The sequence below is a fragment of the Mugil cephalus genome, chromosome 18 (genome assembly GCF_022458985.1).
Source record: "Mugil cephalus isolate CIBA_MC_2020 chromosome 18, CIBA_Mcephalus_1.1, whole genome shotgun sequence".
In the NCBI taxonomy this organism is placed as follows: Eukaryota; Metazoa; Chordata; class Actinopteri; order Mugiliformes; family Mugilidae; genus Mugil; species Mugil cephalus.
Window position 1 is genome coordinate 10970970 of NC_061787.1, and position 141181 is coordinate 11112150.

At 41.7% G+C, this 141181-nt stretch overlaps 9 protein-coding genes across 20 annotated transcripts; 5 read left to right on the plus strand and 4 right to left on the minus strand.

Moving 5' to 3' along the window:
- Positions 1 to 11985: 11985 nt before the first annotated feature.
- LOC124995648 (inositol monophosphatase 1-like) lies at positions 11986 to 16329 on the minus strand. The gene is made up of 9 exons (XM_047568186.1): positions 16181 to 16329; positions 15260 to 15361; positions 14959 to 15092; positions 14739 to 14843; positions 13809 to 13854; positions 13607 to 13715; positions 13380 to 13488; positions 12347 to 12498; positions 11986 to 12216 (listed from the first exon to the last, which is right to left on the minus strand). The coding sequence occupies exons 2-9, from the start codon at positions 15335 to 15337 to the stop codon at positions 12089 to 12091; spliced, it is 861 nt and encodes a 286-aa protein (XP_047424142.1). The 5' UTR covers positions 15338 to 15361; positions 16181 to 16329; the 3' UTR covers positions 11986 to 12088.
- A 4295-nt stretch (positions 16330 to 20624) lies between these two features.
- LOC124995649 (inositol monophosphatase 1-like) lies at positions 20625 to 27261 on the minus strand. Its single transcript, XM_047568187.1, has 9 exons — positions 27218 to 27261; positions 26861 to 26974; positions 25999 to 26132; positions 25333 to 25437; positions 25049 to 25094; positions 24741 to 24849; positions 24475 to 24583; positions 23807 to 23958; positions 20625 to 21683 (listed from the first exon to the last, which is right to left on the minus strand). Exons 2-9 carry the CDS (start codon positions 26921 to 26923, stop codon positions 21562 to 21564), a joined length of 840 nt encoding a protein of 279 aa, XP_047424143.1. The 5' UTR covers positions 26924 to 26974; positions 27218 to 27261; the 3' UTR covers positions 20625 to 21561.
- Positions 27262 to 27413: 152 nt separating this feature from the next.
- Positions 27414 to 35221, plus strand: LOC125024413 (ADP-ribosyl cyclase/cyclic ADP-ribose hydrolase 1-like). Of its 4 annotated transcripts, none has more exons than XM_047612158.1 (10): positions 27414 to 27456; positions 29918 to 30662; positions 30875 to 30999; positions 31127 to 31250; positions 32049 to 32175; positions 32273 to 32408; positions 33498 to 33607; positions 33752 to 33858; positions 34346 to 34432; positions 34804 to 35221. In XM_047612158.1, exons 3-10 carry the CDS (start codon positions 30891 to 30893, stop codon positions 34895 to 34897), a joined length of 894 nt encoding a protein of 297 aa, XP_047468114.1. In that variant the 5' UTR covers positions 27414 to 27456; positions 29918 to 30662; positions 30875 to 30890; the 3' UTR covers positions 34898 to 35221. The 4 variants fall into 4 exon arrangements, with proteins under 4 accessions (XP_047468114.1, XP_047468112.1, XP_047468113.1 ...); XM_047612156.1 differs by lacking the exon at positions 27414 to 27456 and adding an exon at positions 33919 to 34011 and having other exon boundaries at positions 29938 to 30662; positions 33752 to 33825; XM_047612157.1 differs by lacking the exon at positions 27414 to 27456 and adding an exon at positions 33919 to 34011 and having other exon boundaries at positions 29945 to 30662; positions 33525 to 33607; positions 33752 to 33825.
- Positions 35222 to 39815: 4594 nt separating this feature from the next.
- Positions 39816 to 56293, plus strand: LOC124996073 (ADP-ribosyl cyclase/cyclic ADP-ribose hydrolase 1-like). 3 transcript variants are annotated; one of them, XM_047568903.1, is made up of 8 exons: positions 39816 to 40083; positions 52491 to 52617; positions 52708 to 52843; positions 53736 to 53818; positions 54059 to 54132; positions 55486 to 55572; positions 55653 to 55733; positions 55818 to 56293. In XM_047568903.1, exons 1-8 carry the CDS (start codon positions 39932 to 39934, stop codon positions 55873 to 55875), a joined length of 798 nt encoding a protein of 265 aa, XP_047424859.1. In that variant the 5' UTR covers positions 39816 to 39931; the 3' UTR covers positions 55876 to 56293. The 3 variants fall into 3 exon arrangements, with proteins under 3 accessions (XP_047424859.1, XP_047424857.1, XP_047424858.1); XM_047568901.1 differs by lacking the exons at positions 52491 to 52617; positions 52708 to 52843; positions 53736 to 53818; ... (2 more) ...; positions 55653 to 55733; positions 55818 to 56293 and adding exons at positions 41038 to 41164; positions 41255 to 41390; positions 42293 to 42375; ... (2 more) ...; positions 45172 to 45252; positions 45337 to 45812 and having other exon boundaries at positions 39837 to 40083; XM_047568902.1 differs by lacking the exon at positions 39816 to 40083 and adding an exon at positions 51237 to 51717.
- A 6103-nt stretch (positions 56294 to 62396) lies between these two features.
- Positions 62397 to 66944, plus strand: LOC124995757 (TNFAIP3-interacting protein 1-like). The gene is made up of 10 exons (XM_047568410.1): positions 62397 to 62450; positions 63856 to 63974; positions 64054 to 64132; positions 64349 to 64423; positions 64509 to 64574; positions 64666 to 64779; positions 64862 to 64990; positions 65158 to 65226; positions 66024 to 66149; positions 66245 to 66944. The coding sequence occupies exons 1-10, from the start codon at positions 62448 to 62450 to the stop codon at positions 66344 to 66346; spliced, it is 882 nt and encodes a 293-aa protein (XP_047424366.1). The 5' UTR covers positions 62397 to 62447; the 3' UTR covers positions 66347 to 66944.
- A 4306-nt stretch (positions 66945 to 71250) lies between these two features.
- On the minus strand, positions 71251 to 96708 carry LOC124995817 (F-box/LRR-repeat protein 7-like). Its single transcript, XM_047568512.1, has 4 exons — positions 95582 to 96708; positions 91608 to 91697; positions 74341 to 74958; positions 71251 to 72784 (listed from the first exon to the last, which is right to left on the minus strand). Exons 1-4 carry the CDS (start codon positions 95616 to 95618, stop codon positions 72048 to 72050), a joined length of 1482 nt encoding a protein of 493 aa, XP_047424468.1. The 5' UTR covers positions 95619 to 96708; the 3' UTR covers positions 71251 to 72047.
- A 134-nt stretch (positions 96709 to 96842) lies between these two features.
- Positions 96843 to 105662, minus strand: zgc:111976 (uncharacterized protein LOC553663 homolog). Of its 5 annotated transcripts, none has more exons than XM_047568510.1 (17): positions 105526 to 105662; positions 102125 to 102216; positions 101039 to 101114; positions 100605 to 100659; positions 100385 to 100511; positions 100278 to 100306; positions 100051 to 100122; positions 99894 to 99968; positions 99738 to 99814; positions 99603 to 99665; positions 99408 to 99519; positions 99144 to 99268; positions 98932 to 99053; positions 98660 to 98858; positions 98078 to 98173; positions 97710 to 97812; positions 96843 to 97607 (listed from the first exon to the last, which is right to left on the minus strand). In XM_047568510.1, the coding sequence occupies exons 2-17, from the start codon at positions 102212 to 102214 to the stop codon at positions 97247 to 97249; spliced, it is 1782 nt and encodes a 593-aa protein (XP_047424466.1). In that variant the 5' UTR covers positions 102215 to 102216; positions 105526 to 105662; the 3' UTR covers positions 96843 to 97246. The 5 variants fall into 5 exon arrangements, with proteins under 5 accessions (XP_047424466.1, XP_047424467.1, XP_047424464.1 ...); XM_047568511.1 differs by lacking the exon at positions 105526 to 105662 and adding an exon at positions 103118 to 103900; XM_047568508.1 differs by lacking the exon at positions 105526 to 105662 and adding an exon at positions 102547 to 102719 and having other exon boundaries at positions 99408 to 99507.
- On the plus strand, positions 102169 to 109312 carry ralaa (v-ral simian leukemia viral oncogene homolog Aa (ras related)). 3 transcript variants are annotated; one of them, XM_047568515.1, is made up of 5 exons: positions 102169 to 102187; positions 104791 to 105031; positions 105120 to 105328; positions 105654 to 105828; positions 105919 to 109312. In XM_047568515.1, the coding sequence occupies exons 2-5, from the start codon at positions 104918 to 104920 to the stop codon at positions 106039 to 106041; spliced, it is 621 nt and encodes a 206-aa protein (XP_047424471.1). In that variant the 5' UTR covers positions 102169 to 102187; positions 104791 to 104917; the 3' UTR covers positions 106042 to 109312. The 3 variants fall into 3 exon arrangements, with proteins under 3 accessions (XP_047424471.1, XP_047424469.1, XP_047424470.1); XM_047568513.1 differs by lacking the exon at positions 102169 to 102187 and adding an exon at positions 102826 to 102989; XM_047568514.1 differs by lacking the exon at positions 102169 to 102187 and adding an exon at positions 102833 to 102993.
- Positions 109313 to 110206: 894 nt separating this feature from the next.
- On the plus strand, positions 110207 to 119041 carry cdk13 (cyclin-dependent kinase 13). Its single transcript, XM_047568505.1, has 14 exons — positions 110207 to 112262; positions 112642 to 113208; positions 113314 to 113472; positions 113560 to 113699; positions 113789 to 113959; positions 114042 to 114231; positions 114321 to 114377; positions 114487 to 114588; positions 114678 to 114755; positions 115142 to 115258; positions 115350 to 115481; positions 115597 to 115793; positions 116932 to 117441; positions 117550 to 119041. The coding sequence occupies exons 1-14, from the start codon at positions 111115 to 111117 to the stop codon at positions 118248 to 118250; spliced, it is 4269 nt and encodes a 1422-aa protein (XP_047424461.1). The 5' UTR covers positions 110207 to 111114; the 3' UTR covers positions 118251 to 119041.
- The last annotated feature ends 22140 nt before the right edge of the window (positions 119042 to 141181 follow it).

Genomic DNA, 141181 nt, shown 5'->3' on the forward strand with positions numbered 1-141181 from the left:
GCTGAATTTGTAAGTTTGCCCACTTCCATAGAAATGATCAGACTCTGGTTTTTATGGTTGTTTACTGGTTATGGGTATAGACAGAATATCAATCGAAAATGCATAAAAAACACACAATCTAAAAGTTATAAATTGTTATGTATTTTATTAAGGGAAATAAGTATTTGATCCCCAAGCACAACACAAGTCAGTACTTTGTAGAGAAACCTTTGTTGGCAAGCACAGCGATGAGACGTTTCTTGTAGTTGGTCACCAGGTTTGCACACAGCGCAGGAGGGATTTTGGCCCATTCATCTTTACAGACAGTCTCTAAATCCTTCAAGTTTCTTGGCTGCCTCTTGGAAACTCGGAGCTTCAGCTCCCTCCACAGGTTTTCGATCGGGTTAAGGTCTGGAGACTGACTAGGCCACTCCATGACCTTAATATGCTTCTTCTTGAGCCACTCCTTTGTTGTCCTGACAGTATGTTTTGGGTCATTGTCATGTTGGAAAACCCACCCACGAGGCATCTTCAGTGTTCTTGCTGAGGAAAGAAGGTTTTTGTCCAAGATGTTACAGTACATGGCTGCATTCATTGGCCCCATAATGCGGTGAAGTTGCCCTGTACCCTTTGCTGAAAAACAGCCCCAAAACATGATGTTTCCACCTCCATGCTTAACCGTGGGTATGGTGTTCTTTGGGTCATACTCACGTTTTTTCATCCTCCAAACACGGCGGGTCGACTTAATGCCACATAGCTCAACTTTGGTTTCGTCAGACCACAGCACTTTCTCCCAAGCCTTCTCTGAGTCATTTAGATGTTCACTGGCAAACTTAAGGCGGGCCTGTACATGTGCCTTCTTGAGCAGGGGGACCTTGCGGGCACTGCAAGAGTTCAATCCATAACGGCGCAGTGTGTTGCCAACTGTTTTCTTGGTGACGGAGGTCCCAACTGCTTCCAGATCATTAACAAACTCCTGCCGTGTTGTTTTAGGCTGCTCCCTCACCTTTCTCATCATCATCCTCACTCCATGAGGCGAGATTTTGCGGGGAGCTCCAGACCGAGGACAGTTGATGGTCCTTTTATGGGTCTTCCACTTGCGAATAATGGCACCAATAGTTGTCACCTTCTCACCAAGCCTTTTGCTGATGGTTTTGTAACCTATACCAGCCTTGTGCAGGTCTACAATCTTGTCCCTGACATCTTTTGACAGCTCTTTGGTCTTGCCCATGGTGCTGTAGAAGTTGGAATGTAAGAAACTGATTCTTAGAGCAGGTGTGCTTTATATACATGACGAGTTAAGATCAGGAGTATTGGTAATTAGTTGACTGAGCACAGCTGTGTGCCACATGCGCACCAGCCAATCTGTAGGAGCCTGAATTCTAAGTGAATTGTTGGGGATCAAATACTTATTTCCCTTAATAAAATACATAACAATTTATAACTTTTAGATTGTGTGTTTTTTATGCATTTTCGACTGATATTCTGTCTATACCCATAACCAGTAAACAACCATAAAAACCAGAGTCTGATCATTTCTATGGAAGTGGGCAAACTTACAAATTCAGCAGGGGATCAAATACTTATTTCCCCCACTGTATAATATAGCCATGAAGTGTATTTTGTACTGATTTCCTCCATATCGATGAAGTGTCCTTGAGCAAAACACAGAGAGAATAAAGATTCTTCCTCCTGTTCTACCTTGAAAAGTTATTGAGCCATGTTCTAAAATTATATTGTAGACATGTATATTTATGCTTTCAGACATGTATAAAGTACTAGAGGCCCAGAGTTGAGTAAAAGTACAGGTACTCAAAAAAGTGACTTGAGTGGAGTTGAAGTGTTTTTTAAGCACCATACTTAAGTGGAAGTACTAAGTACAAAGTATTCAACATGTTTTGTGCTTAAGTATTGCAAGTGGTTTATTTTAATATTTACTACTCATGTACTGAAAGTAAAAGTACATGTATTGTGTCATGTAGTTATTAAAGAAAGCAGTCAAAAGTTGGAATATTGTTGTGTATATTATTTCAAATGTTAAGCCTAAATAACACTCACATTTCCTTTGGCTGTAGCAGCAGCACAAGGACAGGAATGTACAAGAGTACATGTACAGTGACCAGCCTCAGGAGTATGCTGTCCATTCACAAAACGCTACATGAAATATGAAATGTTAAATGCTAAAATAAATTTAAATTGTTCAACTTTGATGTAAAGTGACGAAACATGTCACTTGTTAGATGTTAGAAGGAGCTCCCAGCATTGAGACCCAACACAACTGTGAACTGGCTAGCTAGCTAGCTAGCTAGCTAACATTAAGTTAACTACTGTTAGTTAGGTATGAATATAACTAGTATTCACCAACAGTAACCATAACTTTGATATACAGTTTTCTATATATGTGCAACTTGCTCATGCATTCTTGCTAGCTCAACATTAACTAGCTAGGTATAGCTATGGCTTTAGGCCATTCTAGCCACCTTGAAGCAGACGTATCGTATGTATATTTGTTTATTTTCTTTAGCTACAGCTGGGAGTGGGGGCCTTCCACACTGTTTGATCCATATTTGTGGGGAGGTGCACGTCACGCCACTCAACCAAGCCAAACTCTTGGGGTACCTAGTGTCTGACCACACCACTTCATCATTTAGCCTGTCGGAGTCGGTGAAATTGGCGGGCCTTGTTTACATAGTAACGGTTGCTACGATGCATGATTGAACAATGTGCGTTTGGCCGTTTTGTCAATTGTAACGAGTAACGATACAGAAAAAATATTAAACTCATGGAAAATATTAAGTGAAGCAAAAGTGGAAGTAGGAACAAAAACTTAAGACTCCAGTAGAGAACAGATACAGCATTTTTGTACTTATGCACAGTACTGAAGTAGTTCTACTTCAGTTCTATACATCTCTGTATGTTTTTTCTTCTGTTCATGCTGGAATATCCAGCATGGAGTTTGCTTCCAAACAGAAGGTCTAAGGATAGAGAGGTTTCTCTGCTATACGGATTGACAAGCCCTGTGTGACTGCTTGATTCTGGCCTGTGTGACTGAACTTGACTTGGCTGGAATCGATTTGACTACCCACAGCGTCAAGTGAAAGCGCCGATGCCCGGCTCCTGTCCTCACCTCCAGCGCTGTCCTGATGCTTTGCTCAATGTCATTACACGAAAAGTTTTTTTTGGTGGTGGTGGGGGGGGGGGGGGGGGGGGGTGGACTGCTCTTCAAACGCACTCAAACGCCTGCTGAAAGGATCCGTCCACTGTAACGTATGTTTTGTTATCCCCCGTGTCATAATGGTTGATTGTGGACTTTCGCCTCGACTCGAGCCGTAAATCTTCACGGGTGCGAGCAGCCTAACAAGAATGTCGGCTCCGAGACGCCGAAGCAAAGCAGTGGCGTCTCTCTCTATGCTTCAGAAAATGAAAAGGGCTTCTCAAAAAAAAAAAAAAAAAGAAAAATAGAAAAAAGAAAAAGCGACTCCATAACAGTAGCCTGTGTGTCCCCAAGGATACAGAGCTAGTACGGCCTGCCAGTCTATCACACAGGAGCACACTGCTTTTGTGACAAACTGGCAGACTAACATCTTTCATTCCTGTAGCTCCTCTGTGCTCTTCTTCTTCTTCCTAGACAATCCGCACAATAACCTCAGCGGTGAGTGCATGACTACACAGTGTACCCCGTTGTTTTTCTGTTGATTCAGTGCGGCGCGCTGGTAGATATCAGCGCTCCAACACTCCACACTCATTAAGAGAGCGCTTTAAATACACAGCAGAGGGCTGTCAAAACACCACAAAAGGTCAGAATGCAGATTTAATTACTTTCCATTGTGCGCCACGCGTGTGTACAACACTGAATAACAACACGCGTGAACCCCCGGACTGGCTGCTCGCAGCGAAAATTGGCGAGCTTTGTTAAAGTTTGCCAGAGGATGGGCTTAGAGCGCGCCGTACAAGGTCCATTTTAACAGGTGAGCTGCCCGGCCATCCCTAAATCCTTCAGAGGCTGTATCCATTACAGGATCCATGAGAGGTGGGTAAGAGGCAGGGAGCGTGGAGGGGCTGCTTCACTGCACACCACACAACCTCTTTTTACACTCAAACTGGCAATTGTTAAATTCACACCCATGTCAGTCTTCTCCACAATTTAGAGACCTGTCAGGTCAGGTATCTGCTGGCGGACAAGACTTGACTTGAAACAGTAAAGAAAAAAAAAAATGATGCTGTCTCATGATTTTATTTTATCTATTTGACCCCTTTTTTCTTTTCTTTTTTATTACACAGCCTTAAAGATTCATGCATTCAAAGAAGCTTAATACCCATCCTGTTTCATACTGGTAACAACAGAGCCTGGCAGAGGGAAGTGAATCATGGTGCCCCAGTGGCTTGGAAGTGCCCAGATATGCAAATGTGTGAGTTGGTGCAATAGATTATTCAAATGCATGACCGCTTTGCCTCTGGGGTCGCCCCGCTGCCGAGCCGTGGTCAGTCCCCGTGCGTAATAAACCCCTCACGCCGACTTTCCTCTCCAGGGTCGGGGTGGAGGAGTTGGGGAGGGTGTGGGGGTTTGGGGCAACTAGAAGCAGGGGAGATGACTGTTTTCAGACATGCGGATGACACACGGTGACAAAGTCTAGCTGGTGGTCTGGTGGGCCACCCACGCAAATGTTTTTTGGAATAAGATGGGCTTCTTTACGTTCGTCAGGCAAATGCAGCGCCGTGTGTCAGACCGGCAACAGGCGAGGCAAAGTCCAGGATGCGGTCTAACGAGAAAACCACCCACAAATGCACATCATGCTTATTAGTCCTTATTACTCCCAAGACGGATAATCAGAAGCATCTCAAGGGAACGGCCTCGCATTATATTACATAAAGTCTCGAAGCATGTTGTTATTTAGATGCAGGTTGGGCCTGGACCTCTGGAAATCCACCACCAATCCAAAGACGGCGGTTAGCTTAACTTGGCACCGTGCACCTGTCCACCATCATCTGAGAATTTTGATTAAGCACTTTTATTCGATATTTCTAGTGTATTGCTTTTTCCCTCCTAAAAATAAAAGACTCTTCTTCCAAATCAACTGGGAAAATGCAGTTCAGGAGTTAATAGTGAATTTTCTGGGGACTCTTTCCTCCCGTCTACAGCATCTGGTTTTATTTGTCCCCGGTGCAGTCTGGCCTCGGATATGAAGCAAACACAGAAAGAAAGTTGTGGAAAATATTAAATAACAATGCTAAGGTTGAAACAATGCATTGCGGATGCACTGTAAAGCTCGGTTATTACTCGCAAGATAAATAGAAACATCTCCGAGTGAGAATCTCTTCTTTTTTAAATTGGAAGAGGAAAGATTTATTGGAGAGGCAAGGGGAGTAAGAAACTCCTGAATGACTTCCTCAAGCGTCCTACGGCTCTCAGCGCCGAGCCACTTTGTTTTTTTTTTTGTTTTTTTTTTTTGTTTTCTGGACACTAGTTGTCAGCAAATGTTACTCAACCAGGAGTGAAAGTGGATTTTTTGTGGTGGGTTACTGTTTTCAAGCTTTTCAAACAAGCATTGTCAACACCAGTAATCTGTTTCTTCTGTGCCGTAGACAGACTCTCTCCGGGACCCTAAACGGAAGCTGTGCATCACTTTCCGTTGCAGGCTTTTGATACGTCACTTCAAATGAATGTTTTAAGCGCTTCTTATCAAATTAGTTGTTAAATATCAAGGATTCGTTCGCGGTGAGGAAAAATATGCCAGATTACTAGCTCAGGAATTAGGTCCACCACTCCTATCAATTAAAAGTGCCAGAGCGTGCACTGAGGCTGGCGCGTTTTGTCAAATTAGCAGCTAATAAGAATCATTTCCCCCCACTGCATCCTGATCCATCTGCCACCAATGGAAAGGCTGTAGCCGCTAATTGCTAACACCTACGCAAGCACCAGGCTGGGATATCGATCCCTCCCTCTCACATCTCAAACACCTCGAATGACACCAGGAATCCGGTTGCGTTAGACCACCACATTACATGGCATCATGGAGCTGGAGGGGAGTAATTTGCCAAGACTGTGTACTCACTGCTGGGCTTGCGCTGGAAAAAAAAACTCCTTGGACCGGAACACTTGAGGACAGGTGACAAGCAGCCGGCAGGGAAGAAGAATTTAAAATAAATAAATAAATTTTAAAAAAATCGGCAGATGTAATTAAATCTCCGGTTTTAAAAAGCAAAGATTAAGTGTGTGTTTAATGGATCAATAATGATGGACAGACAAGACAAAGGAGATTAATCAAAGCTCTCAGAAAATAGAGCACTTAGGCAAGCAATTAATATGTCAAGAAAACCTCCACGGGACCAAAAAAAAAAAAAAATCCTTTAAAATAAATGTAGGAACGGCTTGGAGGGCTATTACTTAGGATTATCACCATTGATTTTGTCTATATCTGCGCGCGGGTTTGATGTTAATATCCCTATTGATTCTGCACTTTTTAGCAGCTTTTGATAGACACCACTCACACGGCGCATCTCATAAAACTTCCAGCTTCAGATTTCATTACAATGTCCGGAGCGTTCCCTCATTTCCTCAAGGAGGGTTATGAACATCGATCCGCTCCAGATAGAAAGCGTAGGTTCAGCGCGCGCTTTGATGAAATGTGTCTCAACTTTTATATTAGCGTAATAGTGCATCAAAAACAACTGGGACTGGGAGCCCCCGAGTCAATATGGCTGCCGGCCAGGACAAGCTAATTTCTTTGGCTTTGCTTCAGATGTTTTGCATAACTTGACGGACGAAAAAAAAAAAAGAAAAAAGAAGAAGAAGCAAAGATAGAGGCACTGAGCTGAACTGTATTGGGAGAACAGTGCCGTGTCGCGCATGTAAAGCAGCCACAGGCCTCTATTACCTAATGATGACAGCTAATGGTAACGAGCACAAATTAAAGGGCTCCATTTTGATCATGGTTTTCCTTGTTGTTTACTGTGGTCTTATGTGCCGGACCCACGGGATCTGGCAGGCTCAAGCCCGTGCAGTCTGCTTTGTTTGTGGCTCCACTGAAGCAGAAAAGGTGGACTCTTAGTGGATATCTGGGGGCTTTTCTGCTCGTGATGGTCTCCTTTCCCCGCGCGTTCAGTCTCATTGCACCTATTGACACGCTGCTGCCATTAGCCATAATAAAAAAGGGCAAATCAAACCAGTGCTATCTTGGATCAGTGCTTTGTACCTCTCGTTAACTGATTGCGGATTAGAATATATATTACACCGCATGATTACATTATAATCTGTTACATTTACAATTTCGGCAGACTGTATCATCTCACCCTCATCTGTGATGTACGAAATGGAAAAGCTACTTGGATAATTTTACCTCAAGTGTTCAATTATTCTTCTATACAAATACGCCTCCCTGCACTCAGCTCGAAACCTCTTTGATTTTGACACATTCTTTGCGTTGTGCGCGACATGCAACAGCTTTATTCTTTCTTTTCTGCCACGTCCTCTACATCCACTGTGTTTGTTGCCGCGACTTAACGGGAACTGCATCAACCGCTCTCTTTTTCGAGAACTCTCCCTCTCTAATCCAGTTTGCACAAAGCCCCTTTCTTAACGGCGCGCTCGCCGCTGAAAATGATGAAAAAAATACAGAATGTTAAAAAAAAAAGAAAAAAAAAGATTCTTGATCTGTAATCTGGGTACCTCTCGACTTGTCAGGATGATCCCTGCTGTATTGATTCGCAGGCAATCGAGTTGTCAAACCATCGCACAGTCAATTAGTCAGTTAGTGTAGATAGGAGCAGATATAACAATGACATACGTTTAAGCATTCTAGTGTTTGTCTTTAAATACCGTAAACTGAATATATTTGTATTTTTATGCTTCCCCGCTGGCAGCAGTCATGACTAGAGGCATTAATTCAAGTCCAATTTCAAATTTCTTCCAATATGGCACAAATCTGCATTCAGATTCCAGGTTCCAGGTCACTCTAACCTCACAATTTAAAAAAAAATTTTTTTAGCCATAACTCTCTGGAGTGGACTCTACCGTTCGAAGGCAGCACTATATCTAAAAGCACTCCTCTACCAAAATGATACGAGTCTGGACAGACGTGAAGATGAACTCCGGCTCGACTAGGCGACAGAGGCAAACAACAGCAACACCATAATTCTGGTTGTCGGTGCAGTGTAGGGGTCTACTTTGTCACGAAAAGAATAGTCGCAGCCATAATGATTCCACCTGTATCCACACAAGACCTTCCAGTACCTTGGGAGATCTACTGAGGCGTCTCTCGTGACTGCATTCAGGCAGATTCAACACTCAAATCCTCAGGAACTTACGCAACCAAAGCCATAATGGACACAAGCTCCAGGAGACGGTCGACTTCGCCCGAAAGGAGGGAGTTTTCCGGTCCCCTTTCTTTAGAGTCTTGTTTTTATTCTGTCTCCAGATTTGTGTGTCAGATTTATTCCAAGGCACCGTGAATCTGCTTTTTGATTGGTCCTTTGGGTCCAACACTCATTTTCACTACTCCGTAGTAACCTTTTACCTGGTGTTTTATTTCTTTGAAAATGCTCACTCTCAGTTGGCCACTGAAAACCTGATGATGCCACACCAGCTGTAAATACAGTGAAGACAATCTGGATGGTGATTTTTATGCATCTATTATTAATCTTTAAATGGTACTGTCGTAACGCTGGCTCCTCGTCTGACAGTGCAATCTGTTGTGCTCTAGCGTCTTTAACACTTTATTAAAACCAGTTTTTACCAGACACACATATGTTTTACACCTTACTCTTTGTTATTAAAGGGTGTGTTATTGTTCATAATACACATTTTAAGCTTCTGTGTTTGGTCTTAAATTAGTCTGTAAACAGCTAATGGAGGATAACATTGTAGATAATAGTTTCTTGAGTGAGTTGACCTCGAAGAGCATAGACTTTCCAGTGGTTTTAGGGACAAAAATTAAATCTTAACTTCAATATCTAGATACTAAAAAAAACTTAAATTTTACACGTCGTGGTGTGTTTTGCTGACATGTTCAACTAACATGTCTGTTAATACGTTGTAATTTAGTTTAATTTTTTTATTTTTTTGCAATTTTATAATATGACCGTAGAAAGTGCTGATATTCACAGCGGCCTCATCCTTTCCTCCTCAGCATTTCCTACATTAAGTTGCCCAGTTCTTAGCTCAATAAACTGTTGGCCTTGGTGGGCTGTAGACAGTTGCACCTGTCATGACTTACGGCTGATGTCTTCCAACAAAACATCCAACATCGCAACCACGAGCACATGGGTATCACTCAAATATACAGAAATATCCTTGGCACAAGTCAGTCCAGTCATTAGATGAATGTTGTTACAGTTACAGTAACTGTGTTAATGCTCATTCATATACATATAATACACTCTTGTGTATTAGATGCAAAACAATAATCTGCTTTATGTCCAAAAACATAGTCAAGCATCTAACCTTGAATTAATTTGCTTTGTTTATGCATTTTTACCACTTAAATCAATCAAATCTTATTTTACCTACAGCACAGTATTCATTGACTAATATTTATAATGTGTTTTTTGTAAAATCAATATCATTCATGAATTGCAAATAACACTTGTTGTATGTAAGGTAGCAAGCTCAGAAAGCTTAGATAGTGGTTACTGCTATTCTGTTAGCTTATTAGTTAGCTCTAGCTCTCGAAAAAGTTGTTATAACAATAAGCTAGCCTGGGTGGCTTTTATGTTGAGTTTATCTGGCAAAAAATTTTGCTAATCTGCTAGCTTAATGATTGAGCTAGCTAGCATCGTGTTTGGCTTTTACCTATTAGGAACAATGTACTGAAATTTTACACTGACAGATGACAGGTCAGGGAAAGGCAGATTAAAAGTATCTTAGCAAATACTAGCCTTCATTCTTATACCAGCTATCTTGAAGTAGCTCTCTGCGACTCCTCGCCTCCTTTGCAACAAAGTATAAATGATGATAAGTGGTTCAGTAATCATTCACTGCATAACAACAGTTGCACATACTTATTGTGGTTTATATTCTGGGTATGAATGCTAACCAGGGGAGTTAAAAAATAAATCTGTATAATAATCTGTATCCAACTGAAACAAGATTTAAATATTTTCAATTTTTTTTCTCCTGTTTATGCGTCATCATATTGGAATTCTGACTGAGCGTTTAATTTATTTAGTATACAGAAAATTGAGCTGCAAATGGTCAACTCAATACTAGAGTTTAATACATTAGATGTGGCTGAACTTAAACCAATAAAGTATCAATTGCTGTAACACTCTTGCATTATGAAATGGGTGGGCTTTATAAGAAAAAAGGGGGAAAAAATTATTGTTTAAAATATGGTAAATTGACTTTTATGAATTTGAGTGTGGCTCTCTGACCTTGTGTGGCATTTACTGTATTGTCCTAAAAGCAAATTTCAGCCATCTGGTACCTTGGGCAAGTTCAAGCAAATGTTAAGATGTTCTGTATTTGCAACTATTATCTTCCCCGCTCAAGTGCAAACACACAATTCCTTCTCCCTTCTCCACCACATGACAGAAAAAAATATATATATATTATACAACTGATGCTGAAAAGCAAACTGGAACTGGATCCTGCCATTGTGAAAGGCGGACAGCCGCCGACTCTATTAAATGATCTCACACCTCCTCGTTCACAACAAAGGTGGCATATGTGTAGGGGCTTAATTATACACAAAATGCACAGTTATTTATGTTTCAAAGGCTCAGCAGAGTAAACATGTTCACAGAGCCCTCACCCAATCTCCTGCTGTTATTGCCGCTGCTGTTGCTGATGCTGTTTGTCTTGTTCCGTGCGCCACTGCTGCTACTTTTCACTCTAAGCTCGCTCCTCCATCCTTTATTTTCGTGGCCGATTGCAAAGCCAGTTTTTCAACATTTGAAGCTCAAGAAAACATAAGGAAGCACAGAGCAGACATTAAAAATAACCTCGTCTTTTTATCCGGGTATTTGTCTCATCACTTGGTTTGGAAAACGTAGCTGTGTAAAGCATAAAGACACTTCAGAGCATGCTGTCAACCTCTGCTAAAGGATGCAACTTAAAATAGTCAGGAGAACCACTGCAACATAAAATAAGAGCTTCTTGGAGATTGCATCTAATTGATGATGCATTATTGACCTCTAGTGGTGAATGTTAATATGAGTGTAATAAACTGTGTAAACAGCAATAATGCTGCAAGGTAATTAAATGACACTTGAAAGGCCCTGTGTTGATAAAGTGACTTCGACATTAATTTAACTGCAGCGCTGAGGACTGTTGCCTCTAATGATGGTAAGCATCATAAGCTGAGGTTGTGCGAGGGGGTGTGGCAGAGTTGTGTCAATGTTCCACCATCTAAATGTGGATATAGAAGTGTAGAGCTGTTAGTTCAGATGTAAATATGATAAGTGACAGACTACAGAGATGTGCAAATAACAGTGAACTGCCAAATCATTAGCTGGTGAAAACAAACGCATCGAATGTAACATTCCTGTCTGCACTAAATCCTGTCTTCGTGAAGGTTACGGTATTCAGTATTTGTTTGAATAACCAAGAGCGCTGTTGATTCAACTGTATTTTCATTTTGGAGGCTTGCAGTACTATTGTATTGTATTGTACCGAGCCATGTCTCTTTCTATTTTGACAACCCCATTTTAGCCTAGCGCAGCACCATGAACTACATCCTCCACAATGAGTCACCACCTTTCTTACACCGTTTCATCAAATAACTCAACATTATAACAGTTTTAAAAGGGCATCTCGGGCAGGGGTGTAATATTAGAATGCATTCATTTTCACTAGTGTACTTAATGAACTGGCAAGCGAGTGTGTGTTGGTACACAAAATGCCAAGTGCTAAATTACAGCTGTTTCCGGCTGCAATCAATATTTTTGACGGGCGGATCTCAGTGGGGCAATCAAACGGAACCTTTCATTGGTGATTGAATTGATATTAATGTGCAAAATGTGGAGCCAATCAAACATATTCGGCATTCACATTAGGAGCGTCAGCGGTGATTAGAGTAGCACAGTCAACTTTATTCAGGCAACATATACAGTAGCAGAGGACTTAACTTTTTTCATATTGCAAAGCACTTGGAAATCCAGCGTAAACAAGCTTTCACTGCTTCTGCACTGGCTCGTCGTCCCTCACCGCTGGGAATATTTCGATTTCCTTAATTATCCGTTTGGCAATAATGTCATTGTTTGCTGAAACCATCCTTCGAGACATCAAATCGAACGGTCCGCCTGAATCGTCGATAAAAAAGAAAGTCATTGTCATGAGAAGCTCCACCTGCAGTCAGACTGCTTCAGTATGCAGCCTGGCGTCCTACATAATCAGCCATTATTCTGTGGTCACATTTGAAAGCATACGCACCATCAACATCCAGGAGTATTCCTCCAGCTTCTTGGACTATAACCGCTCCGGCGGCAATGTCCCAGCAGTGGATCCCGATCTCAAAGAAGGCCTCCACCGCCCCCGATGCCACCAGGCACATGTTGGTGGCAGCTGTCCCCGAACCACGCAGCCTGTCAGGACAGACCAGTCAAACGTCAAAGAGGCTGGTCGACATCAGCAGCAGCTCTGTTTTACTGCCTATATTATATGGCTTATGTATGACATAAGAACCAAAAAATAATCTGCAAAATGTCTAAAAACATAGTTGTGCATATAGCTTCAAAAGAAGCTGCAAGAGTTATTATTATTTTAATTTTTTACTAGTTCAGTGGATCATAATCTAATTTTAACTAGCTAGAGTACAGCATCCAGCTCATTTGCAAAGAGTATCTGACTACTATAATATATACTGATATACTGATTATATAATCAATATAATGAGTTAATTTATGCTTTTCTGTAAACTTTCAGGTACCTCAGAAAGATAGCAACCAATGCCACTCTGCTAGCTTAATCTCGATAGCTTTTGCAGGTGATTTTGTTAATTTAGCAACATCAAAACATTTTAAGTTTTAGTCCTGGTAAATTAGTATTTTCAGTGTAGAGTAACTGTTCAAATTGAAAGATTGTTACTTATGCGTCAAAAGATAAGATGGCTCAGCTAGCTTAATGCTAAACCAAACTAGCCAATGGTATGTTTCATTGTTACCTGCAACAATATCCTGAATTATCAATGCGTCAGTTTATCAAAATAGGTTTTTCACACCCACAGATGACACATAGGGGAGAGGCAGACAATACATTTGGATAAGCTAATTCGAGCAATAACTATTTCACCAGAACGTGCAGTAAACAGCCTAAGTCTCTTTACCTTGAACATGCTATTTCATGTAAGTTTCCAAGGCGCAGAAAATAGTTCATATGATAAGTCCAAGAGGTCACATTTTGTTGCTGCATTTTGACTTTGAAGTGCAGTACACACCATCATAACATTGTAGGCTAAACCACTTACCCGTGCACTGGGATGCAAAGGATCTTTTTCATGGTGGAGAAGATCTTGGTCACTTTTTCGGGGGACCTATCCGTTCCATGCTCAGAAATGATAATGGACTTGTTGATGTCTATAATGACAGCAAGCCAAATAAGATTACTATGGCAGGTTTTTGACATGGCTACAGGTAAACTATTTCCTGTGCATGGATAAGTGCCGAATATATATAGCGTATAAATAAGTCATACCTTTCACATCAGACACCTGAAGTAGTTCGTCATTGCAGTAAGCTCCTTTCCCCTTCCTGGCTTTATACATCTTGTCTTCCAAGCAGCTGTACACCACACCAAACTCCAGCTGGAAACACACATTTATGAAGCGTTCACATACAACGCTCAGTCTGAACAAAATGGAAAATTCTTACTTAAAATGCTTATTGATTTCACGTACCTCTTTATTGACGGCAAAGGCGATAGACACGGCCACAAATGGGAATCTGTGAGTCAGTGGGTATATGTATATGTATATCAGGTTAGTTTGGCATTACACATTGCATTCATGGCAGCTTTCTGAAATGACGAAGCAGGATAGTAATGTAACACATTGTAATTTAATGATATATAGCAAAGGTCTTTAACAGGAGTCGCAAAATCTTTGGTTGATTGTACATTTTTTATACGTTTTTTTTTTTTTTTTTTAATTTTCCCCCACAAACTTAAATTTCTTTAAATACACATTACAATGAATCCAACATATTTTAGCAAAGGTATAAGGAATAGTTTAATATAGATCACATATAGTTGGTGGGGGGTCCCTACTAAATCAGTTTGGGGGTTCTTGACCTGAAAAACATTGAAGACCCCTGATATATAGTTTTCTTTGTAATTTAATACCATGTGTTGACTCTGCATTTCCTACACAAATGGTTATTAGCTAAACTGTGAGCCTTGATGAATTTTAGACGATGTTCGGCCAGTGTCACAGCTTAAACGTCAAGCATTTTGTGTATCCATGTCATAAACGAGCTCCATTTTAAGGCAACAAGTATCTTTCCTCTTTAACATTTGGTATGATGGTATGGTATGGTATGGTATGGTATGGTATGGTATGGTATGGTATGGTATGGTATGGTATGGTATGATAAGAGCATTCCTCCAAGTGTCAAACTATTCTTTTCATGCTAAGCTAACAGGAAGTGCTAAAATTAGCCAAATTTAAATGTTTTGGACTAAATGCCTAGCATGTCCTCTAACCACATTATTGAGATCACTTAGGGGTACTGATAAATTAAAAGACAAATTCCAGTTCTTAGGGTTTGTGTCGGCATCCTTTAAGACAACATATCAACATATCAGTGCTTCGGCTACACAAACATCTTACCCGTGTACAAAGTTTGTGGTGCCGTCCACTGGGTCTATGATCCATGTAGGTTTGTCAGTCAACACGCACGCCTCCCCCTTGGCGACCGACTCCTCCCCAATGAAGCTGCAGCACAGAAGAATCAATGAAGCAGAGAGGAATCTCAAAACACGACTGAGCAGTTATGTTCTGCGCTCGCACACGATTGCTCAAATACCTAGGTGTGTCTTGCACAACTCACCAGTGCGAAGGGAATTCTTTTTTCAGAGACCCGATGATGATTTTCTCCACTCTCTCGTCAGTCTTGGTGACAAGGTCGACGGTGGAGCTCTTTGTCATGACTCGTATTTCACTCTCGCCAGCTTTCCTAATTTCCTGATCGAATGGAATGTCATTGACACGCGGTTATTCCATCTAATTAACTTATTCTTAATATCCTGAGGTTAAAGGAAAGCATGTTTCATCTGTCAAAATTTAAAAAAAAAAGAAAAAAAAAGAAAAAGAAAATTGTCTGTTCACACCAAAGCATCTTTAGGGCCTACCTCGCCAGCTGTTTTTGCCACTTGAACAGCAATGTCATATGCTTTTTGCCATGGGTCCTCTTCCATTTGTTGTGCCATGATTGGGTGCTTGCTTAGATGAGCCTGCGAAACAAATGACAATGACTTATAAAAGTGCAAAAGATGGAAAACAAATCAAGACACTGATGCATTGTCCCTGAGGCCAACGTTAACTTTGTTCTCTTACAACAGAACATGTTATGTAAGACTTCCCCTGCAGCTGTGTTCTGCCAGTCGGCGCATTGTTCTAAGTCACCACTGCAAGCCAAAAGGTGCAACAAGTGCGCAACGTGTTGTGATGTAATTTAGCACATAACTGTGTCGAAATTGATGGAACGGGAAAAAAGAAAACTTGCGTAAAGTGTCTTATTGCTGAGTTGCTGCTTAAAAGCAAATTATATCTTTACTGAGAAAGCTGGTAATTGATAAATATTCAATATGCATATTCCTTTTTTTTTTTTTTGTTATTGGACTGTGGTTCTTTAGTGCCCTGGAAGACTTAACTGTCAAGGTGCAGGTTCAATCTCTAAGCTCGTGTCTAGCGTGAGAAACTAAACCCAGGGCAAAGAAAGTGCCGATATCATTCACAGATGCTCCTAACCCGGATTAGTGCACCGGCGTTTATTTCAGCTCTTCTCTAATTAGAGTTTTGTGAAAAGTGGTGGGCACGAAAAAAACTTTGCCTGAACTGTAAAAATGAGCAAAAACCAGGACAAAGATGCAACTGTGTTTCATTTAAACCAGTCTCAATAGGCACAGACAGCATGTGGGTTAATCTGCACATTGTGTCTCACTTCCCTCGCAAACTTCTGGAATGTTAAAAACAGCACAGCACTTGGATAATCACTTAATGTGTACCAGATTGCTTGAAGAGTCTATAGCGTAGCAGAAAGAAAGCCTTACCTTGTGGAGTGAGATGCAGCCGTCAAGTAGACTCTAGATGCTACTGCAGCTTCTTCCACCAAGCTTAACTCTTAAATTGCCCCATTGGTGAGATGAGGTAACAAAGTGAGTTGGCATGACAGAGTGGGAAAAGTACTGGCACCGCCCTAACATGCTTCTTCACAGTGAACATGGAGAGAGAGAGGAAAAAAATCTTCCCCAACGAAGACTTGCATCAACATGATGCCACATCCACTTTACTGTAAGAGCATCTGCATTTGGATAAGCAAGTGGAAAATTTCTGAATGTGTCTTCCTTATTCTTGCGGAGGTGTCACAGGAAGAAGACACACCCATCTGTGTGTCATGCATGTGCAAGCTGACGCTGAGCAGAAATTACATAAAGCGCACACCAAAAAATTCCATTGTGTTGATGTCAGCTCACGTTTATCACAAAATGCCTGAGAGTAAAAAAATCATGTGTTTCTTTTTAAAAAAAGAAAATAAAACGCTCGGTTTTTAACTCCGGGTTTGACGCGACCGGCAAAGCTCCCCTCGGGTTAATATTTCCTGATTTCCCTTTTACATTCTTTTGTTAGGATCCCACCACTGGAAAATGGAATGGTTTTATAGGTCCCCCGTTGAGCCGGGGTCGATTATGTGTTCGTGTGCGCCTCAGCGTGCCCGCTGGAAGCTGAATAAAGTCTTAACAACATCCTCGTGAACTGGAGTGGAGGTAAATACTGTGCACGCACAGATCTAAACGTGTCAATATTTATGCGGCTAAATGTCTCAAAAAGGTTTATTCCTGTTGTGTGCAGCGGCTAAATGCAAAATATTTTTTTTTATTCGTGATTCAGGTAATCACCGCAATCGGGCCTATTAGCGATCCGGCACTTAAAAATACACAAAAATGCAGTTCAAGTCTGGAATACCACTCATAGAGGTGGAAGAAATGACATATTGATAGCACTCTCTTTCATTTAAATGCATGCTGCGACACTCAAGTCCCCGGGGAGTGAAAAAGACCATTTTCTGAATCATCAAGCTACTTCTTCCGAAGCCCTGACAGTTGTCTTGGAGGAAGCCGTACCTTGCTGCAAGACGGATTGTTCAATTAGTGGTAAATGCTGCATGTCTCAAGCAAATTATGTCACATGTCTCTTGACCTCCAATGCGAAGATAATGGAGACTCGGCTAAATGTTCAAAATGGAATACGCGCAGGTAAAAGCAACACGACTTGACCCTGTTGAACCATATACTCTGTATTCTGGGTGTAAGCGCACACACGCGCACACACACATACAAATATATGCATTGGTTTCCACATTGTCTAGGATGTGTTAAAAAAAAAAAAAAAAAAAAAAAAGCTGTAGTCTGCGGGCTCGTTCAGACACGATGTTCACCACCGCCACACCTTGCACAACCTGCTTCATGTGTGTCGAAATTGCCACAGGCCGCTCCTGCTGTTTGCTGTTGCAGTAATAAAGGGAAGCCAGGCATTTAAGCAAATAAATAGTAAAATCTACATCTGAAGTTCCCAGCGTCGGTAAAACCACGACGAAGCCGGAAGACGACACCCTCGCCCCCTTATCCGAGTCATGGAGTCGCCAGAAACCCTAATGCACGAGCCGCATCTAAAATAAACAGATCAGAAAGGGATATCGTGGAGGAGGGGACTGGGGAGGCGTTGAAAGTTTTGTTTGACTGGGAGCAGCAGGAGAGCAGTTGTCAGCCCCGTTGTCCCTGTTGTGCACTAAATATAAGATGTTCTCAGAAATTCTGGGAGACATGCGGAGGGGAAGTGATGGGACAAGCAAAACAAATACATCAGTCCTGCCGTCTCCCCGCCAGGTCCGTTATGAATAATTTATCCACGATGACGGATGTTTTTGGATGTTCGCTTCCCTTGAATTGCAGCTGTAACCGGGGATGGCGCTAAAGTTGCTGAAGGTCAATGGTGCACCCTGAAAGATGAGGATTTATCCAGTCACCGAGGCCACTTTGAGCTAAGAATAAGACCCACGACGTGTCTGGGAACTCTGTGCTCAGGCACAGTGGTGCATTGGGCTTAATGCTAACTCCAGAATGGTAACATGATGATATTTATCAGGTTTTCGTGGCACATTTCTCTTAATATAACAGTACGTTCTTAGTTTTGGAGGAATTTGTGGGCCGGGAATCCTGATCATAACTGAACAAGACTTGAAATTCATAAGATTTAGTTGACTTTCCAGTTGTTTTAGCTTCCCAGATCATACTCTAATCTCGGGTATCATGTTGTGAGTTTACTGTGTTTCCAGAATCTAATCTAATATGGTATTGGTTTTAAGATCGGAGCGGTTCTCCAAAAAAAAGGATAAAAGATGCAATTGCAAGCAAGAACGGGATGTACAACTGAATTACATACATTAGCCAGGCTGGTAGTGAGGTCTTGGGTGAACGGTCACTGTGCTGCTGATTGAAAATTACTAGGACTGATTTTATACACCATATTTTTCTTAATGGCTTGATGCAAACTGCAAAAGAATCTACGCGCAGTCATGGACGTCAAGGGGCGGTCTCCGGTGTCCGAGAAGTGGGAAGCCAGAGGCCAGCGGTTTATAATGCCACCGGTGGAAATTCTTGGGAGGACCGCGGGGTGCCGTTAACAGCCTGCCATTATTCCCACTGGGATCGGCTGAGAGGACTCGCGCCGCGGGTTCCATCATCGACACAAATGCAACTCAAAGCGCTGCACATACACAAAACACGTAGCCGTCAGGACGAGGACGGCCTCGCCGAACGCGGCGGTCTGCCGCTACCGTGGCAGCTTTGAGGCTCTCCTTCAGCGCAGCAGTGCCTCGGGCTAAATGCTAACAAAACGGTGATGACGGCGTGCTGAGGCGAACCTTTTAGAGCAGGAGCGGAATGAAACAGAGCTAGGGCTGGCGGCGCGTCATGAAGTTAATGGGAACACGGATGTGCATGCGAATTGGAAACGGGCTGGTAATCAAACCATTAACCAATCAGAAGGTTTTATTTGCGTGGAATTAGTAGGCGCACTTTAACCTGCTGGTTATGGAAGATGAAGAGGAAGGGATAACCGTTAGTGTTTCGCTAAAACCTAAAAGAAAAAAAGAGAAGGGGAAGCTGACTGTCCAACTGCCCTTGTTAACAAACCTCCAGAAGGCTAGTAAAAAGAAATTGAATCTATTTAAAACACAAAGAAATACACTGAGACAAAACTAATTCTGAAATTCTCAACAAGCGTGTTGTCCACAGACCCCAACTTTGTAATCTCAGGGGCCACATTTCTGGTACGTAGCAGGAAAACACAGCCTTTGCAGTTTTTGCAGAACAATGGTTGGCACTTCCTTCCTGGCATCGAGGACACATCGTTAAAGCGCGAGGCCTTGGTTCCCATTAATGACTCCGTTAACAATAAAAGGACATTAAATATTAAAAAGGCGCAGGGAGCCGACGAGATTTGTTCGCCAGCCGCTGCCGGTGAATAGGTGGAGCTGATGACAGAGGAGGACTCTCAGCCGGCCGCCTCCGGAAACCATTCCACGTCCGCAACACCCCGCCGCCGACAAACATGCGCCATTGATTTCTGAGGAGGGGAGGCAGGGAGAAACGAGCGCGAGCGAAGTGCTTTAAAACCATTTGTTAGTCATCTGCAAACACAAGATGAAAAGGCAGTCCGCGGAGAGCAAAACTCTGGGCTATTTCATAGAGCACATCAGCCCGGGGGGCAGTTCGCCGCTCAGCGTGTGCATGTGCATCTGCGGCGCCGAAGCGAAAGGGCAGAGGAAATGCAGCAGAGATTTTTACATGGTGTAATGGCTGCGAAACGTTTTTATTTCCCCACTAAATCACGACGGTAGCAGCGAGCGGCCCGTTCCCCGTTTATTTGGTTTCCCTGTTCGCCGCCAGAGATGTTTGTCTTGTTTCGTGCTTTTACTTTATAGATTTGTCGTTTTTCTAGGTCAACGCGAACATTTACGTCCTGAGCACATCGCTGATTCAGGCCACAGTTAAGATGTCACACACACACACACACACACACACACACACACACACACACACACACAAGATGTTTAGGAGCACTCGCTGGAGCTTTGATACTAAGGGGGTTTTCATTTGTTGCACAACAACATATGGGCTGGCATGGTGGGAGTTTTGTGTTCTGGCAGTGGAGCAGCGGAATTTTACACCAATGACCTAACGAGGCACCGTAAGACGGGTGGAGCCCAGAGAGAGTTTGTGCATTTTTTTTTTCTCTCCAATGTTCGCTTTCATATGTGAGAATGGGGACATGTCATGACACCGAACTTCCATATTTAGTCATGGAATTTGAAATCCGCTGTGTCAGCTTTGTTCAGTCGCTAGGGATCGTCTTCAGTTTACGACTGTAACGTGTGCACGCATGCTTTGAGCCGTCTCTGCAGACCTTCACATAATGAGAAATACAAAAACAGGCTAATAATAGGATCATGAGTATGACATACTCAGAGCTTTTTATTTGTTTTGCATTTTTAACGCCATCAGTGCATTTGAGTTTGGACTTGGTAAAGAAGCGGTGATACAGTACAGTTCATGCACGTACACAGTTACATGTGTACATGTATTATGTGTATGTATTATGTATAGTGCAAACATGTGAGGACACACACATATATAGATAATTAAACAGTTAAAAATCCCACATGAAATAACAATATTATTGGTAAGGAGGTCCCCTTTACTTTACAGCACAGCTATGATACCAATATATGATAATTTAGTACACTCATAGAACCTGGGCTAACAATATGTAACCAACATTACCTGAACAGGCAGTAGGTCTGTCTCAAGACGTCTGAAAAGATGACCGCAGCCAGAAACTGATGTGGACATGATTCCAGCTTGGTCATCTTCTATTGCACCATACTGAGCGTGGTGCAATATGTACGCACTTTGACGTGGCCGTTCCAAAACATTCACTTTGTTCTACTTGAACCATTCTTTTGTAGAACAGGCCGTGTTCTTGGGCATATGTTTGGTGCAGTATGATGAAACAGAGGACATTCCAAATTATTGATCAAAACACGGACACTGTTGATTCGGCGGCACTGTGTTGAGGTATTTATCTGTCTATCTATTCTGGCACAATTACTCACGTAAATAAATATAAACACTAAGGATTGTCTGAATGATTAAAAACGCACCATGAAAATAACAGTACAACAGCATCTGTGAATGACTAATTGCTGAATTTCAGCAAAAACCATCAAGAACGAAAGAAAAAAAGAAAGAAAGACGACAATCCCAGCTCTGGATATTTAACAAACCCGCTCAGATGTTCCTCAGAGGTAAGTGTATAGTTTTTTGGCTCTTAAGGCTAAGACGGACTCGAGGCTTGTTCCATAACTCTGACTTTACGCGCTCTCTGTGTCGTCCCTGCCGACGGGAAACTCCGTTATCTCCTTTGCGATGCGTTCTGCTATCACCCTGCTGCTAGCGACGATCAGCCTGCGCGACATCAGATCAAACGGTCCTCCTGGTCAGAGAGAAGAAGGAAAGTTAACGTTAATGGTTGTTTTGTGGTTCAAATATAACAATATATATACACAACAGTTTAACATAGCTTAAAAACTGTGCCGTAGTAACCCAAATAAACCAACTGATGGCGCCAAATACTGCTCCTAGATACAATTTGCTGCAAATTTCTTAAAGCTGAAAGAATAAACCGATTTTTAAAAATGGATCAATCTATTTTTTTGTTTGTTTTTAAAGCTAAACATCATCATGTTCAAACTTCTAAAACGGAAATACTTGGTTGCAGACTGCTTTGCAGATGAAATGAGAAAACAATAATAATAACAGTAATAACTGTTAACTGGAGTCTTAGCTGTCTGTGATTTCTAAGTAATTTTTAGACATAAAAGTGCTACTTAAAAGTATTTGCACCGCTCGGAATTTTCTACATTTCTGCATAAAAATCACTCAAATCATCAGTGGATTTTCAGAGTAGTCTTATTTCATTGAAACATTTGAATCATTTGAACATATCTGTGACGTGCAAAAGTCTGTGAACTCTTGTTTTCTGTGTGCAGTGTGACCCTCTTGTGCAGCTAAAACAGCAACTAACCTTTCTGATAACTTCTGCCCAGTCGTTTAGAGATGCTAGGAGGAACTTTAGCCCAGCACAGAATCAGTTTTGAGGTTTTGGTGGGTTTCCTCACATTGGTTTAGGGTCAGGACTTTGACGTGGCCATTCCAAAACATTCATTGTGTTGAACTTGAACCATTCTTTTGAGGAACAAGTCGTGTTTCTGGGCTCGTCTTGTTGCTTGACCCAGTTTCTCTTAAGATTCAGCTCACAGACACATGTCCTGTCACTTTCTTTTATAATGCTCTGGTATAATTCAGAATTCATTGGTCCATCAGTGATGGCGTCCTGGTCGTCCTGGCCCAGATGCAGCAAAACACGCCCAAGCAAGGACGTTGCCACCTCCGTGTTTCACTGACAGGATGAGGTGCGGATACTGGAAAGCAGTTTTTCGTTTAGTCTGGCTTGTCCACATTATGTTTGGCAAACTGGAGAAGGGCAGAAATACTCTTTTTGGAGACGCCGTGGCTGTTCAGTGTTCTCCTGATGAACATCAACATTAATCAATGTGAGAGAGGCCTTTAGTTGCTTAGAAGTTACCCCGAGTTAATTTGTTTGATTGCTTTCTCTTTGCCCACCGTTACAACTCGTGTGAGAATCCGCTGATGTTTTGATTCATTTTTTAGCAGAAATGTCAAACACTCCGAGGGCTGCAAATACTTTTAAGCAGCACTGTCAGTTCTCATGAAAATACGGTTGAAATGCCAAATATCTGCTGTATTCAGGGTCTGAAAACAGAAAATGTGCTTCTTTTCTTTGACACGTATCACTGTGAGCAAAATATTTGTGTCTTTTTGTCGAGCAAAGTGAGACATCTAAAGGCATCAGAAGACGCGTCGTTCAGCTCTGCAGTTTTTCGGAGCTATTGTAGCCTTTTTCAAAACATTTAAGAACGGTTAGGAAAATAATCATTATCACATTACTTCCTGATATAATACAGACTTTCACATTTCATAGTAATGAACTGCTTTATTAGCTCATGTGTTTTCAAGATCATGGTCCCGTCCTCGTTTTCACATTTGATGAAATGAAATGTGATCGGACTTTTGAGAAGAGCAGCTCATTAGTGAGTTATGACCTTCACTTATTGTCCAAGGAAGGGGGACTCTGGAGACACAGATGAAGGCACCTCAAATGCTTGCACTTGTCAAAAGTCCATGTTTGACCAGATAAACACCACAGCTTCTTTAGCATATTAAATGTCAGGACAGCTGTTAGGTCAGCGGCACGGTTGCCCAAACGTAAGATCAAAAACTCTATAAAGCCAGTGGCTGCCCTTTCCTCGTCTCTGACTGTCTTCCACGAGGATTTGTGAGAACAAGTAAGGATGAAAAACAATAACAAGAACACTTGGTAAAAATAAATTATTCATAAACAATATGGTCTGGCAGTGTTCCTTCTTTGTTCTGGAAAGCAATCCTTTCTATTTTCTCATTTCGTCCAGTGACTTGGCAGCAGGAGCCGCTCCGGAAAAAGTTAAACAGCCGCGTCACGCTTTCTCGGTGACTCACCTGAAACGTCCATGACGACTCCTCCAGCCTCCCTGACGACCGCGGCCCCTCCGGCCATGTCCCAGCAGTGGATGCCCATGTGGTAGTACGCGTCGGCCGAACCGCACGCTACCAGACACATGTTGACGGCTGCGCTGCCCGGGGAGCGGATACTGCGGACGGAAATGGGACGCTTGCTTCCGACTTCCAGATGTTTTGGCAGGAGTTTAGCGAGTTTGAGGAATATCCAATCAATTTATTTACAATGTGTGATTAACTCTCTGAGTGAGGTTTGAGTGTTAACGGGGGGAGAAGAGCAACATTTCCGAAGAGGAATCAAACGGCCTCGCTGCAGCGTCAGTTTCTGTATATACTCCGTCAGTAATGGAGGGCTACAGGGAGGCTTTTACTGTTAAGCAACCACAAGAAACACAGGGCTTTGTAGCAACTACAATTGTGCACAAAAAGTGTCTAAAAACAATATTTATCACTATTTTAAAAGGTATTTATTGAAAACAAAGCTGCAGCAACAGTAAGCTGCTACTTTGCACCTATTTTTTATGACTTGTTCTGCCTTTAGACAAATATGGCCGTTATTCTTGTGTTATGCCTGACAAATGAGTGTTTGCTGGAGTATTAAAACACCAGTATGTGCACAAACTGCAGCTCGTACATAGGCCCACACTTACCCGTGCACAGGGATGGTAAGGATGGTCTTGATGTTGCCCAACATTGTCTTAAATTGTTCAGGATTCTTCTTGAAGCCCATTTCTGTCAGCACCAGAGACTGGCTAATATCTGTGGACGAAAACAAAGAGTATTGTCATCCAATAATCATCAGCCAGTACTTTCCCCATCTCTAAAAAACACTGCGAGTTCAAGCAAAGAAACTTAGCGCTACCCAGTGGTTTTCTTTACAACTGCAACAAAAAAAAATGGGATAATTTGCGTTCACCTTCTTGTCCAGAGACTTTGATAGGGACTCCGTTGCAGAATGCTCCCTTTCCTTTCCGTGCCGTATACATTTTGTCCTCAATGCAGCTGTAGACGATCCCGAACTCTATCTGAGACCAAGAAGCAGCACATACAATGGCAGTGATTAAAGTGGAGAGGGAGGACCACTAAAAATAGAACTGCAGCTGCACAAAAGGAAAAATGCACATTCAGTGGGTTAACAGGCTAGTATTTATGTTTCAAGAAGGCAATGCGTCAGTGTAAAAAAAAAAAAAAACCCACATGTGATTAGCATACAGTGAAGCCTACCTCTTTATTCACTGTGAAGCCAATTGATACAGACACAAACGGGAACCTGCAGGAGAGAAATTTACAATGTAAAACGCGCATTTAATGAACTCCCTTTAGATTTAAGCTCAGAGGAATCAATTTCTATTATCAGTTCAGTTTCATCTGGGTCGTCTAATTATCCCTGACAGAGAGGACAATCCGAGGGAGAAGCTAATTAAAAGATAAAAATAGTTAAGGAGCGACGGAGATAAAAGAAATCCGGCGCAGGGGTTGTTACAGCATTTAATCGCAGGCGGCAGTACCTGTGAACAAAGTTGGTGGTGCCATCAATAGGGTCGATGATCCAAGTGGGGTTGTCGGTTAAAACGCTGGGGGCGCCTGCTGCTACCGACTCCTCGCCTATAAAACTTCAAAATAAAAGAAACAGAGTGTCATTTGGCTGTGAGCTCAACTGTGAAATCAATAATGGCTTTGTACTCGATGCCTGCTGTGTTCGCTGTTAGTATACAACACGGTATAGTCCCTGTTTGCTGCACACAATGCTGCAACATTATATTTCTTTTGTTTAGGGCATCGTAGCATCCATGGAGGACATTAGCATTCTGAAATTACACTGTGCACATTTACCATGCATAACTTAATAATTTATACGGCAATCTTACAAGATTTTCACTTAAATAAATGATTTGTTACTTCTCTATTTATCATTAAATAACGTAACACAACGATAACTGAGCCCACAATGCAACATGGTGCAGTATGGAGTAGTGATTTAAAAAAGAAAACATTGATTCTCAATCCATCCATAACTAATACACACCTGCAATGAGCAACATTAAATCAAGGCCTTAAATTGTATGGGGGGGGGAACACATTTTGTTTGACTGGATGAGAAGCTCTAGTAAACCTTCCTTGACATAGTAATCATTCTCCCCTTTAGCGAGTCATTGGCTACCGAAGCAGAGCACCTGTGCGTTGGGTACTTCTCCTTGATGGAAGATATGATGAGCTGCTCCACTTTCTGGTCCGTCTCGGTCACCAGGTCAACCGGCGAGCTCTTCTGCATGACGGCTATGTCCTTCTGCAGCGCCTCGCGGATCATCTGGCAGGAAGACAGGAGTGAGGGCGAGGGGATTTGTTGGATGGCCGACCACATCTGCCGCCTTAATTGCATCATCCTGTTGGGGCTACATGTCGTCGGCACTGACGGGTCACGAATGACGGGGCGTCGAGTTTCCAAATGGTTTTAAATTGTGCAGTAAGGTTATCGGGGTTTCTGCAGGTTCGAACCAGTGGAATTTAAGACTTTTGAAGACATTTTTAGACCACTATGTCTTAAATTTGAGATCTACACAAAATACGAAAAATAAGGGAAATCAGAATTACTTTCAAAATTACAAGATTTGTTGTCTTTCATCTATCAACTCAAGACTTCCCTGGGGTAGGCTCCATTAATGGGGAATAGAAACAAAATAGGCCGGGGCCAGTTGGTCATATCTCATATAGAGCAGTAATAAATGGATGCCTTAAACTGGACAAACTTGAGACTTTTTAAGACGATGATCCTAACTACCATTCACTTCTGGTTGCTGTTTTTTTTAATCGTGTGTAAAGATAGTTTTAAACTCAACAAAGTTATTATGCTAAATATATATTGTAACTCTTTCTTATTACGTGATGTGCAAGCTGAACTTTTGTGCCCTTTAGCCAACCTCATTTGTAACAACAGATATAAATATTTCATAACTTGTAACTTAAAAAAACAAATTATTATATTATTATTATTGGTATGAAGTTTTTCACTGTTTCCTTTCAAAACTATTCCCTTACCTTCCCAGCTTGTTTGGTGACCTCTATGCAATGGTCCATGCACTCTTGCCAAGGATCACTCATGTTGGTGTTTATAGCAGTAGAAATATATTCACAAATACGAACTGGCGACACCTGTTAAAAAGAAGCTTGAGCGTTAAGGATGTTAGCTTCGAGCTAGCGCTAAAAGCAGACGTTAGCATATGAATTTGCTCCTTGCGCTAACTATTAGCGTGAATAAAACGGCGGCGAAATTAATGACAGGCACAGGCTACAAACGTAGCATCAACGGTTTGACCAGACGACCGTGCAACAGCTCTATTTTGCTTTCTCAAAATAAATAAACAGTTTCTATGAGCTGCATCTACTTCAACCAACCTCCGGGATAGGAGCTTCTTGTAGTCGTTTAACCACAGTGGGCGGGGCTTAGGAGAACAACCACTCCCATTGGTCAATCCGTGCTGCAAACTGAATAATCTCCGCTGTTATTGGATAAAATGATATCACGTGACTTTACCGGAAGAAATAAATCCCACTCGAAGAAAGGCAGCGGTACAGATTAGAAATAACTTTTTCCAGCAGAAGAAAGTACCTTAAAAAATATATATTCTCAACGGGTGAGTTTTTAATGGTTCGTTCGTAGAGTTTTCATATATAAATTGAGCTTTCATATATAAATGAAGAGGTATAAAATATGTTTAAATGTGTATCAATAAAACAAAAGACCGGATATGAAAATAAAATAAAATAAAATGAAATAAAATAAAGATGAGTAAAATTCTACTCTGCCTTTAGTGAACCAAAAGGCAAAATTGAAAGCAGCACGGAGTATTAATATTAAATTAGAAAATTACCACAAGCCAACACATCAAATTTAGGAAATTTTGAATAACATAAACAGACTATGTGAAACAATAAAAATGGCAAATAACTCTGCCAAAACACAATGGTTTCATGGCAAAATTATCATGTGTTTGCATTTTGTTAGAATGTTTCACAAACTAGTAGTAAACGTGCAAATCCTCTTTAGGCCGGGAGGTGGCAGCAGCAACTCTCTCTCTGACACTCACGGATGAAGGCCTGAGTCAGCAGGATGCTGCGTGGTGACCTCTAAACTCCTACAGACACCTACAGTGTTGTTATAATCTTCAGATGACATTTAATAACCCGCGTGAAAACCTGTTTCCACTGAGCCACATGTGAGTCTAAATGTCATGCGAGTATTTTTATCTCTGTGCCACTTAAAGCACTTCATAAACCATGTGATAATGCCGGAATTGACTAACTTTGATTAGATTTTCATCACAATTTTGTGTCTCAAACAAAGGGAAACACAACTGCATATGCTTACAAGGTGACTTTGAGCGCCGTGCTCTGTGGTACTTCAGCTTGACACTGGCTAACGCCTCAGGTGCCACAGCCTCGTCATGGACTCCTACTGTCTCATGGCTAATTTGCAAATAACGATTTCTATTCGCAGGAGAAGAAAAGTCAAATAAAAGCCCCTGAAGCCCCATGCTTTTCACAATGACAAGAAAAGAAGAAATGTATATAACTCTCGATGCAAATGACTTTTGTCAGTTCCTTTCTGCGAGATTAGTCAACACAACACATTGACAGTTTTTAACACTGCTGCGGTGACAAGCCCTTCACATTGTTCAGTGGTCATTCAGTGCACATCCCCCACGTGTGATAGAAATCGGGCCTTTTCAAATGTCATATCATATTCGCGCTTCCACAGTGACGGCGAGATAATAACATATCATTATTGTTAGGATAATGGAATCAAATGCAAGCTGCCCTACCCTCATGGCCAGCACTTGGCAATATGTGTCGCCATATTTAGACCGTTAATTGCAGCATGTTTCTTTTCTTCTTCTTCTTTTGGTGAGGTGAAATCTATAATTTCCTCTTTTTTTGTCACAGCCCAGTCAGTAGCTGTGAAATGTTAGCGAGACTGATTTAGAAGCTCTCATAATGTTATCTTATTTAGTAGATGTGAAGTTGAATGACGTTATTTTAGGAGAATCAGAATCAAAATCCCATTTGTTTGCAAGGAGTTTTGCTCCAATATAGATAGATATTCCTACACAAAGTACTGCTTAGGTGATGGAAATATGAGGGTTAGGATGTCACTAAAAGTACCAGACAAACAGAGAAGTGTCTGCTGCTGTGGATACAGCGTCAGTTCAAAGGTATTTCACTCTAAAGCCTCTAAAGCTTTACAATTTCAATGTAAAACCTGATGGACGTGATTCACAGGCAGACATTTTCATCTCTACAAATGGACAAATAAGCAAAGCACATACTGATATTTTCAACTTGCAGCAAGTCTGCAATTGGCTCTTCACCCAAATAAATACATCCTCTCAAAGAAGAGGGCGCAGAAATAACTTTTATTGTCCTTGGCACAAGTAGCATAAGTAAAGTTCTGCAAGTGTGAGGTTTCATAAATAAACGTGAATGTAAATGTGCTTTCCACTATTATTATTTTCTATTGTTTTGATTGTTTTAATGATTTTTTTGTTTAATGACTTTTTACTGTTTAACTGTTATGTCTTATGCTCTTATTTTATCCGTGTACAGCACTTTGTCTTGGCCGTTGCCATTGTTTAAAGTGCTATGTAAATAAAGTTGAGTTTAAAAGGGGAATAAAATATGTTTAAAAGTCAACATTTACAAAAAGAGGCAAGAGGCAAACTTTGAACGGCTCGGTGCACACACGCGAAATAAGCTCAAATTAAACAGAGATCATAAAAAATCTGTACCCCCGTACTGATATTACCAATTTTCAGCAAGTCACATCCAAGGCCTTCTGGGGATGAAGACTGCAGTTCCTCAAATGGCCACTTGAGTGAGCCATCCCCGTTGACTTCCATGTTAAAATTCAATTTACCAGTAGAAATAAACACTTTACAGCCTGGTACGAAAACGATTAAGGTAGATTTATCCCCCTCCTCCCAATTTTCATTTATCTCACCTGTTTAAATTGTATTAATGCTAAATGTTACGCATAATGAAGGACCTGGCTGCTTTGACTGACAGGTGGTCTAACCACACCTCTTTTGATTTATCAAGGTGGAGTCAGACACCATCAAGATGGAGACAACCAGAGAAAACACACTGGACTTCAAAATGTAAATGTACTTTCCACACGCAGGCCGTGCAAGTGACGTCCACATAATCTTATTATTTATAAAATATCCTTGCTGCAAGTTAAAATACTAAATTATGTGCAGTGATTGCAATTTCTCAGTGGGACGTTCCAAATTTTGTTTCATGAACGTGTAAGATAAATTAGGATAATCCTTCAATGCATCCCACAGTCCTGCTGGCGTTCTGAAGGTTATTTGATAGAGCACGAATATGTCAGTTCTCTTCACTTAAAATAAAAATTTAGCAACCCAAGATAGACGTCTGAGGCATCAGCACACAGCAGCAAACTATTTCCCAAGATAGCTCCTCCTGTCCTCCTGTCCACACATCTTGCATTTTGTGCAAGATGAGTGTGCCAGCGGGAGCATAAATCTCATCCTCCGCCACACATCCCAGAGAACAGCACGCACTCTGTTGGGAAGATTGCTAACATCGCCATAATGGGAGTCATGTGGATCTACTCTTCGCTAAAGGAGGCAGGAGGGGAAAGAAAAGGACGTCATCCGTCCAGTAAGAATGTCCCCGGGCTGGTGAGGAGAGGCCCAAGTCGACCTGCGAAGTCGAACCCCAAACTATAACTTTGGTCGCTGGAGAGGAGGAGCGCGCATGACACCACGCCACACCACAAGCTTTCGCCCTGGCAGCCATGGAGCCGTTCGTCGCAGGGGTGAGCATTGATGTCCGTATTTTCATTGGTGTCTTTAGTGTTGCGTGTCTGATCTGCAGAAAGGAATGCATGCGTTTTGTTTACATCATTGGGCTGGTTGGGGATTTTGTAGGTGCTACTGCATAACAGTCAAAAAAAAAAAAAAAAGTCGTGGGAGACAAACTGGCTCGCGGCCAGTCCAAAGCTGATACCTTGCTTTTGTTCATCAACAGTAAAGAGATCTGAAACATGTACAAACGCGCAACTCTTCCGAGGAGCAACGAATCGGTTCGAGGCCTCATGATAATGACATCTCCCAAAACATCTGCCTCTTTTGTAACGATCAGTGTCTCATTATGTAAGTAATGAGTAAGTATTTGCCCCAGACGTTTTCTGGATGTCATTTTTTTTTTTTTTTTTTTTTTGGATAAGTCTTTCCCTGAATGTGATGGATAATGTCCCTTTTCTTCTCTTAACTCTCAAAGGGCTTGTTTTGCTCCAGCTTTGCTCTGGGCAGCTGAGACAGCAGCTCGGGACCACCCCCAACATTAAACACATTGTGGTCGGAAGGTGTTACACTTACATTACACTTGTTAACCCCGGCTTATGGTAATGCACTGCACACTGATTCCTTTATTTCATTTCTGATCTTCAGATGGTGACATGAGTTCACAGCTTAGCGCTGATTTAATTTGAAACTGTTTTCTCCTAAAGGCCAAAGCTGGAGAGATTTGCCTGACAACTTTCAATATGTTTCTTCTTGTGAGAAAGAGGCGTGCGCTTAGCATAAAAGCACATATTACTTCCCAGGAAATGTTGACTTATGTCGCATAGCCTGATTTGATTAAACCCTGTGGTATTAGGTTATACGTCATTTTATCACAACACTTTTACTGTAAAAACAACGAGTACAAAGAAGAGTCTCTGCTGAGGCTGTAATCCTTTTACTGGGTTAAACTTTGCACATTGAATTATGATACTGTTGTTGTTTACATTTTTAATGGCATTCAATTCCGTAAAGAACATCTCATGTGATTAAGGAAATGCCGGTATTTTAGGCGGGAACTACCACGTAGGCAGCTCATTTCCGTAACAGCATTTGTTAATGCGTACATGTTTAGAGTTCATTTGACAGATTTATTTAGTTGACATCTTCAAAAATAAAATACAGTGACCATCATTCGGTGGTGCTGACTTGGTACACGGTTCGTTTTGTGAGAGCTTTAGGTGACGGTTACTTTTGAAATGAGATGTGGCTAGGATGCATTGTGTATTTTTGCCAAACCAGCTGTTCAAAACGCAAAAGACCAGAAAATATATGATCAATCGTTTTAAGAGTTATGTTTTCAATCAATAAATCCATTTGTTAATTGTTGCAGCTCTAAAGGGGAACTTTTACATGTGCAGGTGTGACTGCGAGGAGGTTTGGAGACAGTTTGAGGAGGCTGTCGTCCATCAGTCCTCTTGTAATGTCACAGTGGAGGATTATCATCACATGTTTAATGCAATGCCACAAATCTGGCCTTGTGACAGGGTGAGCAACGTAGGAATTTTGAAGGGAACGTCCTCTATTTTGGGCTTTTATTGGCATTTAATGATGCTTGCATGTTATTTCCTTTCCTTCTGTTCAGTTCCTGTTTTGGAGTAAAACCAGGGCGCTGATGCACAGCTATGCAGCTGTGTTCCGTCATTTCTGGACGCTGGAGGACACGCTGGTTGGCTACTTGTTCAATGACCTCATCTGGTGTGGCCAAGACGACGACTCCGGTAGATATATTTCTTGGTTTGACACAGAAAGCAGTTGCAAGATCCAAAAACTCTGAGATATAGTTCTTGTTCTTCCTGACAAGGAATGTCCAGGGATACACTACTCCTTGCACATTCAGTATGTTTCAATAAAGTGGGACAGTTGCCTCAAATAAATATACAAAGCTCTGAGAAATGGTAGAAAAAAAAGGTGTTTTATGTAGGAGAATAGTAAATCTCTTTAATTTTGTGCTATTAATTATCTCAGATTTGTAATGATCTTGGCGAGAGGTTTGGAGCAAAACATAAATTTCACCACGTATTTATTTTTTTCGTGACCATGTTTAGTGACAAAAAGAAAGATGATGAAACTATTACTGTTAACTTTTAAGCAATGAGTTAAAAAGTCTCGTTGCATCTTCTCTAGTTTCAGATATTACTTCTGTGTATTTCTATATTTCTGTGTAGCAGCTTTAAAATCCATTAGCACAGTCAGTGGTGCCAGTAGAGTTGGCTTTAGTCAGCATTAATACCAATTAGCAAACAAAATATGTATGTTTTAAGTGTGAATTAAGTGTGAACTCTATAGATGCCTGTTTACAACTACACTTCTCCACTTAGATTAGCATGCAGCACATTTTCAGCAAAATGAAGCAGCTTTCTTGTTTGTGGTCATTAAATAAACAAGTATAATATCTAAATGTAAGTTGTTGGTTACTGAGCTTTAAGGTGGATTTCTTATCTTAGCATAACTTAGCATAACAGAGATACGCTACCGGTTTCCTTCTGTCTGGTAATATTTGCTAAGCTGCGGTAAGCTAACCAGCTGCAGGCTGTGGCTTTGTGTTTACTGATACAGATAAGTGGTAAGGAATTATTCATTTCATCAGTTTGGTTAAATGTCATTCATAATAAAGTGTATTGAATGGTGAAAACCTTTTTTTACATCTGTGTTTTTACAATGAATGATGAGCAGAGTCAGCTCTGGGCTTTAGCGTAGCTAAAACATCACCGCTCAGGCAGCTGTGCTCCCAAATGGCTCACAGACTTTGGAGAGTTCCTTACAAAACTAAAATAACTAGTTTTTCTTATTATTTATTCATGTCTCAGGTAATGACACATGTGAATTTAAAACAGGCTTCGATTTCAGCTCTTGCCCTGACTGGTCAGCGTGTAGAAATCATCCAGTCTATTCCTTGTGGAGGCAAGCGTCACAAAATGTGAGTTTGGTATCCTGTCTGGAGATCATTGTCTTCATCACACTCCACACGCTGTTGTGTTGTTCGTCACTTCTCTGCAAATTAACACTCCAGAACCGCCACTGGATGATTGCTCTCATGTGCTTTCCCTCATCTGTTTGTCAGTTTGCAGAGATGGCGTGCGGCAACATCACTGTTCTCCTGAATGGATCCATTGTTAACGCCTTCCACAAGAGAAGGTTAGAAGCAATGAACAATGCTAACGTGTTGCGGTCAGTTTATTTAGTTTATATTAACATAATGTATTTTATGTGCTTTATTTTATCCCACAGCATGTTTGGAAGCGTTGAACTGGACAGCTTGAATCCTCACCGGGTGAATTATGTCAACATTAAGGTGGTGACCAACCTAGATGGACCCCATATGTGAGGATGCAAACAGGAAAATACAATTCATGTGTTGTGTCACTGCCAGGAAGCTAAATTGAACATAAAAGTCAAAGAGTCAGGATCAAAATGGATTTGTTAACGTATTAACAAATGTTATGGCTTGTTATTAAGCTGACACACCTACACTATCTCGGTAATGCGAAACTTTTATTAGAACCTGGCAGCTAAAATGTTGTTCTTGTCCTTGGCACGTATTTGATCTGTTTACACTTGGGAAAACTGCCTTTACTTTCAGTTTGTCAATGATGACTTATCAGAAATAATAACAATCACGTTAATAACTCATGTGGATTCTTTTTCTCTCCTGCAGAGAATCATGTAGTCAAGGATCCATCCTAGACCTGATTCAGATCCTCCAGTCCAGAGGTTTTCAGTGGACCTGCACAGACAGTGACCAGTAGGTGGCATCTTAAAGGCACATTACACTGTGGGCAGCTGGGTATGACGTCTCACATGGGCCGCCTTTACATGGACGTAAGCGTTGTCAATAAAGTTGGGGGACAAAAGACTTCCGTTATGCTTCCAGTTGATTCAATGGGAGAACCACTTTACTCAAAAAAGCTCTGTTCTGAGTCCACATAAACGTAACCAACATGACTGCACCTAAACATCGTGGATTGTTGTGCAAAAAATAACCACACAAGCGTTACTAGATTGGCCTCACATGCTATGACTTGTACAAACTTGTGCATTTTATTGTTGTTGCTCAGCCCAAAAATGGTGCATAGAAAAGCCTCCTGGATTAACAGTCATCGTATTTGTCCACAGGACCCTGATGATCCTTCAGTGCATCCAGGATCCTAAACGCTCCTCCTGTCAGACATATGCGGACGGCAACAGAGAGGGCCTCACATCCAGCTGAAAACCACCCCCGTTAGTCATACGTACTATGATGCTAGTTTTTTTATGTTTTGCGAAGGTGAAATTGAATAAATCGGGATTTTGATGTAAATTCAGGATGTAAATAAAATACATTAATGAGCACTTGACTGTAAAAATTGTGTCCTTTACCAGAGACTTCCCGAATAAAAGAATTGTGTGTAAATCTTGTACATTTTATTGATCTCATAATATATTTAGAGTATCATCACCACTTGTCAACAGTCAGACACCCTTTTCTAAAGGCTTTTTTTCAGTTATAAGCGTCCATTGAAACGATAATATTACCTGCAACTGTTGACGCTTCCTCAACCGGTTTATCTAGTTTTTGTCATTGCGTGCATTTATTGAGTTGACATATTAGGTTGCATCCCCATGTAGTGTTAAATCACGACAGTCTTACAGCAGTACACCAGCAACTCCTGTATTTTGCAAAATAAAATTTATGTTTTTGTCAATGGATTCTGGGGGCTTTGAAGAGATTATACAGCTTCGGTTTCTGAAAAGTAAAACGACGATAGTATTCCAAATATAGAGTACACTTAAACGGATTGTTTTTGTTGTTCAAGATATGTTTTGCTTGCTTTGTCAAAGCAGTTGGGTTGCCTCTGTACGCCTGTTCAATTCTGTTCAATTGCTTGCTAACACAAATAGCCAATCAGCCAATCACATGGCTGCAGTTCAATGCATTTAGGCATGCAGAGGAGATCAAGACAACTTGCTGAAGTTCAAACAGCATCAGAATGGGGAAGAAAGGGGATTTAAGTGACTTTGAACGTGGTATGGTGTTGATGCCAGATGGGCTGATGGTCTGAGTATTTCAGAAACTGCTGATCTTCTGGGATTTTGATGTAAACATGAAAGCATGGACCCAGAGAGTTCACTGTACTCCAGTGGCCTCCACCATCGCCAGATCTCAATCCAATAAAGAACCTTTGGGATGTGGTGGAACGGGAGATTCTCATCATAGATGTGCAGCCGACCAATCTGCAGCAACTGTGTGATGCTATCATGGCAATAAGGACCTAAATCTCTGAGGAATGTTTCCAACACCGTGTTGAAAGTATGCGAATTACAGGGATTTACGTTTTACTAGCAAGGTGTACCTCATAAAGTGGCCCCACTTCAAAGAAACAAAACATCCCCTTTCATAGTTTAAATATTTTGGAGTGGGTTTTGACACAAACCTATCATTTGAAGCACATGTTTAAAAAAACAAAAAAAACATAAAGTCCTTTAAATTCAATCTGTAAAACTTCTATCACATGAGACCATTTTTTACCTCCAAAACAGCTAAAGTCTATATGCACGCCATGATATTTTCACATGTAAATCACTGTTCTGCAACCCAAACACACCCAAAAGAAAGTCCAGTATCAAGCCTGTCTTTAAGAAGGCAGTTAAAGTTTTTGTCTCTCTTCACTTTCATTATTGTAATATCCTGAAAACGTATAATGTTCTTGATCTAGACAGCTGTCAAATCTTGTCTGGGTGCCTGTCTCACTTTCACCACCGAATGAATTCATCCAGAGAAAAAACAGGACGAACAACGAGAGCTCTAACGAGAGATGACTGTAATGTACCGAGGAGGCGTAGAACTGAACTCTCCCGAAGGTCTTATCTGTAAGAGGAACACATTCCTGGAACAAGTCACCACCACACATCTGAAACTGCAACAACTACTACTTAGAAAAAGAAAAAAAATCTCAAACACTGGTTAAAAACATGCACTCACGTAACCTATAACTGTGGGTCAAATGTGTGTCATGATATTACCTGTTTCAATACTGTCTGTCTGTGTAATAATATCTGAAACTCTGATCTGTGCCTGTGTGTGTTTTTGGGACCAGAACACAGTCACACAGAAAATGCTGCAGAGGAGTTAACAGGTGCAGTAAACTGAATCATCGTCTAATACTTTCAGCGGTATATTTTGACTGGCCTGATTTTCACTTCATTTTGGGATATTTTACTCACATCTAGTGTAGTAGTATTCTCCAGTGTCGTGACTCCAACAAGCACGTGCAGGATGTAACTTGCTCCGTGTGCTTTGTTTTCCTTTGAGATTCTGGTCATATCACTTCCCCTCCTTGGAGCTTGTTTTATGGACTTGGAACCATAATATTCTTATCACCACATTCACCTATTAAAACACAAGACACAAAGAGCAGGAGAGATCTACCAGTTTGCCCGTATCATGGCGCCATTAAGTAATTGAGACGTCATACAAAACAGAGACGACAAACATGTTTGCTCAGAGGTTTGACCTTTAGTTTAGATCCCCAAGCCTGTATTCAAAGCTTTTTGGCAATTCTCAGCATGTTCACTTTTAAATAACAGCCCTAAGCCATCTTTCAGCACACTGTGACTCTGGTATCTATAATCAATGCACTGAACTTCCTCTCCAAGAAGGCAGAGCTAACATGGCTCAGAATGAGTTTATGGTTGTTCTACATGCGCATTTTTGTGTTGCCATCTGAACAGCTGTCGTACTCAGTACTGTATAAAAACATTTGTTACATTTTAAAAGTTTAGCATTTAACATATATTTCATGTACGTAGTGGTTCTCAACATAAACTTTAATCTTCTTTTTCTGATTAGACTAGGTTAATGTCTTGCTTTTATATAGCGCCTTATCATGATATTCAAAGTGTTTTACAGTTGAATGTATTGTTCATCCGCTCACGCAGCCACACCCTCATAAAAAAAAAAAACATCTCGGAAGTCACAGCTGCCCTGGGGCAAACTGAGGGAAACACGGCTGCCAACTCGCGGATTCTGTGACCACCACCTACATCACTCACTCGCAATCCGACACGAGTGGAGCTCACTGGTAGCAGGGTGGGTTAAGTGTCTTGCCCAAGGACACAAGGGACAGGCCAACCTTTCAGTTACTGCCGCCCATGATTAGATTAGATTCAACTTTACTGTCATTACAGGTGTACAGGTACAGAGCAATGAAATGTGGTTTGGCATTTAACCAGAAGTGCAATAAGCAGTAAGTGCATCTAGCATAAATAGTGTGGTGTGTAAGTGGTATGGCACAGGTTGTTTTTATAGCATATGGATGATATATACAGATGGAAATCTATGTATAGGTGAGTGAGCAAGATACACACAAGGACTGATTGAGGTACTGTATGGACATATTATACAGATGAATTTGTGTGTTAACCGTGTAAGTAGACTATAAACAGGAACTACAACATAATTAACAATAAAGGATTTGGCAGATGTTAAATAAGGCGCTTCAAATACAGATAAAGTGAAACAGTGCATTAATAATGAGCAGTAGCCACGTAATGTTACTAAACTAGTGGAATATTCGGTTAATGGTACTGTGCAAACAGATTGTTTAAAGTGCGCGTGTGCAGAATGGTCCAGTAGTGAAGTGGTGATAATATAACAGTCACTATCACCACTGCACAGGGAATGAGTCAGTGAGGGGTGTGAGTGAAGTGGTGTAGCTAAGGTCAAAGCAGCTCTGGGGAAAGAGCTGTTCCTCAGTCTGCCGGTCCTTTGTCGGGAGACTTTTGAAGCACCTGCCTGAGGGAGAGGAGGGAAAACAGTTGGTAAGGATGCTCTCTATCGTGCAGTGGTAAAGGTTCACCAGCATGGAGAGACGCTGGTGAGCTTTCTTGACCAGGCTGGAAGTGTTGGTGGTCCAGGACTGGACATCCTGTTGATGTGGATGGTGTCATACGTGCTGCTTCTCTCCTTCATGAAGTCCACAGTGAGCTCCTTGATTTTGCTCGTGAGCAGGTTACTGTCAGTGCACCATGCGACCAGGTGCTGTACGTCTTCCCCACAGGCTGCCTCATAGTTGTTGCAGATGAGACCAAGCGCTGTGGTTTCGCCTACGAACTTGATGATGGAGTTGGATCCATGCACAGGTCAGCAGTCGTGGGTGAAGAAGGAAATGCAACACAAAGAAAATACAACTGATCTGTATTCTTATTCACATCATTATTATTCATCATTTTTCATTGCTGGAATATCTGCGATTTGTTCTCTAGGGCGACCCCTAAGGTAATAAGTGGTAACTACAGGTGGTATGTTTTCACTTAAAGAACCATCGGATCGGTTTGCCTACCAGCTGGCTGATTTCTACAAGTGCTCCTACCCTGAGACCTGGTTTATGGGGTTCATGAAAAGACAGTCAAGTCTGTCTATACTGGTAGCCTGAGGCTACCAGTCTCAGCCCGAACACCAGCTTCAACTGCCCACAATGTCTCGTTGTTTTATGATCTTGCCAGTTTGCTTTACAAACACAAATGTGAGGGTAAGGACATCTGGAATATGGGGGACTGGGGTCACAACTGTCCCGTGATCCTTGAGCTGAACCTGAACCTGAACCTGAAATAATCACTCACAGAAATTTGGGGGCTTTTGACGAATGGTGTTTTGACAGTGGTTTCTTTATGTATGGTTGTATAGTTGTTTTTTTTAAAAAAAAAACTTTTAAATGTTGTTAAGTCAACTTACTAAGTTCTGGTCTCAAATAAACTAAAAAAATATTTGAAAAATGTGCTGAAGTATGAGTTTTATTACATCTTAATGACTGTTGCAACTGCCCCTCGGTTATGTTGCAACTGTCCCTGGCATATGTGGGGACAGTTGCAAAATTTATGGAGGTCCATTCAGGTTACTGGCATATTATTAGATGTGCACGTGTCAGCAAAATGTGCAGGTAGGTAACATATATGAGTTAAATATATTAAACTTCGGTCTTTCTAATACAAAAACACTGAGAAATTGAAGGATATGTAAGAAGTTGCTGCAACTGTCCCCACAGTCTTATGCATGTTTCTATGGTAACGCTCCTCCTGGGTACATCCATCTGGACCAAAACGGGCTCGTGTCCTGATTGGAGGAGAGCCTCGCGAGTCTCCGCGAGCGTGCCGAGGTTGCGCGTCTCCATAAATAAACGTTTGGAGCTCCAGTGTCAGTGTCAACAAACAAGTCCGCCAGCCTCACTTCGCCTCGACACTTCTTTCACTTTCGTGTCACATTTAAATGGATCGCAAGCGGAGGCGACTCTGCCTCCTCGCAAGTCTCCTGGTCGTCCTTCTCATTATCATCCTCGGCGTAGTGCTGGGATTAACACTGAATCGGGACAGGGATCCACTTAAAAGAACATTTCTCGACAGGTGTGGGAAATTCAAAGAGTAAGTGTTAATAGTTTGTTAACAGTTCGTGTGACGTTTATGGTTAAAGCAGTGGTGAACCTGCTGATAAACTGGCTCTCCAAGTGCACTTTTCCATGTTTATATTTAGAGCGGTTAGTAAAATGAGAGCTGCTCTATAGAGTTTCTCTGACATAGTCTACTGATACGGTAAAAGTCACTCACCAAGTCAATGATTGATAGACAACTCGGTCTTTAATGCGGCCTTTGTTGGTAATATCTGCACGCACTTCGTTTGTGAAGGCAATTTTCCGTGAATATACAGTTATGTTTTTATTTTATTTTTTTTATTTTTTTGGCATCTTTATATAGTTTATTTAAAATTACATGTCGTCCCTAAAGTTGATGTGTCAGAGGTAGGAAAACTGGAGTGGATGACCCAAGCTGATGATAATGATGATAATGATGATGATGATGATTATGATGATGATGATGATGATGATGATGATGATGATGATGGTGAGCCAAAAACTGCACGTCTTGGTCTGGTCTGCAGTGGTTAGAACTGGTCTAGGGAGGAAAACAGGTGAAACGGCGACAGGGTGAATCACAGTTTGTTCAGTCAGGGCGTCCACGCAGACCCTTTCCCGTCTCCATCATCTCACCGAGGTGGACCACGGTGAAATGGAAAAGGAAGGAAGATCTGGTGAATTATGATTGCTTTCACATTATGTGGATGTACTTGGTCTGCACCAATGACAGAACCCAGGTTTTGCGGTACAGAATTACATCGTAATGAGCTCATCTGTGTTATGCATTGATGCATGCATTTGATGGTTTTGAAGTTGTGGCAGAGTGGTGTAATTTATTTTATTTTCACAGTAAAAAAAAGAAGAAAAACTTGAAGAAGAAGAAAGAAGAAGAAATGCATCAAAGACTGTTGAATGAATGTTTTCCCTCAGGCTAAGCCTTAACACCTGCCTTTTTACGTTCCAGATACGACTGCCAGAACGTATGGAGAATATTCGAGCAAGCCTACGTCAACAAGGACCCTTGCAATGTTCCTCCAGAAGCCTACCACCCTCTCATTGCAGCAGCCCCCTTCATACCAGCGTGCAACAGAGTAAACTCCAGTCACTTTATCCAGTTTAAATCGGCTGTAACTAATGTAATGTGCTTCACAATGTGGTATTGACTGTGTTTTGTGGGTTAGATGATGTTCTGGAGCAAAACGAAGGACGTGGTGCATGATTTTACTAATAAGAGGGATTGTTTCATCACCGTGGAGGACACTCTGCTGGGATCTGTCTTGGACGGCCTCACCTGGTGTGGGGAGGAGGGCAGCACCGGTAAGACTGTCTTAGGCGTGACTTTTTACATCAGATGTATATGTCACTGGTGTTTCTTCAGAATTAAGCAGGTTGAGGCATGTCAGAGATGTCATGACATCTTTGCACAGACATTACAGATTAAGTTCTAATGTTTAAAGGGGAACACAAACCTGAATAACGTCTCAGATTTTTGGATTGCTTGTTGGATTGCTCTGGCCACACCTTAGCTCAAGAAGTGAAGAAACTAAATCACAGAAATAATGACCAACCCGCTAATCATCTTTCCCATCTATTGTTTTAAAACAATAAACAAGTACTGGCAGTTTCTGCGAAGGCGTCTACGCATTAACTGACAACGGCCGATTGTGATGTTGCGTGATGTTGCCAATGATGATCACACCGCTAACAGTACAGCTAATGGCTAACTGGCAAATATGATCCGCGCCCACTTGAAAGGAGATAACTTTCTTTAACAGCAGGTGCCAGTGGTCTATATTTGTTATTCAGTCGGGGAAATCAGAAGAGCTACTATCAGCTGAGAGACAAGAGAAAAGAAAAACTGCAAACATCCTCATACTCAGAGGAGATGAAGGTGTAAAACCAGCAGAGCCTGTTTTAGTCACTTCCGTTTCTTGAGAATAACTAAAATCTAGCAAATGGCTTCTGATATCGGCCCACCACATGGAACATGTCTTCAGCACTTCACTGCTGAGATTTTGGTATATTTCCTCATACCTTCACACCCAATGTGCCACCTCTGCAAAGCAGTCAGGAAACAAAGGAAAACCGCAAGACTCATCAAGTCTTATTGGGTTCTCTAGCATCACTCCAGGAAGTTCCTGCTCCTTGGTGTGGTTATGTTGTACCTTCTTAGTGTCTAAGTGTAAGCAGCTTAACAAATGTGTGACTTGTTGTTATAGAAACATTCACCACCGACTGCCCGGGATGGTCAGACTGCGTAAACAACCCTGTCCGGTCCTTTTGGAACTCAGTCTCAGCCGCTGTAAGTTATCAACGAGGATTCACAGGCCTCGGAGACAAATACAACAGTTTTGTAGTGGAACAGCAGTTAAAGTTGCACATATGTGAGCCATAAGGTACACCAAATCCCTCCGGAGTATAAGTGATTATGATGGAGAGGAGAAAAGAAAAAGGGTCACAGTGTGCTGGTTCTTCATCAATGAGGCTCTGTGCTGGTCTCCATGGAGCCACATAGCCCTTTCCTGAGTGTGCAGTAGGCCCACACATTCACCCTGGTTTGGGTTAGTTTTGTTTGGCTGTCGTCTATTCTGTTACGCAACTACACGACCCCAGTCATACACAAGAAGCAGCTCAAAGTGCAAAGTGTAAAAAAGAAAACCCAAAAAGATAACAGCAAAATGAGTTTTGACTGAGTCAACAAATCTTATATTTAAATCAGTCCCTACCCACAATGAATGTACACAGAGTCGATGCTGTTGCGAGCATATATATTAGAGCACTGTTGTGTTAGCATTGTTCTGCAATTACGCCGTTAGTCCACGCTAGTCCAAAAACTACTTAGGGAAGTCAGTCTGTTGTAAAAAAAAGTTTAAGTACAACCCTTTTACACAGGATTTTTAAATTTGAAACGCATTTTTCTTCCCGTGTGCAGTTTGCCAAGGCGGCCTGTGGCCAAGTCACAACAATGCTTAACGGATCCATCGACACGCCTTACAGTCCTTCGAGGTATGTCTATGAAGATGCTCAGTCGCCCAGGACATAGTACATTCAATCACAGAGCTAAAACAAAGGCAACTGGATTAGTTAGAATTTTCTTGACGACGTCCCATCACTCATCCAAGCGACTTCTTCAGCCCATGTTTAATGAATACAATTTTTAGGTGAAACCATCTTTTAAAGACACAATACACACCTGCCTTTGGAGATTAACCTCTTAGTATCCATTGCTTCCACAAGTGATAGGTCTTAGTCTTAGTTCGCTTCCCCAGTTCCCAGTTCAGAGAGAAGTTTTTCTTCTCAATCTAAAATGCGGACATTGTTGTCTTCAATAAAGTGTCCCTTGTCCGCTGACCTGACTGGCTCTCCTGTGTTGAGGCATGCATCTGTGAAGGGAATGTTTTGTTTCCCAAATGTACAAGTCTGAGCATTCCTCATTGTACTGGTCTGCATAAACTGCATTGTTCTTTTCTTTTGCCGGAGTGTTTTAACCTTTGAGTGTACAAGTTTCTGCCCCAGTTTGTTCCTGGGCTTCAAATAATTTTTGAAAATTCTCAGACACCCCCAGCCATGTAAGGGTGTTTTTTTTTCATTCAGAGCTGAAGAAGTCACCTGAATAAGTTGAGAAATGTCTTCAGGAAGACACAAACAAGTCCAGTTGTTTAGCTTTGCTTCTTAGATGTGCTACAAGGTAGGTTCTGCATGTGCTCTGCTCCCGAGACAGATTTATAGAGAAGAGGTAGCAAAGAAATCTCTTCTAATTTCATTCCCTGTTTAATGTAACAGTGACAAACAAAATATGTTAATACGTTTGGTTTAATTGATATAACGCAGAGTGGGAAACAAACAACGTGAGTGCTGTAGACTAAACCACTACCAACAATTCAATTTCTCGTAGCTAATTTCCCAGTACATTTATACACAATCATTCAGACAGAGTCAGCTGCATATAGAGAGCTGCATAATAATTTTGAACTGAATAATTTTGTTACTTATCCAAGTTGAGGTTGAACTATGAAAGACACATGACCTGTTTTTTGGTGATTTATCTGTAGGAAAGTACAGCGTGTGTCCTTCTCTCTTTCTATATCTGCCTTGTGAAGCACTGCCAATGCTGACTTTGATAAGTGAAGTAAAAATACACCCACCCTGTTGTTATTATACAAGGCTAACTGACATTGTTTCATGATGATAAAAACATGTTGCTATTAGGAAGAAGCTGTTCTTTCTCTGTACAAAGTTTTTTTGCGGCTCATACTGGGGTTTTAAAGTACCACTGTGCAGGATTTAGTGCCATCTAGTGGTGAGACGGAACATTGCAGCCAGATGAATACCCGTGCCTAATCCAAACATGTACAGCGTCCAATCCACTCTAACACTGAGCCACAGGCACCGGCTGCAAATACAAACGGGATCAACAATGAAATTGGTTTCTTGTTGTTGACTTTTGTACATAGTTTTGTCCGATATAAGTAATTGTTTTTATGAACAATGCAGTATTTTGTTTAAAACTGTCTAAACATAAAAATCTCCTCTGTATGTATTCATGTACCTGCTCTGAAGCTGTCTCCATAATTTCTCTGGGAGCTGGCGTGGGGGAACATAGGACCCAGGGAACATAGGGATGATCCCCTCTTTTATCCAATTTCTCTTCAATTTTATTTTTTTTTTTTTTGTCTGAGGAGAAATTGCAATTACTTCATTTTGCAGTGACTAAATGCAAGACTGGATCTCAGAGATCACCGCATATCATTTCATTTTAGGAACAATTTAAACATGTAACAAGGGTGAACGTCAACGTGTGTGTGTGTGTGTGTGTGTGTGTGTGTGTGTGTGTGTGTGTGTGTGTGTGTGTGTGTGTGTGTGTGTGTGTGACTGTTTTCTAAACTGTTCTCTTATTTTGACCATCAGTATTTTTGCATCCATCGAGGTGAAGAACTTTAACCGCACCACGGTGCAAAGATTGAACGTTGTCCTGGTTATACAGAAGAACGCTGTGTAAGATTATTTTCTGTTTGTGCACAACATTAGTATGAATGTTCATCAACCAGTATCAAAAATCAATACAGGAAAAGTGATCTTAAAAGTTTTGCTTCTTCAGGACGAACTGCACCAATGCATCTTTAGAGAATTTGAAGAAAGACCTGGGCGAAATACGATACGAATGCGAAGAAGTACCTGAGTAAGTATAAGGTGTTTAAGAGAAGCTGAGAAGCTGTTTCTGTCCTCACACATTAGAACTGAGTTTATGTTATTCTTCCTGTAGGTCTCAGATCCAAGAATGTGCTTCTGATCCAGAGAAACCCTGTGGATCGTGCTGGTGAAAATGTCACATTGTTATGTCAAGACACAACGCAGTTGGCCTAGTGTGACTAGACTGTATTCTGATCAGAATATGAGTCTGGCAACACACCATTTGGATTTGATTACAGATCTTTGTAGGAGTGTGATTAGTTCCAAACGGAGCTACTCTGTAAGCCATTTCGGCCTACAACACTGTAAATAAAGTGTAAATATTTTTATTCATGTGGGCCAGTTTGACATAACTGATAATTGATGATCGTGTCTTCTGTCTTTTTACATTTTGACAGTTTTATTTTTGTTTAATGGGGAATCTTTAAATTTTTACTTGTGCTAAATGTCATGTAGTGTTGCTATCTATGTTAAGATGATGATCTCATTTCTATTTGCTGACAGATATTGCCATATTTTTAAATAAAAATTAAAAATGTCAATGTCAAATGTGTCATAATTATCATGTAATCTTTTCTCAAACACATAAATCAGCCATACATCCAGAGAACTGATGGCACCTTGAAGCCACGGCTAACAATGTCTAATTTATGCAAAGACATAGGATGAGGCAGTTGGGAAGAGCAACAATTCTCATATTGTGAAATCAAAAAGAAATTTCTATACACCCGAATTACATTATATTAACGCACCATCCATCTCCACTATCTCTGAAAATGTCAGCAAAGATGTCATGACCAATGGTCATGACTCAGAAACTCGGACCTTACCAGTAAATTTAAGTAAATTCCACTTCCAGTGGAAGATTCATTGCTAGACATCAATGGATGCAGCAAGTTATCATATTGACCTCATCTTATCAGGTACTATTGGCTCAATTTAGCGTTAGACTAGCTACTTAGTGAAATTTGCGAATTATATCATTGTTTTACATGTTGGGCTGATTGGGTTAGATGCCTCCCAGCGAGAAGGTCCGGGTTTGAGTTCCAGCTCGGGCCTTTCTGGGTGGAGTTTGCATGTTCTCCCTGTGTTCGCGTGGGTTCTCTCCGGGTACTCCGGCTTCCTCCCACCTCCAAAGACATGCTCATTAGGCTAATTGGTGACTCTAAACTGATCCTAGTTGTGGTTGTGAGTGCGAATGGTTGTATGTCTCAGTGTTAGCCCTGCGATAGGCTGGCGACTTGTCCAGGGTGTACCCCGCCTCTCGGCCGATGCCAGCTGGGATATACTCCAGCAACCCCCGCAACCCTAGTGCAGGATTAAGCGGTAGTAGAAGATGAGATGAGATGAGATGTTGGGCTGATTGGTAAATGGGCTATTTTATTTAATTTAACACAGATACATTACACAGCTCTGTGCATTAGCCTTCCTCCAAGTCCTGTTGATATTCACATAATTGTTCCATAAGCCTAACTATTACTGCCATGAAGTCATTGTAGTAAATTGCAGCGACTTCCCAACTTCTCTCAACGCTGGCAGCTATTTGATATGAAATGACATTGGGCTACAATCCAAGGGCTACAATAGAGGGTATGCACGTGACGTCACAGCTAGTGAAGTCTCCATGGTTACGGCCACTGAGTTGATCATGGAGATTAGCAGCATAAGTGTGAATCATAAGCTTTAATAGCCACTCAGGGGGGCGTGGCCCCAGGAGGCAGTGACATCAATGCACACTCTCTTACTTGAAAGACTGTCCGGGCAGAAATTAAAATGTCTCTGTAGTAGTTTACAGAAATTTAAAGCCAAACCTGAAAAAAATTAAAATAAATCCCAGGTTACAAGAAAAAGCCGAACACCTTAAGTAAAACTTTCTACGAAGTCAGCCCATTGGCTTTGTGGAAAGGTTTGACCACAAGTTTTACTTTCTTTTTTGGTTTACGTGAAAATACAACGTGCTCCCAAAGGTTACACTAAGGCGTTTGCAAATATATGAAACTGCTAAACCACTAAACAGAACGCTACAAACATCAAACCCTTGGTGGGGTTCAGAGTTGTAGGAGTGGGGTTCAGATTTGTAGGCGAGGACTACAGAATGTCTTAAAATGTATAATACGTGGTAAACGACTCAAATAGCACCTTTTACCACAATCAGTTTACCTGTGAACAAATATTATTGCTTGGTATATGTTACACTCTTGAACCATATACGTAGGCTACAGGTATACAGACTGAATCATTCAGCTTTTTATAAAATGTGGTGGAGAAATATGATAGACTGGCCTTTATTAAACTTCTGCTTTGGTATTCACATAAGTCAGTGCTGTTCCTGTTCATATCTGTAACATATCTTGTCAGTTTGCAGAGATGGCGTGCGGCAACATCACTGTTCTCCTGAATGGATCCATTGTTAACGCCTTCCACAAGAGAAGGTTAGAAGCAATGAACAATGCTAACGTGTTGCGGTCAGTTTATTTAGTTTATATTAACATAATGTATTTTATGTGCTTTATTTTAATCCACAGCATGTTTGGAAGTGTTGAACTGGACAGCTTGAATCCTCACCGGGTGAATTATGTCAACATTAAGGTGGTGACCAACCTAGATGGACCCCATATGTGAGGATGCAAACAGGAAAATACAATACATGTGTTGTGTCACTACCAGGAAGCTAAATTTAACATAAAAGTCAGGATCAAAATGGATTCGTTAACGTATTAACAAATGTTATGGCTTGTTATTAAGCTGACACACCCATTATTTATGGCTACACTATCTTGGTAATGCAAACCTAAGTCATTAAGCAAGTATAAAGATCATTAGAGAAACCTTTAGTAGAGCCTGGCAGCTAAAATGTTGTTCTTGTCCTTGGCACGTAATTTATCTGTTTACACGTGGGAAAACTGCTTTTAATTTCAGTTGGTCAATGATGACTTGTCAGAAATAATATTCATAAAAACAATGATGTTAATAACTCATGTGGATTCTTTTTCTCTCCTGCAGAGAATCATGTAGTCAAGGATCCATCCTAGACCTGATTCATATCCTCCAGTCCAGAGGTTTTCAGTGGACCTGCACAGACAGTGACCAGTAGGTGGCATCTTAAAGGCACATTACACTGTGGGCAGCTGGGTATGAAGCCTCACATGGACCGCCTTTACATGGACGTAAGCGTTGTCAATTAAGTTGGGGTTACAAAAGACTTCCGTGATGCTTCCAGTTGATTCAATGGGAGAACCACTTTACTCATGTCAAAAAAGCTCTATTCTCCACGTGAACGTAACCAACGTGACTGCACCTAAACATCGTGGATTGTTGTGCAAAAAATAACACCACAAGCATTACTAGATTGGCCTCACATGCTTGACTTGCACAAACTTGTGCGTTTTATTGTTGTTGTTCAGCCCAAAAATGGTGCATAGAAAAGCCTCCTGGATTAACAGTCATCGTATTTGTCCACAGGACCCTGATGATCCTTCAGTGCATCCAGGATCCTAAACGCTCCTCCTGTCAGACATATATTTTGACCGACCTGATTTTCACTTCATTTTGGGATATTTTACTTACATCTAGTGCAGTAGTATTCTCCAGTTCCGTGACTCCAACAAGCACGTGCAGGGTGTACCTTGAACCGTGTGCTTTGTTTTCCTTTGAGATTCTGGTCATATCACTTCCCCGCCTTGGAGTTTGTTTTTTGACTTGGAACCACAATGCTCTTATCACTACATTCACCTATTAAAACACAAGACACAAAGAGCAGGAGAGATCTAGCAGTGCGCCCATATCATGGCGCCATTAAGTAATTGAGACGTCATACAAAACAAAGATGACAAACATGTTTGTTCTGAGGTTTGACCTTTAGTTTAGATCACCAAGCCTGTATTCAAAGCTTTGTGACGATTCTCAGCATGTTCACTTTTAAATAACAGCCCTAAGCCATCTTTCAGCACACTGTGACTCTGGTATCTATACTCAATGCCCTGAACTTCCTGTCCAAGAAGGCACAGTGAACATGGCTCAAAATGAATTTTTTGTGTTGCCATCTGAACAACTGTCATACTCAATTCTGTATAAAAATATTTGTTACATTTTAAAAGTTTATCATTTAACACGTATTTCATGTACATAGTGGTTCTCAACCTAAACTTTAATCTTCTATTTCTGATTAGACTAGGTTAATGCCTTGCTTTTATATAGCGCAGTATCATAATATTCAAAGCAGGTGCTGGTGAGCTTTCTTGACCAGGCTGGAGGTGTTGGTGGTCCAGGACTGGACATCCTGTTGATGTGGATGGTGTCATGCGTGCTGCTTCTCTCCTTCCTGAAGTCCACAGTGAGCTCCTTGATTTTGCTCGTGAGCAGGTTACTGTCAGCGCACCATGCGACCAGGTGCTGTACATCTTCCCCACAGGCTGCCTCATAGTTGTTGCAGATGAGACCAATCACTGTGGTTTCGCCTACGAACTTGATGATGGATTTGGATCCATGCACAGGTCTGCAGTCGTGGGTGAAGAAGGAAATGCAACATAAAGAAAATGCAACTCATCTGTATTCTTATTCACATCATTATTATTCATCATTTTTTTATTTCTGGAATATCTCTATTCTCTAGGGCGACCCCTAAGGTAATAAGTGGTAACTACAGGTGGTATGTTTTCACTTAAAAAACCAAACTGTCTCCACAGACACCAAGTTACCAATAACACAAATGCAAGGACTCTCAATCACGTTTTTCCTCGTTTCACTCTATAAAGATAAAGCACTACTGGCAACAAAGGCCAGCTGGAACATCCATTATTTTTGTCATTTCTGTTTATTTATTTCTCAAGCTGCATCACCAATGCACTCTCTTACACATTCTTCATGCTTAACCAGCTGAAAAGCTGCAAACGTTCTTGGTTGGGCTTGGCGTGTGACACCCCTTTAACTATTGCGTAAAATTAAATAGTAAACATGGGACTGCAGTTTTTAGTTAATTCCTCTGTCCTTAGCTGCAGCAGTAGTGAGGGATGAAGGCAGGACAATGAGGTCTGTGGCAAAACAATTTCCAATTTGCCTTTGACCCTCTATTGCTTTATTAAAGAGAGAGAGAGGCTAGGTCCAGGAGAGGAGATGAAGACAGGACTACCAGGAGGGTCTTCTCTGACCAACAGGAAGATAGCCTGGCAGATTATTTAAAAAGAGCAGCCGATCTTTTCTATGGTCTCAGCACTAAAGTGGTACACATAAGGCAGGTATTAAAACAGAGTGGAGGCCTTGAGGGAGGGCAGATAGGGAGAATGACGCAACAATATGAGACAATGAAATAATAAGATATGAGAAATTACCAGAATAAATTGAACCCTACCTTTCTACTTCTATTTTCATTCACTATCCTCATGGTTGTCGATTTGCCTACCAGCTGGCTGATTTCTACAAGTGCTCCTACCCTGAGACCTGGTTTATGGGGTTCATGAAAAGACAGTCAAGTCTGTCTGTACGGCGGCCTCAGGCTACCAGCCTCAGCCCGAACACCAGCTTCAACTGCCCACAATGTCTCGTTGTTTTATGATCTTGCCAGTTTGCTTAACAAACACAAATGTGAGGGTAAGGACATCTGGAATATGGATGAGACTGGGGTCACAACTGTCCTGTGATCCTTGAGCTAAACCTGAACCTGAAATAATCACTCACAGAAATCTGGGGGCTTTTGACGAATGGTGTTTTGACAGTGGTTTCTTTATGTATGGTTGTATACTTGTTTTTTGTTTTTTTTTTAAAAACTTTTAAATGTTGTTAAGTCAACTTACTAAGTTCTGGTCTCAAATAAACTAAAAAAAGATTTGAAAAATGTGCTGAAGTATGAGTTTTATTACATCTTAATGACTGTTGCAACTGCCCCTCGTTATGTTGCAACTGTCCCTGGCATATGTGGGGACAGTTGCAACATTTATCAGGGTTCATTCAGGTTACTGGCATTTTATTAGATGTGCACGTGTCAGCAAAATGTGCAGGTAGGTAACATATATGAGTTAAATATATTAAACTTTGGACTTTTTTAATACTGAAACACTGAGAAATTGAAGGATATGTAAGAAGTTGCTGCAACTGTCCCCACTGTCCTATACATGTTTCTATGGTAACGCTCCTCCTGGGTCCGTCCACCTGGACCAAAACGGGCTCGTGTCCTGATTGGAGGAGAGCCTCGCGAGGTTGCGCGTTTCCATAAGTAAACGTTTGGAGCTCCAGTGTTAGTGTCAACAAACAAGTCCGCCAGCCTCACTTCGCCTCGACGCTTCTTTCACTTTCGTGTCAACTTTTCAATGGATCGCAAGCGGAGGCGACTCTGCCTCCTCGCAAGTCTCCTGGTCGTCCTTCTCATTATTATCCTCGGCGTAGTGCTGGGATTAACGCTGAATCGGGACACGGATCCATTTAAGAGAACATTTCTCGACAGGTGTGGGAAATTCAAAGAGTAAGTGTCAATAGTTTTAACAGTTTATGGTTAAAGCAGTGGTGAACCTGCTGATAAACTGGCTCTCCAAGTGCACTTGTCTGTGTTTACATTTAGAGCGGTTAGTAAAATGAGAGCTGCTCTATAGAGTTTCTCTGACATAGTCTACTGATACGGTAAAAGTCACTCACCAAGACGACTCGGTCTTTAATGCGGTCTTTGTTGGTAATTTCTGCACGCACTTCGTTTGTGAATTACATGAAAGCGCGTTTCCTGTGTTAAGGGAATTTTCCGTGAATATACAGCTATGTTTTTTTTAATTTTTTAATTTTTTGGTATCTTAATATAGTTTCTTTAAAATTACATGTCATCCCCAAGTTGATGTGTCAGAGGCAGGAAAACTGGAGTGGATGACCCAAGCTGATGATAATGATGATGATGATGGTGAGCCAAAAACTGCACGTCTTGTGGGGTGTACCTGGTCTGCAGTTGTTAGAAGAGAAAGGAGGATCTGGTGAATTATGATTGCTTTCACATTATGTGGATGTACTTGGTCTGCACCAATGACAGAACCCAGGTTTTGCGGTACAGAATTACATCGTAATGAGCTCATCTGTGTTATGCATTGATGCATGCATTTGATGGTTTTGAAGTTGTGGCAGAGTGGTGTAATTTATTTTATTTTCACAGTAAAAAAAAGAAGAAAAACTTGAAGAAGAAGAAAGAAGAAGAAATGCATCAAATGAATGTTTTCCCTCAGGCTAAGCCTTAACACCTGCCTTTTTACGTTCCAGATACGACTGCCAGAACGTATGGAGCATATTCGAGCAAGCCTACGTCAACAAGGACCCTTGCAATGTTCCTCCAGAAGCCTACCACCCTCTCATTGCAGCAGCCCCCATCATACCAGCGTGCAACAGAGTAAACTCCAGTCACTTTATCCAGTCTTAATCTGCTGTAATGAATGTAATGTGCTTCACAATGTGGTATTGACTGTGTTTTGTGGGTTAGATGATGTTCTGGAGCAAAACGAAGGACGTGGTGCATGATTTTACTAATAAGAGGGATTGTTTCATCACCATGGAGGACACTCTGCTGGGATCTGTCTTGGATGGCCTCAGATGGTGTGGGGAGGAGGGCAGCACCGGTAAGACTGTCTTAGGTGTGACTTTTCACATCAGATGTATATGTCACTGGTGTTTCTTCAGAATTAAGCAGGTTGAGGCATGTCAGAGATGTCTGAAGACATCTTTGCACAGACACTACAGATTAAGTTCTAATGTTTAAAGGGGAACACAAACCTGAATAACGTCTCAGATGTTTATTTTATGGTTGTTGGATTGCTCTGGCCACACCTTAGCTCAAGAAGTGGAGAAACTAAATCATAGAAATAATGACCAACCCGCTAATCATCTTTCCCAGGTATTATTTTAAAACAATAAACAAGTACTGGCAGTTTCTGCGAAGGCGTGTACGCATTAACTCACTTCAAAAAAACAATGGACAATTGTGATGTTGCGTGATGTTGCCAATGATGATCACACCGCTAACAGTACAGCTAATGGCTAGCTGGCAAATGTGATCCGTGCCCACTTGAAAGGAGATAACTTTCTTTAACAGCAGGTGCCAGCGGTCTATATTCGTTAATCAGTCGGGGAAATCAGAAGAGCTACTATCAGCTGAGAGACAAGAGAAAAGAAAAACTGCAAACATCCTCATACTCAGAGGAGATGAAGGTGTAAAACCAGCAGAGCCTGTTTTAGTCACTTCTGTTTCTCGAGAAGAACAAAAATCTAGCAAATGGCTTCTGATATCGGCCCACCTCGTGGAACACGCCTTCAGCACTTCACTGCTGATGCCTTCATAGACAATGTGCCACCTCTGCAAAGCAGTCAGGAAAACCACAAGACTCATCAAGTCTTGTTGGGTTCTCTAGCATCACTCCAGGAAGTTCCTGCTCCTCAGTGTGGTTATGTTGTACCTTCTTAGTGTCTTAGTGTACATGAGCAGCTTAACAAATGTGTGACTTGTTGTTATAGAAACATTCACCACCGACTGCCCGGGATGGTCAGACTGCGTAAACAACCCTGTCCGGTCCTTTTGGAACTCAGTCTCAGCCGCTGTAAGTTATCAACGAGGATTCACAGGCCTCGGAGACAAATACAACAGTTTTGTAGTGGAACAGCAGTTAAAGTTGCACATACGTGAGCCATGAGGTACACCAAATCCCTCCGGAGTATAAGCGATTATGATGGAGAGGAGAAAAGAAAAAGGGTCACAATGTGCTGGTTCTTCATCAATGAGGCTCCTTTTTTACACAGGATTTTTTAAATTTGAAATGCACTTTTCTTCCCGTGTGCAGTTTGCCAAGGCGGCCTGTGGCCAAGTCACAACAATGCTTAACGGATCCATCGACACGCCTTACAGTCCTTCGAGGTATGTCTATGAAGATGCTCAGTCGCCCAGGACATAGTACATTCAATCACAGAGCTAAAACAAAGGCAACTGGATTAGTTAGAATTTTCTTGACGACGTCCCATCACTCATCCAGGCGACTTCTTCAGCCCACGTTTAACAAATACAATTTTTAGGTGAAACCATCTTTTAAAGACACAAAACACACCTGTCTTTGGAGATTAACCTCTTAGTATCCATTACTTCCGCAAGTGATAGGTCTTAGTCTTAGTTCGCTTCCCCAGTTCCCAGTTCAGAGAGAAGTTTTTCTTCTCAATCTAAAATGCGGACATTGTTGTCTTCAATAAAGTGTCCCTTGTCCGCTGACCTGACTGGCTCTCCTGTGTTGAGGCATGCATCTGTGAAGGGAATGTTTTGTTTCCCAAATGTACAATCTGAGCATTCCTCATTGTACTAGGCTGCATAAACTGCATTGTTCTTTTCTTTTGCCGGAGTGTTTTAACCTTTGAGTGTACAAGTTTCTGCCCCAGTTTGTTCCTGGGCTTCAAATAATTTTTGAAAATTCTCAGACACCCCCAGTCATGTTAGGGTGTTTTTCTTTTCATTCAGAGCTGAAGAAGTCACCTGAATAAGTTGGGAAATGTCTTCAGGAAGACTCAAACAAGTCCAGTTGTTTAGCCTTGCTTCTTAGATGTGCTACAAGGTAGGTTCTGCATGTGCTCTGCTCCCGAGACAGATTTATAGAGAAGAGGTAGCAAAGAAATCTCTTCTAATTTCATTCCCTGTTTAATGTAACAGTGACAAACAAAATATGTTAATACGTTTGGTTTAATTGATATAACGCAGAGTGGGAAACAAACAACGCGAGTGCTGTAGACTAAACCATTACCAACAATTTCCCAGTACATTTATACACAATTAAGTGAAGTAAAAATACACCCACCCTGTTGTTATTATACAAGGCTAAATGACATTCTTCATGATGATAAAAACATGTTGCTATTAGGAAGAAGCTGTTCTTTCTCTGTACAAAGTTGCGGCTCATACTGGAGTTTTAAAGTACCACTGTGCAGGATTTAGTGTCATCTAGTGGTGAGACGGAACATTGCAGCCCGATGAATAGCCGTGCCTAATCCAAACATGTACAGCGTCCAATCCACTCTAACACTGAGCCACAGGCACCGGCTGCAAATACAAACGGGATCAACAATGAAATTGGTTTCTTGTTGTTGGCTTTTGTACCTAGTTTTGTCTGATATAAGTCATTGTTTTTATGAATATGTAACGAGGGTGAACATCAATGTGTGTGTGTGTGTGTGTGTGTGTGTGTGTGTGACTATTTTCTAAACTGTTCTCTTTTATTTTGACCATCAGTGTTTTTGCATCCATCGAGGTGAAGAACTTAAACTCCACCACGGTGCAAAAATTGAACGTTGTCCTGGTTATACAGAAGAACGCTGTGTAAGATCAAATCAAATGTTCATTAACCAGTATCAAAAATCAATACAGGAAAAGTGATCTTAAAAGTTTTGCTTCTTCAGGACGAACTGCACCAATGCATCTTTAGAGAATTTGAAGAAAGACCTGGGCGAAATACAATACGACTGCAAAGAAGTACCTGAGTAAGTATAAGGTGTTTAAGAGAAGCTGAGAAGCTGTTTCTGTCCTCACACCTTAGAACTGAGTTTATGTTATTCTTCCTGTAGGTCTCAGATCCAAGAATGTGCTTCTGATCCAGAGAAACCCTGTGGATCGTGCTGGTGAAAATGTCACATTGTTATGTCAAGACACAACGCAGTTGGCCTAGTGTGACTAGACTGTATTCTGATCAGAATATGAGTCTGGCAACACACCATTTGGATTTGATTACAGATCTTTGTAGGAGTGTGATTAGTTCCGAACGGAGCTACTCTGGAAGCCATTTTGGCCTACAACACTGTAAATATAGTGTAAATATTTTTATTCATGTGGGCCAGTTTGACATAACTGATAATTGATGATTGTGTCTTCTGCCTTTTTACATTTTGACAGTTTTGTTTTTGTTTAATGGGGAATCTTTAAATTTTTACTTGTGATAAATATCATGTAGTGTTGCTATCTATGTTAAGATGATGATCTCATTTCTATTTGCTGACAGATACTACCATATTTTTAAATAAAAATTTATAATGTCTATGTCAAATGTGTGACAACTATCATGTAATCTTTTCTCAAACACATAAATCAGCCATACATCCAGAGAACTGATGGCACCTTGAAGCCACGGCTAACAATGACTAATTTATGCAAAGACATAGGATGAGGCAGTTGGGAAGAGCAACAATTCTCATATTGTGAAATCACAAAGAAATTTCTATACACCCGAATTACATTATATTAACGCACCATCCATCTCCACTATCTCTGAAAATGTCAGCAAAGATGTCATGACCGATGGTCATGACTCAGAAACTCGGACCTTACCAGTAAATTTAAGTAAATTCCACTTCCAGTGGAAGATTCATTGCTAGACATCAATGGATGCAGCAAGTTATCATATTGACCTCATGTTATCGGGTACTATTGGCTCAATTTAGCGTTAGACTAGCTACTTAGTGAAATTTGCGAATTATATCATTGTTTTACATGTTGGGCTGATTGAGTTAGATGCCTCCCAGCGAGAAGGTCCGGGTTTGAGTTCCAGCTCGGGCCTTTCTGGGTGGAGTTTGCATGTTCTCCCTGTGTTCGCGTGGGTTCTCTCCAGGTACTCCGGCTTCCTCCCACCTCCAAAGACATGCTCTTTAGGCTAATTGGTGACTCTAAACTGACCCTAGGTGTGATTGTGAGTGCGAATGGTTGTATGTCTCTGTGTTAGCCCTGCGATAGGCTGGCGACTTGTCCAGGGTGTACCCCGTCTCTCGGCCGATGCCAGCTGGGATAGGCTCAAGCAACCTCCGCAACCCTAGTGCAGGATTAAGCGGTAGTAGAAGATGAGATGAGATGAGATGTTGGGTTGATGGTAAATGGGCTATTTTATTTAATCTAACACAGATACATTACACAGCTCTGTGCATTAACCTTCCTCCAAGTCCTGTTGATATTCACATAATTGTTCCATAAGCCTAACTATTACTGCCATGAAGTCATTGTAGTAAATTGCAGCGACTTCCCAACTTCTCTCAATGCTGGCAGCTATTTGATATGAAATGACAATGATATGCACGTGACATCACAGCTAGTGAAGTCTCCGTGGTTACGGCCACTGAGTTGATCATGGAGATTAGCAGCATAAGTGTGAATCATAAGCTTTAATAGCCAGTCAGGGGGGCGTGGCCCCAGGAGGCAGTGACGTCAATGCACACCCCCTTTAATTTACTTGAAAAACTGTCCGGGCAGAAATTAAAATGTCTCTGTAGCAGTTTACAGAAATGTTAAGCCAAACCTGAAAAAAAAAAAAATCCCAGGTTACAAGAAAAAGCCGATCACCTTAAGTAAAACTTTCTACGAAGTCAGCCCATTGGCTTTGTGGAAAGGTTTGACCACAACCCAACCAACCATGCTCAGTCAATTATTTTAACAAGTTTTACTTTCTTTTTTGGTTTACGTGAAACTACAACGTGCTCCCAAAGGTTAGACTAAGGCGTTTGCAAATATATGAAACTGCTAAACCGCTAAACAGAACACTACAAACATCAAACCTGTGGTGGGGTTCAGAGTTGTAGGAGTGGGGTTCAGATTTGTAGGCGAGGACTACAAATGTCTTAAAATGTATAATACGTGGTAAGCGACTTAAATAGCACCTTTATTGCTTGGTTTATGTTACACTCTTGAACCATATACGTAGGCTACAGGTATACAGACTGAATCATTCAGCTTTTTATGAAATGTGGTGGAGAAATATGATAGACTGGCCTTTAATAAACTTCTGCTTTGGTATTCACATAAGTCAGTGCTGTTCCTGTTCATATCTGTAACATATCTTGAAACACCAATGTCTTACCATTTCCCTTTCTATTTGTATTAATTGTGTGGCCTACAAAAATCTTAAGTAAAGTAATCCCAGGTTACCATAAAAAAGGCTGAACACCTTCAGTAAAACTCTCTGTGGGTATTGTGGAGATGTTCCTCTGACCACACAAAGATTTCCTCAGCCGATCGCCTTTCACCGTTTTTGCTTTCTTTTTTGATTCACGTGAAACCAGAGCCAAAGCCACCAGAGCTCAGGCTAAGGTGTATGCAAATGACCGAACATGCAAAACTTTTCTCAAGAGAAAAGAAAGTGCTCCTGTCGTCAAACCTCAAACAGGGGTTCAGACGGGCCACAAAATGTCTTATCTGTAACAAGTGTGAACCGACACACACACAGGATGTTAAAGAGCAGTGCTTTAGAGTGAGAGTGCTGCGGCAGGAAGGAGGAGGCTCAGCATAAAGCCTCCTCTTTCCTTTCTAGAGACTTGCTGCTGTGTCACACGTACCGTAAACGGTGGTGTGTCGGTGCTGGGAAGAGGCAGCCGGGTTTCTCACGGCACAGGTGTTACATGAAGAAGGCCCCCTCTGTAAAACCACAACATGGGGTACTGTGACAGCTACTGTAATGTCGGTAAGCACTGTCCCGGTTTGAGTCACCTCTCAGAGTGCCACTTTAATAATAACCTTTAACTAGCGCTTTGTAAGACAACGCAAAGCGTGACTGTAGAGATGGTGAAACTTAGAATCATTTTTGGCATTTCCTCATATTCATTTAGTTTGTTTTAACTTGTAAAAGCCCCCCATTTTCAGCCAGTTAGCATTTTAGTGTGGGATACAAGGGGTACTATGTGGTTTGATGGATGTAGGACTGTAGACAAATAGGTATTTTTGGAGCCTCACACCAACATTTGATTTGAGTTGGATCTGTGTTACTGAGGAGCCTCTCAGTTAAGCAAACAGAATCCAAAAGAAGGTAAAACGACAACAACAAAAAAAGCTAAAACAAGTGGTTTTCTTGAAGACACTTTACTGCTTGTCTATATGCTTTTTATCTGTAACATCAGTAGCTTGTGCCCACCTGAAAGCCACATCACTATGGTTTGATAGGAACCAGAATTAGACAATGTTGTTAATGTTAACCTGGGTAGTCAAATACCACAGTCTGCCGGTGCTCATGGTAATTTTTAAGTAACTATGGTCAAGTTCTTACGCCTTATACTACTCATCAAATCATTTCTTAATTGATCTGGTGCAACTATGTTCCAACACGCTGAACGTCAGCTAGCGCTAATTTCAACACTGTACCAGTCTTGGATTACCATGACCTGGACGACTGAGGACCTTCACAGACACTGTGCCAGTCATTTCTTTGTGGAATATGGACATTTGTGTTCTTTCTTGCGTGTAGTAGGGACATAGATGAGTTTTGGAGGATCTCCAGCAAATTAAACGGAGCTGCTAGCTAAAGCAAACTGCCTGTTCTGCCTGACAGCACTCAGCTCAGACTATTGCTTAATTGATCTGGCGCAGACTGTAATAAGTGGATTTCCCAACATAATGATGATGAATCGCAGAAAAATCCTGCAACTCTTGCAAAAGTAGCCACTACAGTTACGGTATGTGTGCTACTTGATGAAAGACAATTAACATTTTTGTTAATTGTTAACATAATGTCTTGCGTGAAACTGGAAAACTAAAGGCTTATCTTATCTCATATTATATTATCTAAGAGGTACTATGAAAACACACCTTGTGCTTTCCCTTCGTTACAGAAAGGAAAGCGCAGGTGTCCTACTTATTTACAGCTCGTTTCCACACATAATAAAGGAGGTTCTGGGACACACCTGTGGTTTCCCTACTGTGACTAGTCAAAATATCTTATGCAAATTCTGTTGACTTCAATCTTGGAAGTTCTGGAGCCAGAAAATGTTCATCTGATGTCAGTCAAGTTGAAATAGTCCCAAAGACTTTGATGTCTTTTCATTTTAAATTCAGATTCAAACCCCTGAAGCTGAGTCTGTTTCTTTTTAAATTCCAACCTTAACAAGCAGTCCAAGAAACTTTGTCAGTGGTAGTAGCTCCATAAGGGAGTCCAAAATTAACAAACGGGGGCTCTAAAATAATGTAAAAACGTGCCAAAAACTGCAGCCGGCTTCAGCCCCAGCTGACCTTCAAATGTTGAACTTCACAATCGAATGTTAACAGTCTTGTACTAATTTCTTCTCAATGACATGTGTTTTTTTTGTTTTTTTTTTGATTTTGTAAAACTTACTCATTTCATTAATATCAAGTTTTAATAGCGACGCGTCGTTCAGGGAGTGCCCCCTTTTTGGTTTTGAATTAGTCAGGAACTTGACGAATTCCGTTGCTGCCAAGATGGCGACGGCCGAAGCCTCCGCACTGAGCTTCAAAAACCGCTCCTCGGGAAGTATGGGTAACGTTGCAAAGACTTCAACTGTCTTAACGCACAGTCTGTGATAAACATTGATGTTATTCGGCCTGCCTCATGTGGTTGAAAGAGGGTTGAAAGAGTAATTGTTGTTCCATGTGGACTACATACGCATATTTCCTATGGGTGTCTGTCACTTTAAAGCATCATTAACGTAATTAAATACGTTTCTGGTTGGATGAATTGCCTCCGAGACCAACTTACAATCAGTGTTGTCTTCAGTATTCAAAGTGTTTATCTCCATCTGCTGCCTCTTTACCACTATAAGGTCACAGTATAAGGTTTACAATAACTAATTTCTGTTGCATCCGATGTTTTATCGTGGAGCTGATGATCCTCATATTTCTGGTGGAAATTTTAAGAAATAGCCTCAAGGTTGCTAACAAGAAACAAATCTGGGTGAAACAGAATATCCCACAATAGCCTACTGAAACCTCCCCAACATCTGCTTAATATAAAACAAGTGGAAGCTCCAACTTCAACCAAAAAATCCAAGCACAAGAAATTAAATTAGTGACCTTGTCATGAAAAAAAAGTGTCACCGGGGGTTTATCACATTTCTGTTTTGGGAAGTTGTCTCCAACAGAAGGATGATGATTTAACCAAAATGAGAAAATAAGAAAAAAGGTGATGCAGGTTTCCATGACAAATGATAAATGAGTAGCCAGGGTCGAGTCCCCTGCTGAGTGTCAGTTACTGGAGGAGGAGCAGTGGCGTATTTTCCCCTTCCCTTCTTCCCTGAAACAAGCCCGCTCTGAGTCAACACCTTTGAGAACACACTGCAGATTGTGTAAGATGATAAGCCTGCGTGATGTGTGATTTTCCCATAACCCGCAGCCCATAATTTAAACATTTTTTGGACAGTTTAATTTCGATATTAGTGATCTCCACGAGGTCGCCCGGCTGCAGTTAAATCATCCAGGAAGTCAATGGCGCTCAGTTCGCTGACAAGTTGACACACATCCTATAGCTGCGGACGGCCCACTGTAACAAGTGACGGCTTATTGCATAGGGACTCGTTTCATTGTTTTTCATTATGATTATTCTTGCCATTCATATCGCACAATTTTGTAGGTTCTGCTGATGAATACAACATTTATTAAGTAACTTTCAGTGACTACTATTACATATTTCAAGATGACGCAGGATAAAAAAAGACACAGAGTTAAAAATATAGATTATATGTCATTAAGCAATATTTAATTCCTGTCAAATGACATACATATTCAGGAAGTTGTACACTTTAAGTACTTTAAGTAATCGTTTCAATTTTTAAAATATTTTTATAGATTTATTTTTTCCCTTTGTCCTTTATTTCAAACCAGTTTTTATTTATTTATTTTTAAATATTTATTTGTGTTCTATTTCTCCATTTTAAAACTTTTTTTAATTTTATTTTTTATATATATTTATTTGTATGCATTTATTATTTTTTATTTTATTCAAAGATTTTTTTTTTTTTGGGGGGGGGGGCTTTTTAAGATGCTTATGATTTTTTTTATGTACTGAATTTTTATTTATTTATTTATTTTATCAATAACTACAGATGCAATACGAGTTTCCCTACTAAATGTTTATATAAAGTCAATTAAATGATTAAACTGGGAAACAGGGAACAAACATAAAAGAGAACAATAACATTCGAGTGCATCGTGTAATTTCTTGCAGCGTGGCGGCAGGTTTCTTTCTCTTAGTCATCCATTCATACCATAAACTCATGGCTCAGTTACCGCCAGAGGTGTTGATCAACCGCTCGTACTTTCCTTTCCTTCAGCCCCCGAGACAGAGGGAACCCCGGCCGCTGATTGGTCGGTTCTGGTTTTACTACGTCAAGAGGGGGGGGTCCTTCGTATAAAACGAACGTGCGCAGCGAATCAACTGCGTCAAATCAAAGCTCCGGTGGCACCTGCGCAGTCGAAGGACGAGGCACAGTCGCAGCATGGTGAGTTTGTTTTCGGTCACTTAAAAGTTATTTAACAGTGCGTGGCACGCACATGGCGAAGACAAAAAAAATAAAAAATAAAAAATACACAACTAGTTTGATAGAATTTTGAAATGATAAGTATAAAGATATAAACCTAGAACGTGCCGCTTGAGAAGGTAGGTTAATCACGTGACTGCGTGGGGCTCGTTCACATTTCTGTGGGTTTGAATCAGCTGCCGCTTTATTCCATTTCCAGAAAACTTTACATCAGCGCATCTCCATTATGTAATCAGCTATGCATATTATTATTATAATTAGTATTTTCATTATTAATCATAATAAAAGTAGTAATAGTAATAATAATGGTAATAACAATAATAATTATAACAATAATGAATCACTAAATTAAACTTTTTTTTCAGGTTGACCAAGTGTATATTTTTGCTTAATCAATAATCAAATTGACATTGAGACACAATTTCTATTTTATTGATTGTTCAAGTCATATTTCATCACTATATTGTGAACCCTGTTTATATTTCTGTTGTTTCATGCCTTTATTTGTGGGTTACATTGGAGAAACTATATAAAATCATAAATGATGCTAGTCTCCAGAAATGTCTTTGATGAAAAATTAATAGAGAATTTTAAGTCTAGTTGCACGGACTGTTAGATTAACTAAGCATAGATCCTGGAAACAGCTAACCTGCCTCTGGTCCATTGTTTTTTTGGTTACACTTAAAAATAAAATCCATTAAATGAGTTGAAAATGAATTCATTGTTCCCCACTAAGGACAAAACTGTCTGGGCCAGTATATATATAAAATATGCCATCCCTACACGAAAACCGAATGGGTTTTTGACAAATTATTTGTATATTATAAATATAAAAATATATATCTTTAATGATTAATGCACATACAATTGTCTAACAAATATAAATATATATATAGACACAGATAGTTTCTTAGCACACATGGTAGAAATGGTTATTTTATAAGTCTTATTCATTTTTATGATTGTTTTGGGTTTGTATAAGATGTTTACGTTGGTAAAAAGGTTGTTCATTTTGGTGTCAGTCTCTGGTTCACTTGTGACCAAGTTTCAGGTGAAACATAACTTGCACTGAACAAAACGTAAACATTTTAAAAACAGGGTGGTGAGAAGAAGCTCATGTGGATGAAGTGGGATATCCCGCAATGGGCGTCTGAAACCTCCCCGCCGTCTGCTAAATTTAAAAGAAGTGGAAGCTCCCACTTCAGCAAAAAAAATCCAAACACAAGACCAAAAATTTGAGATTCGATTAGAAAAGGTGTCCCGGATCCGTTTTGTTTTTATTAGAGTTGTAAACTGACTAAGATCAGGTTAAAAAAAAAAGTCTGTTTTATTATTCTGACATGTGTCCTTCTCTGTGTGTTGACAGTCCCTGCATTTAAACTCAATGGGCAGTCCGCAAGTGGAGAGGGCACAGTCCAGCAAACCAGTCCACACAGACGACAAACCAGCCCACAGACTATATCCATGTCTGCCAAACATAGACAGGTGAGTCACGTCAAACCATGCGCACCATACGCTACTAGAAGTGATCGAATCGGATCTCATGCAAATCCTTGGTTTCCAGGTATGAGGTTTGCCTGCCGGTTCGCTCGGTCAAAGGTCGACTTAATCCAACTGCAGAGTTTCCTCCCCAGCTCGAAGAGGTAAATTTAACGTTCTCACGCTGTCTGATTCCCACACCACAAAGAAATGTTCTTACTGGAAACGCATGCAAAGCAAAACTTCCAGAAATGTGTAAAAGGAAGTCGGTGGATGCAGACGTGTTGCACAATCTGCCCCTTAGAGTCACATTTCAGTGTTTGGCTGCTAATGGATATTCTTCATGCCTCATTTGAGTACTTCCTCTTTTTGTTTTTTAGTCAGAAGGGTCTTTTTCCATCAGTGATAGCAAGATGATGGAACAGATGCTCATCTTAAAGGAGCAGAGAAAAGAGGTGAGCACACGCACAACACAACATTATGTATATTCATCCCGAAACACTATTATTACTTATACTGTGCGGTTTCTGTTTCACTCAGCTTCTTTCTATTAATGAGAAATGGGCAAGAGAGTACCGAACCATGGTGCAGTACTACAAAGAAAAGGTAAGACGCTCTAAAAGTCTAAATCTTTTTATTGTTCAGCTCTCGCCCGTTTAATCATTTTAACGTTGTCTGAATTGCATCCTTTCCCCAGCTGAGGTTTTCAAAAGAAGTACAGCAGTGCGATCACAGCACGGAGGAGACGTGTGAGAAAGAAGTCACATTAAATAGAAAAGTTAAGACGGTCAAATATAAAGAAAACACGCAGGTAAATGTCGTTCTCGATGAAATTTGGTTTCGGTTATTTGATATCCAAGCGTGACCGGTTTCCTTTTTTTTGGTTCCCACAGGAGAAGTCAGGAGAAGTCAGCAGTGAGTTACTCAAAGCAGAGAAGGAAGTGAGAGAGCTGCGAGTGCAGAACAACACCCTGACCCTCAGGGGGCAGCATCAGCACGAGGAGATCCGACGGCTGAACAAGGTGAGGCTTCACGGAGCGCCTGAAAAGATTGTCAGTCGTCCAGATCTTTAAAAAACAAAGCTGATGTGTCAGTGTCAGATTGTTTGACACTTGTTTGTCTTTTCTTAAAAACGCTTTCCCTCATACAAGTCTGGAACTAAAGAAGTATCTTCTGTATGTTTGTTCAGGCCTTAGTTGAGGCACTTCAACCTTCCCAGTCCCACTCTGAAAAACTACAGGATATCTGGAAACATCAGGTAAGCTTTGACATATTCTTTATTTAACTAGGTCGGGCAGCAATACCAACACCAACCACTAGATGGCTGCAATTTTTCAGTTCGGAACTGTTGGATGTCAAAATAAATAATCATCAGATTCATTTCATCTCGTTTCATTGTAGGTGCAGGAAATCCGCAAAAAAAAAAGATATTACATTAACATTTGGCACAACTCCCTTTTTAAATTACGTTTATTTTAAACAAACCACATTCGCGCTTTTCCTCTTTGACATGTTCGTGGCTAGTTCGCGTCCTCTGTGCTCCTGCTTTGGACAGAAATGTCTTGAGTGGTAACTGACTGGCTGGTTGTTGCATTGGTTGAGGGAAAACGCAATTGGGCAAAAGCCTCCTCGGAAGTATTGCAGCATCTGCAGCCTTAGCATCAGAGTTTATGAGAGAACGTTTCACATGATCACAAGTAACACTCGTATTTTTCCCCCCCAAAAATATCCCACATAAATAAAAAACAGATGGGAACTGCTAGCCAGGATCTGTCCTAAGAAATAAAAGCGGCACAATATGGTTTTATGTGTAACCAGTGGAGGTTAGCAGTCCTGAAGCTATGCTAGCCATGCTAGTTGTCTCTCTGCGTTTCCAGTCGTTATGCTAAGCTAAGCTAATTCACATTTGACAAGAGGATCTAATCGATCTCCTCTGCTATGTCTAGGCAAATGTCTCGTATACAAGTTGCATCTGGACTTGAAACACAAATCCAGAACATATTTGAAGACAGATTTCCATGTTTTTCCTAACATCGCGTTTCCTTTTCCATCCAGGCTGAAGTCTATAAGGAAGACTTTCTGAAAGAGCGCAGGGACAGGGAGAAGCTCAAGGAGAAGTATCTGGAACTAGAGAAGAAGTTTAGAAAGGTTCACTTCGAGCTGCATGTCCTCAAAACTCAGGTACCATTTTTTTTTTTCAGTTTAAGTGCTTCTAACGTATAAAATCAACAAGTGATGTGTCAAGACTTTAATATATACTGCATCTGTTATTCCAGGCGACTCCGGGGTCGGGGCTTCAGTGTGCCTGCACTAGTCGAACCAAATGTCCGGATCACGTTCATTTGCAAAGGCGTTGCACTCCGGATAGCAAGCAGTGACCTCATCCTGGAGTATGACGACCAGGTTAAAGTTCATCATGAGGAGGATTTGCTGGTTTATAAGACTGATCAACCTCGAGGATCTCCGTCAGCTTTTCATCGTATTCTTGACGAGGCCTCTCCACCTGCCTGACCTTTTTGGAGGAAGAGAACACAAAAGCACAGTAGTGTAAACTTCCCAAGAGGAGAGAAGGAGCAAAGACTGGAACGAAATAAAAATTTGCCTCTTAAGAGGCATCCCCAGACACTATTGACAAGTTTCATATGGAAAATGGAGCTGAGTCTTGCGTCCATCAGAGGGGAGTGCTGAAACTTATAGACGTGAACATGTACAACCACAATCTACGAACAAGAGAAGAAGCAACATTTTTCTGACTCTTTATACACTATATTACCTCAGTGGCTGTAGCCACTTTCATTACTGGAAGATCCAGTTTCTCTGCTTGATTTTATGGAGGTCACCATATAAAAGTTGTAGTAGAAGTATATATGTATTTGCACAGTATATTTATGTATGTTTAACGTGCAATGAATGAAATGGAATGTATTTTTTTCAGTTTCTTGCTAATTTATCATGAAAATAAACTACTAAACTACATTGGTTTACGTGAGAACTGATCATAATGTCCCTCTACATCCACTGATCATCTTCCAGCACCTGCAGAAGATGATCATACAAAGATATCCAATCTCAGCTCAATTTAAAGGCATAAATAGATACCAGCTACCAGCTCATAAGCTAGTATGTCCCCTCTAAAAGGCTTCACATGTCCATAAAAGTGTCATCATTTCCTTTAATTCGACCCTCACTAAACATGTCTTCTTTTTAACCACTAAGTTACAGTGGGAGGTTTCTCACTCATCCAATTAAATAATATACATTTTCCGGCCAAAACTAAGAGTTTATTGAGTAATGTCAATCTATTCGCATTTATAACTCTATTCAAAGGTGACTGCCCCAATAGAAACTGGCCCAGATCTTTACATATCCTGTGTTTAAACATTGCTGTCACTTCCTTAGATACACATGACCAGAATTTTGCCATCCCTGGACAGCTCCAGAAGCAATGTATATACTGTATGTCCCACTTAAAGGTGTGTTTTAACAGCTCAGAGTTTATCTGAGGGAAGATCCATCCAACTCAAAATGTCTTGTTGTCACTGTTGTCACAGTCTTACTCATAGATTTATACGTGTTTACTATGTAAATAAGTCCACTATGAAGAAGCCGGCTCTGGTTAATATGAATCTTGTCCATACGGTAATTTATTGGTGCAATGGTGCCGCTACACTCAAGATCCGTGAAACAAAGCCCAAAATAATAATTGAATGCGAGTTTGCATCAAAGCGTAAAAGATTATGTTCTTGTAAACCCACTAAAGTCTGGCTATCGGACGCAAGTAAAATAGCAGCTTCATTGAAAAAAATCTGAGAATGGTGATAAATCTAAGACCAATACTGACCTCTCGTGGTGGCCCTTAGGAAGAGCAACTGTTATTATGCATAAATCCTCCGTTGTTTAAAACCAGTGTTAAATAGTTTTCAAGCAGCTGCACGTACACATTCACACCAAAGTTTAATTTCAGATAGCACGGGAGTAGCAGAATACTGAGATGGCATTTGGATTCACTCTTGTCCTTTACCCATGTGATGTAAAAAAAAAATCTTACTTTGTTTTGTCAGGAAATAATAAAAACAAGTGAGACATGCAGACCTAATAAAACTGCATAAATCATTCCTCTAAATATTTTATTTGTGCAAAATCGAAGCAGAAACATGTAACAAATCTGCATAAATATGTATTCTATTGTGTCTAGCGTGCTGAAATAATATTAAAATGTCCTCGGGTTGATCAAAGTACTTCTGTTTTATTTTTGTGTGTACTGATTGGGGAAAGATGTTTTGGTCTTTGGTATTTGATGCCATTTATTCACTTATAAGTCACAGCTCGTTGTTACCCTATTTTCCATTTTCCTGTATGACTGTGGATAAACCTAGCGGATCTGTACATGTTAAAAAAAAAAGAAAAAAAAGTGCACATTAAATGCCCATCCCATGCCAAAAATATGATATGACCAGACTACCATCTAAGTAAAATTTGAGCATGCTGATATTAGCAAGTTGGGGAATATTTGCTTTGCCCGGCATAACTGAGCTAACGGGAATACCATCGGTTTTGCAATTGCACAAAGTGAAACTTAAACTTCTGGGTTCTGATGTGTGTTTTTCAGACATATGAAACCCTTGTTCATATTTGTAACAACAAAAATCCCAAAGTTAGGCCTGACTCAGTGTGTGGTTCACTCCACATGTCTCATTACCCCGTGAAACAGCTGGCGATCAAACCATCTGGTGCGTCATCGAGTCGATCGCTATTTCTATCCAGTTTTCGAGTTCTCATTGTTTATTCGGTTTGTTTTAGCGACCTTTGGTGAACGCGAGCTCCCGTAAGGGCCGGATTTACACGGCCTGAGTAGTTTTTCTGTAGGTCTAAGGCCGTGAAAGTTTCAACTTATGATAAACGCTGCAGTGGTCGATGGGTCCTCTTAAATTAAACTTGCAGAAGCTTCAAAGTAATCTATCTATCTATCTATCTATCTATCTATCTATCTATCTATCTATCTATCTATCTATCTATCTATCTATCTATCTATCTATCTATCACAGAAAGACTCAACACTTCACTAAATCCTGTGACAATGGTGCATGAATCTATTTAAATCAACAATTAAGATTTTCTTTAATAACACAATGCACAATGAGAGAAATCTGACAGTCTTTGGTGATTCAGGGTAAGGTTGTGTTTCGAATACACCTGATGAGCTTGACCTGAACGCTGGCTGTGAACAGGTCATAGATGAGGACATATCGAAAGTTTGACACCAATGACATGATCGGCTGACTGAGATGGAAACTCCACAGCTGTGAATGAGTGAGGTTTAAAGATAGCGTTGCTGACTGTGCATACGCTGATGATGGCACGAGAGGAAACACTGGTTCTTGTGACACCTGCTTTGGATTCTCATAACATCACACATCCCTTTAGTTCGCTCCACCGGTAAGTGCACGGGCTCAATGAGGCAAACGTTCAAAGAGGAAGATCTGTGCCCTCACGTTCTGTTTCCCTTCCTGTATGGTCAATGCGGGCTATTCCTGCCTCTCCATTTCCTCCCCGGCTTTCCCGTGCTGTCAAAATCACTCACTCTCATCCTTCGATCTGTATGCCGCCTGGTCCTCTTCTGTAAATTGCTTTCAGGCTGTCTACTGTGCAGTCCTCCATCTCTTCCTGTTCGTCCTAGGAGTCTTCATCAGAGGTCTCCTCCTGCCACCAGGGTCTAAGGCACTAGACGTCCTGTCCTATCTTCTTTGGTTACCTATGTGTCTTTTAGTCACCTTACTTGGTTAGAGCATGGCCGTGTGTTAGATCCTCGTGGTTTGTCTTTAGCAAAAACATTGATAAGAGAAGCTTAGAGACCATGTGGAGACAGGGCTGTATGGTCATTGTATTTTCCTTTCAGAAAAGGACATTAAAAAAAAAAAAAAAAAAAAAAAAAGTGGTTATTTGACTATCATTTTAAAATTCAGAAACAACAAACTTTAAAACCGTTCTATTTTCATTTTCTGTTTCTAAAAATAAAAAATGAAATCGTTAGAAAACGGAAACAAAAAAGCGCTTGTTTTTTCCGCATTGTGTGACCGGAAGTTGTCGTTTTCAAAGTAAGAGCACGTACGAGGACGATGCTGTGTAACAGAAGTCAATGGACGTGGATCAGCACGTTATTTTTCGAAACAATAATAAATTTTGTCTCGGTGAAGACGACGTGACTGCAGAAAAAACTAAAAAATAAGTACATGTAATCAAGGAATAGTTAGCTTCTAGCTAACATATGCGTGCAGAGATTACTGTAGATGACAGGCCTTGTTTTACCTTCAGAGTAAGGTTCCAATGACATTTTAGCGAGGAAATTACAGATTGTGGTCATATATTTGCTCTTGCCATGAACACAGTACCGTCCTCATTATGTGCTCTTACTTTGAAAACGGCAACTTCCGGTTGCAAAATGTGGCGCTTTTTTTGTTTCTGCCTTCCAACGATTTTATTTTTCATTTTTAGAAACAGAAAAGGAAAATACACCGTGGTTTGTTCATCATTTTTCGACTCTGATAAAGAAAAATGCCTTGGATTTTAAAATTCTAAAACAAAAATCAAAAAACTTCTGAACGGAAAATCCAACAACCAAAACATACACACACCCTGTATCCATGGCTTTTTTTTGCCTTGAACAAGCACCAGACCACCAAACTGAAGTCTGGGTCTGAGTTCCATGAAGGCTGAGTGTTGGAGTATAACTATACTACATTTTTAGCTTACTCATGTTTTTGGTATTTTTGTGGCTCATTTTAACTTTTCCCAGGACTCAGCCGGCTGGATTGCAGCAAACCGCAATGTCTCCGCAGGTGGACAGGCAAAGGCGATGGCTGAATAGATCTCGTAATATCCTGCACCAAAACAAACACACAGAAGCAGTTTCTCAGCTGCATTCCTGGTCACGAAAAATTCATTGTTTAGCACATTGCCTTGGAGACGTTTGGTTTGTACTGCGATTATGTTGTGCAGAGCACTGAACAACAGCAATGAAGAACAGGTGGAGGAGGAGGAGGAGGAGGAGGAGGAGGAGGAGGTGGCTGACACTCGGCAACATGCTAGCACGCAACTTGAGCTACAAGTAGCAAACACACGGGTTTATTTCATCCAACAGCATCAAAGCAGGAAGCCCCGTGACCCCCGAACCCTCACGCTTCGGTCCTTCTCGTGGTGGAAAACATTTCACAAGTCCATATAAGGCGTTCCCCAGATATTCCTCAATGACTCGTAAACAGGCGCACACTTAACGGGCTGGATTTTAGAAGACGTTTATTGGCACAGTTACAGCAGCAATGTGTTCTTGTTTATTTTTAACAACCATTTGCTTTTGGCAGTACAAGCCCCCTCAGTAACCTTTCATTAACACAGAGTGATTGTCAGTACAGTTGCGTAAAGTGCACACAACACAAAGAAAAGTGAAACGGAGTGTACTTTAAAATCAGCGGGTCCGCTTTGTTGCTGCTACATTCTCAGTGGTTTAAGCCGGGTTTATACTTCTGCAACGGATCGACGCCGTAGCCCGCGCAGCCGCGAGCAGTTACGCTTCCCCAAATCGACCCGTTTGTTTTCTGAGAGACTGTCCCCTCGACCCGAGCAGAATCCTCCGATGCAGAAGCACAAATCCAGCTTTAGTCTGAAGATACTTGCTGTTTATAAATAGCTGTAGTAATGTATGATAAAGGATTATGATTCAGGGCTTTAATGTGATGACTTTTTAAAATAGAAAATATATATTACAATGCTTTTAAATGGTAACACAGCTGTACCCAGTGCTCAGTGTTGTTACATGGTGATTCTGGGGAAGAAGTAAAATACTGAACTTTTCTGCCTTTTTTTTTTTTTCCAGATAAATACGTTTAAATACATTCTGTGGAAGTGTTTTCAAAAGGACAGCATTAACAGCCACGAGCGCGTTTAAAAAAAACAAAAAAAAAACAAAAGACAAATTCTGGCCAGTATTGCACACCAGCTCCGACGCATCGGCCAATCGACTCTGCCATAGCAGGAATATTAGAACATCCACTTGTCAGAAGAGCAGTCCGAGAGCTCCGCGCCTCAGTAGAAAGCGGGGTTCGTGTGCTCGATGACGCAGCGCCGGCAGTGGCGCCTGACGAACCGCAGGGCCTCCGGCGACACCTCGCAGTCCTGCACGTTGAGAAGCTGCAGCTCGCAGCAGTTGGCCGCCAGAGCCTTGAGTCCTCGGCCCGTTACGCTCTCGCAGGCTCTGAGGCTGACTCGCCTCAGGCCTTGGCAGTACATGGCCAGCTGCTCCAACCCGCTGTCCGACACCAGCGGGCATTTGCCCACATCCATGGACTTGAGTTTGGGGCAGCTCCTTGCCAGGTGGCCCAGGCCGTGATCCGTGAGCCCCTCGCAACCCCTCGCGTTCAAGTAGCGCAGCCTCGGGCAGTAGCGGGCCACGTAGCGGATGCCCACATCCGTGATGCGGGTGCAGTGGGCCACGCTCAGGTAGCGCAGGCACCCTTCGAGGCGAGCCACCTCGCGGAGGCCGAAGTCCCCCACCAGGCGGCAGTCACTGAGGCTGAGCTCTCTTATCGAAGGGCAGTGGAGAGCCAAGTGGCGCAAGGCTTCGTCCGTGAGTCTGGTGCAGCGGCGCAAGTACAGGTGCGTCAGGCGCGGGCAGTGGGAGGCGATAGTTCGCAAGCCCTCGTCCTCGAGGGAAAAGCAGTCGGTCATGTCCAGGTAGTGGATGGAGATCTGCTGGCCGTGCAGGGGGGACAGCTGGAGAGAGGCCTCCTGGGTGAGGCTGATGCATGTGACCTTGGAGCAGCCTGGAGGAAGAGGAAGCAGAAATGAGTTATCCAGACGATCTCGAGTTTAACTTGTATTTCTTTCAAGAGACTCCGACAAGGTGCAAGTGTAAGAAGCAAGAGCTTTTGTTCTTATTCTGTTTTAAAATGGCTCCAGCTGCTAATGTATACTTTCAGAAGTTTCACTTATCAGGAGAAGACCATTTTCTTTGAAGATGCCCTCTGAACATAAAAAAGTCCCTTCGTAAGAGCTCTGTTGAGCAAAAGTGTAAGCAAGCTTAAAAAACCCCTGCTTTGTAATTTACGAAGTTATTATAACTTCTCTGTTCTCAACACCCACCTACCTCATACCTCTCCTTTCTTTGCTTCCTAGTCCCTCGTTCATTACAGTAAACAGGGGGGCAAGAAACCTGAGTCACTGGGTTCTTTCCATCAACCTGTTAAGCTCCTTCCATCTAGGAAGGGGTGGTTTTTCTTCATGAACCCTATTAAGTTGAGTGATTTGCCACCAGATGGCGCCACAGTAAGTTTGGCTGCATGCTACCAACCAGAAACATGAGCTATTGTGGTCTCACTTATTAAAGGAGGACCATATTCTTTGAAGATGCCCTCTGCTTTTAACTGCCGAGCCATTCTATCATCTTTATTTTGTGCATGACGTGTACCACTCCTTTTACAGTTAATCTCTCAATGGCCTAAATAGACAATTGGAATAATCACAGAGACAATAAATTGTATAAAGTACAAATGTGTATGCATCTCTGTTCTTTCTAATTCAGTTACTATAACTGAACTGCACCTCATATAAGTCTATTTCCCTCTCATGTCTAACCACTCTTTCTCTGTGTTTGTCTCAGTTCTCAACATGCACCTCATCCTTCTCTTTTCTTTGCTTCCTCTTCCCTTACAGGAACCACCGAGGCAAGGTCCCTTCTGTTTCCTTTAGCTCCTGTCAATCAACCAAGTACCTGCCCTCAATTAAGGGCGTGGTCTTCCTCAGTGAACTTTCTTGAGTTGAGTGGTCAGCCACTGGGGGGCGCCAGAATGACCCCATTGCTTGGGTGCCTTCAGCGAGAAGCATGAAATTGTTGTCCAATATGTGGTCAGATTTTAGGGATAAGAATCAAAGCTCTGTGCCCCTAAAAAACAGATTCAATTTCATTATATTATTCCTGTCAAATAAAACCCGCAAGTCTTCTCAAAAGGTTATTTTTACAACAAAGTGCTGGCTTCCTGCTGCTAATGGCGCAGACGCTGCCCTGCCACCGGTCCAAGTCAATGTTATTTGTGTCGCTTCCTTAATGAAAGCTGCAGACCGCTCCTCTTACTCATGTTGAAGTAAGTCCTGCGTTCAGCTAAAGAAAGCCTTTCTTCTCCCACATGGGAGCTAAAGGTTGGCAGAGCTTCTCCTGCTCCTCTAATGATTCCACCAGCTTTACAAGAAATAAGTGAGAAGGACGGAGAGGAGGAATTCTTTGAGGTTAATCCACATGTGATGTAAGGTAGCAGCTGCTCCTTAATAAAAACTTTCAATCACGTTTTTTTTTTGTGTTTATTGTGGAATGTGACAAGCGTACCTGAGAGGTTGAGGTGTTCCAGGTTGGGGCAGCGGGACACCACCTCAAACACAGCATCGTTGGAGATGTTGTAACACCCGGCGACCTCCAGGCGACGCAGCTCGGGGCAGCACTGAGCCACCACGTGCAGCCCCCGGTCGGTGAGCCTCTTGCAGCCGTTCACCACCACCGTCTCCAGGGTGAGGCACACGTTCGGGGTGTCTTGGCACAGCCGGTGGGTGAGGACCCTGATGGCGCGGTCGGCGTGGAGAAGCTCCCCCGTTAGCCGGACGGTGCTCCACAGCCTCGGGTCCCACGCCAGGTTGTACCAGCGGCGGCACACCCTCGCGCACCGGCACAGCTGATTGGTGGGGAGGTGGGAGAAGATCTGCAGGAGGGTGTGGTCGGGGAGGAGGTCGATGGGGGCATGGTGGTGGCCTTTGGACTGTCTGGAGCGGGTGTGAGCGCCGGGCTGAGGGTGGATCACGGCGATGGTCTCAGCGGGGGCTGAGGACGACGACGAGGAGTTGGTCTCGTGGCCGTTGCTGGAGAGAGCCGGGGAGGAGAGGGAGGAGGATTTGGACGGCAGGATCAGACCCGGGCTGGGCGTGCTCAGAGTTCTGGTGCTGGACTCGAGACCTGAATGGAAAAAGATAAGGCAAGGTTTGTTTTCGAAAGTTCACAAAGGAATCTTGTGATACATGCACCAACCACTTAGACCAGACCAGGGAGCCCCACCCCATAAGAAATGACACTCTCCGGCAGGATGCAGCCTGACACAGACACACACGCAAAAAACATTTAGGAACAACTCAAAAAACATGAAGAGCAGCACAAGGTGTTGACCTGGCCTCCGAAAAAAAAAAATTCACTAGATCCCAAACTGATCAAGTATGTGTGGGATGATCCACAGAGGCTCCTCCCCTCAACTCACTGAACCCAAAGACCCCCACTAACAACATGCCAGACACCATAGGACATCCTCATACGACCCATATCCATTCTCTCATGACTCACAACTGTCTTGGTGGCTACACGATATTAGGGAGGTGGTCATAATGATATGCCTGATCAGAGTACATTTGGATTTGATAAGAAGCCGGGGCCAATCCAGTCCGGGTTTGACTAATGTACCGTAGGGATCGCTTTTTTTTTTTTATCTAGCCAGATGTAGTCAAATGGAGAAGTCCGAATGGAGAAACGTTTGTGAAATCACAACTTTTGGTTCCACAAATACGAAACTGGGCTTTAAATAGTCATGAAACTTATACTAATGTGTCTCAGATCTTCAAAATCCCACAATCAATCTCTGACTTTTGGCCTGTTCTCTGTATCGCAAGTTCAGAAGTGGGGGTGGAGGTAGACTTCAGCAAAATCCTCAAATGTGCAGCACAGTGGAGCAAAATTCACCTTCAGATACAGTTTTAATACAACATGGAGTGGATTAAAACTCAGTCAAACCGGGTCCGAAATGTGATAACTTTGTACAAGTGGTAACTTGTACATACATTTTGTGGCTTCACATCAAAGCTGAGCTGGCTTCAACTTTTTTTTTCATGCTCCAGTGATGTGGTCGAGCAATCATGTGTTTTTTGTTTTTTTTTAACCAGTGACATTAATCTGAAATTACAGCAACACTTCAGTACGGTGTGTGTTCACAGCACAGGCCTCCGCAGCCACATTTTCTCAGGTTCAGTCTTCATGCGTAAACCAAGATTATCCCAAAAGACAACATCACTGTTGTTTGCCTGGGCCACAGAAGACACGACACAGGCCTGGTAGCACAAATAATAATCACTAAAAAGTAAATATTAAATATGACCTTTGCTGTTGCTGGTTTAGATCACTGAAACACTGAAACACCGTCTCCCATTCATCATTATCGTGGGGTTTTTTTTGGGGGCGGTTTGGGGAACAATTGTGTCACATCTATCTGTCACGGTCACACGGGGCCTCTTCGTGTGATGGCTTCAAAGCAGAGCAGCTGAGCAGTTTGGTGCCGGGCCTGACAACGTACGGTAAGCCTCTGTGTAAACACTGAGGCCCTCCTGACAGATGTTCTCTGATTGTGTCTGAAGTTGCAGCTGTGCAGAGCTGGAGCCCATCGCCGTAGCGTGAGACCGCAGAATCCTTTTGTTGGCCGGGCCATCAGATCAGATTCTTGGGGTCGAGACATCACACTGGGACACTTAGCATCGATGCTATCTCCCCATCAACAATCTGTCTTGTCTCACGTGGAGGAGTTTAGCTAGACAAATCGTATATGATGTCATATATGATTCATGTTGTTTTACTTGTTTGGTAATGAAAATGGTGCAGTGCTGCAATGAATTCCTCTGGTGGGTTTGCGATTATTCCACGAGACGATACTGTATCTCAGTTTTGGACTTAAAGTACATGGGTCAATTATACCAAAAGGGAATATACAATATCGGCCTTGGGTAAAATAACCCAGAAACCTGCCAAGAACTTTTCTAAAATCCTTTTTATGAGCGGTTTTGTCTTACGTCTACAGAAATCTACTAATAGTTTTTGTTCCTCAGTCTAAAGTGTCTATGCTCTCCCGGCAGCGTCGGGCCAACCGGATAACGAAAAGCAACTTTAGAAGATTCATTCAGACTTCAAGGAGGGTTTGGTCCAAGCTTCCACTAAAACTACGAATATTAAGACTTTAAAAAATCAAGATTTGATTATCTTTTTGAAACTAAGCACAGATCTGAAAGCACAAGATGGCATTAGGCTGAATTTTTATATATCGTTAGCCTAATAGCATAATTGTCCTATTTTTTAGAAAACTAGAAAAAACAATTTTTTTTTTTTTTTTTTTAGCTAGCACGTTGATATTTTTATTGATATTGTAACAGGAAGTCGAAAAATGTCTTAGGCAATTATGCTGTTAGGCTAACGATATCTAAGATTGCCTGCAATCATGTGCATGTACGAGCACAGAATTAAGAATGCAGAAAAATGCTGGCAGGCAAAACAGAAGCGTAAAAGTGTGTAAAAGCAAATATAAATTGTGGTGTCTGACATGAAGATTTCTTGAAATGTTCTGTGTTTGAACTAAATTATGGAGCCGAAGTCCAAGTAAAAAGAACTGAATCGTAAAAATAATATCAGATGTTAATATTGTTGTTCCAAAGACGTATTAATCAACTTTGGTCAGTTATATCACTCCACTTCGAAGCCTGTGAGACGTTTTCAATGGAAGTTGGACGAAGCATCAGTGGACGTTTTTCACCAGTTCATTTTTTAAAAGGATGACAGCATAATAATGTCAGCGACTTGGAGAAAAGGGAGCTGGCAACGCTCGGCCGCTTTGTATCTTTGACATTTATAGTGAACACAGCATTACTGTTGAAATGTTCTGGACACAACTCTTTTCAATGTTTTTTTCACAATAAAAATTTTCGTTTTATGGCGTCAGTAAATTAGCTGTATTTGAAGTATTAGCTAGAGGTTCCCAACCCCAACAGGGTCATCTTCAAGTGAAGGTGAGATTTAAAACTGCTCATCAATGACAAGCCTACGGACTGTATGGTGAAGCCTAAGCAATTAGAACCCCCCCCTAGTGGCTGGCTGTGGCATACGTCATAAGCTCCACCTCCTCTGTGTTAGTGGGAGGGACTTCATCAAATTACTAAAACTACGAGTCAAATACGTTTTTCTCAAGGATGCTTTCTGTCATTTTAGGTTGTTAATATAATAGTGATGCATATCCAAATGTGAGTTTTTCAGATTTTAATTTTAATTAGTTATAGTTAGATGCTATAGAAACGGGATGTGGAATCATGGTCACTACCAGTTGCCATGCCAACTGCTCCGTGAAGCAGCTCCTTAGGACCATTAGAGTTCTTATGAAATGTAACAATACAGCATAATCCAACATTTCTTTGTAACTAGTGGAGATAGTGTTAAGGCAGTATTAATTAAACGCACAGTGATAATTTCCACTCTTGGACCGTACTGCGCAGACTCTGGTGCAGGACATATTACCAGGAAAATAGTGTCAGTTTGGCCAGTGCAAGGACATGGGGACACATTGTCCATATTATATACACTATACTATGGTATGAAGCTCAGTCAGTCTTTAAGAAAGCCCCAGACCTATCTGGGACAAATATCAGCACTCAATTTATTAGATTTTGACTAGTATGGGCATTATTCAGCTGAGCTTTGATAAAATCTTAATAGGCACACACAGAGGACATAAGGCCAAAGAGACTAATGAACCCTACATTTATTTTGGGATCATTTCAATCCAAGTTTATGCGCTAGGCAACTAAAAAGTTACTTTTGGTAGTTTCATTAGTTTCTCAGGTCCTTTGAGGCTACTTCTTTCCCAGATTTTATTAGGATACTATTTATGTAAAATATCTCTACGACATCAAGGTCGACAATTTCTGAGAAGATTGTTTGACATGTGCACCAAACGCTTCATCTACATTTCTAGTCCCGGTCAGACTGAACCACGTTGGTTAATCCTGGACCAACAGTCAGCTGCTTCTGCTCAGTCCGACAGTGACAAATGGACAGCATCCTGCCCGTCATGTGGTTTTGTGTGCTGGGACAGACAGCTGAGCAGCAATGCCGTCCTCGTGAGCGTCCCGCAGATCTGAATTCCAGACCTTGGGCTCTGTCTACCTCCTGGCTCGTCTCTGATGACATCAACAGACCCCGTCCTCTTGGGAACATGTCCTCCGATTCACTCCTGCTTTAAAAGTGCCTCTTGCGTGCATTAACGTTCTCCTCTCGCCTCCAAATTCAGGCAAAATGACGCAGCAGCAAACGTTAAAAATATGCAGCAAACACATTTTTACTGAACATTGGGTGGTCTGTGTATGAGTAGCTCAACTTTACATGTGCAGGATTATTTCTTTTTAGTTTATCTAGTTTGTCTTGGCAAACCGGTTTCTCCAATCATTTTTAGCTTAATCCGCAGCATTTAATGATCCGAGGTGATTATAAACACTTCATCTATTTTAAATTTCGAGCACCTGCCCAAATATGTCAAGACAACGCCGATGCTGGGGCTTTGAGGTTTATTCAAGCACATTTGCGAGATTCCTGAGTGGATACCTAGTGTTTTCCGCGATGTCTGGAAGCACACAGCCCGAAACAGGTGGAAATATGTATATTTTTCACATGTCCGTCTCAATAATAAGGCTAAGGAATCCGCAGTAAAGCTTCGCTACAAACAGGAGAGGATCAGATTTTCCACCGGGCCGTGTGCAGGAATTACACAGACGCACGGTTGGAGTCATTAGTCTTGATGGATGAAAGAGACACTGCTTTGTTGTCCAACTGCAAGCTAACGCAATGGCTTCTCCATGTAGCTCATCAGCCACTGGCTGAGGAGCAACTTCTAATACGTGTAATTACATGTGTCACTGATCAGAAGAGAGCTCCGAGCCCACAGAAACGCAGCGCCACTAATTAGACTACACCCACCCCCCCTTCCCTTCCCTTCCCTTCCCTCAGAAACACACTTTCACACAGCTGCTGGGAAACGTTAAGTGAAGTCAGCTTTGCACTGAGCCCCCTCCACCACCCCCTACACACCCACACTCCACCCCAGAACTGGTGTTAACGTGTCCTAAATGATCGGGCTGCAAGCGGGTAGCTTTAAGTGGCTACGTGAACGCACAATGCGCCTCTTGCATAAGACTAGCTTCGCCTCATCCATTCAGAAAAATCATGATTACAAGTGACCGTGTCCGCTGACAAACGAATCCAAACAGAAATTAACAAACGAAATGACTGAGCGTGAGCAGAACATGTCCTGAAATAAAATAAACAACGCATCAGCGTGTGGTCAATTAGCGGCGCGCTGACGTTGACGCATGCAAAGTAGCCATGTGGGGTAAAGTTATGTGTGTTTCCTCAACAATGACCCCATTATTCTAAAAGATTTTTCTTTCACTGCAGCGTCATTATATAAATAAAAACTTGACATACGTGCTTTCAGTGAGTGAGAAAGACTTGACGGGCCATTACGTTGCACAATATTATATGTCACGTCCCCAAGTCGGGGAGCTTCATGAATAAATTCCTCCTTTGGCATCTAAAGACTCACTTATAGTTTTTAGTCTTCTATATGGTGAATCAATGGGTTTGCAATCAACGGAATCAACTAATCAGTCACATTGTTTCAGTCATGCAGACGTTGTCTCATTTGATCAGGTACTGGGACTACATTGCCTTACAGACACCACTTTACTGAAGTCCTGAAGTCCTTACATCTTCTGGCTAAAGGATGTGCATGTCCAAAACCCTCTCCTGCTAGGACAACTCCCATCAGAGTCAAACTGTCTCCTAAAATATACATTTGTTCTGGCGCAAACTCCGAAACCTCTCAGTGGAAATCCATGAAAGTCCATTCTGAACTCAGAGATAATATTTTGACAAAACACTCGCGGCTCATTGTTCACTTATTAGCTCGGAGCTAGCGCGCAGCTTTCAACGCACCCATTAGTGGGCCGCGAGTTGCAATGGTTTCGTTATTCTTTCACTGCCAAAGTCGGGGATGAACTACAACACGGATGACAAGTCCTAAAAACAACTACTGAGCTCGCATGTCAACATAATCATTTCACGACAACAAGGCAAACTCTGATGCAAGAACGTGAAAGGGCCTTGAGCTTGCTTCAGACGGTTTGCTTTGCGACTCCGGACCCTTCGTGAAAGCATAAACTTTCCTGTAACTTCCAGTTGCTGCAAAAATCTTTATGAGTTAAGCAGTGGTGTCGTGTTTTATATCACTGTATCGCTGCAAACCTATCATTAACAGAACAAATACCGTACAGCTGTTAAACTTCTCTTCAAGGCGCTGCAAGTGCAGATGGTGGAAGATTCAGTTGGGTTTGGGAAATCAGAGGAGAACATCTGGTCTTTACCCCGCACAAAGAACAACTGAGCAGCGGTGAAATGAAAGAGAAACTCATGCATTCTGAATGCACACATAGCCACAGCAAGGCATACTTGGAATGAAATCATTTGCCACTAATACCCAAATCTGCGCTGATCCACAGCACTGCTGCAGCAGGATCCCATTAGCATCAGCTCACTTCTGAAGCACATCTGGAGCGTGCTTGGATACCAGAAGTTTAATGTAAATCAATTGGAGTGATCACTGAGAAGAAAAGAAGTGATGAGAGAGGTGTGGCTGGATGTTCGGAGTGATGTCGCCTTAATGGCAAAATCCTGATTTAAAAAAAAAAAGAAGAAGGAAAGAAAGAAAGAAAAAAGGCAGCATGCAAAAAACAGATTGAAGGGAATCATTCGAGGGCCTCCAAAAAAGAAAAGAGGGGCTAGAGGAAAGGAAAGAGGGAAGATAAATTGGCAAATGAGCCTGCAGACTTTAGCAGAGACAGAGACAAGTGCACAGGCAGGGTCAATCCAGACTTTGACGCAGTCTGGTCATAAACCAAAGCTTTGGGGATTCTACTCGCGATCTTGCTGCGCTGTGAAGCTCCGCTAAGACCCTGTCTGGAGCTCCTAGGATTATTACTGCCGCATCTGGCAGAACAGACCAATCCATTACCTCAATGCCATTAGCCCCCGCGACATGTTCCCGCTCTGCCGCGCTCCTCCCCGCCAAGGGTGTGAGGGAATCAGATGCTCATTTTGTGATCATAAGTGAGGAAATCAAATGTGAATCAAGTTAAGATGGGTAATGTGTAAGAGAGAGAAAGAAGTATAAATAATAATAAATTATAATAAAAAAACAAAAACAAGCAGGCATCAGGGATTTGACTGAAACAAAACTAAAAACACAATTGATTTATCAGCACTAAGCGGTTACGTGCTCCAGTTTTTAAAGGGAAACATCCGACTAAGAGAGAGAGAGCTGCCGGGATAAAAAACATCTGGGTCTGTCTCGGGTTTTATTGAATACATGGAAGTTGATATTACTGTACGGTGTGGCGGCTGGGCTATCAGCAAAGCCTTCACTACAGGAAGGCCTTACGTCACTGCACGACCCAGAAGACAATAGGGCCGGCTGGTTCCTTCACAATGTGCACACTCGGACAGGAAATAGACTCGTTCACAACACACAACCCCCACAACTACTTCTGGCCTGCAGCTACTCTCACACTCACTCAGTGTCAAGATTCATTTCTGAAGATCGTGCCGCAACACATCGGGCCATCCACATGCCAGGAACAACGCGGCTAATTTCCTCGCGGGAGTTTTCCGCCTATTAAAGCCCTCTGAACGTCTCTATGCTCTGCTCCTGTCACAGTAGAAATCCTCAGCTGAGGAGGACAGCAGACGCTCGTATCCCAAAGCCAGATTTAAAAGGTGAACTCACTCCATGAAGAGCTGAGTGTTGTGTTTGTCTACCCGTAGCAGCCGACATTTTCCAGGATACAAATGGGAGTCAAAAAGTAATTTGGCTTCATGCGAAGCTGATCGCGCCTTTGGCAAAGAATTTGAATTCGGGATGAAGTCATTTTTTTTTAGCAGGTTGTTAAACAGGGATGTCAAAGACGGGGTGACCGGGTTTGGAGGGTCGTGTTTGCCCCTGTGTACAGTTTATCCTCTTTGGCAGTGTTCTATGAGAAGTGTGGAGTGACACTCACTTTTATAAATGGCGGAGGGTAACGTGGCTTCACACGGCACCAAGCAGAACTCCACATCAGGCTGGGAAATGGAAAAGCTAACGCTGGCCCAAGCGTTTGATTTGGTTGTGATGAGGAGCAAATGTAATGATCTCATGTGGTTAAAGCAACAGAACGAAGGGAAGTGCTGGAACTTTTGTGGTTTCAAACTCCTGACAGAAAGGGCTCGCTTTTACTTCAGTAAGTGCTCTCAAATAGTGTAAGTGACTTTAACGAGAGGGACGAGGTTTGTAGGCACTATGCATGGCCTCTTAAAGCTAAACAAATAAAAACAAGTGATAAATTAAATCTTATTATGATAAATTGATACTTCTCTTATGTCTGTATGCTAAATGCCAAGCTAGAGCTAGCAGGTTATTAGCTTGGGTTGGCATAGGCAGGGGAAATATCTAGCCTGGCTCAGTTAAAATTCCTTTAAAACTTCCATTTGTCATTTCTACATTTCTTATTGTTTACAGATTAGTTTATCATTTAACATTTAGAGACCTAGATGGTTGAAGTTTTGACACCTAGCATCATTAAAGAAACCTTTTTTTTCTTGCTAGCTTCATATTGGATGGAGCTTCATTAACATACTGATATACAAGTAGCATTGAATTCCTCACTTTACCTTTTTTTGTAAGAAACCAAATAAGCATAATTCTCGACATAATTTAAGAAGCTACTGTAGCTTCTCAGATGCATGCCACCATCCATCTTAGCAATGTTTTGAGGAACCTTTAAGGGGAAGTAAAAAGAAACATGTTTTTCAGAGAACCACATGAGTAACTTGATACCATTCTGCTATCTGTATCTGTAAGAAGCTACGGCTAACAAATGATCATAGCTTAGGTTAGCATACAACTGTATGCTGAGGAAAACAACAAGCCTGGCTCCGCTAAATATTTAAAACATGTAAAATAGCAATGTCTCAATTGTGCATATTAATAAAGATGTTACAGTGGATTATTGTTAAACTTTTAGAGGCACATGTGAGTTTTTTTTACACCAAGCTAGCTGTTTCAATCTCCTGAGCTCATTACTATGCTAAATGCATGCTAATTTTGGAGTTTCATAGCATACAGACATAAGAATGGTTTCATAACAGATGACAGGAGTAAAAAAAAATAAAAAAATCTAACAAATGATTTTAATGACTTTATTGTATCTACAGGTGTTCTTTGCAAATACAAATTCATTTAACAAAAAAAAGGGTATTTGGCTGTTTTTGTATGTTTTTTTTTTTTTTTTTTGTTTCATTAGAGTGAAATGTTCCTCTAAGTTTTATTCCAGCTGACATTTCTATGCTTACGTAATGTAACAAGCCACGTAATGAAAAGAGGGGATGGGAAGTCCAATGTGTCAGTTCAGCTGGTCCGCAACCGTGGTCATGTTGCCACATAAAAGCTCAAAAACCCAGGTGGATCATAGTAAAAACATGACTCGCAAGCCAGAATCTTGACAGGAAGCAAGCGTGGGTTTCAGCCAGGTGGCATCCGTCCCAACTCCTGTCAAACATGCTCCTGTAGTAGACCTGAAAAACGTGACCCCGCCGAAGAAAATGGCAAACGCATCGAAAACAACAGGGCCAGCGCTCCTTCCTTCTCAGCAGAGAACGAGAAGGCCGAGCAGTAATCAGAGAAGAGTTATGAGATGGAGAGCTCTCCTCCCTGAACTGCCTTGGCTTTCCTTCCCTTCCTCCTCCTCCTCTTTCTTCGGTAAACTGCTTTCACTTGTTTTTCTTTTTTCTTTCGCCGCCTTGTTCTGTGCTTTTTCGCTCAGATTTCCTGGCTCTTGCGGCAGTGGAAAGGAAGGGGGAGGAGCGAGGACAGCTGATGGAGAAAATCTGGGGAAAATAGCATTGGCATTCATTGCCTCTGTGTTTTGTCTTTACACAGACAATTTCCAATGAAGAGTAGAAGAAAACCACTGATGCATCTTAGTTCAACTGCAGAAGACTCATGAAAAAATAACTACAGGCTGCAGTTTTGTGTAAAAATGGGAACAAACATCAAGAAGCTATGGATTTCTGTACATAAAATGAGAACAATCTGTATTTCCCCTGTAAGCATCTCCCCTGATCCCACCTCAACTAAACAAACCTCTGTCTGTTGGAGAACATCCAACAGAGCTGTAAAGCCATTAGAACTAATGCAGTATTAAGTTTCACCAAGTCGTCACTACGGTAAAGTGGATCATAACAACTTAAATTTTCTCTCCGCAGTAAAAAAACGTCCCAAAGGCAATGACACACAGAAACGCCTCTGCAGAATTGTTCGTATTTGGCAGAGCAAAAATCAACAGCGAAACACTATACATCTGACTGAATAAACGCAAGCAAATGGGTCATCGGCGAGTGAGGTTGGTTTACAGATGAAGTGCGAGGGATTTGCTGCCCCTGGGAAGGCAACGAACATTAACATATTGGAGACAGGAGTTTTTTGAGCGGAGCTGTTTAGACTGCACATCTGACCCTCACACTGCCTTCAAGAAGTGGAAATATTAGGAGGAGGAGCGTTTGATTCTGTCTGGGAGAATTTGCGACTACTGATGGAAAGGTCACCTGTGCTATCCCCCTGACATGCAGTGCACATGGGCAAACAATAAATCCTTCACAGAATAACCTAAAATATGGTGAGTTTTCATATGAGCTTGAGGTTTGAGTGTCTAATTTTGTTTTGCTTAAATCTAGCGCCTCTTCTCTGGCACTTGTGACAAAAACATGTAGAAACGCTGCTGATCCAGATTTAGTTTGAAAACTTCTTTAGTGCATTTTAGTCTGGATGAATTGGAAACAGTGACATCCACCTCTGCTTCCTGGTTGGGTCTTATCAATCAGTGCTGTCCTTCTCTGATTTGTCACCCCTCTTTCATTCAATGTTTTTCTAGGAAAGACTTGTCTACCAGTGGCTAATGGTACGTGGATAATGAATTAAAGATGTTGCTGATTTAAATCTAAGCTAATACAAAAGCAGCCGTGCCCTTATTTCTGCATAGTTTTAAGTCTTTATGTAATTTAAACAGGAGCAGCAGAGACCAAGATTGCTTAGAACCAGGTTGTAAATGTTTTTATTTCTGCTGTTAAGTTTTTTTTTTAACATGGAGGTCTATGGGGATTGACTCCTTTTGGAGCCAGCCTCAGGAGATCATTTGAGGAACTGTACTTTGCAGTACTGTTTTAATTTTTCAGCCCAGAAGGTTTCCAGTCGAGTTGACCCAGCAACCAAGAAAACAAAACATTATTTGATCAACTTGCAATAATTTCCATGTTCAGGAGTCAACTGTGGTTTGAGTTTTTGTGAAATGGCGCCAAAAGTTCCATCTAGGTGGAGACTGGACTGAAACCGTCCAATTTATACTGAAATTATTTTAATATAGTGGATGGATAGAAAATTCCAGGAAACTACAACATTTTGATGGAGTTGCTGCTTAAATTCTTGTCTGATAGACCCCAACCAGCCAACCAGATTCTGGCATTACCCCACTATCTGTATGACTTCATTCATGAAGTTGATATTGTATGCATGGAGTTGTAATCTAAATGGCATACAGCTTTTGATAAGAATATAGAAAACCGCATATAAATCATGACATGTTTACAGAACAGAGTTAGAAATGATATGGAAGGCCAGGTTGAGCTTTTCCTTGCCACTGTTATCACTGTTTCTTTGGGTCCTTGGCAGACAGAAAGGAAGTCGGTTGTTCATTGTTCGCACTATTCGCCTGTGTCTGAGCCACCTTCCTGGTGCCATTATAAGTGGGTGAAGGAACTGGCCTTAAAGCTGCTCTGAACTGATCGACACCCCTGTGAATCTGCGTTACATCAGCGGTTTAAGCTTTGGCCCAAGCTCCAGCTGATAAAGCAAAAGATCTTCAAGAGTTACGGCGCGCAGGCTGAACATCTCTTGAATCTTAGCTCCTACAATGTCTGAGCTGCATTCCTTAGGTACCCTGAGTTGTGCCAAAGCAAACCCTTGAGGCCCAGACAGGGTCACAGTGTAACCCCTGCTGGGAGATACTCAATTTCATCCCACAGGAAGGATTTACTGTCCAGGACTGTGCCTTTCAGTCTGCAGCTAATAAGCGAGTGGGTCAGGCCACCACAGACTTGTCTAAATAATAACTGAAAACAGAGACACATTGCAGAAACTTGCCAGATGACTGTCTGACTAAGTTTCAGGAGAACTTCCTAATGTTGATTTTGTGGAATATGTGATGGATGGTATTGAGGCAGGATAATAATTCAGAATTTAGTTTTTTATTGAGTTTTTAGGCAGTCATGACATCTTTCACATTTTTGCGATGGGACTGGTTTTTTGTTTACAGAAAACCAATCAGTTCTGGTGGAAACTGGTGCTGTCTCCAGGCATTTCATGTCAGGGTTTCTGGTTTGGATCATACACACCGTGGATTTAAAGACAGATTCCCGTTTGAAAGAAAAAAATAAAAATTATCAAAATAGTTGTTTGCCCTATACGTAGGTTTACAGAAAGTCGCGCTTATAGCAGGCTAACTAGACAGTAAAGATGTATCTAAGATAACTTATAGTCATTGTGGCTGGTTGTTGATATAATATAATGAACACGTATGTCTATTAAACCAAGACTCCTGTGTATGTCCCATACATGTGCTTCTCCGGCTAATACTTATGAGCTGTGGTGCAAGCGTAAATTATTTGTAAGTTAGCTGCAACCCAAGTGGGTTGTGTGATAGATTGTAAAGTAGTCCAATTTTTTGTGCACTAAAAGGTGAAAAATGTGCTTGTTTATGTCCTGTTTAAGAGTTAGTTTAGTTTGTCAGTGCAACCTCACATCGGCTGGCAGGCCGTTAGCTTACTGGGGCTAACGTCAACAAACATTAGATTGGATTAGCATATTGGGAAGAGTTTGCTAACATTTTTTTGAGTTGGATTGCTAACTTATACACTGGTTGCTTGACAGAAAAAATAAAACACATTGTAAGAAACTGATCATAGTTGTTTTCATTATATATAGGTTTACCAAAAGTTAAGCTTATAGCAGACCAACTAGACAGTAAAGATGTATCTAAGATAACATACAGTCATTGTGGTTGTTCATTGACACTGACGTGTTTCCAATATAATATAATGAACACATGTTCATTAAACCAAGACTCCAGTGTATGCCCCATAAATATGATTCTCCGGCTAAAGCTTATGACCATCTAGCTGTAGTGCTAGCGTAAATTATTTGTAAGTTAGCTGCAACCCAAGTGGGTTGTGTGATAGATTGTAAAGGAACCCAATTTTTTTGTGTACTAAAAGGTGAAAAATGTGCTTGTTTATGTCCTGTTTAAGAGTTAGTTTAGTTTGTCAGTGCAGCCTCACTTCATCTGGCATGACTGTTAGCTTACTTGGGCTAACGTCAACAAACACTAGATTGGAGTGGCATATTGGGAAGAATTTGCTTTTGAGTCGGATTGCTTACTTGTACACTGGTCTATAATGTTACCCTGTAGTTTTACATTAAAAAATACCATTAGCATTAACAGCAATTAGCTGCAATTTCCCCGTTGTGGGACAAATAAAGGTTTTCTAATTCTAATTCTGATTTAGGACTGCAAACATGGCCAATGTGGACCCTGTTTAGTCAAATAGTACCTTTAAGTGGAACTGTACATCAATTGTGTTGTCAGACTAATGATTTTAGGCAAAATTAATAATTATTAAATGTATTTTACACATTAACCATAAACCATAGCCATCTCTGTGCCTAAGGAAATGACTAACATTTTACTTTCTAATGTCCTTTTTACTGTCCTGTTGCACTGATGATCTTTCTGCTCCTAGTTTTTACATTTTGCACATGCACATGATGCTTCCTTCTTTGTTACCAGACTAACTAACGACATTAAAGTGGTAGTGACCTTACTGCAGCATGGGAACACAACTGGCACCAATATGAATACTCCCAGTGTGTGGTGGGGAAACAGGCCAGACTGCTTCCTGATTAGTTTAGTGGACCACAGCGCTAGGTGGGCACGGGCTGTGTGATCTGCCACTGTGTGCGAGTACGTGAACGCAGATCTGGATTTGTGCTTATTTGTGTATGTGCGTGCATGTGTGCATCTTAGTAAGGAGGGGGGATTTGACTGTGGCCGTGGCGGTTCCAGACCATGTAATTACTCCCACTTAGCATGGAGAAAAAAATAACAATTTCAGTCATAACACAGGGGGAGAATTATGGTCTGGAAGCCACTGGCCGGGGAGTCTATCTATATATTTCTATCCGCACAGGTTGTACTCCAAGAAGACACATTCAGGGCAATCAATTTCTCCAAAGTCTGGGTTTCTTCCAAGTGCTCCTCAGTAGACACATCCCAGTGATTCCGCATTTCCAAAGCACTAACCTGCCATGACTCAATGCACACTACTCTATTAGTTAAGTTAATCAGTGAATTAGCCACACTAAAACAATCTACCTGACCCGCATCATCTAAAGGACATCTGATGTATCGGGATGCTTTCTTCTTCGGAGAAACACCTTGAAACCTTCAGCTGACAGTTATAAACACGGGCTGTAGCTGGTATTTGTTTTCTTGCGGGCAGTGCCAAACCACAAGAATACTGCGTTCACCGTGCCAGAGCAAATTTAAGATTGGTGGTGACAATGCATGAGAGGAACAGGGTGAGCATATATTTGTACGAGCGTGCAGAACAGTCGATGAGTCACCGGTCAGCTCAGAGCGTGGGGGTTGTTGATAAGGTCTTATCAGGATAAGTCAGTGACTCATTGATTACTATTTAATTTCCACCATCTGACTCTTTGGTCACTTTGGAAAATACATTACCCAGACCATTTTACTGATAGGTGACTTAAGACAAGGTCCTGATAGTATGTTAAAATTTAGTATACTGAGATGCTAAAAGCTGCTAACTAAACTAATATTTTCTTCTCAATTAACAAGGGATCAGATAAAAAACAAAAACAAAAATAGCCATGAAACTTCAACGTTGCATCACATTCCCTGAATCTTCAACCTCGTTTCTAAACATCAGTGAATTATTTAGCAGATAAAGGACAAAAATCATCCTAAAAGCTTGGTGGAGACCAAACGTGGCGCTACAAGTGGAGTCAAAACTCTCAAAATGAAGGGTGACTAATTAAACCAAACACATTTAAATAAAGAACAAATCCTTACATGAGTTTGTTTTTTCTCCATAAGGTTTCTGTGTTGAATCCATATGGATGCAGTCTACTTAAGTTTGTGGTCAGGTCCTTGCTCTCTAAGAAGTTTAAAGTAGCAGTCTCGAATGTTAAGTCACTGTCCATCTCTGAATGACCTAACATAATCGCGACTGAGCCTGTGACGCACGGATCTAAATTGCATTTACAGTATCCCCATCTTGGTGTCTGTGGAAGCATTCCTCTGCAAAATCATAAAGTCGCGCACAGTTAGTCACGCATAATCCATCACGCGGCAATTACCATCGTGCACGGGACAGTAGGAAGAGATGACACTGAAACTGAGCTCGGTTTACGTGCGAGCTTTTATGCTCAAGACCTGGTGTGTCTGCAACGAGTCGATGTTTCAACCTTCTCTGTGGAAAGTGGACGTAAGTGGCTCATGTTGGAGTTGGAGTGAGTAGATGTTCGACACACAAAAGACAAATTACGTCAGAGTAGATGGCACGAAGGAGGAGGAGGAGGAGGACAAAGTTTCTGTGCTTGTCTGGCCACTGAGAAACACGGATGAGGAAACTTCAGACCACTCGCTGTTGTTTGCTTTGCCACAATGTGCAGTTATATTTCTGGGGAGGTGACACATCCAGCTCATGCAGATGCATAAATCTAGCTTTAAATGGAGCTCTACAAAGTGAGGTTCGAAAAAGGCTATAACCAAGTTTTCCAATAGATTTCTAGGTCCGAGAATCCTAAAACCTTTGGCAAGACAGTGAACTTACTGCCCCTATTTAAAATGCAACTTTTGTACTATGTGGTGTTCTTTCATTTGAAAAAAAAAAAAAAAAATCACCAAAAACCTCCTACTTTGACTGGCAGATTGCTCGAACTGTTTCAGACTGATCCACATTTGAGACAGCTGTCCACAGCAGGCTTCAAAAGGCATCTGCCAGCTGCAACGTATTTCTGAACCATTACAGTGAGCATACAGTTTACATTCGTAACACATACACTCCTGACAAAGAGTTCCCTACGGTAACTCTGCCAGGGGTTGGAGGACTGCCTGGGCAGGCTGAGTAGTCGAGAGGGAGCCGGGGAGCCGCATGGAGAGGAGTAACAGCAGCAGAAGGGGAAGCACTCTTTCCACATTCATCGCTCCCTACACCTTCTCCGTCTCCAAGTAAACCCCTCTCGCCCTCCTCCTCTCCCGAGCACGCACACCTCCCTCCCTCCGTCCCTCCCTCCCTCCCTGGCAACGCTTTGAGCCTGATACGACCACAGTTTAGATAAGCATTCTTCCACAATGAGAAGCCAGAAGTCCTTTTTTTTTTCCCCCCCCTTCTTTTAAAACAAAGCTCGAGAAATGCCTTTGGATTCTGATGGGAGCTGCTGTGAGTTTGTTTTCAATTTAAGGTTATCCCAAGAACACACAGGTTTCTCTCCAAAAATAGGCAGTACAGAAAGGAGGAGGAGGAGGAGGAGGAGGAGAAGAAGAAGAGGAAGAAGGGAGGGGAGTTTGGTTAATGAGCACCAGATGCCTTACCTTCGGTGGTAGCCACATTCTTCGGGGCTTTAGTTGGTGTGTGATCTGTGCTCGAACTTATGTCAGAGGAGATGCTTGAGCTCCCTTTACCTGCAGGGAAGGCAAACCAAAAAGTTTGTGGGTATAATGCGGAAAGTTTGAGATGATAATCAAACTGCCTCTTGATTTACGTTTTGCAATTTTTTTTTTGTTCCGCAACTTCAAAATCAATCTTTTCATGTTTAAGTTTAATCCCAGAAGACTGTCTGTCAGAGATAGCTGCGGAATCAAGCATTGGTGATATATTTAATATGGTAAGGAGGTATGAAGCGTAAGGAAATATAAAACCCATCACTCTCTGCTTTCATGACTTTTATGTTCCTCAGTCTTGGCACATGCACAAAGTCTATGCTGGTTTGTTTGACTTAGTGTCCCATTTTTTGGAGATTTGGAAGAGGAATAAAGTCTCCCGAAATTCCCTTTCGGCCTTCGCTTCCACGGAGGACAAGTGAGGAGACGCTCAGCAGGATGCAAACGATTACAAATGTATCATCAGCGTACAGTCGGTCACATTTAGGCGAATTTTATCGTTTGGGTGAATTTACAGCTTCTTCCTTCAGTTCGGGGCGCTTCATTTCTAAGATGTGTCCCTCTGAGCGGGCGCCTCTGTTTGCCAGAGCACGACGGGCCCGCTTGACCGTCATGGAGACTGCCTGTGGAGAAGTTGTTTATGGCACTCCATTCCTCTGTCAGATCATAAATGCAGCGTTGTGGCTTTTCCTGAGAGTAAGTATGCGCCTTTCACCCAACACAACAGGCCGAGGAGGTATTCCCAAACAGTCACACCCACGTCCACATCAAGTGCAGCCACCTAAATGGAGCAGACAGTTCCCGAAAATGTGCAGCAAATGTGAAAGCCTGCGCCGAGAATTAGAGAAAGAGGTGCAACCTGCCACACACATATATATAAAATAATATAAAAACCAAAGCGGCTCATATGGTTTTGGCATGGATGATATTTTGTGGTGACATCACCGAGCTGACACATCTGCTAAGGCTCATTCGAGCTTCAGTAATGACTCAGAGATTCGACGAAGAGCTTGCAGATGTCAACGTCCGAGCAGAACATAAAGCTTTAGCTAGGCAAATATATTTAAATGTTTAGCTTGCTGCAGGACTCTTTTCCTTAGCCTGTGCAAGCCCGATTGTTTTCTGCCTTTCGGGGGAAAAACAAGTTTCAGAAAAGCTCCTTGCTTCCTGTCTTATGCTTATATAATGTGGTTGGTGGATGGCTGCTGCATAGTTGGAACTAGTGTGTAATTAATTGCGGATTCACACTTGAAAACAGATGTGGGCTGCAGAATTCTGCACTTACGAAGCACTGGGTCGAAATATTAACGGCGGGACAGTAAAACTCCTAAAAGCACTGTTCTCCTCGCTCGCAACAAATGCAACAGTCGGAGCGACGGGCAGGACGAGAGAGGACATCGTTCTTCCTTGCGAAAACCATGTGGCACCGCCGTCAACAAAACGTCCGTTACTGCAGCGTTTGTATTTGCAGCTAACTTCAGCCTTGTTTTTGTTTGGTGCTGCTGCTGCATAGCTCGAGGACAACTGCGTTAGAATCTGTTTGAATTCCAAGATGGAGCCGGCCCACGTGTTATTTTTAACATCACGACTTCCAACCTTTTCTCTGCAGTTATTGACTTAGGAAGAGAGCTCATTGGAATGTTATTTATACAAACATTTCTGCTCTGGAGGCAGAAATAATGTGCCGAGCTGAGACGGAGCGCAGTTTTCCTCCCCGAATGTGCAACGGCGAAGATTAGACCTCAGATGAAACATGCATGTGAGAGATGAGATTTGCGGCGATATGAACGTTAATATCTGCAGTCAAACCGGTGCTTTTGGCGGCGAAGATGACATTTAGGGGATATTCTAGGATTATTAATGCCACATGTGGGAGATTTTATCAGCGCAGTGGTATGAGAGTCAACAGATTCAGGTTTTGTTTATTGTAATATCATAAAAAGGAGGTTTAATGTTGTCTTTTAGAAGGTTTAACCTGCATTCCAGTGAGGTGAAACAGTTTTCTGGTTTCATCTGCCACCCCAGTGAGGCGGACAGTACAAATTCTTCTCGTTTTCTGTCCTTTAACATTGCAAATGCTGATGAATACATTTTGAATTCATGTAGAAAACTCTGCTTGTCTTCTAACAGTCAGCAATCAGTAGAAGGAGAAACTTAAAGGGGCAGTTCAGTTTCTTAGGAGTGGGGTCGTGTGGGGTAGTGATCCTTATTACTCATAGTAGATGGTGGTCGGTACAACCAGCACAGAATCCCTGTGATCAAGTGTAATGAATGAGGTGAGCAGTAAATATATTTTAGGCCCAAATCAAACAATCAATACCAGTTTAAGCGCATGATATATTTTTACTGTTTTTGGCCATATTAACTTGTCGTCAGTTAACATTAACTTGTTATCCATTGGAGACTGAAGCTGTTGCATCGCCACCTGACTCCATTCACAAAATCTCTAATTTTTTCTTTCAGAATAGGAGAGTTGGTGGTGGACAGCAGATTGTCTTTGGTGCTCTCACAAGTTTATTTGGATGCAAACCAACAGGTTAACACACCTAAGTCACACCATGATGCAAGTAAACTACTAATCGAGGCAGATGTGGGCCAGTAATGCACGCGTTCTGCGTTTCAAAATTACTATTTTTGTCAATGCAGTCTGGTATCTTTGCCGATGGCGAAACAAGGGCTTCAGTTCTCCTTCTACAAAAACCGCCAGACAATAAAGTGATAAAACTCTAAGCACAGCATACACTTAAACCAACACTGATTGTTTAAGATGGTTGAAATATGTTGCCCCCATCCACAGCAGGTCATTTCTGGACATCTGTGCCTTTACTTCTGCTTGGCTGTCTCAATTGAGGCTTCTTGACCACCGTCTACAGTAGGTATCACTAAAACTATGGCAATTACCCCACTTCAAAGAGACACAACTATCCCTTTAACATCACAAACAAAGACCTACTGGCGTATCCACTTTAAGAGTCCATTTAATAAGGAACAGCTTCCACAGAAGATGCAGTAGTGTGTCATTTGTTTCTAACACGTACTTCCATGCGACTACATAAACATGACACATACGGCACTGACTAATAACGCACGAACCGGCTTCCAAATAACAACAGGCTGATTAGACTGTCGACAAAAACCTCCGTATCTGGTTCTCATCAAGATAAGATTGACTGAAAGCCTGCATAACTAAAACGCTCACGTCCTCTGACCCATCACCTCCACAAACGCACTTTTTCTTTTTGTCCTTGAAATATCATAAATTAGACTACCAGGCATGTCTGATGAACTGCCAACTCAGCAGCTGTCGACTGAGAGGTAATATTTTATTGAAAGTGCCACCAGGTTAAACTCAAGAGGACAACTGCATGCCAGTAACACCAAGTTACTGAACATGCATAAGAGTAGGTTGAAGGTTTAGATGTGTTATTATTTTTTTTTTAATCTTACTTACATCTTTCATTTTAGGTGATCAAATATGACCAGCAGATGTCACCCTATTTCTTACAGAAAAAATATAAATGTTGCACATCTTTAAAAATACAAGATACCAGTTTGAGGTAAAAAGGAAAACGCTTTAGAACAGCCATCCTTTGCAAGATTGGTGCAAAACATAAAGGGAAGCTCAATAAAACACAATAAACGGAGATAATATAAGTTAGTTTGAGGGGATGGTGCTGGTTTGAAGGTTGCCAACTGATGTCTACGGGGACAAACTCGAGGAAGCTGCAGACCCAGCAACCCCACATCGTGTCTATTTTTAGTTTTACAAGGACAGAATAAGAAAAAAGTCATCACTGCCGGTAACTTCAAATCATTTATTTTACTGACTAGAGAAGTGGAGTTTGTTAAAAAGGTGCCAGAATTCATATAAAAGCCGTTTTGAAGTTATTAACAGCAGCACTTACCCTCGCTTCCATACAGTTTTCCATTGTTCGCACCCATTTTAAAGAATACATAATCTATGCGCAAAAACTCGGATTATCAGGTTAAATTCCAGAGTAAAAAAAATAAAAAGAGTTTTTCCATAGAAGAAACTGCTACACGGCCAGAAGTTTGAGCAGGGCCGCTAGCTGCGACTCCAAATAGTTAATCCAGATGTTGAAGAGAGGACGCCTGAGCATTACGCAAACCTAGAATCCAGACTTGTGCTTCCAGCGGCGCAAGACTTTCTATATCTGAACATCCACAGACTCGCACATACACACGCACGCACACGTAGAAAGAAAAAAAAATGGTCCCGGATTCGAGGAGTTTGGGAGAAAAGTTTGTGAAGTGCCCTAAATGGTAAGCAGCTGTTTATCAGGCGGAGTGCGGGCAATCTCAGCGGCCAGACAGAGTTTGTGAGGACGCGCAGCTCTCGTCCACTGGATTTGGATTTAAAGAGACCGCAGACCAGGGAGGGAGATGTGGATGTAGAGAAGAAAGAAAAGAAAGAAAAAAAAAGATAAGAGTGAAAAAGTTCGAGATTGTGCCTTAGAAACACTGAGACAACAAGATATAAAGCAAACTTGTTTTCTTTTTCTTAAAAAAAAGAAAAGAAAAATTTCCCCAATGAGTTCAGATTATATTCTTGAATAAAATCTAAAAACTAAATAAGTCTCAAGCCAAATAAGTAAATATTTTAATTTAGATCTGATATCACCAGATATGTTTCATTGATTCATTCTCAGCCAATCAGAAGCCGCCAAACACAGCCTCTCATATATTCTGAGAATAAAGTCCCACTGAAAGAAGAGAGCAGTTTAACCACACATGCTGGAATGCGTCTATGAATAGCAGTCACACAGGTCATTGGATATCTAGAAGTAAAGACACCGGACAAAAACAGTTGTCTGCCGTTGACAGTCGACTTAATATTCTAAAAACCTGCTCAGTTCCTTTCTGAACACGCGCAGATCTTCAGCATCCAGGGCGTACGCCAAGCCGTAGGGACGATTTTCCACGCAGAACACAAATAAATAAATAAATGAATAAATATTCACACAATTTCCTTTCTGCATTAGATGGCAAAATGTTTCTAACGCTGCACAGACTAGGCACATTTGTGCTATATTGGTAGAAGTCTTGGCAGGCGCCCAGAAAAAGCACTCAGCGGTAATCAAGAGATTTCTTGCTGTAGACTTTCCACTCCACAGAGGTATTCAACTCCCACGCTTTCACACCAAATGTCATTTGTGCAAAACTTTATTTTTCCTCTAAAGAAGCGGTGCTTCAGAGTAGCACGATACATTTCAGAGCTGTGCAGATGGTAGACCCTCGCCGTTATCTGTGCATCCTATAAAACCATTTTAATGATGTTTATCCTTTACCAATGTTCGAGTAGTTCACATGGTACCAATCTGCTGGGCTCTTGGCTGCCTGAGGTCAAATGCCAAACCTCAGCCCTTTGCAGCCAGCTTTCTCTGCCACACTGGAATGCAAAGTAAGAAACACTTGAGTGTTATGCAGGAGATGGGTGTGATTATGCACTAGCTGCATTACACAGAATCAAACTTCCAAAACCAAACCCCCCCCCCCAAAAAAAAAAACAAAAAACAAAAAAACAAAACAAATAGAAGCTGAAAAAAGGTTCACATCAGCTCTGGCGGTTGGCCATTACTGCCAACGCATGGTGGAAACACAACCACAGGAGGTAAAAGGTAAGGGCTATCAGTGGGGCTCGTGTTTGTTTCAGGATGAGGCTCAGATTTGGCTACAGACGCAGCACAGCAGGCGGAACCAGAAACGCTGAGGCCTGTGTCTTCTGACACAGCTGCGCTCTGACAGAACGTGACCGAGTCACTGTTGGCGTCTGCTGCAGCTGCATTCGAGGAACCCGACTGGTCATTTTGGGCTTCTGTGGTGGCCGGAAGGCTGGGAAAAAGAGGGGCAGAGGTGATCTCCTGCAGCTTGCTGTGTAGCGTCTTCATGGTCACGGGAACAGACATGCACCTGAGGGAAACAAAAGCAGAAGAAATCAAGCAGGGTCACGTGTGGTCACGCATCCGTCCTTTACATGTATACATTTGCTTAAGACTGTAGTCTTAGTCTTACTGCTTCATGACCGTAGAGATGTATTCATCCATGGAGGGGTCACATGTTCTTCCTCCAAACAAGCTGCAGCTGATTTCATGAGCATTAGATACGTTCACCAGCACTGTGGACACAAGTGCACAATGACGCCTATAAATCTAAAACCAGTTCCATAAACTTGGTCATTTTTATTGAATCTGACAAGCTGATAGATCGCTGTGTCGATAAAATGTGAGGAAACTGAAAATGTCTGTTATAGCTTCACACAGCCTAATGAAATATTTTAGTATCCATGACCAAGTATCACATCCTCACATCTGAGAAGTTCAGCTCACAAAGGCCTACTTACTTTTGCTTTAATCCAAGTGAAAATAATAAGAAATGCTCACAAACAGCGAGGGAGTCAGCGTCAGGTCGGCGGAAGGTCACAGAAAAGCTGGTGTCTGACTCTGGAAGGACTTCAAAATGCAGGTCACACACTGAACCTGAGAGGATTTAATCAACGGGTTCATTTATGAGGACCTAATCATCACATAATAACCAGAATAATTGCCCAATCAGAATAAAAATGAGTCATGTAACCACGTCACAGGACAGAGACTGAGTTGTTTGGCAGTAGCGTTCAATTGAACTGGGCGGGTGGTGAAATATATTTGCTCAACAGGAAAAATATTAGCAATGAATGAGCATGTAAATGCTTGAGACAATTGTTTCTCTGTGGCTGGAACATTTTTTTCCCCCAATGTTTGCAGGAGGGAAAAAAACATGGAGGCAAGAACACCAACTGTGTGCAGCACATTTGAAGATTTGGACGTGTAAAAGTTGGAATCTAAATCATAAATATGTCTGATTAAAATAAATTGTTCATATGAATGAAACCGATTAAAAAAAAATATATGCTTTTTTGCAGCTTTGCATTAATGACCACCCCCATTCTGATGTGAATTTATAATATGAAGCTGCCTACTTACTGAGTCTGGAGGACTCTAGATTAAAACAGCTCCTCAGCAGGGTGTTAATGACACACTGGTGGCGGAGCAGCTCCAGTAAGGCTGGGACGTGAGCCGGCTGGGTGAAGGGAACACTCTCCACCAACGCCCCTCTCTGGGCGGCCGCATCCCACGCAGCTCCGGGGAGAACGTAGCTGTGCATCTCACCACCAGGAAGAGACTGAACATACAAACATTGTAATGATTGAGCTTGAAGCAAAACCACTTTATTAATTTTTTTCCCCCGATCATACCACTGTAAAGACTGTCTCCTTTTTGTCCGATGCCTCCCAGTGGCTGTCTGGACTCTGTGAGCCTCTCATCAGAAGCTTGGGTAATGGTGCCCACTGCAGGTCAACATCTGGTACAGCCACATCTGCGAAATATCAGAGGGTGAACAGGAGATGACGCTGATGCTTTGTTTTTAAGAAAAAAAAAAAAAAAAAGAATAATTGTCACATCTTACGAGTAATTTGGTTGAGCTCCTTTATAAAAGACGTCATCGTTGGAATCGGAGGCTGCAGCTTGAACAGGAAACAGGCAGGCAATGTCTCACTCGGTACCTCAGCCAGTGGAGCGAACACAGGGAAACTGCCATGAGTCACAATTACAACTCTATTAGCGCCACAACAGCAGAGACATTCAGACTCCCCATAGGATGTAAACTAAAAAAAAAAAAAAAAAAAAAAACCATCCCGCTGAGCCAGAGATTAAAACAATAATATGTTACCCCTGGGGATCCAGCTGCGGAGGCTGCTGGATCACAGACGCCATCTGAAGCCTGTGAGTCACGTCGCTGTCGCCCACGGTTACCTGGGCTGCCTGGACAACTGGTGACAAGCCTTTATACAGAAAAGCTTTTAAGATGAGAAACTGATGGAGCGAACGGATTTAATGAACCACCGTCATAAGAATGCATCTTTACGTGAATCTGAAGACTTAATTGCATCAGGCGGGGGGGTGAAGAACTGCACAGTCAGAGGACAATCTAGAATAAAAACATGTGATCAAGTTAAAGAAAATTAAATTAGCACATAGCTGATATTTTGTGTACAGATACCTTCTTTCCCTGCCGTTAGATGTCCAATCCTGCCATTGTTTATAGTCTCCATTTGGGGGTCATCGTACTTTGGTGCTCTGGAGTCAGAATTAGTCACAATCCAAATTGTTTCATTGGCATTTTCACTTGAAAAATTTGGATTTTTCACTCACTCACCTTGGCAAATGTGATAATTGCTGCAAGTCTTTCTCAAGGTGCTGCAGAGACGCCAACAGTTTCAATTTGATTTCACTGAGAGAGAGAAAAAAGTGACCAAGATATCTAAAATCACTTAAAGAGACTAAAAGCTATAGTTTATATTAAGAGTAGGTACTTGTCTCCTGGGATGTTGTATTGAGCAAAGAGACCTCCCAGCTTCTGGGAGAATTCAGCAAAATTCTTGGACCTGTTTGAACAGCCAAAAAAAAAAATAAAAGAATAATGAGCAACTAAAAGTATTAACCTTAATAATAGTGCTGCCATTTATCTGTGGAGTTTATTGGCTCTGCTTACTGCAAGAGGAATGTTCTGATTTTAATTTGCCTGGAAACGGTTCCTTACCTCAGCAGCTGAAGAAGGGACACACTGGGCTGCGGGGTAGTTTGTTTTCATTAGCAGAGTAAAAGGGAGAGTGAAATTGATCGTTGGAAACTGTACAGTCTGCTTACAACAGGGGGTTCTCCATGTTTGGCCACCTTAACCTCCTCCACTCCACCACATGGCAGCAACAGCACTTCCAGGTAGAATAAGTCGGCCGTCAGGTAGCACGTGGACTCAGTGATGTGAAAACCCATCCTCGGGAGAAAACGGGAATGAAAACAGGTGTGAATGCTCTGGTATAAACGAGACCGGTAAGAATGAGGAGTGGAATAAAACACGACTCTTTACCCTTGTTGTTTGGCCGTCATTTCCAGGCGGCATCGCGTTGTATTCATAGAAGACACTGAAACATATAGAGACTCACAGTAAAAAGTTAAAATACAATGGCTACCAAAGCACATTCCTTGTTTTTTTTCCTCCTCTACACATTCTGTGGTTATGACCCTAAAAATATATGTGTGTACTAAAACCCATACAGGACCATTTCAGAATCAGATTTAAAGCCACGTATACACAAACACTACATTTGTCTTTGGGGCAATAACCTAATGTAGAAAATTCGAACAATTAGCAAACACAGATTTAGATTTAGGAACTCCATTCATGGATTGTGCAGGGAAATACAAAGTGTGTTAATATAAGGCTCAGACACAGGTCGTGTGTGTGACTTGTGTTAATTTAATGTATAGTGACTTATCTTATCTGTGTGAATGCGTGTTTACCATTAAACACCTCCTGGAGTCTTTCCAGGGATCGAACCAGCGGCTCACAGGGTTTAGATGCATCTCTGGCTTTCTCCTGTTAAAATACAAGGGAGAGTAAAAACAAAAAAACAAAAACAAACAAAAAAAAAAAACAATGGAGCCCTTGTGTGGCAGTGCGTATAGACAGTCTTCAGCCCTGTCTGCTCGTACTGCCACGCAGCACAAACTGCACATCCCTACAGCGACGGAGACGTTCACAATTTGGATGTTTTGCACTTGTTTTGCGATGTTCAGTAAAACAAACCTTTTGGATCAGGGTGTTTGAAATTTATATCGCCTTCTTGCACTTACTCTCCGAGAACCCATAGCTTCATATTAAAACTCCTCGGAGAGTTGTGTAACTGGACCCAGCTGTCTGATCCCTTTGGACCACACATCACTTCAGACCACCAAGTAATCAAGTTGCTTTAACAGACTCCAGAGACTGACCACTGCCAAGCTCCACTTTGTATTAATCCAAAAGTATTATCTGCCCTGCTGCTCCACCCACAAGAAATCTAAAGAAAACTAACCCACCGCCTCCTCGCTTAGACGCCGAGACGTTGGGGGTGTTTGTTTAAACCTTTAACAAAAGGATAAACATCTGCAAGTGACGCGTCTTTCAAAAGAATCAAGGTTTTTAGAGTAAATTCTGCAGATGCCAGGGCCGGTTAGCGTCGAACTAAAATAAGACGCAAAGGACCGTGCTTTGATTTAAAGCCTGGATCTTCCTTGCGTCTGTGAAATTTTCCATGCAGCTTTTTTGATAAGTGAATCTAAGTAAAGCTGCAAGAAGCATCAATGCGCAAACTGTTGATGAAACAACAAAGACGTGTGTGTGTTCCTGGATGAATGATCTCATTCTGAGTGCGCTGCCACACCAGCTCCTGATTCACAGCACATCATCATATAAGAGAAATCATCCAGGAAGCACTCTTATGTGTTCATAGTTTTTTTTAAACTAAATAGAGAAAATACTTTAAAGTAATAAATTTAAGGGAGTTGCATTACAAAGGAAAGTGGTACACCCCACTAGGATTTATGTGAAATGGAAAATTGCCTCACCATGCATCTTCGAACGAGCTGAAAAGTATCGTTCCACGTCTTCTCTGCAAACTTCAAGTGCAGGTCAGAGATTCTGGCCTTTTCCTTCATCACTAAAACACACAAAAAGTACAAAAGAAAATCATGAAACATGAAATAACTGTATCTACAACCTTAAATGTGATTCTTTTAAACATTTATTTGCAGAAAAATATAATTTTAAATCAAAATTCCCTGCCCTTTTGAAAGTATATTCAGTCAGACTATTAAACGAACTGTATCCATATCATTTAATGTGACTTTTAAGTTTTTTATATACATTTTACATTTCTTTTGAGCTAAAAATAAAACCGTACTTGGATTTGATGGTATAAGTACTAGCAGAGGATAGCTTATTTAGGAAAAATGTACATTTAAACCAACATTACTTGCCTATTACTTGCCTGAGAGTTTATTTCTCTCTTCTCTCCTCAACAAACGTGCCACCATTTATTCTGATTAGCCAATTAATCACTTGCCAGGCACGTGCGTTAGGTTAAAAAAATGTATTCCTCAACTACAAAACAAATTCAAGATGTTGTTGCAATATCATAACATAGTTTTAATTAGTCACGAATTGGTCAAGTGAGTGTTCAATTCGCCGACAAGAGTGAAACATGAGTGGTGTCTGGTTCTCCCAGGCGGGCGGGCGTTGTCAGACGGAGCCAAGCCCAGAGGACGTGCAGTCAGTCCGCCAGTGAGCTACCAGCTACAAGCCCGAGTCTCTGGAGTTAGCTGGAGAGCCAGCCATGAGCTAACACGTAGCTAGTTGAGTCTTTTCAATATTTGCTGCCCCATTCAGCCTCCCCGAGCCGCCTCCCCAAGGTGACTGCTATCTAATTAAACGGTAGGTGAGTTTAGTGGCACGAACTGATTTGATATAACGGCGTCCGCGTTTTTTTTTTATTTTTTTATTTTTTTTATTATTATTTTTTTTTTCTTCACGCGTCGCATCATTTAGTTGTGATTAGCTACCTGCTATCGCTTGCTAGCCCCCTGTAGCACGTTAGCCTGCTAGTTTGGGAGCATGGACCCGAGCATCTGTTGCTGAATGTCGGATTTTAAAATGAATTAAGCCCTCGTATTATTTCATGTGGGGCGTAAATAAAGGCCAGGAGGCGTCTACCTGCTCGGGAGGTTAGTTAGCTGTTTTAGCCACATCGTCAAACCTGCTAGCTGGTTTACTGACAGTTGAAATGCCAATAGCTAACTTGCTAATAAGTTAACATTATTATTAGAGTCTAGTACAGTGTTTTAATGTCATATACGTTGCCTGTTATTGTGACGTATTGTTAGCACTACATAAACTTGTCACTTGCTTAGTTATCGTCATTGAATTCGTGACGTGCTTTCCTCAGTAGCCTTATTTAATTGACAAAATATTAATACGCCGGATGGTTTATTAACACGGATGTGGTGACGTTACGCCTTTTATTAGTGGGCACCACTAAAGATAAATAATGTAATTTATCTGCTCCCTTACTCAGACAAATGGACATTTCAATCGTAACTTTTTAACCATTATTTTTAAACATTCATATAAAAACCCTAAAGTGTATAACAGATGTTTTGACTTTCGCTTGAACCCCATTTGTTAGTAGGTGCCTACCACCTTAAATGGTTGAAGTGAAAGGACGTTGCCTTGAATATTAAATCCAAATATTGACTTTCAGTGCACAGGCTGCTTTTGTTAATTTGTATAATGACCTATTGGCTGCATTTCCCCCATTTATATCCTCGATCCCAAGAGATCTGTGTTGTATTGAAAATGCCTTAACAGACACTTTTCTGGACGTCAGACCCCCCCCCCCCGACACTCTTCCTGCAAGTCCAGTATGGGAGTCTGGCTCTTAAATGGCTTTAGCGTGTGTCACATTTTTATCCACTCCTGTCAACAATTCAAAAATACGGCCAGATGTTACCTAGAAGCTTTTAAAGAAGTTTTATTCCTCTGCTGAATTAGTTTTGCATGCGTTGCTCGGGTTAAAGGAATTTGCCTGCTGTTTGTCGTGGCGTACGCGTAGCTTATCTAGATCATCTGGCCGTGTTTTTTACAAGCAGAATGTCCCCCAAAGGGTTGATATTTTTTTGTGGTAACTTGCCATCAACACGTGAAACCTAACTGCCTGTAGCTAAATGGTTTCGCAAGGGAGTAGCCAGCCTTATAGATTCGTTGTTGGGTGTGTTTCAACTGGAAAAAAAATATATCTCTGCAACCAGTTGTCCTACGGCCAGTTGGAGCAATGAATTGTGTGGCACATGCTTAACCTAATTACTGTCAACTGTGAGGTACTTTTTTCTTTTTTTGCAGCATGATGGCCATGGCAACAGTCACTGCGCTAAATGTATGGCTGGGTGTAGCTTAGCTGCGCCTAGTTGTAGTTTTAAATGGTACAATGGATGTAAATATTTACCACGAGGCTCGGAGCCCGACATGGAGCTCACAGCCCAACCCCTGTAGTTTAATGGAATTTTCATCTGGTTAAACCTTTTCGTTGTAGTAGAATTTATTACCATGTCATTGGTCATAAATAAAAATCTAAATGCAGAAATGAAACCTTTGGAAATTGTGATACAACATCTCAAAGATTTCCCTCTGTCTTTCTCTTTCCTTTTTTTTATTATTATTGTTTTTTTATTCTCCACAGGACTTATCATTCAGCAATTTGTTACACCTGAAATCTTTGGACTGACTTTACGGTCTTTATTTCACAATTCCTCCTGCCACCTTGGACTTTCTCCCTTTGCTACTTGCACCTTTTGGTACTCAGAGCCATGGCAGCTGCGAAGCCGAAAGGGCAGAACTCTCTAGCCCTTCACAAAGTGATAATGGTGGGCAGCGGAGGAGTGGGGAAATCGGCCCTCACCCTCCAGTTCATGTACGATGAGGTGAGCAGCAGTAAAAACCACACTACAGTTGTTGAGGCAATAAAGCTCGTCTTCTGGCGTTTGCCGATAATCTTTCATGTCTTTCTAGTTTGTTGAAGACTACGAGCCCACTAAGGCGGACAGTTACAGGAAGAAAGTGGTGCTGGATGGAGAAGAGGTTCAGATCGACATCCTTGACACGGCTGGACAAGAGGACTACGCAGCCATCCGCGATAACTACTTCCGCAGCGGCGAGGGTTTTCTCTGCGTATTTTCCATCACAGAAATGGAATCATTTGCAGCAACGGTAGACTTCAGGTGAGACTGACTGTTTTAATGAAACACCAATCAGGATATAATGAACGTTATTCTCCCTCTGCTTGACTTATTTAGTTCACCAATACTGTCTCAGTTTGAGTTGACTGCCTACAGCACGAGTGTCAAAATATGTAAATATTGTCCTAATTTACTTGTTGTTGCACAAATGGAAAAAGTCTGGAGTTGTTGTTACTTACAGGTTATTGTTCTGCTGTCTTACTGGTCCGACCCTCTTGAGATCAAATTGGGTTTTACGTGGCTTTAAGCAAGTGGTAGTCTGTTTATTTACACAATTCAGGGTTGAGTGACATTTCCTGTTTTCCAGAGAGCAGATCCTGCGAGTGAAGGAAGATGAGAATGTGCCCTTTCTCTTGGTCGGCAATAAATCGGACCTGGACGACCGACGGCAGGTTAGCGCGGACGAGGCGAAGGCACGTGCAGAACAGTGGGGCGTGTGCTACGTGGAGACTTCCGCCAAAACCCGTGCCAACGTCGACAAGGTTTGTGTAACTGGCCAAACATGTGAATCCTGAAGTCAAATGGGTTTGTTGGTATTGGGCAAACAGAAAAACAGTTCATTTGTCCAACAGGTGTTTTTTGACCTGATGAGAGAGATCCGGGCGAGGAAAATGGAGGACAGCAAAGAGAAGAACGGGAAGAAGAAAAGTAAAAGTTTGGCCAAGAGAATTAGAGAGAGGTGTTGTATTTTATAGTCCTTAAAGGGGGCAGGCTCGCTGCTTATGTATATATACATTTCTCAGACTTTTGCATTTCTTTTGTGCCCATGCCTGATCATGACTTTCTGTTCCTGGCTAACAGGGCATCTGACCGTGCGTCAGGAAGTAGTAAGGTGGCACTCATACACCATTTATAGCTCTAACTTTTTATGTGCTGACACTCCAAATAATTTATGTACTCTCTATCTCTTACTCTGACACATTACAGAGTGTAATAAATGGATGGTGTTTTTAATTTAGGCCTAAAGCTTGACAAGCGGCTAAGCCCTGAAATGTTCCAAAACCTTTCATTGTAAAGTTTGGTGGGTATAAAATATTCAGAAAGTTCAAAATGAAAGAGCTGTGGTTTAAATGTGGAAGATCTTGATAGATAGCCACTATACATATAACAATTAGTCCACCATCTTTGGTAGGAAAGCTAAGATAACACAAGTGTAGTGTAGAGAGTTCATCAAGTGCCACCAAGGAAATGTACATTGCACCGGTGAATCTACGAAGCATTTGAATTGAAGGACAGTTATCGAAGCCAGAGCCGTAAATTGATGCCATTCCTGTTTGTCATTTTTACACCTCAATTTTACTATGTATGTTTATGGACACTTGTTTTTAATCTGTGAAGTTTTTCCTCCTCCTCTTATCATATCAACCAATGTAAGATAAGCGCACTAACCATTTTCTTCCCTTCCTACTTCCAGTCACTTTGTCGAGTCTTCTCAAATGCACAAACAACATAGATGATCACTATTAAGTCTGTTAGGGACTTAACAACACTTGAACTCAATCCTAACATTTCAGAAATTTTACGTCTCATGCTAATGACTCTTATTGCCTTTTTTTTTTTTGTTTGTTTCATTTTGCGATTAAGGAATCCCTGGTGCTCTAATTTAAAAAAAGAAAAAAGGTGATTCTATAACACTACATCCTTTACATGCTATTCTGACACACAAACTTCCAGGCATGAAAGGATTTCTTTCACGCCTGCCTCAGACCTTGTATTCCCCTCTTTGTTTTAGTGAAGAACATCTCTAATTGGGAATATACACTGAAAATGAATCAATAGATGGACTTTAAGGCATAAAATATTTAAAAATGAAACTGGAAAGAAAGGTGGTACCTGTCCAAATAAAACGTTGCTCTCAGTCACCAAAGAAGAATGCTAGCTAGTAGAAATAAGTGCCCACTTATGAATTGATGCAAATGACATGCGTGCATGTTCTAGTGAGCAACAAAAGAAAGCACTACAGTAATTGTGTTCTGAGTCACCTGGAAGAGAAAAACAAGGTTATCAGGGCTTTAGTAACACTTGTGCAGCGCGCGTCACTGTTGCCTCTGTCCATTGTGAATGTGAATAATCCCCACATGCTCATCCTGTTTGCCAGTAATCTTAGGCTGCCAATGGTGCGCAGTGAGTTTAGAGGTCACTGACTTTGTTGGCTTCTGCTGCAGGCCACCCTGTGTCCTAATGCTTTAGTGACATCTTAATGAACTTCCTGGTGTGTGTTCCTTTTATCTTGTAGTTGGATGATTCTAGAGGTAGATTAAAGGTTGAAGCAGTGTGTGGGGGGGAAAATGGCAAAATGAAAATGCAGTATGCGATTCGCTGTTAAATTGCATAGACCGAATGATTGATTTTTAGTCTACGACTGAGCCATTATTATTATTATTATTATTATTATAAAACTTCTAACTTCCGCTAACTTATTTAGTTTTTTAATTGAGTCTCACAGCCTTCCTGATCCAATTTTAAACTGTAGCCCTCACCACTTAACACGAAAGGATAACCACAAACAACAGGATGCCCCCACGCAAGAGTCTATGCAAAATGCTTGCTTTAAATGCAAAGAAGAAATGTGAAACTTGGAAATGGCTCAAGGCCCTATAGGCGTCTGACGACTACATTCGAAAGACTGAGCGGAGCAGAAGCTCTTGAGCTCAAGAAGCACGGCGTCATACAAGTTATTTTTAGTGTATGTATATGAAAGTACTTCAAACTGGCTACGTTTACATGGAAAATATTACTGAAACCCAACTGAAAAAATCTTACTAGTTTACATGGATGCTAAAACATCAAAACATCAACCACCACAGTACTTGTTTAACATGTTCAAAGTGGTTGTGCCCCTCTGGAGCATCAGATCAGAAATATGACAGGAGAAGAGGTTTATTTCTCTCAACTTTATTGACACTACTGAATTCTTTCAACAGAATCAAACCCTTATCTGATCGATTAGTCCTTTTACTACCTGCGTGTTTCTGTCCTTCCTGAAAAGAATGTATTTATTGCGAGGAGAGGGATACGATCTGATTGGTTTACATGACATTAGTATTTTACAATTGAACAGATTATCAAAGGTTTACACCACTGCTCTCTCTCTGTTTTGTTACATTCTGTTACAATTGAGACGATTATTCTGATAATTGGAGGAGTATTGGTATCCATGTAAATGTTGCAATCAATTCCCAGAGTTAATACAGTAGATGTAATGTAAAAAAAAAAGATGATCATGCGTAAGAATGTTTAGGGTATTGTCTACTGAAAAGCACACAGTAAAGACTTCTTAGGGTGAGAGAACTCGAGCCCCTGTATGTTAGGAACCCACGTCACCAGAATCAAAATGTTCTAAGGGCTAACCTCCAGTACACAACACTACGATTGAAACACTCCTGAAAGTTAAAGTCAGACTGACATCTGCTGTGAAGAGCCCAGAATGTTTTGGCGAACCTTCCCTCGCTTAAGGCCATTACAATATCTGCTGTGTCTTCACCGGTGAGGATTACAGACGCTGCTTAAAGCGACCGCCATAGTGCTTGCTTACTATAACATTGGCTTAACACCGTCTCATACTAGTGTCAGTGCTTTTTGTAGGAGCGGACATCATCCATAATCCCTTTTCCTTTGATTTCATGTATAGTTTAACATACTTGATGGCCCAAATATTTTCAGCAGGATACTAAAACCGTGTGAAAACTTAGGAGCAAACTGTCCTACCGGGTATTCAGATAACTCGTTTTGCCTTTTTGTATAAATACCCTGGGAATAAATAATAAAAAATATATATATAGATATCTATGTCTTTGATTGGATGGTTGTATGTTTGCCATCAGTTCAATGTTTCCTTCATGTTTACTTATTTTGAACATAACCACTAATGTAGCCTGTCTGTGAATGCAAGAGGTGAAGCTTACATTTCAATTCATTTTTTGTGAGTTATTTGGAAATGGCAAATAAAGTGGATATTACTAATAACACATGAGATCGTGTAATCTTTGTGAGCTGACCGGACTGAGAAGGCAGACGTGTCTCGGAAAGGAAGACTTCTTTGAGACTTTTTTCTGTGAAGTGGCCCTAGCCTTTCTGAAGGGGACGGTGCTATCTGGAGATTATAAAACTTACAGCACGTCACGGTGTTTTCACTGCGTCATGGCTGTTTACATCATGAAGACATGAAATGGGATCAAGGTGACATAGACATCAAGCCAAGCGTGATTGCTGCTGATCAAATGGAGAGGAATTTAAATGTTTTTATACCATTACACTATCCAAGCAGTATATCGTTGCATATATTATTTAATTTCATGATTCCTTAGCCACACATGAGCCTTGTCTGTAGGCATTTTACAAGACAGAATTGACCTTCAGTGCAAGTACAGAAAGCTATCTGACATCCATGTTTAATAGACATGGGTGAATTTCTGTTAACATATGTTCTCTTAGGCCAAGATCAAGACAGACAACTTTGAATTCATCCACTTGGTTTTAAAAACTGACAAAGAAATTGTAAATACCTTTCCTGTATAAATGTGCCTATTTATATTATAAAAGGTTTCGACACTGTAGACAAACTAAAATGTAAATATCTCCTCCTGTTTTTTTTCATTCATTCCTATGAGCGTTGTTTTTGTTTCATGTATAATTCTCAGGAAAAATAATTTAAATATTTTCTAAATTAATCCGCTGGGGAAACGAAATGATCCGGTGTGCCGTTTAGGTGCTGTACGAAATAATAAGACACCACCTTTTGTCAATGGTCGTCAATGTTGTCTGTTTAATTTTTTATTTTTTATTTTTTTTTATGATCACGGTGTTATATTTTGAAGGTAGGGGTTTCCCTTCGCGGTGACGCAGCCGCTGATCTGGATTACGCATACGGATGCCATTGGTTCACACCGACGCACAAGGCCTGGAGTTTGAAAGGTGTCTGGGCCCAGGCGAGCTGGCTGTACCGTTAGCCTCATTGCGAACAAAGTTATTATATATTTTTAAAAGAAAATCAAGGAATTTTTTGAGCCATTTCACGAGAAAGGACACTCGCTACTTTTGGATGATGCTGCTATTACAAGGGGGAACTGTCCGGTTGGATGCGTGAAAGCGGACGTGTTTTTGAATGGCATCGTTTTCGTGCTTTTATTGACTGAGTTGCCGTGAACTCCGCGCAAGGAGAAAAGAAGGCTAGCTAGCTAAGTTGCTAACTCGCGTGCTAACCACTTCCTTGTTGCACACTGGAGCGAGATGGAAGGCGAAAAGAAGTTTGTGAGAGGGACACGGGGTTTATTTTTATTCTCGCTTTGACACTATTGGGCGAATGGACTTCTACGTTTTAGGAGAACTGGATTTTAAATGTGGAGGAGCCTCGGGCCTGTGCTTTGACCAGTAAATGGAGTCTGAGTGTCTAGCCGGCTAATCGAGCTAGCATTAGCTAGCATTTCTGGGAGATGTCCGTCCTGGAATACAATGGTTGAGTATCGACTGGCTCTGTAAATAAGTACACAACATACTGTGAGTTTTGTGCGACAGAATCCATTGGCACCGAGTGTCACGCGAATCGCCGTCTGAAGTAACTCACTTTATCTCAGCCGTGTTAGCTTTGTAATGCTAATGTTAAGCTGCGGCTAGCTGTCTTAATTGTGAATTTGCAGTCACGTTAGCCAACTTGTCTGTTACACAGCTAGCTCAATGTTTTCTTCCACGACACGGGAAGCAGCAGAGCTTAGGTAATATACGCCGCATATTGTTATTTTTCAACGTTAGAGGGTTTATTTGGTGGATAGATGCCTAATTCGGAGGTGCTTCGCGAGGGTCGGGGACGGAGCCCCGCTGCACAGAGAAATGCGAACAGGCAAGACAGGCGTAGTAAACCTGGGAGCGGTGGCTCTCAGCGAGAGAGACACCGCGAGAAGAGGCGCTCGTCGGCTTCTAGGAGAAAGAAACGCAGGCAACCCAAAGACAGAGACTTGTGGCATTGTGATTCGGTGGAAGACCCCGATAATGGCCGAAAGGGCGCCTTTGAAAAGGAGGTTGAACTTCGGACGCTCGTGGAGTACGACGACGTGAGCTCCCAGTCTGAACGCTTTTCTGGGAGCCCCTCTCCCAAACTTGACCCCCACGCTGACAGCGTCTCCGTGGACCGCCTCAGCGATGTTGACTTTGGTGACTACAATGGACCAGCATCCCCAGACAGAAGCAACCCGAGAGACCGGGAGGCGGTGAGCCTGAGCAAGGACTCGCAAACAAGAGGACCATCTGACAGGAGCAGGCAAGAGAAGGAGCAGGCCAGGAAAAAGGACCGACAGAGCCGGGACAGGGACTCCTCAAAAGCCAGGAGTGGAGGTAGCCTGAGTGGATCTAAAAATCACAGAGACACTACAAGGAGCGGTGACAGAAATGGTAAAAGGACATCTACATCCCAGTCCTCGCTGACGGCAGATAAAAGGGATTCAAAAAGGCACAGGAGTAAAACTAGATCTGATAAAGAGCCCCCGTCTGCATACAGAGATGCTCCACAATCTTACAGAGACGACCGTGACGACCTCAGGGTATACAGGAGAAGTCCTGGTTTGAAATCAGAAAGTCCCTATGGGACATCATATTCATATAGCTACCAGTCTCCTGGTGGTTATAACCAGCTGATATCTAGAAGAAGTCCAACTTACGGGAGCAAGAAACTGTCTCCCACTTCCACATATTACAGCCGGGATACAGATGTGTATGGCGCGTACAGTGCGCCGAAGTCACCCAGTTCATACTCGAGCAACAAAAGGAAGAGGTCCCCTGCGAGTCCGGTGAATTGGCGCAGGTCACCGAGCTATGGTCGACACAGTCCATACGAACAAGGAGAGTTTGGCTCAAGTCCTTACGGAAACCGCAGGAGATCACGAAGTCCGTACAGGAAGTCCCTGAGCCCCAGTACAGATGTCAGGTGAGTTCTTACGCTGAAGCTCATTGGATGATATAGGTTTCAATTGTTTGTGCTCTACTAGAAAAGTGAATATAAGGGATTTGCTATAATAAGCCAGTGGTGCTTCATACTTGACGGGTAGTAGTGAAAAATTATCTAAGAATTTTTTTTAAACATTTTTATTCGTTTTCAGTAAAAGTGGATGTTTTTTTTATTTTTTTTAAAAATTGCAAGCTTTGTGTAATGGAAACGAAGACGAAGTTTTGCCATTTGTAGTCATTGTTTTTTTGTGTGTGTGTATTTGGTGGTACGTGTTACACAAAAATCAAGTATTCAACTGAATATGTGACACATCTAGTAGATGGTGGCAGAGTCTAACAAGGTGTAATTTCTCTTTCAGGCGATCTGCCAGGTCCCGTAGCCGAAGTCCGTATTCAACTTCAAGGCATTCGCGTTCTCGTAGTCGCCACCGCCACTCGCGTTCCCGCAGCCGCCCCTCTAGCCTTTCGCCGAGCACACTCACCTTCAAAACCAGTCTAGCTGCTGAACTCAGCAAGCAGAAAAAGGTTAAAGCCGCAGAAGCGGCTGCCAAGGCGAAGAACTCCAGCAACACGTCGACTCCAACAAAGGGTTCTTCATCCGCCCCCCAGCCCAGCCCCAAATCAAACCACACATCCAGGAAGGGCCGTCCTCCCTCGCCACCTCCGCCAGAGAAAGGTCCCAGGACTCCCACTACCAGCCAGCCTCAGTCCCCCTCTGACAGGTCATCCAAGAGGACCACCGAGCACACGACCAGCAGGGACAGAGATGGAAAGGGGAAGGACGACTCTGTCCATCGGGACAAGAGAAAAGCGCCAGCATCTGGACAGGGGAAGGACAAGGAACGCTCCACTGGATCAATCATCTCTGCTCTGTCATCGCTCCCATTGCCCCAAACTGTTCTTGAGCACATGGACAAAGGAGAAAGGTATGAACGTATTTGCCACATGCACCGTTATCTCCTGTGGTCATTCTTTATGCTTGATTATCTGGATTTGCTCATGCTCATTTCCTTTTTTTTTCTTTTTCACAGCTTGAAGGATGGGTCACTCTCAGGGAAGAAGAAGTGTGAGAGAAAGGCTCGCCCACTCCTGACGGACTTGCCTCTGCCTCCCGAACTTCCTGGTGGCGTGTCGTCCCCGCACAGTTCACCCGAGGACAAAAAGTCTCAAGCACTTCGCAGAAGACCTAAGTATGTTATAAGAGTTTTTTCCCCTCTAAATGACCATTTCCATGACTGTTGTTTCCTGTTTGTTGACTGTTTCCTTGTAATTCCCAGAATTTGTGGCCCAAGATATGGTGAGATTAAAGAAACTGAGATTGACTGGGGGAAGCGTTGTGTGGACAAGTTTGAGATCATTGGTATCACAGGGGAAGGTACCTATGGTCAGGTGTACAAAGCTAAAGACAAAGACACTGGTGTGTATTTTTTTTTTAAATTTTTTCAATTTTGTTTTAATTTACGCTGATATTTTTTGGAAATGAAAATCCTTTGTTTTGTCTGTTAGCTGAAATGGTGGCTTTGAAGAAGGTCAGACTGGACAATGAAAAGGAGGGCTTCCCAATTACGGCCATCAGAGAGATTAAAATTCTGCGACAGCTCAACCACAAAAGCATCATAAACATGAAGGAGATTGTCACAGACAAGGAGGATGCTCTGGACTTTAAGAATGATAAAGGTGCACTACATTTTTATTCCCACATGTATGACATTGATTTGATGGTCCCTGTCTCTAAATATATTCCTCCTTTTTTTCTCAGGTGCTTTTTATCTTGTTTTTGAATACATGGACCACGACTTGATGGGTTTGCTCGAGTCGGGCCTGGTCCATTTCAACGAAAGCCACATCAAGTCGTTCATGCGACAGCTGCTGGAGGGCCTCGATTACTGCCACAAAAAGAACTTTCTGCACAGAGACATCAAGTGCTCCAACATCCTGCTCAATAACAAGTGAGTCCGCTGGATTTCTTTTATTTTATTACATCAGAGTGCGTGCTCTCAACTGGCTTTAATCTATGTTGTTCTTTCCTCCTAATCAGAGGTCAAATAAAGCTGGCAGACTTTGGTCTCGCTCGGCTGTATAACTCTGAAGAGAGGTGAGTTTATGTTCTTGCCACATGTGTCTCATTTGCTTTATGAAAGATTCTTATGTAGGTGTTTTTGTGACTGATACTAACAAACAGGCCTTGTGCTTTTCATTTTTAGTCGACCGTACACCAATAAAGTGATCACGCTGTGGTACCGGCCCCCGGAGTTGCTCCTGGGAGAAGAGAGGTACACGCCGGCCATTGATGTGTGGAGCTGCGGGTAAGAGCATCATTCCTGCTGTTCTTAAATAAAAATGTAGGTCAATTGTTAATATATTTACACATTGGGTCTTTCTTTTTTTTCCACAGATGCATTCTTGGAGAGCTGTTCACAAAGAAACCCATCTTTCAAGCCAACCAGGAGCTTGCTCAGTTAGAGCTTATTAGGTAAGTGTAGTAAACTAATGTCTAGTCTGACCACTGGGAGTCTAACTTGGCCGTAACATCACATAGCTTTGATTAAAAGGCTTCCCCCCTTTTTTTTTGTCCATTGTTCGAGGAAAGGTTATTTCAGGGGAGATCGACTGCCTCTGTAGCTGGAAACCCAATAAGCTTGTCCAGTTCTTTTTTTTTTCTTGCTGCGAGCTATGAAATCTGAAGAAACACAAGTGTATCGTTTTCCTCGTTTGCCCATTTACTTTCCACCTCCCATTGAAGTTAACGTGGGAGGAGACAAGAAAATGAGCTCTAGTGGAGGCAAATGTTAGACACTTTTCTATTGCGTGTTACGTCCACACTTTATTCCACTCAGCAAATGCATTTCTGTCTTTTAGCCGAATATGCGGCAGCCCCTGTCCTGCTGTCTGGCCCGATGTGATAAAGCTTCCGTTCTTCAACACCATGAAACCAAAGAAGCAGTATCGCAGACGGTTACGAGAGGAGTTTGCTTTGTAAGTCATTGTCCACGATGTCTGATTGTGTATTTTATGCAACTGATCCACCCAGAATTGAGTTTTATTGTGATCTTTTGCTTCTGTTCAGCATCCCTCCTTCTGCCCTCGACCTGTTTGACCACATGCTAAACCTGGACCCCAGCAAACGCTGCACGGCCGAACAGGCGCTGGGCAGCGAGTTTCTCAAGGACGTGGATCCAGACAAGATGCCTCCACCAGAGTATGTTTGGGTTCATCACTTTTATCCTGTTGATTCCAAACATTCGTATCAGAGTCCTTCCTCTCTTTGTTTTTTGTTTTTTTTTTTAATTTACTTACCATTTCCTTCTCTTCAGTCTTCCACTGTGGCAGGACTGTCATGAGCTGTGGAGTAAGAAGCGTCGTCGACAGAAGCAGATGCCGGAAGAACTGGCGGCTCCGAAGGCTCCCCGCAAAGAGCTGGGCCTTGACGACAGCCGCAGTAACACCCCGCAGGGTTTCTCTGCCCCCGGAGGCATCAAAGCCCAGAATGCAGCCACTTCTGCACTGCTTGGTGAGTTTGACTACTGCGTGTGTTTCTACCGTTTTTTTTTTTTTTTTTTAGCTTGTTAAGTCGGCAGTGAGGGCAGGTGTTCTGCAAACATATTATTTGAGTAGGATTTAGTTGATCCAAATTATCTATCTAGTCAGTTTAATGTGCATACCATATTTCCTCTAATAGTGGCCGGTTAATAGCCGGGTCTCTTATAATGACTGGGGGTAACTAATTAAGGCTGGCCTGTTACTGCGCTTGTCAGACAATTATAGATGTAGTAACGCACAGGTGCTACAGATGGCAGTAGCTAAGTGACACGCGAAGCCAGATTTCACCGAAACACTGTCAACAACAGAGATTTATCAGCGCAAAGAAGAAAACCTGACGTGAACTTCAAGAAGAAGGTTTTGAAATATGCAGAACAAAAAACAGGGGAGGAAGTTGTGAAACGTGCTATGGCCTTTTAAATGTTTCATGTATACATGGTACCGTTTTTTTTAAACATTGTCAGTTTGCCCAATAAATGATCTCTATTTATTTTAATCTGATACGATGGTGTCGCTTAAGTGTTAATCAATCCTGCCTGGCTGCTGTTGCATGTATGGCGCACCTGCTACAGTAAATAAATAAAAAAAAAAAAAAGTAGTCGAGTTAATGGTTGGAAAACTATGAGAAGATATACCGACACGGTGTGAAACAAAGGGAACTGGAAATAAAGGTCTCCCTCTAATAAAAGCCTGTCTCCAATAATGGCAGGTTGTTCTGGGCGGCTGAGTAAATAAAAGCTCCGGCCACTATTAGAGGAAATGCAGTGTGTCACAATATGAGTTCCATGATGGATTTGACAGGTGTTCAAACCATTTTGAACATCTGTGTAATCCCACATGAAACTCATTCAGCTACACATATTAATCCCTTTCTTATTTCTTTAACAGACACGGGCATAGCCAATGCACTATAGCTTAGAAGTAGCGTTCTTCACATCTGGACAGTGTTGCTCCCTGATCTAAAGATGTATCAGGGGATGGAACTGACTGTTATGCTGTTATTTTAATTGGCATCAGAAGCCGAGTCAAATTAAAATGTGGTGGAAAGCTGCTTGAACACGTCACCTTAAATGGCTTTATACTCAGGTTAATCTTCCGTCTTCTCGCAGATCCAAAGGGTCCAAACTCGCAGTTCACCCAGGAGCAGCTGGCAGTCCTCCTGAACTTCTTTGGTCAGCCCAAGAGTACGGCCAACACAGCCCAGTTTGTCCAGTCCATGAGCACAAAGGTCAACCAGGAGACTTTACAGCAGCTTTCTAAAGCCTTAGCTCCCACTGAGCCAGCCGAGCCTCCTCCTCCTCCCCCTCAACCTGCACCCGCCCCCGCCAAGCCCCCCCAGCCCGCTGCCCCAGCAGGAGTCCCCCGCACACCCCCGATGCCCAAGCCTCCTTCGCCCCCTATGTCCGCGCCGCCTAGTATTCCGGAGGGTGAGGCTGCAGCTGCCACGCAGACAGCCATGACCATGCTGCTAGCTCAGCTCCTCCAGGCTCAGCAGGCTCAGAGGCCGGAACCGAGTGACAGCGGAGAAGGGCCAGAGAGCACCAACCCTAGTGGGACAGCTGCACCGTGTCTACCTCCAGAGGTCAAACAGCCTCCAGAGCCCAGCCCAGTCTCTCCAGGTGAGTCTTAACAATGCAGCATTCATAAATCTAAGACTGTTCAGGCCCTTGTGGGTAAATTCTAGTTACAGCTGTAGTAACAATTTTTAAATTTTTTTTCTTTTCCAGTGTCTGAGGTAGGTGGAGTGTCCATCCTGCCCCCAGACCAGAGACCTCCTGAGCCTCCAGAGCCTCCTCCACATGCTGACCTAGACTATCGTCAACCACCACCCGAGCCCAAGACGGGCCACGCTCCCCCCATTGCATCCGCAGGTGGAGGTGACGGGGGGAGACCCCCGGAGCCAGACTACCCACCTCTGGCTACTGCAGAAGCTTCTGGATACGGGGGAGAGTACAGCCACCCACCCCCTCCGCCTTTCACTCCTGCCGGGTTCGGGGACAGCTACATGGGTCACATGTTAGGCGGAGGCCTGCCACCTCACTCTATGAGAGAAGTGTTCAGCGGGCCCGGACAGGCCTCCAGCTCGTCGTCTGCTGCCGGAGTCCTGGCGCCGGCCCACCCAGACCCTTTCCCTCCAGGCGCAGGAGCCACCGGACCCAGCAGCATGGTGTTCGCTGGGGATAAGGACCACCGTTTCGAGTACAATCACAGCCCATTACCCGTGGAGGGACAGCCCAACCCCAGCGCCATCCACCTGTACAACCACGCCATGGCGAGAAAAGATGGTGTTGCCCCTCACCCACCCCACCCGGCTCCGGGACAACCCTGGGGCTCCCCTTCCCAAGTCGGGGCTCCACCACTACCGCTCGGCTTCGTTCCACACGTGAACTCGACGACAACAATCAGAGGACGAGGGCTGCCTTTCTGAAAGACTGGAAACAAGAAATGTGACAACGGACAAAAGGCTTAGAGGACTCTTATTTCGAGCCTGAAGCCTCTCAGGCCAAACGAGAAGGATCTGGAGATTCACATTCACTTTGTAATAACTTAAAATCTGTGTAAGGCATTGTATTCCTCCTCAGTCTGGAATGCGGAGTACGCTGCAGGAGGACAGTTGAATAACACCGGAGGAGCTTTTCTTGCTCATACCATTTTCATATTTTTTTGTAATCTATTCTGCTGTCTTTTAAATTAAACCTTTACCTTTTTTGAGTGTACATTTATCAGGCCAGGTAAATTTTAATCTCTACCTTCGCCTTTCTGTAATTGCTCTAAGGCAGACTAGTATTAATGTTTTGCACTACTGACTGAAGTAGGCGGAAACTATTTTAGCTATGAAAGGAAATGGATGATGTGCTATATCTGCACAGTTAGGACTATGACCGGTAATGTGGTGTCCTCTTGTTTTTTATTTTTTATTTTTTAATGGCCCAATCAAAGGAGCCATCATTTGATGGATCAAACATCAGCACAGGGAGCTATTTGACGATACGAACTGGTAGCACTTGGTCGAATGCAGCGACTTCAACGGACAAAGGCTGGTTCAATTTGAATTCCACATGCCTTTTTTTGTCTATAGGTGTTGTAAAATTACAAGCAAAACAAACATAACCCGAAAAGGATACAATGTCTTTTTTTTTTTTTTTTTTTTTGTACTAAAATGATTTGTCCCCCTTCCTCCTCCTTTGGCAAAAGTTTATTAAAGAAATGCCAACAGTGTGTCGCCGTCTGTTTAATTACTTTTTCCATTTTGTTGACGCTTGAACTAGAGATGCGACTTCATAGATAACCACTGGATGGCAGTGTCATGTCAATATCGCCGCAGTCTCCTACCTCCATCATGCTCATTCCAACAAAGGAAACGGTTTCTGGGATGCAGATTGGCATTCAGGGCTGCAACTGTAGGAAAATGTTCTTTCTTGCCAGTGTCACTTAAATTCAACAGACCGTTGCAGGCCACTAACGTTTTCACTGGTGTTAAATCCGGGACGATAGGCTCATTGAACAACTCGGTATAATACAAACTGACATATTTAGAAGTACTTGTAGCACTTAGTAGTAAAATAAGAGAGGCGCTTTGTCAACGGAGACATGGCTACGGAGATACATCAGGTTTCAGGAAACATAATGTGCAACCTCAAGTACAGATACGGAGCACGAACTGTTGGGAAGAAAGAGAATGTCACTCCCGGTGACGGCTCCCACCGGATTCGATCTTCAAGCTCTAAACTCTCGCTTTTGATAATGGAAAACACTTCCTCTGAGATCACACACACACCAGTCCTCCTGAATGCTCCCTCCTAAAGCCAGCTTCAACAAGATGTTTTCTGGATGTCACCAGGCCTCTCTGTCATTTTCACCTTTCTCAAATAAGGGTGTTGCTCTCCGACGAAATCTGCTCTTTTAAAATCGTTTCCCTGCCACCAAATGAAAGGGTTCAGCCAAACGGTGTCACAGCCGTTCAGCGCACATGGACCTGTTCCATTACTGGCATTTAAGTACACATTAAGAGGTCCTTAACTGACCTTAAATGTTACAATAAATTATCAACCACTAAAAAAAAAGCTTGATGCACCAGCATATGTTGAATATTCCACATGCAATCAAACACATCTCCCCTTTATTTTACCCGTCATACCCACACCTGAATTTGTCACATGTCACATTGCCGATGAAAAAGCGATTATCTCAGAAGGGTTGCGTTCTGCGGAGCTAATTCAGTATGTGGAAGACAGCTCGTCTGTGATTAATACAGCGTGGATGATGGATTGCTGAAATATACGGTGGCTTGAGCAAGGCTGGCAACATCATATTTTCTTTTAGGAGTGATTGAAAAGACATTGAGTACATATTAAAGAGAAGAACATGAATGGCATAGTAAACAACGGCTTTTTAATTATATTCTATTCGGCCAATATGCAGCTTTTCAGTCACTTTGCAATAGATAAAAAGGCAGATGAAGAATATTAAAATGTAATCATTAACTTTATTTAACTCCCTCCAGTATAAATCAATAACTCCTTAGTTTTCCATGAACTTCCACAAAAGATCCTGGGACATTATTATTTGTAAAATAAATAAAGTCCAGACATTCAAATCTGCCTCAATATTTGTCATGTTTGTATGCTAAGCTTACACCTGCAAATTAGCCGTTTAGCGGGATCTTACCTAAGTTCCCCGGGTCCTATGTTCCCTGCTTTGTATGTGACCGGGGAACATAGGACCCTTTTTTTAAAAAAGGGTTACTGTTAGGGTTAGGGACAGGGTTAGGGACCCGGGGAACATAGGACACGGGGAAGATAGACACTCCCCCATTTAGCTTAGGCCAGGGGTGTCAAACATTTTAGTTCAGGGGCCACATACAGCCCAGTTTGATCTTTAAATATCAAACAAAAAGGAAATAAATAGTAACAGAATGCAACTTTAACATCATAAAAGCTCACAGATTCATGTTACAACCCTAAAATAAAAGGCTAGCTGTTTGTCTTTTTCTAGTTTTTATGTTAAGCTAAACTTGGCTAGTTGTCCATTGTTGCACCTGCTAGCAATGGTGTCAACCGCTCCTTTCACTAAAGTTGTTACACTGAAAGATCAGAGTGGCTGCACTTGTTTCTTGTACCTGACTATACCACCAACATGAACATTTAAACCCATTTTGCCAGAATAAATTCCCCTGCCTTTGCATTGTATGCTAAATGTGCAGCTGGTTAGCTTAGCTTAGGCTATCATAAACATTGAAAATGAGTAGAAACAGCCCCAAAGTTACAAAATCCAACTCAACACCCACAATGCTTGCATATTTGTCAACAAGCTGACTCTTAGATCAATTTCAACTTATTTTTACAAAGCTGTCTATACTTGGTAGGAGTTAGCTTAATATTTAGCCTATAAACATGAGAGTGGTGTCAGAGTTCTCATATAACTCTTGGCCTAAAAGTAAATAATTTCCAAACATGTCAAACTTTTATTGAAGCCACAAACTCAAGTAGTATTTAAAAGAACCTTTGATGCAAATCTAGTTTATTATAAAATTCTATATAAAACGGAGTTTAAGTTGCTTGGTAAATGTATAAAACCTGGAAAACACGTGAAAATAGGAATAAGCTCAACTTTTTCTTTTTTTTTTTTTTGGTTTGGTTTTGTGGCTCGAGTTTTATTTCTCCATCTTTGAAAGACAAACCTACTTAGAAAATGTTAAACAGGATTAAAATAACATGCAGATTGGATTAATATTGTTTTAGCTGGCTCACAAGAAGGACAAACAAGAACCATGCTGATACTGACAAAAAAAAAGGGAGGAAACAAAAAAGCCATAGAAATGCTTTGAACCAAGTCCTGCTTCTCACAGTCGTTTGTCACTCATAATCAAATTTCCATTACTGCACTCAAATTGCCTTAAATTGCTTCATTCTCTAACAATAACCTTAAGCCCCTGAAAAACAAGAGGATCAGCAGAATGCCATACACGCTTAACTCTGCACACGTGGCTGGTCTTTGCCGTCAGTGCATACGCTCCCTCCGTCTGCTGTCATGGCCGCTTTGATGCACAGTGTGGCGCTAAAGGACCAGAACGGAAGCTGGAAATCAGAACCCTCTCAGTCCATCACCAGGATTTCATAAACCTTACACAACTGAAAATTATAGCCGGTACCTTTCATCCCCGAACCGAAGCTCATAAATATGTAGACGTGCCCATTAACAGTGATGTCTGACAAGTAGAGCTGACAGAGTGGATTCATTCCTGCTCGAACGGCTCGAAAAGCATTGAGCACCGACTCTCTAAAACTGGCGGAGGTGTGAAGCCTTCCCTTAACTTCTTTAGCTGACGGCTTTTGTTGAAGATGGAACGCGGCCAATTTCATTCTGATCCGCAACCTTATCATATTTGGCTATTAGACTCGAGCTTGTTAACTCGTTACTGTTCCAAGGTGGCTCGAGGGTGGAAGAGGGGCTACACGCGCTGACTCCTGACAGTCGAAATGAAGAAAGAAAATAACTTATTGAAGAATTAATGTGCATTAACCTTGCAGGATGTTGCAGTAACTGAACCATGATGTGACCCAGGGGAACCTTGAGGCCACAATGCTATTTGTAATAGCCACTGGTCAAACCTTCTTTTCCTTTTTGTGTGTATTTAAAGACAGAAAATGGGTCTGCGCATGACATTTATAAATAATGTGTTGTTTACAGTTTTTTTTTTGTGTGTTTTCCTTCTGAGTGATTTCCTCTTGGGGCCGTGTACAAAGTAGTTTTTAATTAAAATGTGAAAGAGCAGTCACGTAGTGAAACAGTGGCTTCGCAGTTTTTTCCACGTGCATGCGCAGCGAAACTTTCCCAGTGTCAGTAATTACGCCCGATGCGTATTATTTAAGCTTACACCAGCCATTACTACATTACGCGGTGCTTATCTCTTCTAATGAGCGGCCTCTTTTAAAAGACACTGCATGAGTGGCGAAACAGATAGAGAGATGGGATTTACTTAATATTCTCAGAAAGTGGAGGCTTCAGAGCCGATCAATCACGATGGAGTGTAGTGAAAGGGCAGCTTTCCCATGCTGCTGCTGCTGTGTGTCAGGGCTGTGTGTTCAGCAACAAGGTGACATGTCCCAAAGGTTACGCTGCGCTGACCTTTATTGTGCTACTGTCACACACGGTGGCTGAAATGACCACCGGTTAGTGAAACCATCAACAAAAGGTCATGATCTCCAACATCTACTCTGTCTCTTAAGGCTTGTTTGAAGAGGATCGGCCTCAGGAATCGCACACAGAATGTAAGTATTAATCATACAACATGTTCATTGTTGTGTTTTTTTTCCCCCCTTCCACTGGGCGATATGGTCTCACCCTCCCCGACATCCCCATTTACTCAAACAAACAACGACAAAGGGCTCTCCAATTATTTACAGCAGACGTGACCCATAAATGTCACCCTCAACTTCACTTCACACCCTACCTTTGACATGTAAGGTCAGGCTCCAGTAAGTCATTACAAAAGCGAATCCTGGCTCTGCACCAGACATCTTGACCAGAGATGCTTTTTTAGAAGGGCACATGGCAGCAAAAAAAGAAAAAAAAATAGACGGAGATCTTTAATTGATCATAGGAGACAGCAGACATTTCGTATTTATTTATGTATTTATTTTTATGAAAATTAAGTTTAAATAAAAAGTACTACTACAAAAATTGTTAAAGTTATAGTGGATGTCAATCTGACATTGCTCCATCTATTATTTATTTTTGCTGAATGGGTTATTAAATTAAAAGGACGGTAAATTTCAGAACCGTATATTCGACAGTCTGGCCAACCAGGAAATGGACCGTCTGAGCCATCCCGCTGATTGGTTCTGAGCTGGTCACGTGTTTCATGGGCGCCATGTTGAATGAATCTAACCAATATACGCTATAGAGAAGTGGCAATTACAGAGAATGAAGTTGGATTAAAAGTTAAAATATGCCACAGTGCTTACCTTACGGCCCCAGCACAGGATCAGGAAAACACGGGGGGAAACAAAAACGGAGAAATTTATGGGAGCAGAAGATTAAAAGGAAGAACTGGATGTGAACTGATTTCTCCCTATCATGTGAGGTAAATGTCGCTGTTTGACGTTTGTTAAGATTTTATATAGGAAAAATAAAGTCACTAATGTATACCTTGATCTCAAAAACAACCAACACCGCTTTACAAATGAATTAAGTTTGAAGTTATCCTAGCCTTATGTTAGCCTTATGCTAGCTAACTTGTTAGTTGTCTAGACTAAAGGCTTAGTAAAATAGCAGTTAGTGTTATAATGATAATACCAAATACACTAAGACTAGTTTAATTTTCACTATTTCTGAGTATTTATATTTTGTCTGAGTAATTTCAAACTTTTAACAGCGATGGATGAACACGGGAGGCTGAGGTAGAAGGTAAACACAGGCCTGTGACTGGCGATTGGGCTGTAGCAAAAATACAATGTAAACAACACAACAACAATGGAAAATGAAGTCAGTTGAGCAAAATAAGTAAACAAAAGCAACAATGTAATAGTAAATATAACACGCAGCAATATCTAGCCAGATAATGTTAGTTAGCACTAGCCTAGGTAGGGTACAGGCTATAATGCTGAGGTCATGGTAAGGACATTTATTGACAAAACTTCTTTGCGTAAGTTTATTTTTCTAAGGCCACGTTTTCTTTCCTTTTCCATGTTTGTACAGTTGCTGCCTTCAAATCATCCCTTATGTTCAAAAGATGAACATGTTCCTGTGAACAAAATAATTTTTCCGGTGATGTAATCTCATTGTATGTAGTATATAATAGTGTTGATCTCGTGTTGTAATGAGACTGGAAGGGAACAGTGATGACGCAACAGCATTTTCATTTATCATGCTGCAATAACAAGGACTTTGTAAATAATGTGTGCAGAGCAGACAGTCCAATGCTGTTATGTCAGTAAATCCTCATCTCTATGTCACGCAAAATCTCATTCATCCCCAAGGTGAAGTGAAGCTAGATGATCTGTGAAAAAGTGTACAACTGTTTTTATAAACAGTTATGGCCGTCCAAGCCTCGGGGAAACAACGGTCTCCAGAGCCATTAACGTAAAGTGCACAAGCAAACACAACTGCTTTTCCATAAATGCGAAGAGAAATGTGAAATCAAGCGTGAAATGTGAGAGGCGCAATCCATAGAATTATTGTGGCACAAATTGAAATGGTGTGCGGGGATGGATAGAAAACAGGCGACTACTTTGACGCGTGGAAAGGTCGATAAGTCGCTAAGACACCTAGGTTATGATTCATTGCTTGCTCTGTAGATTAACCCTTCACAGATCTGTGTGCGCTGCGCTCAGCACCAAGAAGACGACGCATGTAGGTTCTCAGTACATCATGTTCTGCTGCCTGTTTCACCGCTGTCTCCTACGCAGATGTACGTTCACATGTTCAGTTTTAAGTGATATCCCAAGGTGAACGCGCCGCAGATGAGCTGCTCACATCTTCCAGAGTAAACAGGCATCAGAGGAAAACGTATTGCTTCACACCCCAGACGGCTATTTACCTGGAAGGAAAGCTCGCCCTACAGACTCATCAACCCATCAGAATGAGGAAATAAACACCGTTTGTGGCTGGTTGTTTACGATGAGGGGGGAAAATGAAATGCACCAGCTATGATGATTGACACTGTTTTATGTAATAATATTTCATCAAACGCTGTAGGAAGGCATTTAAATGCATCCTGACTCAGAGTAATAAATCAGCGTATGCACTTTGTAGGTAATTCAAGAAAAAGTAATATATTAGAAACAAAACAGATGTAACTCGACAGAGCACAGCAGCATTTTGTATGATGTGGGAGCTAGACATAGATATATATACACACATGTATGTGCTCACTGGCCACTTTATTAGGTGCACCTTGCTGGTAAAAGGTTGGACCCCCTTAAGTCTTTAGAACTGCCTTAATCCTTCATGGCATAATTTCAACAAGATGCTGGAAACATTCCTCAGAGATTTTGGTCCATATTGACATGATAACATCACATAGTTGCTACAGATTTGTCGGCTGCACATCTATGATGACAATCTCCCGTATCCCAAAGATTCCTCTATTGGACTGAGATCTGGTGACTGTGGAGGCCATTGGAGTACAGTGAACTCATTGTCATGTTCAAGAAACCAGTTCGAGATGATATGAGCTTTGTGACATGGTCCATTATCCTGCTGGAAGTAGCCGTCAGAAGATGTGTAGACTGTGGTCATAAAGGGATGGACATGGTCAGCAACAATACTCAGGTAGGCTGTGGCATTTTAATTATGCTCAGTTTGTACTAAGGGTGCAAGAAAATGTCCCCCACACCATTACACCACCACCATCAGCCTGAACTGTTGATACAAGGCAGGATGGATCCATGCTTTCATGTTGTTTATCTTAAATTCTGACCCTGACATCCAAATGATGCAGCTGAAATCGAGACTCATTAGATCAGGCAACGTTTTCCCAATCTTCTATTGTTCAGTGTTGTTGAGCCTGTGTGAACTGTAGTCTGAGAGTTTCCTGTTCTTAGCTGGCAGGAGTCACCCCCGGTGTGGGTCTTCTGCTCCTGTAGCCCATCTTCTTCAAGGTTCAACATGTTGTGCGTTCAGAGATGATGTTCTGCATTCCTTGGTTGTAACCAGTGGTTATTTGAGTTACTGTTGCCTTTCTATCATCTCCAACCAGTCTGCCCATTCTCCTCTGACCTCTCACATCAACAAGGCATTTTCGTCCACACAACTGGATATTTTCTCTTTTTCGGACCATTCTCTGTAAACCCTAGAGATGGCTGAAAATGAAAAGCAGTTTCTGAAATACCAGAGCCGAGTAATTTATTTGGGTGTGGACCAAACGATGGCAAAAGGGAATGTAACACGAGAATGGACTGGAGCTTGTCAGAATAAAACCATAAGTCTTGTTCCACTGATGAGTTTGGGATATCGTGAATTTGGAGGCCAGGTCAACACCTTGTGATGTTTTTTTTTTTATTTTAGTTGTTCCCAAAGCATTTGTGTGTGTGCGCCTGTGTCAGCCTGAATCCTACTGGGGGTGGCTGCTGCCAAGGAGTCTCATTGCTGTGGGGTGGGGGTGCCCAGTCTGGTCTAGGTGGTTGGTGCATGTGCAAGTAACATCCACATGAATGTCAGGTCCAAATGTTTCTCAGCAGAACATGGTATTGTCAGTGCTATTTACCACTTATCAAAAAGTGAATATAAATAAAAAGAAAATGCGGTTTGTTGTCAGTAGAGGTATATTTAGAAATTGACAAGTAGAGAGCATTAGGGTTTTTTTTAAAAAACCTCTGTCTTCACTAGAAAAATAAAAACAAAATAATTAACTGCAAAGCCAATTTGCTGTGGCCACAAACTTATCATTATTTTTTTGGTTTTAAAATGTTTCCCAAAAAACCTAAAAACCACAAATATGAATACTTTACACAACAGTTTATTTCTGGAGGAGTAACCTTCAGCGAAACAGCTTGTGGAGCAGGGTTGAATTCACCAAACTCAGGCTGAAACCACTTAACAGTTTCCTCAGATTTGACACTAAAAGAGATTGTGGAAATAATAATTGACTCTGACATGTACAATTGGTGGAGTGCACCTTTAAGATTTCCCTGTGGAACCGAGGCTCGCTCGTCCCTCTGAGCCTCGAGGACAATTCTCAAAGACGGGAGTGTGATCAAAGTATGGATCTCTTAAGACGGTTATTCAAAGAGACGATTCTTGTTATACGTTTAATTTACCACATTTATTAACGTGGTGCGGAGCGTGAAAAAAAAACAACGTGCTTTCACGCCCTCGCCGGGGGAAATCCTTAGATGGCAAACAATATGTAAGAAAGAGGGTTTGTTTGGATTCCATTAGAGGAATGACCTCATTATGTCTGTCTGCGAGGCACGGTGCCATAATGGCTCATGGGTTTAGGTTGCAGGTAAATGACTGCCCCTGGGTTGCTCTTTGAATGTACATGGAAGCCATTAAAGTAGAATAATTAGAAATGAGGCCCTTATTACAGAGATTCTATAATCACATTATTGAAGTCACAGGAGGGCAGCACAGTGGTGCAGGACATTATACATCAGTTGGTAAGTTTCTTTTTTTTTAAAACACAACTTTGTGCGACGGATTTGATTTTACTTGCCGTTTGAGTGATTAGCTCCATCAGGCATATTGCCAATTTATTTGGTGCGCGTTGGCAGCGCGTTGACGGATTAATGTTCTCCCTCTGAATCGCAAATGTCCTCCTTCGTCTTCAGAACTGTCGTAAATTATTGGCGCCAGAAGGAAGGGAAGGGAAAACAATGTCTGCTCGTATTAGAGAAGCTGTTGTTTCATGAAACACCAGTGTCTCCGTTTGAACCCTGAGCGCTCCGTGTCTGATGAAACTCAAGTCTGTGACACGCCAAAACAGATTACAGCCAGGACACGGTTAGCTTAGCTCAGTATTGGGGCAACAGCTAGCATGACTCAGTCCAAAGTCGGCTAAATCTGTCTTCCTGCGAAGTACATTGTAAAAAATGTCCTATGGTAATAACGGTTTCTCAGTTTGAGCTTTCGTTGTGTCTACTTCTGGTTTTGTTTTGAAATGATCCCGGTATCTTTTAATTAGTTTTAATTCCTGCCCTTCTAATTATCTGCTCCTCCCTCATTAGTTTCACCTGTCTCGTTTCCAATTAGTTGTATGCATATGGTCCTGTCTGTTCCCTGTTTACCTTTAGTATTTCCTGTGTTCCTACTAAACTCCTGTTGTCTCCTGTTTCCATGTACTCGTTTTTTTACCTTCCATGAGTTTCGCTAACGTTAGCTTCCTTTCTCATCCTAGCATCTTAGCCTGTCACAGCCAAATTCAACTGTTGTCAGAATCAGTCTGGTAAAACGCCATTTATATGGAGTACTGGTGCCAGTACAGAGAAAAAAGTTCTTCTGCATAAAAAAAAAATCTACTCCATGGCACTGAGATGGCATACATATAGCCCACCCAAACGATTGGTCCTGTAGATCTTTGCGATGGCGTAATCAGTCTCAAACGGAACAAATCCAGACCAACTTTCTTCCAACAAAAAATGTATGGACTGTGGGTTGGGCTTCCAGGCTATGTCCTCCCTAGTTTTCTCAATGCCTCGGAGACTGTACAGATCTCAAGTTGTGGGTTTATAAGAGATTACAGGCCACTCAAATGACGCATTTGCACCAGCGTAATAGCAACTAGCTAAACATTTGTTTTGAAAGTGACACGCCACCCTTATGTGAAATTTAGCCACTCACCATATTCCCCAGAGTTGGATAAGTGAAAAAAATCAGTCCAGACATGGTCCTTTTCTGGCAGCACAGTTGTTAGCCTTAGCTTAGCATAGGCGCTGTAATATAATGAATGCATGGAGGTTAACATGAAGGGATTGTCTAGGGCAGATATAGACTTGGGACTAAGACACCACGCAGCACCTGAAAAGCAGTCACGCCATTGTACACTTTTGCAAAACTATATTGCAATGCCTATGCTAAGCTAAAGCTAACAGCTGCACTGCTGGATTAGGACAATGCCTGGACCGATTTTAAAACGCTTTTTCTCACTTATCCAACCCTGGGGAATACAGTGAGTGACTATATTCAACAACCTACCAACAAGCACTTCAGCAACACAGTGAAGACTTGGCCATTTAGTAACTTCACTTGCAGTGAACATAGCAAAATTCTCACTTACCTGATGCAGCTAAACGTTTGATGCAGTCTTGCTGCGTCAGATAGAAATGTGTCATTTTAACTTCTTTTATACACTTTATCCAAATTATCCTTCAAATGTGGTCGTGTCCACATGTGCAGTGCCCTCTTGTGTAATTCTCTTAAGTCTTTGGTAAGGCCCATTTCAGAATAGACATTTCAGAAATGGTGAGATAATAGTGTAGTTTATCCGGTTAGAGTATACTGTAGAGAACACTGAGTTAAGTAGTTGTCTCTTATGGTGAGCTATTTGTGTCTTAGGCAATACTCTTGACTCATGTTTACAACCTTGCCAGGAGATATCCATTGCTCTCAAGCCGCATTCATCATATTTGAGGAAAAATATTAAGACTTACTTATTGGAAATAAGGATAATTTTGCAATCAAGAGCTGGGTATAGCTATACATGCTCCAAAATTAAATTTTAATGTGTTAAAGGTTCACACAAATGATGGTAATCAGTTCTAACCCTATGCATAAGTAGGGTTACTATGACAAGTGTACGCCAACCTGTTTATGAGTCATTTATGACCGGGCGCCGGGTTTCTTGCTGTAATAGCACTTTGTGTGTAGTGCTGAGATGAGGACAAACTGTATATTTAGTGTTCGGCCCAGTCCCTCGCAGTGTGATTAATGAGCAAGCAGACAGACAACCGGGGCGCATTCTAATCACCCACAAGGACAAAGAGTGATAGAGAGAGACAGAGGGTGTGAAGAAATGCTTGCTTACTAATGGCTTCAACAGCCTGCAATCTACAGGACATTTAGCTGAATTTGTTAATGGAAGTACAACCTAATGATCATGAAAATGACACTATCATACATTTACTCAATAGTTTGCCCTTGGACATTTCAGGCTAGTTTTCTTTGAATAAACAAATGGGCAGGAGGCGTATAAAATCATTACGGGACACAGAGCATTTGCATTTTAACCTGCAGTGCGATGCCCGTTCTTGATCATTGAAATATGTTTTGCTTGATCTTTGAGTTGCGTCTTTGAGAAGAATCTGAAGTTAAGATTTTGTGGTTTTAGTGTTGCTTTTTTTATGTAATTTGCACATTTTCACATAATAATAGAGGAACTTTTATTCAATACACACGTGTGAGAATTAGAATCCAGAAATAGATTAGGGCAAGTTTAAATACGCTAAATAGACCTAGATGGTAAAACAACGCTGACATAAGATCATTTACACTAAATGTCTCAAAACATAAGTTGTTGACATCCACATATTTGAGTTTGAGTTGTGCGTCTAATCCCTCGAGGGAACGTCAGCATTCATTTCCTTTTGCTTTATTTTCTTCTTCGCTGACTAGAGAGAAAAAACACCGGTTTCATATACTTCACATTTTTTGCCGTTTGGTGCTCACCAGATGGATCTGATAGAGTGTTTTCAGGTGGATGGCAGCATTGAGAGCAACTGTCCAACCGTGGAACCAAAACAATACGCCAAAAGACGCCAAAGTGCTCCACTGAGTCAAATGATTTCCTGTGGGTTCGTCAATACGACGGACGCCTCTGCTTTAGAGACCGAGAATTCCTCTCAGCGTTTGATTCTGGTGTGGACGCACGTAACGGATTTCATTATTGGGGCTGTTTCAACTGGTACAGACAAATAAAGTCTCTGCATGAGAATGAATTTTAATTTCTTTATGCTTTGTTACTGTATGTATATCACATTTCACCTTTGCGACGATGAAACGGTTTTGCTGACTTTACGCCACACTATGATGGGATGAATTTTGTTAACATGCGCACGTTTTGCTCCAGCAAAGACTTTGAAAAACCCACTCCACATAAACATGCACATTTGGGAACACAGCGACAGCCGAAGGCATCTTACTTCCAGTTTCTGCTCCTGTGACTTCCAACATATTTAGGCTCCGGGAAAAATATTCAACTGTCACTCACCATCCAGTGAAGCCGACCAAGAAATCGCACACGAGATTCTTCCGTTGGATGTAATCTGCAGGATGAATACGGGAGTGTATAAAAATCAAATCAAAGTTGGTGACCTTTTTCGTACTGTGAAGCACTTTTTTTTTTCAAAGTGTTTACAGTTTAATTTGTGTGACGGAAGTGCTGCATGATAAAAGCATCTGATAGCTTTAATGCAATGCAAATAAGTATGAGGAAGCACCAAAAGAAGAAAAAACGACAGCAGCAAGGACAAGGTAATAATTGCTTGGCCGTGTTTTCTATTCTTAAACCACAATGTTGAAGAAAATGTCCCAAGTTGTGTCTTTTAACGGTTCAAATTCACAGTCTTGAGATGTTTTTTTCCCCCCATTATGAAAGGGACTGGTCACCATCTGTTTTTAAATGAGCAAGATGAAGATAAATCTGACGGCAAACAAATCAATACTTAGTTATTAATCTTGAGTATATTAGAAAGAATGGCTGCCCTTTCCTCTGTTTATCTCCTTGTTAAAACCTATTTAACAAATCAGTTTCCAGTCCTCAGCGACCCGTGTTTTCTCCCAGTAAAAATGGACTGTCCGTGTGTGGGATGTATTGCCAAAAGTCACCATAGATTCAGGTGATGTATGTGCTGTCACTTTGTGAATTAACGCTCTGACCTTTTCTTCCTATTTCAGAAGCAATGTGGCCCAAGCTGGTAAGAAAGATGGATACACAGAGGATGAAATCTGTCACGGGGAAGGAAACTGAGGAGGTAGACATTGTTGTGGGGCCTCATATGAACTGCTCTGGAATGTGAAACTGTTATCGCACAAAAGTATATATATATATAATAACACAACGTTGCACCAGAGAATTGACTTTAAGCAATCTGTAGAAGAAAAAAAAAAACAGGACTGAAACAGGAAGGAAATGTTCTTATGAATGTGTGAGAAGAGAAAGAAGAATTAAGGTAAGACATGTTTGTGTGGAGAGGAAAAATGGACTTCTTTCTTTGTTTGTGCTCTTTTGTTTTCTGAACTGTTACACGATAGATCAGGCCGAAATGTGGATTGATTACGCTGTCACTGTCAGCGTTATCCCCTTTTGGATGAATTTAATATTTGATTCGGTTTGTTATTCATGCTGCTGGTTCTATGCACAGCCATTTGGCTCCGCTGCCACTGTCAATTCATCTTGGACTGTCCTCACAGTCATTAACCGAATATGATGCTGAAGGACAAGCTGTTTTAGTCTAAGAAAGGAGTTCAACGTTATTCTGAGTGTGTTTTTCCGTTTTTTTTGCGACATCTGTTTATATTTTGAGACTGGAACCCTGACATGAATGCAACCCCCCAGCCTCTTTTCGGTGATGAAGAATAAATTTTTTATTCCAACATATTCGCTCCAGTTACACTAGTTGCAGTACGTTAATTTCAAAAAACATATGTAAAGTGTGCAACATGCAATGGTTCTATGCAGTTTTGGCTCGTGAAGAAAGCAGCTTCTAATTTGGTGTTTATTAATTGCAAGCAGTCCACGAAAGAGTGACAAATCAAATATATCACGGATATATCACAGATGAATATCTATTAAAGAAGTATAACTAAAAAAACAATAAATATGTATGTAAAATAGCTTAATTTTTGACCATGCTAGCAGAATAGCGGTGTACAGACACTTCCTGTTTACTTAAATCCTATCCTTTCATTTAGCATCATCTTTACATCAACATGAGACCTACAAAAGGGATGGTAAAACGCCAAAGCAAGATAGTGAAAACATTTTGTTGGCGTAACAAGCTAGCATTATCTTTGCGAACACGCTAGTTTAGATCCGCTAGCATGCCTGTAAGCTTTAAATCTACATCTCATTTAGGGTATTTTTCTTGTAGTACTTGTGTAGTAAACTGCCTATAGTATATTTGTGTAGTGCATGAATTTTCTTCCAAATCAAGTTGAGCAGCGGCCATATTTGACAGTCTAGCTGACCTACTACCAAGCTAGCAGCCACATTTTGAATCGTTTCAATCACTCAGACACTAAATTAACTCAATAAACACACAGTTTGCTTGTAGCTGACTAAAACATAGTGGTGCTTAGTGTAATAAAATAAACCCTTCGTGTAGACATGTGTAACATTTTGTCAACTTCTTTGGTCAATGCTTTATCAGAAGTGGTTGGTGGGGACCATTGTAAAATAGCATTCGTTACGGTGCCTTTAAAGCCCTTATAACCACGGTCTCAGTGGTTCCATTTAAAGGGCCACATACACAAGAAAGGATGTGATGTGAAACCAGCTATTGAACCCATTTAGCTTAGCTATTTATGTACACGAAGGGGTCAAGGGTCTCAACACCTTAAGTATCTTTATATAATCTTATATAAAATAGTCAAAAGTAGCTCAACCTCCGTCAGCCACAGTTGTACACCGCTATTTATGCATTAATTCATCATGACGCAAAGTCTATTTATCACTGTACTTTAAATACATTTTGGTAATAAAGAGGCTGTACTTTTAAATTGGATTTTAATGGAGAGCGTTTACTCATAATGAGGTAATTTAACACTGAAATTCAAGCCCTTTTAACTAAACAAAGCATTGTGACTTTTCCTCCACTCCACTGCCGGTGACTCAAACTAATAAACTCCAACTCAAATCTGAAATCACCTTGCTTTATGAGATACAATCTTTCAAATGCCAGCAGCCAAGTTTCATTAAATTCTGCCCGACATATAGTATTTCTTACAGCCAAACAGTATTCCCTCTGCTATATATCCAGCAGGTTGCTCTGCACTATTGTTCTTTTCCATCACAGCCAGCCAAACAGAGATATTGACTGCAGCAAAGAGCCACATCACGACTTACAGTAGTTGCGTCAACGAAAAAAAAAGCGATCGAAAAAAAGACCAAAAGATTATTCATATAAGAGCATCATGCAGCTCGGTTCAATAGTGACATAAATCATTTACGTCGATGAAATATTTGTGTCCCAGGTGGTCAATGTGAAAAGAGAAGATACAGTGTGTGATTACCAAGTAATGTTGCGTCAAGCTAATGCAATATAAATTAGTGTAGTTCGGGATTCAGCTAAAAGATGGATGGACGCCCTGAGAAAATCAAAGCTTTTTTTTTTCTTCTTCTTTTACACAAAAATACAAACAGATAAAATTAAAACTTTGACGATTTCGAGAAGAAAGCGAGAAGAAGTCGAACTTTAAAATAGTCCTGTTGCTGCACGCACATCAGAGATATGGAATCTTTACTTCGTGATGAATAATTAATGTGTTTTGATCATTTCATGCTGTGGGCTACTTTCCAAGCTGGGAGTGCTGTATGTGTTCGTTACAGCGTCTTTTTGTGTTATTTTCTTCTGGCGAATTTCTACACCGAGCTGGAGGGACTTGGGATATGTAAAGCCCACAGGACTTGAATGTGCGAGAGATGCAAGCGCATGCTGCGCCAGTCTCCCGGCACCTTGATTCCTTGGCATCCTCAGCGTATGTACGTTGGGACGGGTGCCTAGCTCCTGCCTGCTGATAGGTGAACTGCATGCTGGGACGGCGCGTTGAGAGAGAGTTCGCTGGCTCACGTCGTCTCTGGCAGCGGCGGCGGTGACGCTGAGAGGTAAGGGTGCCGTCTCTTCAGATGACCTCCATTTGCCTCGGCGCCAGGTGCCGTCACGGTCTCCCCCGGCTGGAAACTTCCCCCAGTCGGATAACAGCCGGAGGGGAGGAACCGTTCGACAACACGAGCCGTGAGGAGAGGCCGAGGAGTCGCTGCGAAAACCATCCACCAAAACACACACGGCATCACGCTGCTTAAACAAGATATGACACATGCCTCATTCCCTTACGCCAGCCCATGACAAGTGATCGGGCAATCTCATAACTCATGCAGCGCTGGGGTAGCTGATGCCTGCATTTACATATATCTCCATATACAGTAGCTGCGCTTCATTATTTCAACATTTAGAAGTGCGATAGCGTCGCGTGTCACTGCCTACCTTTCCTCTTCTTGATGTCGAGAAGTGCACTTGCAAGGCGGCTCCATCAGCCGACATGTTAGGCTCCAGAAATATACACCTGCGACGCTGCCGAAAGTATTTGGGAATGCATGAGCTGTGACCTGGAATTTCAAATGTGATCTTATAAACTGCGATTCATATTTGATAGGGTAATAGAACATGAATTTTTCACTCGGCGGAGAGAGGGAGGCGGTGGCGGTGGTGGGGAGAAGGAGAGCTGTGTGGTTTGTACTTATTTCGCTCGGCATTTCACATTTGGATTGCAGGGCCCTGTTGTGCCAATACACACACAGGTACATGCTCAGAAAGTTCACACACACGCGCACAAGCACACACATCCGTATCTGGTGACTCACAGCAGCAGTTTAAGTCTCACATTTGGCACTTTCAAAACTATTCTCACCAACTTTCTTGTGGAGAGTTCCAAAACAGGACTGATAACGTTGTCATTTCTGTTACAGCGGCTAGTTAGCTTAGCATTGACACAGCTCCCTAGCTCTAGCAGTGGTTACTTGCTGCTCCTTGACTGACAAAATAGTGCAATGGAAACCAATTTATCAAATGAATATCATACAGCCGTGACGTGTTTGAGTCTCCCCCGGCACCCGATCAATAACACCTGACTGATCACCAGCTGTTTAAACTGATGTGGACAGTTCTGCAATATTTGCTCTGGGTTTGCATGAAAGCCTTTCAAACTTTGTCTCCCAGCAGCTCACACTATTTAGATGATTTTCATCTTCATTTCAAGATTAGATAATCATCTTCTGGCTGTAATCTCAGATTTATCACAGGAGATTAATCTTGTCATCACCATTAGAAATGATCTGCAGCCAAATAATGCCCGCTAGCGCATGAACCCCGGTTATAACTGTAGAATATTAAGGCTTGCTTCATAAATATTACCATATAATAGCGCATGGTCTGTGGTTGGGTGAAATAATAACCTACATCCTTAATGAGATAGCTAATTGCTTTCTCTTAAATACCATTTTTTAATCTGGAACTGATGGGCAGGCTATTGTGGAAATGCTTCCCATACACTTAGCATTTTCATTTTCCCTAAAAAATAATTAAATCTATGTTAATCTATTTAAAACCCTATATAGTGCTTGTACATATATCTCACAGAGAAACAATGGTAATGAGTGATTGGCTGCAGGTCCTTCAGTAAGAGAACATAATTAGTTTTAAAGGATTTATGAGTACATTTGAATTCGGATGGAAATACTCCAGCCCATCTGTGCGTCACTAATTAAAGACAATTAAAGAAAAGCTTTAATGATATAGATTTGATGATACACCTTCTAAACATTCCCCAGCAGACTACGCTCTGCCTCTATGTGCTTATGCATCCGTAAGCAGCCCAGGTTATTGAGGACAGAGCATTTCTCAGATGCATGTCCAGGAAAAGAAAATAGCCTGAGATTGTCATCCTTGCAGACGCTGTGCCAAAGTGATTTCATAAAAAAGAAATATTTATACCCAGGCTGCTTATCACCCAGCAAATGTCGAGAAGTATTAATATGTAACATCTTGCAGGGCTCTCCAGGACACTTGCCATTGCTCCAAAGAGGGAGAGAACCCGGTGTTATCGGGACTTGGCAGCGTGACTTTTCGATGGTATCAGCCGTGCTGTCTGGATTCCATTAGGCAATGCCCACATCTACGTCTAGTGAACATATTGGCTCACAGCATGGGGAATGCAGGGAGTGATAGGCCTGCAGTTATGACACATGAGCTATCATCCGCCATCCAGGAGTGACATGTAGATAATATGTATATGTAGACATGTATAGTCTACTGCAGACCTGGTGCTGCACTGCGGAGATTATGGGAAGTCTCCTTCTCTCATACACATCATACTTTAGCAGAAAATAAATAAATAAAGCAAATCAGCAGTTAGCATGACAGGATTATCCTTTTTTTTTTTTTTTTTTTTAAAGCCCTAACTACATTCCCAAGAGCCCAGATATCTGAAAACTAAAAGGATATGTTTTTTTTTTCCTTGCCTTTACAAACACACAGCTCCTGATTTTAGCAACAGATTTGAATTGCAAAGACTAATTTTCAAAAACCAGCACGCGGGCATAATGAGACAGCAGATAAAGGATCAGTAATGAGAAGCTGTTTCCTGTAAATGCATTGGTCCTTAGAGGTCAGGGATGGAAGTTTGAAGCTGTGCATCTGCATCGTGCTGTGCTTTTAATGAGCCCAAGACTCAAAAAGTCATCAAAAATATAATGAAAGTCAATGTCTCTATACGGTCTAGTCACCTACCTGGGTATGGTTAGCCCAAAGCTATTATAGAAACAAGGGACATTAGTCAGCTTTATATGAATTATGTATTACATTTATATATTCAAATGCAGTACACCACATACATATATTTGACTAGTTAAATATAGGCTGTTCAGTTTTTTGTCTTGATATAGCTCATTGAGATCTTTTCAATACAAAGCTAGCTAGGGGGCCATTAGCTTAACTTTGCATGTTGATGGGATGGGATAAATGGCATAAATCATAAATCTTTCAACAAAATGCTTCGGAATTAATCTCTAAAGTTCACTTTTGATACGTTACGTTGTGTTTTGACATGTTTTGGTGAGTGAATTACTGTTGTTAGCTAGTTGTTAGCTAGTTGTTAGCGTCTGACGCAGCCTGGATGACAGAAACGAATATTTTGATTAATAGCAAATACACTGATGAAATATATCATCAATGAAGATAGCCAAGTAAATTTTCAAAAATGTTAATTTTGAATCAAGCACAGATTAGGAGATACTATAGTTTGAATGGATTTCAGATGTGTTTCAGCCTGTGTTCCAGCCTGTATCTGTGCTACACATATTACCGTACCTATTACCATACCATACAGATAGCTAGTGTGGCGATGATTTACATTTATATGCACATTTGAACAGAATTACCTGTGTCGTTGTGAACATCAATAAAATCTAAACATCAAACAAAAGAAAACATCTTGCAATCTTTAGAAAACTAACAACCCTGCAGACTTAAGTCACAAAAAGTCTCCTTTGTTTAGAATGCGGGTGTTCATTCATTTTCTTCCACGGCAGCTTACAGGCTCAGGCTCGGGTTCGCAGTTCTCCCATAGCTCAGACAAACACATTGTGTAGCCTGTTAGGATTATCTGCAGAGGCAACACACTTTGGAGACACTGCCAAACACAACTTTAATTACACAGAATCCACAGTGCTCTTTGAGCAGCATGGTGCCTCCAAAATGTCCCCACATTAGCTACACGAGCTCCTACATGAGCTTTGTTAAATGTTACGACAACAGACGTGAATCTTAGTGGATGATTAGTAAAAACCAGGAATTAAAAGTAACATGGAAAAACATCATATACACCATATTCAACAAGGTGGACCAATGAATTGAAATAAAAGCTGCCTCACACAAGAAAAGGAACATCACAGTCTACTCTGACACAAACACACTGCAGAGGTACATGTTGTGCACTTGAGCACACTGAAAGTCCAGGACGCACCAGGGGACGTGGTGGTTAGAGCAGGTGGTTTTTTTCTTTGTTCGCTCCCCAGACCAGCAGGCAAAATCTGGCAGATAACACCAGCGGCGAAGCAGCGGCCAGCTCAGAGGACGGAGTGTGTCTAAAAAAACAAACAAACATATTTTTCTAAAATGTGAAAATGTGAACGCATCTCAATTTTGTAGAGAAGTTAATGTTAAAAACATAAAAAAAAGTTGCAACAAATACACATTCGGATTTAACAGTCTTCCATTAAATCCACATTCACGACTTCAGTTTATGTTTAAACAGCTTAAAAAAGATGGCAATCCAACTGTACATGTGTCTGTTATTTAACCTCGCCGCTTGGCTGAAATGGATTTGACAAAACAGAAACGTGTGATGGTGCAACAGTTAAATTAACAGCTCTCAGTTATTTTAAGCTAATGTTGAATACCTCCATGTACAGAGGTGCAATAGGGCCACCCATGAGAAAAAAAAATTAGAGCAGGTAGATTTTTTTTTTTTTTTCATCGTGCACTTTGACCAAAAAGTCAAAATACATTGTCATAAAGTAGACCTTCAAAGTACCGTATGCATATGGTACAGCAGATTCTCCGCGGAAGAGTATTGGGGCTTCATTAATAATTAATAATAAGAATTTAAAATTGTATTGTTATTATTTTTTTTCAGTTTCAGCAGTGTAACTGAAGAAATAATCGCATTTTTTTTCTAAAAGTGCATGATGAGAAAAAAAAAAAAATCTACCTCCTCAAATTCTTTTTTTTCTCATGGGTGGCCCTAAAACTCTTCCGTACTCCGTGAGGCTAAGATTTAGATGAGGAATCTGTTAGATTTCACTAGTGTCAAATAAAAAAGCAGAAATCAAAATAATTAAAGTAAATCCCTAGAAAGAGTGAAGAAGAGCTGCAGACCTAGATTGTAAAGGCCTGATTCCTCCACAAAGTTTTCACGTTAAGCAGAATTTAGACATAGTATGGTATATCCAGTTTTTCTAGTTTCAATGACAGCATAACCTCTCTTATCTAAAGTGCAAAAGTAGGAAGAGAAGCCTCCTTCCATTTGAACAACATCAGTCTCCCTGCTAATAAAGTGGTATAGGCCAGTAGATTTGCCTGGGTGGTGTTCAAGTGTGCACCAGGTGGAACGACACCAAAGACGGCACTCAGAGGAGAAGGCACAAGTGGGTAGTGTAAGACAGGAGCCAAGGCGCCAAAAAAATCGAAAGCCAGAACTGGGTCAGCATCGGGCAGGACACACTCCCTCTCCCACTGATTTTTAAGAGGTTCGAATGGTATCTCGCCAAGAGTGCTGATCATAAGATAAAGTTTACTTATATATGAAGTTTAAGGATATAATGCAACTAAGTTTTGGGGGGAAGGAATGGAAAGTGGCTAAATTTAAAACGAGTGAAATCATGGACCTACTAATATCTGAAGAAGTGAGAGTGCGGGAAATCAAACCTTTTAGGAGCACTGATTGAAATGTGTAAAAGTATTAATGATAAATAGGTCCTCGAAGGTAAGTATTCTTTTGAGCCTTACAAATTGTGAGTGCATGAACAAAGTGACACTATTCTAGAGCACTTATTTATTTGGATCTTAGTGTATAGCTGTAATATTTCATTATTTTAGAAACTATTTCATGAAAATGCTGTATATTTGCTTAATTCTGGGTTATATTACTTTATGGCTTAGACCATGCTGACTGGGCATAATTTGATACACATTACTGCTGAACCCAAAGGGTAACAATGTGCTGTAAAAATGGCCTTGCTGGGAAACACAGTGGTCGAGTGGTTAGAGTGCATAGCACATGGAATAATATGCTCTCAGTCCTTTGTCTGACTCCAGTCAGCCAGACCTTACCTGCCTGTCAGCCTCGTCCTCGCTTTACCCATTTCCTAAATATCTCTGATACATTTGGATGAATTTAATGCTGAAGAAATAACAAAATGTACCCTTCAATACTAAAAAAAATAAGAGGACTGTAAGCTGTACTTATTAGCTCTGATATTAAAAAGAAACCCTTTGCTTTACGAGGTCTGCTATGGATTCACTTTTTAAGACTACGTGGTTTAACTACATGGAATACCGTTCATAGTTGTACTTCATATTTGCTCTTCCCTTATCTCCCATTAGGATGGTCTCACTTGTGTCCTCAGCCAGGCAACCGAGCACC

Bases quoted from the DNA above. Each gene is read 5' to 3' on its own strand.
- zgc:111976 (XM_047568507.1), bottom strand. From the start codon at position 102,592: ATGGTGGCACGTTTGTTGAGGAGAGAAGAGAGAAATAAACTCTCAG. The intron at 99,969-100,050 runs GTACCTACTCTT...TCTCTCTCTCAG, and splicing joins TACAACATCCCAGGAGACAA to TGAAATCAAATTGAAACTGT. The intron at 99,520-99,602 runs GTAAAGATGCAT...TTCTGTATAAAG, and splicing joins AATTAAGTCTTCAGATTCAC to GCTTGTCACCAGTTGTCCAG.
- LOC125024413 (XM_047612156.1), top strand. From the start codon at position 30,891: ATGTACAAACGCGCAACTCTTCCGAGGAGCAACGAATCGGTTCGAGGC. The intron at 33,826-33,918 runs GTTAGAAGCAAT...TTTATCCCACAG, and splicing joins AACGCCTTCCACAAGAGAAG to CATGTTTGGAAGCGTTGAAC. The intron at 34,012-34,345 runs GTGAGGATGCAA...TCTCTCCTGCAG, and splicing joins AACCTAGATGGACCCCATAT to AGAATCATGTAGTCAAGGAT.
- LOC124995648 (XM_047568186.1), bottom strand. From the start codon at position 15,337: ATGGCACAACAAATGGAAGAGGACCCATGGCAAAAAGCATATGACATT. The intron at 13,716-13,808 runs GTACGTGAAATC...GTGTGTTTCCAG, and splicing joins CCTTTGCCGTCAATAAAGAG to CTGGAGTTTGGTGTGGTGTA. The intron at 12,499-13,379 runs GTAAGTGGTTTA...CTGTCCTGACAG, and splicing joins CTTTGCATCCCAGTGCACGG to GCTGCGTGGTTCGGGGACAG.
- LOC124995817 (XM_047568512.1), bottom strand. From the start codon at position 95,618: ATGGGTGCGAACAATGGAAAACTGTATGGAAGCGAGG. The intron at 74,959-91,607 runs GTAAGGCATCTG...TTTTCCATTCAG, and splicing joins GAATGTGGCTACCACCGAAG to GTCTCGAGTCCAGCACCAGA. The intron at 72,785-74,340 runs GTACGCTTGTCA...CTCTTCCTCCAG, and splicing joins GGAACACCTCAACCTCTCAG to GCTGCTCCAAGGTCACATGC.
- ralaa (XM_047568515.1), top strand. From the start codon at position 104,918: ATGGCAGCTGCGAAGCCGAAAGGGCAGAACTCTCTAGCCCTTCACAAA. The intron at 105,032-105,119 runs GTGAGCAGCAGT...ATGTCTTTCTAG, and splicing joins TCCAGTTCATGTACGATGAG to TTTGTTGAAGACTACGAGCC. The intron at 105,329-105,653 runs GTGAGACTGACT...CCTGTTTTCCAG, and splicing joins GCAGCAACGGTAGACTTCAG to AGAGCAGATCCTGCGAGTGA.
- LOC124995649 (XM_047568187.1), bottom strand. From the start codon at position 26,923: ATGAGTGATCCTTGGCAAGAGTGCATGGACCATTGCATAGAGGTCACC. The intron at 25,438-25,998 runs GTGCTCTGCTTC...TTTATTTTGAAG, and splicing joins GAGAAGTACCCAACGCACAG to TTTTATAGGCGAGGAGTCGG. The intron at 24,850-25,048 runs GTAGGCTTCACT...TCTTGGTCTCAG, and splicing joins GCTTCACAGTGAATAAAGAG to ATAGAGTTCGGGATCGTCTA.
- cdk13 (XM_047568505.1), top strand. From the start codon at position 111,115: ATGCCTAATTCGGAGGTGCTTCGCGAGGGTCGGGGACGGAGCCCCGCT. The intron at 113,473-113,559 runs GTATGTTATAAG...TGTAATTCCCAG, and splicing joins GCACTTCGCAGAAGACCTAA to AATTTGTGGCCCAAGATATG. The intron at 113,960-114,041 runs GTGCACTACATT...TTTTTTTCTCAG, and splicing joins GGACTTTAAGAATGATAAAG to GTGCTTTTTATCTTGTTTTT.
- LOC124996073 (XM_047568903.1), top strand. From the start codon at position 39,932: ATGGATCGCAAGCGGAGGCGACTCTGCCTCCTCGCAAGTCTCCTGGTC. The intron at 40,084-52,490 runs GTAAGTGTTAAT...TTTACGTTCCAG, and splicing joins AGGTGTGGGAAATTCAAAGA to ATACGACTGCCAGAACGTAT. The intron at 55,734-55,817 runs GTAAGTATAAGG...TTCTTCCTGTAG, and splicing joins GACTGCAAAGAAGTACCTGA to GTCTCAGATCCAAGAATGTG.
- LOC124995757 (XM_047568410.1), top strand. The intron at 64,424-64,508 runs GTGAGCACACGC...TGTTTCACTCAG, and splicing joins TAAAGGAGCAGAGAAAAGAG to CTTCTTTCTATTAATGAGAA. The intron at 64,575-64,665 runs GTAAGACGCTCT...TCCTTTCCCCAG, and splicing joins TGCAGTACTACAAAGAAAAG to CTGAGGTTTTCAAAAGAAGT.